General features: G+C 40.3%; 6 protein-coding genes across 6 annotated transcripts; 2 read left to right on the top strand and 4 right to left on the bottom strand.

Annotated features, from left to right (window-relative positions):
- Positions 1–4,755: 4,755 nt before the first annotated feature.
- acsl2 (acyl-CoA synthetase long chain family member 2) lies at positions 4,756–11,309 on the top strand (the record flags this gene model as incomplete). The annotated part of the gene is made up of 19 exons (XM_079222724.1): positions 4,756–5,004; positions 5,078–5,192; positions 5,369–5,433; positions 5,529–5,630; positions 6,303–6,402; positions 6,963–7,141; positions 7,267–7,299; positions 7,506–7,557; positions 7,716–7,789; positions 8,108–8,185; positions 8,275–8,409; positions 8,502–8,636; positions 9,210–9,378; positions 9,465–9,553; positions 9,631–9,747; positions 9,833–9,976; positions 10,066–10,167; positions 10,255–10,326; positions 10,417–11,309. 19 exons carry the CDS (start codon positions 4,756–4,758, stop codon positions 10,555–10,557), a joined length of 2,151 nt encoding a protein of 716 aa, XP_079078850.1. The 3' UTR covers positions 10,558–11,309.
- Positions 11,310–11,361: 52 nt separating this feature from the next.
- On the bottom strand, positions 11,362–38,923 carry bin3 (bridging integrator 3). Its single transcript, XM_079222192.1, has 9 exons — positions 38,831–38,923; positions 33,256–33,304; positions 32,115–32,155; positions 27,475–27,536; positions 25,722–25,858; positions 21,399–21,439; positions 16,484–16,625; positions 15,299–15,433; positions 11,362–12,977 (listed from the first exon to the last, which is right to left on the bottom strand). The coding sequence occupies exons 1-9, from the start codon at positions 38,836–38,838 to the stop codon at positions 12,831–12,833; spliced, it is 762 nt and encodes a 253-aa protein (XP_079078318.1). The 5' UTR covers positions 38,839–38,923; the 3' UTR covers positions 11,362–12,830.
- A 4,655-nt stretch (positions 38,924–43,578) lies between these two features.
- On the bottom strand, positions 43,579–47,372 carry egr3 (early growth response 3; the record flags this gene model as incomplete). Its single annotated transcript, XM_079221949.1, has 2 exons — positions 43,579–44,654; positions 47,219–47,372. 2 exons carry the CDS (start codon positions 47,370–47,372, stop codon positions 43,579–43,581), a joined length of 1,230 nt encoding a protein of 409 aa, XP_079078075.1.
- A 5,477-nt stretch (positions 47,373–52,849) lies between these two features.
- Positions 52,850–104,664, bottom strand: pebp4 (phosphatidylethanolamine binding protein 4; the record flags this gene model as incomplete). Its single annotated transcript, XM_079222885.1, has 8 exons — positions 52,850–52,941; positions 58,931–59,047; positions 60,409–60,454; positions 79,791–79,889; positions 99,042–99,174; positions 99,466–99,569; positions 104,395–104,555; positions 104,661–104,664. The coding sequence occupies 8 exons, from the start codon at positions 104,662–104,664 to the stop codon at positions 52,850–52,852; spliced, it is 756 nt and encodes a 251-aa protein (XP_079079011.1).
- A 4,463-nt stretch (positions 104,665–109,127) lies between these two features.
- Positions 109,128–115,526, bottom strand: rhobtb2a (Rho related BTB domain containing 2a; the record flags this gene model as incomplete). The annotated part of the gene is made up of 10 exons (XM_079222454.1): positions 109,128–109,333; positions 109,737–109,842; positions 110,847–110,935; positions 111,039–111,189; positions 111,751–111,869; positions 111,972–112,912; positions 113,013–113,198; positions 113,281–113,384; positions 113,515–113,716; positions 115,465–115,526. 10 exons carry the CDS (start codon positions 115,524–115,526, stop codon positions 109,128–109,130), a joined length of 2,166 nt encoding a protein of 721 aa, XP_079078580.1.
- Positions 115,527–119,250: 3,724 nt separating this feature from the next.
- On the top strand, positions 119,251–121,808 carry ido1 (indoleamine 2,3-dioxygenase 1; the record flags this gene model as incomplete). The annotated part of the gene is made up of 10 exons (XM_079222884.1): positions 119,251–119,343; positions 119,828–119,923; positions 119,999–120,118; positions 120,229–120,347; positions 120,454–120,468; positions 120,558–120,657; positions 120,809–120,926; positions 121,013–121,064; positions 121,161–121,309; positions 121,420–121,808. 10 exons carry the CDS (start codon positions 119,251–119,253, stop codon positions 121,806–121,808), a joined length of 1,251 nt encoding a protein of 416 aa, XP_079079010.1.
- Between the last annotated feature and the right edge of the window lie 14,865 nt (positions 121,809–136,673).

The following is a 136,673-nucleotide window of genomic DNA, read 5'->3' as shown; positions in this document are numbered from 1 at the left end:
ATTGTTTCCATCAGTAGAGGCTTTGGTTTTGAAAGGGTTGACCGGAAATAAAAGCATATTGTTTTGGGCTTGACATCGACACGTCTCGATGGCTCTGCTGCTGAAGTAACTTTGGAGCACAATCTAAGGAGCAATTGGAGGCCTGCGTTTTAGCGAGGTAAGTTTAATTTGGTCTCTCTTTGTTCAGCCGATAAGCTTCTTTACGGGCGCTTCAGATATAGAAACATACTTAAACTACGAAAGATGAGATTCCGATCTACAAGTAAAAAGAAAAGTTTGTCTGCAGCCCGCTGTGTGTCCAACTACCGAGCTGAGGGTTTGTTAACTTGGAGCTCTGCGAAGATGATCAACCTGTTCACAAACTGTTGCATGAACTTTGAAAGAAATGTGCCTTTTTAAATGATCCGGTGCTGAGATACGGGCGTTTACAGCGGCCCAGCTCTCGTTAGTGTTGCATCCAAAACACATTGGATGAACAATGATGCCTCCTCGATGTGGCATTTTGTTGTTGCATTGTGCCTTTGCTCAACTGAAGCTTTAACTTGCATTGACCTCATGGTGCTTTGCTCGTACTGTAGTATTTGTAGATCACTTCATGGTGCAGAGACGTATACAGTTCGTTTGCAGTGTACGTCCACAGTATTTAAAGACCTGGGGTCGCTCATGTGTAACTGACACTTAAAGCACAGTCCTGTGGTATTTTGGGAGGATGGATATGGTTGGGAAACGTTTCAGCCCTTAACTTTAGTTTTTCTTTTGTAAAATCACACTCAAGTTAATGTCATGTATGTAGCCCAATGTTCCAAGTTTGCCTCAAAGAACAATATGTACCGCATAGGGCAGTGCCTATCCTTAGACCTTCTATTCGACTTTTTGTTTTCCCAGAGTATTGTATCTGTATTAACCTGCACGCCTACATATTCTGGAGAATGCAGCATGTTTGAAGTTGTCCACAAGGCCAGATGCCAGCTCTCTGCCATCCACTCTTCGGTGTTTGACAGTTCCATTGTATCGGCTGGACCTGCAGTATGGCAGCTGAGGTCATGATGATCAGCCCTAATGCACAAAAATGCACCGATTTTCAAAGGTGACCCATGAGGTGTGGTGCCAGGAAAGCTAAATGTGGAAGATTACCGCTGCATAGTGATGTTTGAAACTGGTGCTGCTTAGTTACATGAAACTTCAGGCTGGAGGAGGGGACAAATGCACAAACGTAGCATTGTCTGTGAGAGTCCTGATTGGTTTCAAGTGAATTTGAGACCGTGGCAGACTCATGTGCTTCATGAGGAAAGGGAAAGTGTTTTCTACGTGCAGAATTTTTTTTTTTTTTCTCATTTATTCTTCACCACCTTCCCCTTCCACAAGAAAAACTTCATTGTGACCAAGTGTGTGTCTGTGTTCTTCACGCTTCATTTGGGAATCATAGCCGGAAAACACCCAAGCGTTTCTTTCTTTCTCTTTTGATGGTTTCCCCCCCACCCCCACCGCCGCCCGGCCAGCCTCACGTGTCCCCTCCTCTCCTCTTCTTCCCTCGACCAGACCATTCACTTCTCATGGCACATGGGAAGTGTGCAGAGTTCATTGCTGCTGCTGGTGGTTATAAAATGCGGTTGTCTCTCCCCCCAATAAAAACCTCCCCCTCCTCATGTCACCTCCTGTAGTTTTCTGGGTCAGATGGAAGCAATGCTCATCCCCACAGAAGCTCTGTAGGCTACTGTGCATAGCTCTTCTTATGATTCATGGAAGTTTTCGATGCAGGCATTTTGCTTTGAGGTGACTTCATTTTGGCGCTGTAGAACAGATCCATAGAGTTGACTTCAACAGGAAAATAGCTAAAATACTCTAACTGAAAGAACGTCATTAAGGTCAGTCTTTTTCTATCTGCTTGTGATAAAAAAACATGCATACATTTATTTTTAAAGCAGCCATGACTACATTTTTGAATGCCCTCAGGCTCGACCAAAAAGTCAAAATAATAATTTAAACTCAGTCTTGCTGCAAGTTTTATATTGAGCAAGAAATGTAGATGACTTATGTCCTCTTTTAAAGTCCCTGCACTAGCTCCTTTTTTAATACTGTACAAGTAGGCTTTGTCCGATGGCGATGTTGCCAAAACCCATTCCTGACTGTCCCCGTTCTTCATACCAAATGCTTATTATGAAGCTACCTTTTGCATTTATTAACCTAAACCCTGGAAAAAATGTCTCTCTCCAACAACTACACATAAACTCTCCAATTCTACATTCAAGCCCTGATTTGATTATTTTACTATTAATACTTTTCAAATTAAATTGTACATGCCAACAATGTGAGACAATTTGATCCATTAAAGTTCTAGTCATCATTGATTACATGCCAGATTTGTCTCAAAACCAGTTTTTGTTTTTTGTTTTCACACGTTCTATATTCTGCCGTGCAAGTATACTGCAGCAGCTCAGAACATCTCTCAGCGCTGTCTCTGCCTGTCAGCTGGACCAAATGTGCGCAGACACGCAGACGGCCTCAGGCTATCTGTATCTGCCTGTCGTCCCCTTGTGAAACTGCACTCTATATGCACTTCATAGCAGGATGTCAATGTAATTCCATGTTTAAACTAATTTAGTTTGTGTCAAACATCATTTGCCTCAAAAATACTCTGAATCCACTATTATTGTTTTAACGCTAGTCCACATGATGCTGTCATGCCTGCCCCTCCATGTAATCCTCCCTCTCGAGTGCAAAAATCAGGTTTGAACCGACAAAACATTCAAGCTGTTCTCCCCCAACAGGCTGTGGAGGTGCATTTGTATTCCTCCAGTATATTTTCACGTGTGCGCTCAGTTTCTTTTGTCTCATGTCTTCCAGGGAGTAAAAGCTGGGAGAACAATGGTCCCTGTCTGGGCCTTGACAATAGCCCTTATGAATGGGAGTGAGGGAGAAGGGAAAGATGGAGGGAGACAGAAAGAGGTTAAAGGAAGTTCTCTTCCCATTGGACTGTCATTTCTTTTTGATGTGTCACATTTAATAAAGCCCTTTTTGTTTCTTATTTATTTACCTAGTGAAAGGACTCTCGGGGATCACCAGCTGCTTTGTTGCTCCAGCAGGTGTAAAGTGGCAAGTGAGCAGTTTTAATTCAGATTAATTGATGCCAAAAGAAAATGATGGATTCACCAAGGACAAGTATGGCATGACTTTGCTCGTGCAGGGAAGGGAAACCGTGCAGGAGCAGCCTAGTTGAAGAGGAGGGAGGGGTATATCACTCTTTATCCCCTCGCTTATTGGGCACTGGGGGAGAAAGTGGGTGAGAGGTTGAGGGGTGTTCGGGGAGGGGAGTGGATGTGGGAAAGCAGAGATTTATTCAGTGAGGTGAATTCCTTGCCCGGTGTAAGATGAAGTGGTTTGTCACTGTCAGAGCGGATAAAATGAGCCGTTTTAGTGCAGTTTTCCAGTTTGTTTCAGTTTTGATATGAACAATAAAGTGCCAGCAGGGGATCATGGCGGTGGACTTGGTGGGTCCTACCCCTCCCCCTATCGCCCCACCAGACCCTCACTACCGCACGCACCCCGATTCTCTCTCGCTCCTCCCTGATGAATGAAAGAGTGGCACAACATGACTGAGAGTAACCTCTGTGCCTGTTTCCGTTTTGCCAATTGTTATTACTTTTTTTTCACAAGGTTTTGTGGCATTCTGTGTTGAAGTTCACTGAGGTTAAAAGGGAAACTATTTTGTGAAATAAAGACACAATTGAGTCGATGAGACTTCTGTAGCTCGCTACTCATACTCGCTAGTGGCTTGAGGCTACATTAGCTGCTACTAGCACTATGTATCAGATATTAGACCCAGACTGATGGTGATTTAGTTGCATTGTGGACAATGTAGGCACCAGGTTTTGAAAAGGAAGAAGAAGAATGTGTGGAATACAAAAGATAATATCTCTGGTTCTCTCCATTGTTGTAAGTCTGACTATGTTGTATGATGGTTGTGCTAAATCTCAAGTTTTTTTGTGTGTCTTTATTTTACTTTTCAGAAAATGCTGCAATAATAAAATATGTAATCCCTTCTCTTTAAATTATTGCATTTGACTTCTTGGTATTAGAGCAATATACTAGTAAACGTATCTTTATTCTGATAAAAGTAGTGCTGAAATGATTAATTCATTGATTTATACGTTGACAGAAAATCAATTTTCAATTATTCAAGTCATTTATCAAGCAACACTTTCAAACATTCACTGGATCCCGCTTCTCAAATGTGAGGATTTGCTGCTTTTCTTTCCGATTTTTGTATTTATTTTGATATTTGGGTGGTGAAGACAAGCAATTTGAAACATTGAAATGTAAACAAGGGCATTCTACAAATTAAACAATCTCACCTGCTACAGTAGGTGTCATCTTGCTACAGTGACACACATATAGACTCACAAGGTGAAATAAAACAACACACTGTTGCAGCTGGTGACAAACTCATTTAGAAAACCATTTAAAAGGCTGTAGAACAGTGATTTTCAACCATTGTGCCGCGAGAGATTGTCAGGTGTGCGGTAGGTAGCGCAATACTTACCTACTATATACGCTGTATTATGCTACAATGTGACATTTTGTAACTTTTTGGGTTGTTGGTGTGCCGCAGGATTTTTTTTTTTTATTGTAGAAAATGTGCCACGGCTCAAAAAAGGTTGAAAATGCTGTAGAAGTACATCTGCATGTTTTTTAAAAGCACCATAGAGTTCACCTCTGTATCTTGTCTATCTTTGCTTCTGTCCTCTTCTCTCAGTGATGCATTTCCAGGAGTGGTTACGGTCACTTCGCTCCAGCGCTGGACTCAAGGGTTCTGAGTCGGAAAACTTCTGGAGTCTTTTGCCGTCTCTGCCCCTGTCCTCCTTCTCCCTGTCCTCCCTGTCTCTGTCCCCCTCCTCTCTGCTGGGTATCGGCGCTGTGGCCTCTCTCACTGCATACTGGCTGGTGACACGACCTCGACCCATGCGCCCTCCCTGCGATCTGCAAGCCCAGTCCGTGGCCGTGAATGTGAGTGGCTCGTTATTATAATAATTTGTGTAAATGGCATACGTCGGGTGCTTGATAAGAGTGTTTGTTGTAGGGAGATCCTAGCTGCAGGCGATCAGCTCTTCTTAAAGATGACTCCCTGCTGGAGTTTTACTACGATGACACAAGGACGGTCTTTGACATGTTCCGGAGAGGACTGAGGATTGCAGGTAGTGACACTTTCACAACAGATTTAATTTTTACTTTATCCTATGTTTGATTGTGTAATCGTCTCAAAGAACGGTGCAAACCAGTAAATCAGCAGCATATCCCAGACATCACATTTCAAATTCTTAAAATACCGTATGTTTGAACCGACGTGACACGCCCGTCTTGTGTCCTTCAGGAAATGGCCCGTGTCTGGGCTTCAGAAAGCCAGAGCAGCCCTACCAGTGGATCTCCTACACCGAGGTGGGACATGTTTTAGTATTTCAATACTCTCATCCCTCTTCTGTGCATCATATCACTCTTTGCTGTTTGCTGACTGAGCATCTCCAATTCTTTAGGTGGCTGAGCAGGCGCAGGTGCTGGGCTCCGGGCTGTTGGCTAAAGGCTGCCAGCCGAACCCACAGCAATTTGTTGGGATATTTGCACAAAACAGACCAGAGGTATGACCAGTTTCTAGAGTGTGACGTTTGTTTGTTCCTTCACTGGTTGGTTACCCGAGAGCTTTAGTGTGGCTTGGACTTTCTTGGCATGGGGTTTTCTTGCTTCAAATAAAATCCTTTTAACCTCCCAACAGCCAAATAGTTAAAATTTGTATTTCACCTGGATAGAGTTCTCTTCTCCACAGAGGTTTGCTCTTCCCCTTAAGTGGTACCAGGATCACATTTTCTCTATGCTTTTTGAAAATGTAAATATGATTTGTTTTGGTCTGTACTGAAAGTGTGTTTGCCTTCATTCATATTGAGAGCAGAGCGCTGGTGGTGAATGTGGGTCTCCAGGGCAGCTAATATTGGAGCAGGTCTACTCCCAATCTCATTTTGTAATACATCCGTCAGGCAATGCCGTCTTTGTCGCTCCTGTGTAGACAGAAAGATAATGTTCTGCTCCAGCAGAGCCTGTAACCTCTCATCAGACCTGTCTACACACAGGGTGATGTGGTTTTACTTTCAATGTGGTTTTGTTTGTTTAGTAAGTATGAAATGCATTATGATCTACATAACCACACATTACTCCTTAGTGTTTAAATATTGAACTGAACAAGTACTCACTCAGCAGTGTGTGAAGGCTGGAAGTGAGTCTAACTGTGCTGCTTTGTCGCCCTCTGCTGGCGACAGTGGATCATCTCGGAGCTGGCCTGCTACACCTACTCCATGGCGGTGGTGCCTCTGTATGACACATTGGGGCTGGAGGCCATGGTCCACATTCTCAACCTGGGTGAGGAAATGATAGAGCATTGTTAATGGGGTTTTAATAAACAAATATGAAATATTTGTTTGAAACAAATATGAAGTCTGTCATTATTGGTTTGTCAATTCAAGTCAAACATACCAGTGGTGATCCTTCTACCAAAATAGTTTTGGAGACTAAGCGTCATGCAAACTGTGTGCATATTATCACATCTGAGAGATGATTAGCTGAACAATAGGTTGTAAATGGCATTGGAAGAAGTACTCATATCCTTTCCTATCCTGGGCTTTTTAAAATAATGTAATAATAGTCAAAACAATACATTGTAAAAAGTTTAAACCACTGGTTCAAATTTTGACAATGTATTTTATTATCTTCTGTTTTTAATGTGAAATATTCATCTGCAAAGTTATATAAGTATAATGGGCTAGAAAATGGAAAAAAAAGAAAAGACTGTCCTTTGAGCTTCAATACACTTACTAAAGCCGATTAGAAAACTATTGATTGATCTCTTTTGGGTGAACAATGTCAGCCGTTGACGCATTGTACTTTTAGTGAGTAACTATTCATATTGGTGGCGTTCTTAGCGGAGATCTCTCTGGTGATCTGCGACCGGGAGGAGAAGGCCGCAGCTTTGTTGGAGAACAAGGAGGCGGGCGTGACTCCAAAGCTCTCCTGCTTGGTTCTCTTCGACGATTTCAGCGACGCGTTTGTTGAGAGGGCAAAGAACTGCGAGGTTGAGGTTTTGAAACTGGAGCAGCTCATGGTGAGCACAGGGGGGAGGAACACATCCCTATAATGCAGATTCATTTAAATGTGTCCCCTTTTAATTTAGTCATCAATGGTGATATGTAAATTGATATACATAACTCCTCTTTGTCCACATCTTAGGATCTGGGAAGGCAGAACCTCAAAGATCCTGTGGTGAGTTTATCGTTTTGCAGCTGCTACATCACCGCATCAAACTGGTTTCAGTAAATGTCTGATCCCCCTCTAAATGCCAGGATGACAGTTTCATCATTGCTGCTGTCCCATAAGATATCATTAACAGTCACTTGTAAACATCACTTAAATTAAGAGTGGGGGAAGCCTGTCGTCATATTCTCATATTTCTTTGCTGCCTGCTGTAGCCGCCCCAGCCTCAGGATCTGGCCGTGGTTTGCTTCACCAGTGGAACCACAGGTAACGTCTGATTTCATGCGTCTCAGCGTGATTATCCTTCACTCGCATCATTCTGTGATGTGTCCTTCAGTGCCCACTAACAACCTTTCTTTATGGCACCGCTGTAGCTTCCTTTTGCTGCGCAGGGCACTGCAATAATGTCTTGTTTATTTATCCAGGGAAGCCCAAGGGAGCCATGATCACCCACGGCAACATCGCCTCCAACACTTCCTCTGTCATTAAGATCCTGGAGGTCTGTCTACACTTCCACCTCCTTGTCTAATTGAGAACAGCCTCACAGTTACCATCACTTCCCACCTGCTTGTCGCTGTATCTCCAAACTGTCCCTCTCCCTGCTGTGTCTAATGGTATGATTAATTGGCTGTTTGATTGCCCCTGACGATGCAAGGTACTTTAACTAATTGCCCCCATATAAAGATTGTGCTATCTAACTGCTGTAGAAAAAGCCATCCAGCATGTTTGATTGCCTGCGGGGCTTCACCGTACGCCTGCTGCCTGAACATAATCTCTCCCCTGTGCTTTGCTCACTTTTTTTCTCGTTTTCTCTCAGGGTTCGTTTGTGATCCGACAAGAGGATGTGTCAATCTCATATCTGCCGCTTGCCCACATGTTTGAGAGGATGATTCAGGTACCTGATGCTCTTTTCAGATTTTTTTTATTATCTTTATTATTTTTTGGTAGTGTGTTAACCTTAAACTAAGTTTATTTCTGTCACAGGTCTCTCTGTTCTGCCATGGGGCCCGAGTAGGATTCTACCAAGGTGACATTTCTCTCCTCATGGATGACATTAAAACTCTCAAACCTACCTTCTTTCCTGTTGTGCCTCGTTTACTCAATCGCATCTATGACAAGGTAAGTGAATATATTCAGACTGTTATCTCTCACTTCTCAGTCTGCAATGTTTTTTTTAAACTTGGTTTCTGTTTTTGCTGACTTCTATAAAGATCCTGGGTTCGGTGACCTCTCCATTGCGACGGGCTTTGCTTCACTTTGCTGTGAGGAGAAAGCAGGCTGAGCTCAGCAGCGGCGTTGTACGTAACACCAGTCTGTGGGACAAACTGGTGTTCAACAGGATTCAGGTCAGTTGCTGGAAGCTCCATTTTTTTATATATATATATATATATATATATATATATATATATATATATATATATATATATATATATATATATATATATATATATATATATATATATATATATATATATATATATATATATATATCTCCCACGTGTTCAGTTTATTTACTGCAGGCCTCTTCAGAAACCAACCCCCAAAACAAAACTTCAACTACAGATGGGTTTTCAGTCGGATATATTTTTTTTTAATCCAGGACTATATTTGTCACTGTTTTATATTTTACAGAACTTAACACAGTGGTACGTGTCGACCAGTAGCCATGCAAATAATCAACACATTTGTATCCAAACTTTACAAGAGGAGCACAACTATTCCAGTAATAAATGCCAAATTTACCCAGAGCATATTGGTCCTGTGGGAGTGTATTGGAGAAACATGCACACTGACAGATTTTGGCTCATTATGGTCAATGCAGAAAATACGGTGGAGGTTGAAAATAAAATGTTGCTTGTACCAACAATAAGTTTGTATTTGAACCGTTTTACATAAATACTGCATCGCTTGTGTTTCAGGCCAGTTTAGGCGGTAACCTGCGCTTCGCCTTGACTGCATCAGCACCCATCTCCCCCACTGTGCTGTCCTTCCTCAGAGCCACTATGGGCTGCCTGATCTTTGAGGGTTACGGCCAGACTGAGTGCACCGCCGGCTGCACCTTTTCCATGCCAGGCGACTGGAGCGCAGGTAAGACGCCATCTGATCTGCTTGTGCTTTAGTGCCGGTGCTGGTGAACCTTGTCCTCAGCAGGTATGTGGATGTGTCTTTTTCAGGTCACGTCGGTGCTCCTTTGCCCTGTTCCAAGGTGAAGCTGATAGACATCCCTGATATGAACTACTATGCTAAGAACGGAGCTGGAGAGGTGAGTTAATCTGATTATGCCAGCATATTATACATGCAACAGATCGACTGACCCTTATTGCGGCTTTGTTACGTTAGATCTGTATAAGTGGCCCCAGTGTGTTCAGAGGCTACCTGAAGGACCCAGAAAAGACGGCTGAAGCCTTGGACAGCGACGGCTGGCTGCACAGTGGGGACGTGGGCCAGTGGCTTCCAGTAAGATTAGACACAATAATCAGCCTAAAGCTGGTAGATGTCGTCTTTTAGACTGCTGTAAGAGTCTCCGCTTTTCCTCTGCCAGAATGGGACGCTGCGCATCATCGACAGGAAGAAGCACATCTTCAAGTTGTCCCAGGGAGAGTACATCGCTCCAGAGAAGATAGAAAATGTCTACGTGCGTTGTGTTCCTGTGCTACAAGTGTTTGTGCACGGAGATAGTTTACAGGTACAATTCGATTCATGTTCAGTTTATCAGTATTCAAAACATTTGCTATGGTTAAAGTTTTGATTTCTTCTTGTATTTTGTGTCACCAGTCTTATCTCATAGGCATAGTTGTACCTGACCCTGAGATGTTTGTCGACTGGGCTAAAAAACAAGGATTTGTGGGATCCTATGAAGAGCTGTGCCAGAATCCTGTATGTCATCTAAACCCCAATTTCATAACGTAACCATTTTACATTGTATGCATACTGAAGAATTGACAGTTATTGATCTTTCAACAGGATTTAAAGAACGCAGTTTTAGAGGACATGAAAGCTGTAGGGAAGGAAGCGGGGCTGAAGTCCTTTGAACAAGTGAGGAGTCTCCGCTGAGTAAAATTTTTCAAGCAACTAACTTTTCAATACTGACTTTTGGTGTGATTTTGTGTCTTCCCTTTCTTTCAGGTGAAGGACCTGCACTTACATCCAGAGACGTTCAGCATCGCCAACGGCCTTCTCACCCCCACACTGAAAAGCAGACGCATTGACATCCGCAGAACCTTCCAGAAACAAATATCAAGCATGTACAGCAAGACGGCCTTTTGAGGGACGCCACACACGACACACCACGGTTATTGGTATCCAACAAGGGATGACAAAAACGGGACAGGGAACCGGGAGAAGAAAAAAAATCAAATCCTATATGTCTAGTAGTGCCTTATTTTGAAATGTACAACTGTATATCATTTGGAATATTGGTATTTTGCTTTAAAGATGTTTTAATTCAAATCCACCTTTTGCACATATGTGTAATGTATTAACTTGAAAAATAACAGATTGGGACCAAACCCCTTCTTTTGTTTTAAATTCCAATCTCACTGTTGTCTTTGTCACTAATTCAGAGTTATTTACTGGGAGATTTTATTAATACATAAATTATTGTATAGTTTAGAGTTACAAATCGCAGAGATTAAGAAGCAACCTGCAGAGACGTGAAATTAGACATTTAATTCACACCGCCCTGATTTTTTTTTTTTAAAGGGATACTTGTCCTTGGGACATTGTTGCTCATAGAACTTGCGTTAACTGTAGGTTTGTATTTTACGGTTGTTGGGCCCTTGTTTCACCATGACATAAACCTTTCATGAACACTCTTGATCGTAGCTCGTCGGTTGCATATTTTTCATAATGGTTCTGAAAGATTTCATAAACCAGAGGAAGCATGTAATCTATCACCTGCAATTAAACCATTAAAACGATGGAGGGGTTCAACCAGCATGGATTTGTTAAAAAATAAATAAATAAAAATGGCTGCACAGGACATGAGATTTGCTGACGGGACACTGACTAATTCCAGTAAAGTGAAACTGAACAGAAATAAAGAGTAGTAATATGAGTCTTTTGTGTGATTTAAATTCTTTAACAACTTCTGCATTTGACTGAACTACGCAGTGGATATCCAAACTTAAACTCAAGGCAAAAATACAACTGTATACATGGTTACTATTCTCAGTTAATTTTTCACAATTGACTATACATTACAATGATGGCTGAAAAACAGTCATTTTACAGATTTGTGTTAATACATTCAAAAACCTAAATTAAAACCCACTCTATTGAAGTATTACTTGTCAAATGAAATCGACCACTTAAAACTTCATTATATAGAAAAACCTTCATTAATACACGTAAGTAAAATATAACAGAACTCAGACAGTCAAATCAACGAAGCGTTTGTTTCAATCATTTCAAAATATGGGAGAATAAGTAGTCAACTTCTGGATATGACACCTTTTGAAAAAAATCCACAAACATAATATTGGAACAATGTGTGTGCGCATGACCAACTAGTATGTGTTGATCATACTGAGGCAGTACCTGATGGTGGAAACGAGTGCAATGACAGTATAATTTGGTCCAAAATCATGGAAAGCTAAAAACACAAGTTGGCTTCTAACCCTGGTTGAGAAGTTACAGAGAAGGACTTTCTTTAGAGTGCCAATGCGTGAGGCTTGTTACGAACAGACAAACTGAACCACAATACAACAAAGGATGGATGGCGTGAATAAAATGAAATTGTCATGATTAGTATTTTCCACTAGAGGGAGCACCAGCCTTTATTTTTGATTAGACCTCAACAGTAACTTGTTCTCTCCGCAGTCTGAGTGGTTGACCTTTCAACATCGCTGCACGGGCACAATCTAACTTTACTGAAGATAGCTTTCATGTTACATCCACGGCCGGGACAATGTAGGCACTTAATGCACAGGTGGTGTTACCAATACCTCCCTGTAAACCCCAATAAAAAGTTCTCACAACATGGCACAACGCTGAACTTAGAGCTAACCGGCAAAGGTCAAAATACAGACTTACATGTTCTTGCTGGTAACCTAAAGTATATTACATAACAGTTGTAGTGTTTGTCATTTCAAACTTGGGTGATAAAAATGTCACAGATTGTTAGTAACATTGCAGATGTGACTAATAAAAACATTCATGCTCATTTCCTGCTTTAGAAAGTAAATGCTTATAGACATCTCTGAAACCACAAAGTGTAACCTTGCTAATTAGTTCTGACGAAAACTGTTTGATTCCTTTACAAAAAAAACAACATATTGGCTTATAATGCTGCACTTGGCTGATGGCTTAGTTAATGTGGCATTTCAGCTGCTTTGAGTTGCAGAGTCTCTCTGGAGAAAAAATGAAACATGGGAGTGTAGTGCAAGAGGAATGAGGGGTGATGAGGCCGCAAGGAAACAATCTGATAATCAGGTTAAGGCCATTGCTGTCCGTTTGAACTGCACGAAGGAGCCTGAAAAGACTGCAGTCCATTCAGAGAGGCATGAAAGGAACCCATCCCGGTTTTCGGCTTTCTTCCCTCAGTCGTCCGCGACAATGGACAGAGCACGCAACTCGCAGAGCTTGGCCTCAGTCTCCCTCTCCCTCTGCTCGTCAGTCAGTCCTGCCTGGTCGATCTGGTCTGTTAACTCGCTGAAGATGTTGTACATTTCGGTGAAATAGACAACCTGGGGAGCAGAAGAAAAAAATAGTCCTGTTTGATAGAAACTCGACAGGGTGAACAGATCTTTCTTAGATGCCTCTCAGGAAAAACTCCAACAAATTCATATCCAGACTCTGCTCGCACAATCTAACCATGCTCTTACTCACTAGTCTGAAGCTGCTGGTCTTATTCCTCTTCACCTCTGCTAATGAGAAGTGATTTGAAGGGAGAAGAGGAAGCCCACAGATATCAAACAACTCCGACAAAGCCCCAAAAACCCCAGCACTTCGGTGGGTAGTGACCCTGCTTTTCTCTCCCAATCTGAACAAGAGATAGAGAGTGTTCACTGAAAGCTTTCTTGACACTTCCCACCCCTGCTTCTTCCCCTTAGTTCATGAGTCAGGCTCCCTAGAGAGTTGCTTTGATGATTAATAGACTTTAATCACATTACAAGACTCCAGAAGAGTAGGCAGAGAATGAAAGTACTGGGAAATACAACCCCTTGAAACCCACACACACACACACATCTCAATATTTATTCATGCAGTGATGCATACGATACCATGCTCTTAAGATGGCACCATTGGCTTCTCTGAAACTGCATGTGTGTCCTATTGTAGGCCGGAACAGCAAGACCAACCAAACAACAAGTAGGAGAAATGCTTACCGATTTGCTAATTCACAACAGAATGAGGGCTACGTCAAGCTGGAAATAACCAGGAGTTATGCATCGTATACAGAAATAACATTTGCCTCTCTGTCACGGACAGATTTGACAATGTCAGACCCAAAGGAAAAAAAGTTAAGTTGCTGAACCAACTTGTTGTACACGCCTTTTTAAGTGCTCAGCCAGAAAGACCTTTCAATGTTTATACCAACATTTGCCACCTAAACCACACGAGTGGGCCATAAGTATTGGGTTACTGCTGTTTGTGGGGTAAAGCGGATATGCAGAACGGCTTGTTGAAAGAGCCATCGGAAATGTCCATTTGACCCGTGATGATAATGTACACCAGATCAGTGTTTGAGTGCCCTCTGTAGCAAAGACACTCTATTATTACAATTAGCCCAGTCACCAGGAGGAGTAAACACAGCCTATGACCACCTACGGTACAAAAAGGAGTCTTTGGGTAAAGCAAAGCTTGAAATTAAATGACTTGTGTCTGGACATTTTAACATACCACAATCTCAGCTGCTTAATATGTATACAGAGAGGTTACACTTTAACCTCTTAGCCTACAACAATAATGAATAATGTATGTTGCATTCTATCCGGTAAGTCCTACGACATTGTGTGACCACTGATTCAGGAAACAGAAAATCCACTGGGAAAAGAACGTAATCTTAGAAATGTTTTTTTTTTTTTTTTTAAGAACACATGCAGCAAAGAATGCAAAACTAAAGGGAAAATCAAGACAATGTCTCAATTCATCAACATCTGTACAGGTGGACAGGTCAAGCCAAGTGTCCCACTGACAGTTTCAGGACAGTACTTGTGATAGTGAAACTAGAGGCTCACAACAAAAGCAGCCTTGTGCCTTTTCCTGCTGCCGCTGGGAGCTGAGCAGCCACAGCGGCTGGGAGAGAAGGGAGTGGAGGATGAAATCAAGTACATGCAGGCTGGGGATGAGGTCCACTGGCCACCCACGTGTGGCTGTGTGCGTGTGTGTATAAACATGTGTAAATGCTCATTCATGTGCTTGAGCTACATGAATAAAGATAATGTCAACTGAATAAAAAAGCACAAGTATGATTCATAATACATCTTGCACACTGCAAAGCCAGGTAAAAAATGTATTGAACCGTAGAAAGAAAAAAGACCAGAGCTCAGATTTGTAGAAATATTTAATGTTTGTCATGACCGATAATCAGTCAGTTTGCTAATTTTAAGTTCAAAGTACAACATAGAACTACATAATTGGCATTAGGTCTAGGGTAATCTAGTTAACTGATTAGGAGTGTGCCAGTGACTGTCCCAAAGAGGAAATGACATGGCCAGGCAGGTCTGGGGTGGGGGACATGGTGGCGCTAACTTGAGACGCCCAGCTGCTTTAAGAGAAGCTTCAGGTTAGAGGATGACATGCAGGGCTGCAGTGGAGCCAGACAGATGAGGCCTTCCTGGGCTAAACACAGCAGTGTGGGCCGTCACTGGGGGTTAATCACATTAGGACAGCGTGGAGGGAGACAGACTGCCAGGATCATACACTCCCTTCAATCAGACACTTTATCCACTGTTGTGTAATCAACGCTCGCAGGGCGTAACAGACACTGTGGAGAGAGTGTGTGTGCGTGTGCATGCACAAGCGCCTTATTGTTTGTGTACCTCCGGGGGGGAAGATCACTAACCTGCGCCCTGATGAGAGCCTCAAAGCTGGGCTGGAAGTAGTCGATGCGGCTGTTGTAGAACTTGGGCATCTCATCCAGCAGCTGCTTGTTCTTGGCCTCAAAGTCCTCCCTGACCGGTCGGAGCTCCTCTCTGGCCTGGGGTGTGGAGGTGAGAGAGGAAACAAAAGAATCATCACTTCTAATTTTACATAACATCCCCCCCAATTCACCATGTCAGCGCACGTTGTTTTTTTACACATTCTTCTACAAAAACCTGTGCAAAGATTTTGAGAAAAACAAATGCCTACAAATAGATACAAGTTTGTTTAAAGTATTTCAGCAGTGGAGCCATCTTTAGTGTCTTTCTTATTTTTCAGAAATTTTTGCCTAATTCCCACGGAGAAGCAGTGCAAAAAAAAGAGGCTGTAATCACGATCACAGTGAGGAGGAGTGGGTTATGTGGGCAGACTTGGCTGTGAGTGGACTCCAGCACCACTGATCTGTGTGTGAATATATTAGTGGGTAGTCTACTGTAGGTATATAGTTATGGAATGCACAATGAATATGTGTGAGAGGGTGATAATTTCTATTAAGGGGAAGGGGGGAGTTGCTATATTAAAACTACAACATATTGTTGATCTACTGCATTATGGTATGGTCTCTTCACACTAGTTAGTTTTCTTTACACATGCCAGTTAAGTTTTGTTAAGATCATTTCTTTAAGTGCACGGGGATTCAAAGGGTAGGGATATAGGGGCCTCTTCAAGGCTTTGTTCCCCTGACGGTGCTTTTCTCAATGTGTGTGGGTGGCTCGCCATGTGAGGATGTGTTAGAGGCAATAGCATAGGCAGCACTGCAGCGCTATCTGTGAATGTGTGCGCTTCTGTAGTGGCCTCATGATGTGTGTATGTGTGTGTCTACAATTCTCAATTACGTGCCTGTAGATGTGCAGCAGCGCCTTTTTGAAAAGGCACTACTTGAGAGCCTGGTAGCTTGCGTGGGTGAAGGAGCGCACATGTACAGTATGCATGTGCTCAACTATTTTTGTTCATATCCAGTCAGCATTTGTGTCTTTTTCCACACTTATTGTGACCTATTCACAATATGTGCAACATGTAAAAGCAACTGAACTATGTCCCTCTGCAGGAGGAGGAGCACTGGAGTGGACCAACACGTGCACCGATGCAAGCTATAAACTCAACGTACCTGATGTAGTTTGACCATAACAGGCCCGGTTTTTTCTTTTTCTTCATACTTCTCCGCTTTAGACTGCAACCGTTTGTAATCCTGCAGTGCCTGTTCCCGGCGCTTCACTGCCATGTTGAGGCTGGGGAAGACGCCACTGTACCTGCGATAAACCAGCACACAGACAACCTTAGACATCTCTGACACAACCAATAGGGCACTAAACCACACACACACACACACACACACAAAAACACACACACACACACACCACACACACACACACACACACACACACACACACACACACACACACACACACACACACGTGCAAGCAAAAAATACCCAGGCACTCACATCAAAGTACTCAAATAGGGAAAAAATAAAACAATCCCAGAATTTTCTTGGGAGAAACTGAAGTTACTGAAATTATTAAAACAGCTTTTCTTGCTCTATGACATTTGTAGACATGCATTCTGCATGGCATCCTATCTTCATAAAAGTCATTATGAATTAATAAAATCCCTCTCCTCAACATCTTATTGTAGAGGTACTCTCAAACCCCAGAGGACAGCTTTGCATTAAGCTGCCTCTAATCTATTATCTAATTACTGTAGTTCAAAATGGCATGAAACAATTCATTTTGTGACAATTATCATATTCTAAATGAAAATGTATTCTTCCAACAAGAATCCTAGTCTTCAGCACTAAAAATAGGAAAACACTCATCTGTAACTTAGCAACAGGAGTCTGAGCTTCATCCTGGGACTTGTTGCACTGGTTTTGTGGCCGCTTTTAATGGGAAGCAGGAATACTGTATATAGTAAATATCCGACCCAATAATATTAAATAAAAAACAATTAACAAACCTGGATGATAGCCAACCTATAAACAAGATGAATGTATCTTCCCAGCATTATTTGTTAGTTAGTAATGTCTCATTTTATAAGAAAAACAAATGTGTGCATGAAGGGGATTTAACACAGCATCATGGGCCGATATTAAAATCCCAGCAGTCATTAACAAATTCTGACCAAAGCAGACTCAACAAGAGGAGCATTAAGACATTCTTAGTCTTTCTAACATGGACACAAACCAGTGAGTGTTTAAAAAAAAAAACAGACCACAACACTATTCACACAGGTGCCTGCTACATGTGAGTCAGTAATAAAAACACTCTTAATGAAGAGTGAGATATATCTCTTTTGAATGACTCATTTAAAGCATTGTATCAACAGTGTAGGCACACTACTACAATAGTGTATTGCCCATAGCGTTATTAGCAACAAAATGTGTGGGAACATGATTTACATTCTTCTCCATGCCAACCCCTGCCTGCCCTGCTCCGTCCAGCAGATGAGGGAGCCACTGAGAACTTGTGGATTGATTGTGAAATCCTAGATTGCTGCTGCGTCTGCCTGTGCACCTTACCCGAGGGCGTGTGTGTGTGTGTGTGTGTGTGTGTGTGTGTGTGTGTGTGTGTGTGTGTGTGTGTGTGTGTGTGTGTGGGATTATTTCCCACAGGAAGTTAGGCAAGGAGTGGTCTTGTAGCGTTTGAGTGACATCACAGAGCTCAGCCCAGCCCTGCAACCCACGCTCTACCGCTATTTATAAAATACCACTTTGGCCCAGTTTATGGCAGGCGTGGATGCCGATCCTCAAGTCTACTATCTGCTCCAGTGTACACATGCTTGAAGTGCCAAGGGATTATGTAACTGCCCTCTAGGCATGACTGCTCTCCAACACTATTGGCTGATGACAACACAGCAGCAAACCAGCTTTCAGATGACACAAAGGCTGATCGCATTCTCACCAGCACACTTCACCTGACAGGCACAGAGCAATTTCCTCATGACACATCATGATGGCCTGGTGTTTGTGCTCTGAAGTGGGACAACACTGCCAGAAACTACTATGTTTCAGTATAGAGACTTAAGGGCCCCTGCTCTCCTGGCGCTGAAGGAGGAGGAAGAGCTAGACACAAAGCCAACTGCTTGTTAACCAATTCCTGTCCTCTCCATGCTGGATGCTGATCTCTCACTTACATTCAGGGCTCTCTGTGTCCAGACGTTAGTGACTCGGCTGTGTCAAAGGCTCCCACAAAAGGATATGCAGCAGTGGCCCTGGTTGAAGGTAACTTGATAATGACAGCTACTGGACATTTCCCTCAATGCCCTAATCACAGCTGGACTGGTTGTACCAGTCAGCCAGCTAGGTCTGCATTTCCGGTCTTGTCTAGATGAGGTCTTACGCTGATTGAGGGCCACGCGAGGACCAAGGGCTCACCACTGTACATGTGACAGGTCAGGCTGTGGTAAACAAGCTGGATGGAAATAGCATCTGGACCAGAAGGTTTTGTTTATGAGTGGCCGCCAATCCACAGAGAGGCCAGTCTGACCCACTGGCCAAGCCCAAGTCTGGTCTAGACACCCTCAGTCTAGGAGGCTCACATACCTCACTCACTACTGCAAAAAAACACAAAACAAACCACTAACAATATGGAAAAGGGAATTGTTCGAAAGTGTCACAATTTTAGAAGAAGACCGAAAAATTCCTGAAAAGGTTACATCATGTGGCCAGTTTTGTTAAGATATGCTTTCTGTGAATGTAAAATAACTACCACCTGTTCGTATAAATGGTTTAAGAGCAGCAGGCCATGGGAACTTGTGAGTGTGTGACGTACACGCCAGCAGAGCCTCCTTTGTCTCAGAAGGAGAGTTTGATCTGCCACAACTTGTCTTGTGTTTGTTGATCAAAACTCAGGCAACCTGGAAACATGATACACCAGATACGATGGGCTCATAGCAAACGAACATCCTGGGTACAACATTTTAATTTGATTACAAAAATTAAACAACAAAGTTAAATACAATTGAATCACTGCACCCCCAAAAAATATCAGCCTGACAGCAAAGAACAATTAGTCCTGTCGGCTCCAGGCCTCACAACCTGCACTAGGGCCGAGTCTTCCTCTGATTGAAAGGAGTGAAGCATGTGGCTTGTCTAGTCATAGCGCGAGCCAGGGCAGAGGTCTCCAAACAGGCCTGACTTCTGTCTCACCCAAAAGAGCAACGGAGCAGAAAGGGCTAGGTTAGAAGGCCTAGATAACACAAATGCCTCAATGCCCACGCACTCCCCTCCCCTCACATAAACACAGTGATGTCATCGAGTGACCCCGCTGACTGGACAAAACTCACGTCTGAGCCTAAGAGAGAGAAAGAGGCAGGGAGAGGAAGGGGAGATATGGTGGCCTCTTTTTCATTAGTTTACTGTACATTTTAACACACCAAGTGCCAAGATTTTAAATGGCAACAATAACTAACACATGGACACAAGCACATATCACACACACACACACACACACACACACACACACACACACACACACACACACACACACACATCAAGGTCTTCCATTAACGTTCTCCTTTTCAACTCTTCTCTAATTCTTTTCATGATGACACACAAAATCACAAATAGAGTATTCTGAGACCAAGTAAACAATGACAAATATTCATTAGTGATGGACTAATGGAATCTTAATGGAAGCTGTAAAGTATAGTAGCTTCTGTGTCTCTGTTTTCTATAGAAGACACTTAGTAATACAACTAATAATTAAGGAGGGTGTTTTTAAGGACGGTAAAAAGTTAATAGAGAGGCCAGTTTAGCTTTGCTTCAAAACTCATTTATGAACTTACTTCCTCTGCTCCATTTCAGAATCATGTAAATTCCTATCTTTATGATCTAAAATACCATATTTGTGAGACAACACCCCCTCCAAAATTTTAGTTTGTGTGTGTGTGTGAGAGAGCGTGTGCACGGTCCTGAGACAGTTCCCCTCCTCAACCAATCCACGGCTCTGGGCCCAGGAAGCTGGGCCTTTTGCCATATTCTGAGCCTGCCCACACGTCCGCCTTCCGCCCACCAGGAAGAGGAAATTAGAACCATTCCATCCTGTCATTGCTCCGCCACCAGAGCACACAAGGAAGACGGGGCCACACACACACACACACACACACACACACACACACACACACACACACACACACACACACACACACCCTATTTGTTTAACAGGGGAATCTCTTGACAATGGTTGTTTAAAAAATAAAAATAAATAACAAGCTTCTTGGGTTCAACATAAACCCTCAATAGAAAAATATGCACATGCTCTCATAACCAGCATATGTATAATCCATCTCCTGGGAGGAGCCAAGAGGAGGAAGCAAAACCTTAACAAGCGCTCCGGAAGAAGGGTGGGATAGTCCAACCACTCCCTTCAGTATCTCTGCTTTGGATGTGCAGTGTGTGTGTGTGTGTGTGTGTGTGTGTGTGTGCAGTGTGTGTGTGTGTGCAGATGTGCAGTGTGTGTGTGTGTGTGTGTGTGTGTGTGTGTGTGTGTGTGTGTGTGTGTGTGTGTGTGTGTGTGTGTGTGTGTGTGTGTGTGTGTGTGTGTGTGTGTGTGTGTGTGTGTGTGAAGCTTAAGGAATGGAATAGCATTCACCGCCTTCTCAAAAGGGGGCGGATATTAGGAATGAGAACCGAATAAACCTTCTTCCAGACGCACTACCATCACAGCAGCACCACTCACTCCCTACTTAATTTTTACAATCTGTATTACACTTCAGGCCTTCCGGTGGTCCAGGACTACTAGTGTAAAGCGCTGCATCAATAATAAAAATGTTACAGGGCACTGGACTTAATCTGCCCAGTGTGTTTTATGGATTTACCACATCAGGAACTTCAAGCTACACAAACTGAACTATTACAACTTTACAATACTTTTCTGGGAATTTATAATACATTTAAATGCACCCTATGGCACAGTGTGAAAAACTCTATATAATAATAGAATAAAGAGTAATTTAAGACAAACCCTTAAAATTGAGAAGAAACAACAACAAAAATCAGAAATGAAATGAAGATGGACACTTACTTTTTTAGAGGGTCAATAACTGTCTTCTGGATCTGGTTGACCTGTAATAGAGAACAATTGTTAACATAAGCAAAAAGCAGCTCTATAGAGACATTACAAATTGTTATGCATTGTCAAATTGAGTTACATCAAAACTTAACTCTGAACAAAATAGCATCTACATCGCTCGCTCATTAGCTGCAAAGTAATGCCGCTGCACAAACATCAACAATTGTGTATATTTCAAACAGAGCACTCAAGAAAAAAGGGGGGGGCTTGCAAAGAAACTTTCATGACGTTGACTCCTTTATTGTACACAAGCCCTGAGGAGAAACCCCTGAATATTCATTGAGCTTGCGATACAAAAGGATGGAACTGTCAGGGGACGGACATGAAAGCAAAGCCCAACTGATTTCAAATCCTGTGGAGGGTGGGCTGCCTTACAAGATGAAAGTTCTTTGCAAACAAACATTTTAACAATAACAGTTTATATTTTTCTGCATTCTCCTTCTGGTTGCCAGAACTGACAGGGGAGGGAAGGAGGGAAAAGGGGGTGTTAAATGGAAGTAAATGAACATCTCATCATGAGGCCTCCAGCCCCGGCACCAAGTCTCATCGACAGAAGTTGGCGCACAATTAATAAAGTTTCCAGCGTAATTTACATTGCAGATTCAAAATGACTGTTACTACTAGATCTTCGCGAATGACAGAATGCTAAGTTAATAAGGCAAATGAGTAAAGTGAAGAGCCAATGCTAAGAACAGCGAATGAGAATTTTAAAAACAGCGAGATGTGAAGTGACAGCTGCATGATAACAGTGAGCAGCTCCACTAATCATATGTTCACTCACTATTGGAAGGACAGTCAATCACACAACAACAAGGAAGCAAGATCGCAGCTGTGCTCCGTAAAAATGCCCTGACCATCTATGAGAACATACAGCAACACTCACCGCTTCACACAGGCAGATTTCCAAGTACAAAATGGTTGATTATGGTTTGAGGGAAAACAGAGAACCAATAACAAATAAGTACATGGGAATTCACATTTTCTTTGTTTTACATATTCACACCATCCCCCCTCCCTGACTTGAGCTGCGCCGCTGCTTCTAAGGTGAGAGCATGCAGCGAGGAGGGAGAACAACAGCGGCAGATTTGCTTAAGCATGCTGGTGCCCTCTACCCTCTGCCCCTTCCCACAGTGAGGGGGGGGCAGCGCTATTCCTTGGAGGCCCTGCAGAGCCTGAGGCCGGCGCTCAAGCAGTAGTCTCCATCAGTGAGTCACGGGGCAGAGGCCATCCCGGCACACAGGCCTCCCAAAAATACACACAGATCGCAGAGGAAATCAATATCCCTCCAAACGGAGCATCCTCTACTGCGCTGCCGCCATCTACACTGGGGCTCAGCTTCGACAGCAGTGTGCCGGCGGGGCTGTGCGCCCTCCTCAGCCCCAGAAATAAAACACACAGACCTGGGCCACTGCTGCCTTCATTATCGCTGCACGTTTTATCTGCTGGCTCTCTCACTTGCGGGCCCTGCGGCAGAACATCTCGTCTCAACGCGGAGAAGAGCAAAGGGTGGATGCTTTTGTGTCTGTTGTGCAGGAGCAATAGGGTTTGCTGTTGGTGCCGTCAGAATCAACAGTCGGCTTGAAGGGAGAAGCTTGAGTAGTGTTCCAGTGAGCTGTGCTAGATTTTAAACACCTAGCAAACCTGGGGTGATATTCCACATAGCAGGCTGACCAAAAAGTGCTCAGAATCACTATTTAGCCTTCAGCTCACTTTCAGCCACACAGCCCTGCCCAAACCCGGAATGGAACATTGTGTTAAGACAAGGATTTTTATTTAGTAAGACTGAAAGAAGTGCAGAGAAAATCAGGTGTGACCTAGCTGTCAAGATCCACTCCGGATTAAAGTGTGTTAAAAAAAAACATACAACCACGTCAATAACGTTGGTGACTGTTGTCCTCCACGAGTGAAAACTGTGCTGGAATCAAAGTGCCGAGCTGAATCAATGTCAAACACGTCCCAGCCAAACAAGAAAACTACACACCATGGAGCCAAAACTATACTCTATGAAGACATGTTATGCCTTCTGCTACCAGAGACTGCTTAAAATGTGAAAATACAAATCACATGCGACGACAGAGACTTGATGAGGGTACTGAGGAGAGATGGCAGATATAAAGGTTACAGTTTTAGCCAGGAGGAGAATGTAAGCAGGGAGACTCTGTTAAAAGAGTCAATCTTCAAACTTTAGTCTGCAAACGATGTGGAAAGAAAGAGGATTTAAAGTACTCTACATCCTTCATCCAATGAAAACACTGGTGAAACATTTTCTTTAGTTCCAAATTCTAAAACAGTAAAAAAATGAAGGAAAAAAAAATGTATATAGTATAAAATTCTCAAGAAGGTTAAAGTTACTCCACACTGAAAACAGTGAAACTGTCAGGATTGCTCTCCTGGGCGCTCAACCAAGCCAAGTCCTAGAACATACGCACCCCGGGTCACAAACCCACACGCTCCATCCAGCCCACATTCTACTTTGTCTAGTCACTCAAAATGGCTACTGTAAAATTTGATGAGCTGTGAGCAAAGCCGGTCTGAAAGACTGGTAAGTTACAGCTGAAGGAGAAAGGACAGAAACAAAAAGTGACAGCAGTGCTAAAGCATAGTTGCTTATAATCCATTTAACACATTATATATTCAATACAATCATTTTCTCTTTCTGTCACATTTAAGTCATTTTTTATAAAAGTAGAAAGTACATTACGCCTAAAATAAAATCTAGTATTCCACTTACTAACTCATGACATGAATTTTGAAATATATTTTCAATCTAAGTGGCATAAATTATAATAATGTGACCTTTCTGTGGGAGTATATCTCGGGGGGATGGGTTAGGTTAGATTTTCGATTGAAATTGAGTCCAGTTCATGAAAGTTCAGAGGGAAAAAAAAGTCCCGTCCACTCAACCCGATATGTACAAATCCTAATGGTGTGTTTTTCCAGAGATGCTACATTTAAATTTTACAATGGAATAAATAAATTACCCACTTTTAAAAAATGTATTCATTTTCTCCACCATGCTAGATCATTGTTTTTGAGTTGTGAAATCATTCTGCTACACACCTAATCATTCTGCTACACATTTTCACATTTAAGACAACAAATGTGAAAAGCCCAAAACACTGAACAGCAAGGCAATGAGTCAAGAAAACACAGAAGGAAAGAAAAGTAAATCTGTGTACGCCTTAGTGTGATCTCCTGTATTTTTTCCCCTTTAAAAGTCTACCCTTCACAGTGTAGTGCCTTGAGGATGCACACATGTGGTGCCCCTATGATTCACTTTACAACTACCTGTGGCAATGATTCTAATCAAAAAACCTGAAGTGCACCCGGCAAATAATCTGAAGAGGCCTGATAGCCAAAGAAGAGATCTTTGCAAAATACAGCTATGAGATAGTGAGTTCTGGAACAAAAAGTCTGCCTATCTGCAGTTGCCCCTTAGGACAAAACATACAAGAGTGAAAGCAAAAAGAGATTAAAAGGAAACACACTGCAAATCAACAAATACTCAAAATATCGATTCACACAAAAAAAAGTGCAATAAGAGGAAAAACATAAGTGAAGGAAGTTATGGATCAGTTTGGTGGGTGGCTCTTATCTAGTTGTACCAAAAAAACATGATTTGAGAAGTTTATATAAAAGGGTTGTAAGTATTATAAATTCAAGCGGATTAAAGTTGCTCTTCTCCATGATGGAAGAAAAAAAAAACGTGTAACCTTGCAAGTCATATGTATTATGTATTGTATGTGTAAAAACATTTTTTTTTAAAGAAGTGTTGAACTGAAGCCAACGGTTTGTTTCAAGAAGTAAGACACTAGACTTGTTCACTATGCAAACAATGCCTAGTTACTTCTATATATTTTATGTTCGGACAAACAGTATTTTCCTGTGGAAAAAAGGCCTTTACATTGTATGAGTTATTTTAGACACCAGTGAGTCACAAATGCATCAATCTTCACAGCTGATAACCAGTAGCTTGAGCTTATAGAGGATGATGCCACAGATGCTTTTCAAAAACAGCAGAAGGAAAGGCATACGGATAGTTTTTAGTCCACAGGCTGCACAATATTGACAAATATGAAAACATGCATTTTCAACAAAAATCCATCTAGTTTCCTACTTTGTATGTCTGAGGAACAACATTTCCCCCGATACTATTTTAATGGTATCTGTGCCAATGGCAAGTGCCAAGGAAGCAAAGCAGAGAAAGACACAAAAGAGTGAGATAACGCACTAAAAATTCAAAGAGCGAGAGACTTGTGTGGGAATGGGTCTGACCTTCTCCTGGTTGAATGAGTCCATCCTTCTCATAGCTGTATCTAAAGCAGTCATGGAATCCAGGAAGGCCTGGTCCTGCTCACACAGCGGGTTACTCAGCAGGTCTGCAGAGATCTTCACTGCCGCCTTGGACATGGCTGAGAGACAGACACACAAAGTCAGAGGATATTGTTAAAGAAAAAATGTTAACAACTTTGTGAAAAGACAATCATGTAGACTACAGGCTATATAAATGGTCACTGAAGATGTCTGAAACCTAATCTACAGATTCTAATCAAATTCAACATCTGATTTGTTGGCATTTTTCCTCGAACAATTTTTGTGGATTACCGTAATTGCTGTGAATTTGTTTGTTTGTGGTGGCGTATTCAAAAATGAGCTTTTGGGAAATAAATAAAAGAGCCAAGTGGCACAGTGCTGCCCACAGACAAAAAATCGGAGGGGTTGTTGGGGCTAGCTGCCGTGTTGAATATTCACCAGAGCACCAAAAATCTTGCAATGTTTCTATACTGACAGCACCAATTACTGTTAATCTGCACACATGCCACGTTGTTTAGACACAGAGCACATATCAGATTATGGCTTCACAGTCAAAATAAATGAGCTTCACTGAGGAGATACAAACTGACAGGAGAGGCTGTGGTGAAAATGAGCTTCATGGAGATCTGGAACAGTCATTGGTCTCTTTTCACACTCTCAAGACCAATTTTCAGCCAATCAATTATCGTTGTGTGCCACTTCTGAATCTTTCTCCATTTGACAGGTAACAAATTGCTTGATTTGGCCTTGTCTGGTATGACTGGGAGACATGTTTATTATAGGGTCATGAAAAGCAAAAGGTGACCTGAGGGTAGTGATTTAATTATTTGTGTTAGTAAGGTGCAAATAAGTGAAGCTCACGTCTCTTGTAGTCACCTGGGACTGAAACCACGTGAACAATTCCTCAGTATGCAAAGCACAGTTATTCCTGCCACTTACCTCGCCTCCTATTACTTAGTCTAATTGAAATTGTGAACCGGAGCAAGCCTTAAAAGATATTATCGTTCCTCACTGGCTAATTGGAAGCGAGTTCAATAGAGTTCTGCGCATCACCACCCTTGACTTGATGAATGACAGTTGATATAGAAAGCAGTGTATTAAATGCAGTGCCGACATGCAGAGTAGGTCCAGTTCTTTGTTTGGTAGCAGTTGTTGGAGATGGGACCTGTGCAACAGATGGAATCCATTAACGTTAATGAGGGCCTGACAGCTACGACACTTTGATGACGCCGACATCCATATTCCAGAGCACAAAGGAGAGGAAATGAAGAAGTCTCTCACTCCTCCATCCGTCCCCGCTCCTCCACCCCCACAACTGACTACTTACCACAGGCCGTTGCTATTGCTGCTTCCAAAAGTACACAACTCCAAATTCAACAAATAAAAAGTAGAGAAAATATGGTTTCTGCGACCAACAAGTGCTTGAATAAATGAGGGCAGAGATGGTAGACGAATTCGAGCCCTACGCTCATGAATCCAAAACAGATGTATGATAGCCTGGAAAAACCTCTAGAAGATTAAGGTGAAGGCCCGCACTTTGTCGTCTCATTTGTCGAGTTGTTCAGAGAACTGATGCACCACCAAAAAAAACTCAGACAACCAAAGAGTCTTTCTAGCCCTGAAAAACCTGCCAAGCAACATCAAGTATGTTGGTGAACAAGTGGAGATCAATGGCACACCAGGCGGTAACACACACGTTGGTGGTGGAACACACCTAAATCAGCCTCGGTGCTTTTCTTCATGTCTTTGTGAAGCTTTTTCGTCTGATCCTCCAGCCTGTAAGACAAGAAGGAGAATGATTATCTGCAAGCTTCTGGTCTAGTAATACAGTAAAGCATAAGTAACACTGACAGCAATGGGAAATATGGTCTAAAATGCATAACAAACAATGCCATTAGACAGAAGAGAAAAAAAGACCAAACATGACAAAAATGGTACACCGTGTCCACATTTCATACCACGAATCAGAAGTAAATCTATATATTTTTCAAGATCAATTCCATCCATTCAAGACGTGTTGACAAGAAAACCGCCAAACCCAAAAAAATCTAGAAAAGGAAATTAGTATATAAAAAAACCTGGTTCAAGAAGGAATTACACATTTCATTGATTCCACATAAAATATCATTATAACATCCGCTAGCTAATTAATAATTCAGGGAATCCTTCTCGTTACTGTCAACTACATTTCCTCTGAAAAGCATTAATGTCTTCAATCATTCCACTGCTCATATTCCATTGATGGGTGTTAAAAATGGCAATTACCAGACTATGGAGGCTGAAAACACACGCCATTCATTACATCAATTAAGGCAAACGAGGGGTTTAGCATCTCCCCTGAGACTGCTGTCATATCATTTCTCCTGTTTGATGAAAAAGGGAATGTGGTGGTTTCATTTCCATCTTTGCTTTGAGGTATTATACCAACAGGGGAGACAATAGCCGTGTAATCCCAAAGGATTTCTGGTGGGGGCACTATGGCCATTGGCCATAAGATTTAGGACACTGGTAACCCACAAATGGCAGTCTGGTGTCTCCAAATACAGGGATTTGGCTTCTTTTTTTTCCCAATTGTTCAGCAGCTAGGAAATAAACAACTAGTGACACAGGTGCCTGAACTAAACATGCAATTGTTTTTTTGCTGCATCGACACTGACTATTAAAACTGTTTAATAGTTGGGTTTTGAAGGAACAATGCACCATAAAAGTATTATTATTTATTAGTATTATTAATTTATCAATGAAGCTTTTTATACGTTTATAGAACACACAATGAAACGGCTCCATTTCATAAAAAAAAACAAGTGACAGGATAGTTATAATTCAGGTAATACCAACTCCAAAAAAGGACAACATATTGTGTTATTATCAAATTAAATCAAACAGCTTGTGCAACATAATCCAAAGAGTTTTGAATCAATATAACTTCTTAGTTAAAGACAGTAATTTATGAATCTTCTGAATCACATACAGAAGAATACATTTGTACATTTTTGTCACAAAACAGCATGTGGGGTTATGGGCAACTGTCAACTGCAGCATTAGAAACATTTAATGGTATAACATGTCAGAATATATTTGTAATAGCTTTGATTTGAGACTTTAATCCGTAACTGCAATGTAATTTATTCATTTGTTTGTTGTACAAACAAAGGGCTAGTAAACTGTGACGTTGAAGGGTCTAAGGGTAACTAAAAATCTGTAATTATTTCCTATCATAACTTGTTCCACTACATGCTTTTGTCTGTGTTGACGTGTTTTAGGATTCTGCACTGAATCGCCACAGACCAGATGGAGGTTGTTCCAAAAATGTCATTTGCAGTAAATGATGTAACTTCATCTTGTATTGTTCAAACAACATCTGTCAGAACAATCTCCACAGTAACTTCTTGTATTTCTCTCGCCAATTAGATGGAACTGGGTCTCATAAGCCATATCAGCCCTCCTACAGCAATCAAAATATAGTAATACATTACAAATATATAGAAAAAGACATTTCTGAATGCAGCAAATGCATACTCAAATACTCAAAATATTGTCCATATGACAATACTTCAAGCAGGATTTAGTCAGTATAATAATTAAAGGGCTTCTTCCCGTTTCCCTAACAAAGTATACATCTCCATGTAGGCCTGGACAATCAATGTGCTGTGAGGAGTACGATCAGACAATCATCACAGTGTTCTAAAGCGAATCTAAAAGATCACTTAAGAGGCAATATTTCTATGCAGCTATTATATTACAATTTGTTTACATGGACATGATTAACCTGTACATACATAGGCTACTAGTAATCTGGTTACTCATTTCTCCTGACCGTGATGTTTACAAAAACAAACTGGCAACAATAGAGCCAATAGCGATCATTAGCTGGTTATTCTTGTCCATGTGAATGCACCTTTAACGTCTGGAAATGCTGATATATTGTCAGTGTTTAATAATTTCCGTCTTTGGGATGCCAGCAAGTAGAATCAGTTGAGAAAATCATACTACATAACTAAACTTTGTTTTGAATGCAAGTATGTATGCCAGTGGAGTCAACTGAGGGCATCATGCAAAACAAACTAAAACTAAAATAAATAGTCTTGTAAATTGGCTGACACAGTTAACACTTGAGAGTAATGAAAGGAGGAAAATATGGAATTGGGAAAATAACAGAATAACCCTGCCAATCATGGAGATCGGGTTGCAGAATGGTGGGTGAAAGCATCTCACTATGTAAACAAACTAGCATGCAACGAGTCCAATGCCTGTTCACATGATGTGTTCTTGTAGTGTGCGTTTGTGCATGTGAAATTCTTGTTCCAGATAGCACCTCCTACTTTAAAATGTGCTGCACAATGCTGTTGCCTCTTCCCTACTCTGTCAGCACTGACCGCAGGAGAGTAATCCTGGATGAGTGCCAGGTGAGCCTGGAGTCTCTTTCCAAAAGGTGCTAATAGAGCGGCTGCTCTTTGCGACAGAACCCCAACGTTGGGCCTGCGTGGCCACAATCATCTCGTCTGGTCCCCTTTTGTGCAAGCAGGCAATGCAGTTAAACCAATTAAATAGTCAATAGATATTTGGTAATTGCAGACATAATGTATCAGTCATTTGATAAAATCCTTAAAAAGATTATGTTAGAACATAGTTTGTCATCAAGAGAGCACTAGTATTTTTTTCTAGCTCACTAAATATTTGGTGAAAATTATGTATAAGAAATGTAAGAGTTTTCGAATCAAAGATAATATGCGTTTAAGTAAAAAAAATAAAATTGTCTAATATATTGTTATAAGACTTCTACAACTCTCAAATATTCATATCAGAATTGGTCTCAAAAACCGTGCTTCAGTCCGGCTTTAGTCAAGCTATGAGAAAATCATGATGCTGTACACATGGCAAGTATACTTATTCTTGATTTAATATCATTCATCCAGATAAAATCCCAAGTGAATTTACACAAATCTTTTGTCAGGCAGATGAAATTCAAAAACGGGAACCGTGTTTAAGTCTAGCAAGTATATTTAGGCCACAGATGCACCACAGTGTGTTGATATGGATCTCTAGGGTGGAGAACCTAAAAGTCTGTACAGGCCTGCTGCTCTGACTCATCTATAAGGTCTATTGGCACCACACCTTCCTGATAATGGGCCCTCCTACTCAACAAAACCTGAGAGGCAAATGGTGCTCCCACTCATTCTGCAAGGCCCTCAGGGAGTTTCTACAACCTCAGCCTTGCAGTAAGAGAGGGCCCCAATGTACTGAGCTCTCAGGTCTTTGGTGCTTATGTGCTCTGAACCCCGCTGTCCATTGTTTCATAGAAACACTGACATCATGCTAGTCAATTCAAATTGGGCTAATCAAATGATATATTATATTTTTGGTTTAGGCATTTTAGTCACTTGTAAAATGCCTTTAGAATGTCTACATCCACAAGTTAATGAAATAATTGGACATTTAGGCCTATTTCTGAACACTAATGGTGCATTTACAGGTAATTTTATAGTATTATAACCTTAACTCTAGCTTTCAATCTTAATGTATCAGTGGTTGAGGGAAACATTGAAGCTCTCTTTCATTCAGACACCATGGTAGCTCAAATCTGGGTCCTTTCACAGTTCAATGTTGAGAAAAAAAAGTGCCAAAACGCAGCAGGATTTGGCAAATTGTGTGGGACAAAGAAACTGTGTACAATGAGGAGCATGTTAAGTGTGAGTTAATCATAGTGCTTTGTAAACAAGTAAAGTCAAGATACCTGCATGTCAAATTATACAAAAACATACAACTGTCTAATTCAGGATAAAGCGTGCAAACATTTCTGAAACGATCATCCAATGTTTTCAACAACTTTTTTTTTTTACACTGTCTGGTACATGTTTCTTACTTCACATTTTCTGACTAGTGAATGAACAATAATGAATACATATTGTATGATAAATAATAATAACACTTTTTCACATGTTAAGTTATTACTTTTGTTTCATTTTATTTATAAATAATTTAAATAATGTATATATTTTTTTAACTTGTTGATAAAAGCAGTTAAGTTACATTCGTATTAAAAAATAATCAGACATTGTTCATGTTGGCACAAAGGAGACGTCTGACCAATAACTTGGTTCCAGAAAAGTCAAATTTGGTCACAGATAAGTAGTGCAGGAGAAAGTACCATTCACCAGACTGAAAGCACTAAAAGAACACCATTTTACACACATGCCTGCATTGGACCTCTAGCACACAACACACAAAGTAGGTGTTGAGTTCATTATGATCCTACACCACAAACCCTCCATAGACAAATGAATACCACCCACATATAGGACAACTCTTTGATCGTTTCCATAACATAGACTTTTGTTGAAAATGCAGACTTACTTTTGGAGCTTGTCATATTCTCGCTCGAAGTCTCTTTCAACCTAAAGAAAAACACAGTTCATGTACAAATTCTATGATTTCATTATTTATTGTGTGTCAATTGGATTATCCCAAGGCATGAGCACATGATAATTACATACATCATACAGAGTCTGAGGAACTACATGTCCCAAGAATCAAGTCAAAAGCAAACTTGGGGACAAAATTCCTCCATACAATTTCACATCATCTGAAGTGAAGAATAAAGAAGTGTAGGTAAATTAGACTGAATTAAGCGGTGACAACATAGTTTAAGATGTAAGACATACTAGCAATAACCAGTGCTTGTTCGTAGTTCGACTAAATTATGTACGTGAGAGTCAAGGCTTGCGTTAGCACTCAACCATGGTTCAATGGTTTACCCCTTTACCTAATGCCAATAGTTCCTAGGCCATGTACTTTCTCGGGAATGGGAACTGTTGGGGGGCACCGACCACGTCGAAGGAATTATAACAAAAGAGGGTTCCAGGGGTTGAAACAGAAGTAACATACTGAGTGCATCAAGTTCCCAGGGTTAACAAGGGCTACGACAGTTTGTCCAACCATGTCTCTAAAACATGCCAAGCAGGCTACAGAGGCCGCCTGGGTTCCTGTCTTGTGGTTCTGTGGACTCCTGGATGTAAACACAGTGGCTAAAACAACGAGGAGGGCAGTTGACACTTTGTCACCAGCGGATCATCTAACTGGGCTGCCTCTAACCCACTCCCTGGTTTTTGCCGAGGATGGCACAGGAAGCTGGAAACCCAGTCTGACAGCGACTGCTGGGCCACAGACCCATTACAGTGGAAGTGGTTTTCTCCAGTAAGGAGATCACCCACTCACCGTCACTTCAAGGTAACCACCTCTGCCCCCTTGCATGGGTCAGACATTACCTTCGGGTGAGGCACTCGCTTATTTATACTACTACTCATGTTGTATACACCAATTTTGAAACTACTACAGCTAAACCTTCACAAAAACATGGTTTGTTTTGTTTGTACAAATAATGCCTGAAAAAATAAGTTTTTATTTATTAATTGAAATAGACTTGGATGAATTTCATGCACTAAACATTTGTGATTAATGAGTAAATTGAGTCGTTTTGTTCTCGTGAGAGACTTACAGTTTTAGAGACAATCTGCTTCTTTGGTTGTCCAATCTTGAAGGGAATCCTGAAATCACACAAAAGCAAATAGCAGGTGACAGACATTAGCAACTGGAAAATAACTACGTGCAAAGGTGGAATAACTGAATGCTTAGATTGTCATCCGTTGCATGATGGGTGACAAGAGGCTGGTACAGGTCAAAAGGTGAACAAACGCATCTTTCAGATCCCTAACACCAACAATCTGAAGCTGTTAACTCCTGCTGCTCAAAGCCATGTATATTAACCACATGTCATCACTAAACACATCTGGCTCCCGTTGCAGGCGGATATAACTAAACAGAAGTGGTTGTCCCTCTTCTCAGTCTGGCTTTACTGGATGACCCCGGCTGGCAATCAAACACAGATGCACACGCTTCATTGTATATCAGGAAAAATAGCAAGCCAAGACAACCTGATATTTTAAGACTCAAAGGGCACAGTCAGGACAATGACTTGCTTTTAAAAATGAAACTTGAGACCATTGCTACAAATCAATCCCAAAAAAAAACATGTCTTGGGAGTTTAGCGTAACTGCAGTAGTTGCATCTCATTTTGAGAATGAAATACAAACTTTTCTTCACTCTTGAAAGACAAATACACTGACATTCTGACAATAGCTTTGGTAAAAGAAAAAGAAATCTGTTCCTTCTTAGTTAAAACACAATCTTTTATCCACATTTCAAAACCATGTCATTGCCTTAATAAGTTGTTGCCGAGCATCAGACTGCTTTGGAAAAGCATAAGACAGAAAAAAACTGCCATGCCAATGTGCTGGGCTGTAGGTTGTCATTGATGTGGCACTAATAGCCTGAAATCTAAGCTATATGATGGACAGTTGCTGCTGACAGGCAGGGTGAGGCAGCAGCTGCGTCAAAAGAAAGGTGTGTAGACTAATGAGATGGAAAAGAGAGGGTGTGATGTAGGGCTTCGTTGTGCAACCAGGGAATGCTACTGAAGTGTGGGGAAGATCCTTTTGATGACAGCTCAATCACAAAACTCAATATGGTCAAATAACAGCAGGTTTAACCTAGTAAAAAAGAACAAAAAAAAACAGGTTTCACAAGTGGCTGAAGTATCAAGATGTCTTTTGATTAGCTGGCTCTGTGCTGGTGCTGTGTGTTAGTTTCTATCAACTACCAATTGTCCTGACCTTATATCTTGATTGGAGTTTTGAACAAATCTTTTATTTATTCGAATCGTTACCGATTACTAATGCTTGAAAATATTTTGTTACTTTTGGCTTAGGATAGAAGTTTCACCCACTTTGTCGTCATTTGGGTGAGCCAATACGGAAAATACCACAGAAATTACTCACCACCATCGTATGTGACTCACCTTTCGATTACCTGATCAGTACACTATAACGTCATATTAAATACAGAACGTACGTAAGTAACCGTCTTTGAAATTGGATGAATTTCTTTTCCAAAATACAACAGCAGTATAATTAATGTAATTAACTGAAGTAAACTGACAATCAGTGCTCTCAAAGCTACAATTAGGAGAACCAGAACCTAGAGACTACTACTCTCTCACAAGATCCGTTTTCAACCCCACTTTCGAATAAATTCAGCCTGGTCAGAAACGTATCAACCATTCACAAAAAGTGTCTTGCCTAAACACTAGTTAACTGTGATGTGTACATATTCCATGAACCTTTTATCCAGTGTTGTACTGTAAGCTGTACTGTACTTTTTGTCACAACTGTTTCTCTTGCTAATGCAGAATTCCTTTGTTTGGCATATGCCCTCATGATTTGTGATACCTTAACTGATCCTTTTCCATGTTTATGAATGATGACTATGTTATTAAGCCAGAAACTACAATTACACACGGTTACACAAGTGCCTCACATATCAATAGGTTTTATATTGATTGGTATTGTATGCATCTTGCTACTGGAACAAACTGCAAAACACTTATTCCTCTAAGGGACATTAAAGGTTTTCTTACTAATAATAATTGTGATTGTTTTAATTAGTGTGTCTGTGTGTGATGATTGCTTTGTATGACTGAATTGTCCTATGATGCTGTACTTTGTCTCAGGTCTATTTTGTAAAAGAGATGTTGATCTCAATGAGACTGCAATTTTTATTTTTTTCATTTGGTGGGTGTGTCTAGGAGAAAATCATGACATCCACAGCAAACTAAATGGAAAAGTATAAACATAACAGTGTTCAAAACAGCCATCAATGCGCCATGAAACATACTTAAATGTTAGCTTTCAATGTTCTCTTTGCCATGTTTTGGCAGCATTGTCCATGATGGGATTCATTTCTCGATGACATCAATAGAGTCCGTCCAAGTGTAACTGTATTAGAATGGATTTTCCCTTTAACGTACCAAAGGATGGATTTTCTATATTCAAGGGGGAAAAAACTGGAGAGAGTCCTTAATGTTACAGATTCAGAGTGTATCCACTTCTACAAAGAGCCAAAGGAAAGTGGTCACTCTCTTCAACCGCTCATGAGAACTGGCAAACACACAGAGTGAAGTGTGCTTTGGGAGGGAGAGGGAAAATGTAGCAGGCAACCAACCAGAGGGAGAAAATGAGGGAGGATGGTAGTCACTGTGAGAATAATTTCTAATGTTTCTTCACAGAGCCATCTTTCTGTAGGGGCTGTCACATTTAGAAACACTGGTAAGTTCAGTTCTGTGAACCCAGAACAAGCGTCTGACATGGCAGAGGCCTGACCGCAAGACAACTGAAGACAGAAAACGTATGTGTTACACCAGCTGAAGGCCCAATTTTTCTGAAAGAAATCTAAGCCTAGTGATAGCATGCGTGGGCAGTTCAACTGATTGCACATTGCTTTGATATTTAGTGCTATATACTGACAATTTGATTAAAAAAAAAAATCTAAAGTAATAATGATGTGTGCATATACAGTACTTGCATCTGAAGATGTACTTAATCAATAAACGTTTACTCACACAAGTGCATACTGTATGAACCAATACCTCAAGGGATACATAAATAGGATAGTTGTAGGAACTAGGATGGTGGAGCATCTCAGTGACACGAGAGGTTTTTGGTCATATTTGGTCATTGTCCATTTTCAAGCCAAGACGCAGTAAAAAAAAAAAAAGTGCTCTGTTACACACTTGCTGTCATCATCAGCAAGATGGTCAACTTGCATTTCCAGAGCTATCTGATCTTTGCTGTAATAGGCTACACATCACTGCCATCAAGCAAGCACGTAGGCAAGAACAAAGACACAACAGTCTTCTCTATCCGGGACACATTATGCACCAACTGGAAGAACCAATGGCTTTTCACTAAAACTGCAAATGTGTACGCCATTAGAGGGACATTGCATCATTCAATCTTGGATATTCCATGTAGCACAGAGGGCTAGTTGAAGAAGTTGGGAAGTAGAATTGTTCTGAAAATGACCCCAAAGTCAAACCTCTCACGTCATAAGGCAAGTTTGCAGGCCCTACTGGAATGCGTCAGTCAGCAGAGCCCATAAAGGACTCTTTTCACTGGTCGAGCACCCCACTCTTGACCTTGTGTTTGGCAGTGCGTGCTGGTAGAAGCGTCGCTTCCCAGTTATTAACTGTCTGACTGAAATGTGACGTCATTTTGCTTCCTTCATTATTGTCTTCCCTGAAAATGACATAAAGAATATGTAACATATGATAAAGGGAGTTAGTGTACATACACATAACTGAAAGAGTTTGTTGGTGGCCTAATATGTGTTCGGTTCTCCGCATTTCATCTTGAACTGCAGTAATAAATTGTGGGCAACAAGCTCTGTAAGTATCCAGACCTTTTTAATTTCATAAACAGCAACACACAAACGAAAGCATGTATGACAAAGCTTTCCATACTTATATTCCCATAAAAAACAATTACAGATATTTGAAATGAATCCTGAGCGATGCAATGAAATAAAGATAAAAATTGTCAAAAGAACAAGAATTCAACCATTATTGGGTTGCAACAAACGAAGAAGGTTCTCTGTAGAAGAGAAACAGTCAAGCTTCATTGCCTTCATAGGCCAAAAGCCTAAACTGTAAGGATGATGGGTCAAATGTGTTATTACTGAAGAAACTGTTTTTGTCAAACAACCAAAAGGTTCCGACTGACCAAATGTTTGTCAAAGTTGAGAAACAGATCTGATCAATTTAAACATAGGCTTACAAAATAAAATAATACTGTTATACAATATATACTGTATATTGTTGACCGCCCTATAACAAGGTAGAAGCCTAAAGATTCAAATTATAGCTATTTCTACAAAGAGCATCAAGCAAATGATAAATTAACTCTAAGACACCCTTGGGTGAATTTGTCTTCATAAGCAAAGGTTTTGGGGAGATTTTTTCCTCGTCTCCTGAGAGACTATAGGTTGGGTCAAGAACTCGTGCTGATGAGGGCCTGTAAGGCCAATTGATAATTGTGTATCATATAGAGATATTATTGAGAAGAAAAGTATTTTATACTTAAACTTATTTGAGTCAAGAGTCAGGGTTTGAAAATACACATTACATCTTCTGATGTAGAAGAATGTTTTTCCTTGTTGCCATTTGGCTGAAAGTGATAGCACAGCCTTGTTTGCTGTTGTTTACTTTCTCAGGGACATCACCAGCTGGACGGAAGCGCTCTGATGACAAGACTTTTAGATTCAGTTAATATCTGTGCAGATAATCCATTCAGACTATGTCATAAAACCAACTGTTCACACCACCTCGCTTCATTTATTGAACTTAACCCCACAATCATCAGTGGCGCCATAGAAAATGCACTACAAGCTCTTTGCTGATCAGGGTTATTTTCATAATTGATTAAACTGCCATTTGTTTCACCTTCAACAAAAAGGTGACATCTCAAAATGTATTGTTGTATTACAACATATATTAATTTCACAATCACGTAATATGCTTCCAGTAGATAACTTCAGACTTGTAGATTAGCAGCCGAAACGTAAGACAATAATATGTCTGTACAAGTTTGTTTGTCATTGTTGCATGTTGACTACAGTCAACGAAGGATCCGATCCCTTCAGCGGTGACCCTGATGACCTCACGACCACTGCTAGCTCGCGACATTTAGTTTCCAATTAATGCTAAAGGCTCAACCTATGTGTATTTAAACAGTATGCATAAACAAGCAGCTACAACTCTCGATAGGAATGTTACTCTATCCTGTGTGTGTTCGCTTGCTAGTTAAGTTAATGTTTCTAAACTAGCCACAACTTGGTCCTGTATAAGCTAAACACGGTACGTTATCAAACCCCTTCGTTCAATGTTGACTCTTTGCAACAACGTAGCGTTACGTTGCCACTTTGCTGGCAATTGTTTCACGTGACCGACTCCGTTGACCATCTGTCACCCGTTTCACTGTCTCTCGGAAAGGTTATATTCGTGAGTTTATCACAAGCTAGCTAACTCCTGTTTAACTGTAACGTTAATGACGTTAGCGCTACCAGGAAATAACCGGAGCCCGTTGACAAGCCATCTGTCCTTGTTATTTATTATAGACTATAGCCTCTTAAGTCATACTTTCAATCTAATACGCTGAATTAATTATGTAGATAATACGTACCAGCTCATTTTGACTGAACTTCTATTCCGGTTTCATTGGGTAGTTTTATTATCTTCCAAGGACCTCATCCCCTTTCCCTAGTCAACAGTCGAGCTTTAAACAGGAAGTCCGGAGATTAGCCGCTTGTGTTTCCTCTAAGGACGTTTTTGTCAGAAAGCGGAAAGAAAAAAAAAACTAACGAACGTTATGATGCGTTCATATAATAATACCAGACGGCTATTGTCTACATGCTATTGTAAGATGTGTGTTTAAAATGCAGAACTATTCGCGTGTGTATGTGTGTGTATACGCGTCGGCGTGCGTGTGTTCGTGTGCACGTAGAGATCCAAGTAAACTGAAGGCAAGTGATATTTTTCTTTATTCAAGTACTTACAAATAACAAAACAATTGCATTACAACAAACTGAAGTGCCAAGTAAACAGGGGAGCACATCTCCCCATCACAAGGATATAGTAAAATTCATTTCAATATTCAGCTCATCATACAATTACCTTATTATAAGGTAATGAAAACATGAAATAGGCTAAAGACATCCACAACATTTTAAACAAGACCCCTTGTTTTCTTAAAAAAAATAATAAAAAAAAAACAGAACAGTTATCCCAGTGTGTGTTTTCAATGGTCTATCTTGAATTGTTGTTGGGTTTATCCCATTTCCCCCAATGTGACTTATTTTCATGCATAATAAAGAAATGAGCACCACCCCCAGCATCTGAGGGTAGCATTTCCGTGCACATGCAAACATGAGGATATACTGTAATGAAAAGAAAACACAACACAACAGAAAACAGTGAGTACCGACTCCATCTGAACACCGTAGTGTCACCGTTGAAGACCACAAAATCCCTGAAGCCACCCTGTAGTCCATAAGATGACATGAGTAGCCTATAATATCTACACATGATTGAAATCTCTTCAAACATGAGGGTTTAAAAAAAGAAATATTGTAATTATTAATTGTCACAAAAGAGCCAACGCCTATTGCTCTGCCCACGGTCAACTTCACGGAGACTAAATCAAACAGTTTAACAAACATTAGCACAAGGCTGCCTTCAACTGCAAGCAGACTGAGGTCACATGTATGATTTGTTTCTCCTGTGGAGTTCTCATCTCATATTGTTTTTGATCAGTCAACCCTGCAACCCAGTTTGGCACAAAGATGGCTGCTGATGTTGGCTCGGATCCAATGTGGAGCAGAGAACGAGGATGAGGCAAATTCCAATTTCAGAGCGTTCAGCCGCCCACTTTTGGACAATAAAACATTAAAAAAAACATTTAAAAAATTATTCTTGGAGAAGCATTTATAAGAGGGGGTTGTTTCCGAGTTTGTATAACAAGTCATTGACATATATCTGTAGCATTCACACATTAGACAGAAGGATTATTGTTCAGCAGAACATGGTACAGCCTGCATTGTTGTTCAACCACCAAACTATATTGAAGGAGTGGGATGCAGGGGATCATATACATTTTACAAAATGTATCTGCCCATTACAAAAGTGTCACAAAACAAAAGTGAAAAGCACAGTGAAGAGGATATGACTGATGAAATATTGAGTTTGCAAAGTTCTAATTGCATGGCTTCATTTAGACATGGAAATAGTTTGGTGTATTCTTCGCCTGACTCTCTGCATCATTCCTCAACACAAAGCAAACATAAACACAGTTTCTCTCAGAGGAGGCCACATTATATATATTATAATTAAAATTGTCCATTCTAACCAGCAAAGTGTCAAATCAAGAGCACACAAGAGCATCACTTTTGGTCAAATAAATAAAAAAATAATTCTGAGTCTATATTGGACTGTGCCTAACATCAAATTATCCTAGATAAACATTTTATATTTCCTATAACATCATATACTATATATATATATATATTATTTTGTGCTGACTCAATGAGGCTGTCTGCTACTTGATGTTTACATTCAAGCCCATTACTCGTCGCAATATTTAACCTTTAATGTTTGAATATTGGTTCAAGCTCATCATCTGGGATCAGGCTTGAGGAATGCTGTGTGATGTAATGTGTAAGTTACATTTCCAGTTTGTTCAGTTGTGTAGTCATATGCCTTTTAGTGGGATAAGCTCAGAAAAGTTTCAATTGTTGATGACACTCCATGTAATATAATTTGTTTTTAATGACACAAAACTATTGATTTACATTTTGATGTTAGAGGGTGTGTGGATTTTAAAACTATCGGAACAAGTGCAAGGAGGTCTGTTCATTTAACCACATGGATGAGTTGAGAAAAGAATCTCTGAGGCCAAATTAATTGGAAAATAAGTGGACACTTGCCAGGAAGCTCAGCAGTGAAAACTGGTTGTTACAGGGAAGGCAAAGTGTGGCCTTGGAAGCTTGTTTCTGTCTGCACTGTGTTCTCAGTGGCACTGCTTTTCTGAACCTTTCTTTTGGCCTCAGCATTTGGCAGTCGATATTCTCCTTAGGTCTGATTGCCGTGTCTACTGACACAATATGTACAGTGTGTTTTTTTCTAGCTGATAACCATGTTTATATAAATTATCTGCTTCGCATACAGCATACACTCTTTAATATTCAGAGAGTACAGCCAATTACCAGAAATGCTGTCGGTCAAAGTAGAAAGAGACATTTATCTTATATTTGAGTGATAAAATCAGAAACCATCTTTGCACTTAAACAAGGCTATTGCACATCAAATGTCTTCCTATGGGGCCATCATGCAGTCTGAGAGAAGGAAAACACGTCTTGCTTCACAGAGATTTGTTAAAACAAATATATTTATAAAATAAATTGGAATACTGTATAGTAATCAAATGTGGTCATTGTTATGACACTTTTAAGTTCCCATATAAGCTAATGGGTAGATGAGCCTACACACAATATTTCATTCAATGAAATAAAAGTAATTTCCTTCTTATAGGACAAAGATCATTAAGAAATGTGAAAAATATTGGCAAAGCTCTGGAATGATTTTGTTGAAGAAAGCATCAAATTACTTACTCTCCGAGAAAAAAACAGTGTTTTCATTGCAATGAGGAAGATGTGTTAATTGAAGTAACTGATTGCGACTATAATGGAGATAAACAAAATGCAAGAAATCTTGCTGTTTATTCAGAGAACACATTAGTGCTTCCTTAAACCAGTTGCCACTCTAAAATGTACAAAGGGTGCAAATGCTATTATTCTTTTTTTCTTTTATGGAAGATAATACACCATAGTTGGCACCATTACAGTGCTCCAAAAATGTTTGCAATGACCTATGACAACAAAATATTCTGTATTATAACTACATTACTAAAAGCTTTAAGACACATTCCGCACAAGCATCCAGTCAATTGAAAGTTCTTGTTTATGCAGACATTTGTATTTACATAGTGTGCATGAAGGCATGCACATATATGCACAATGTAATACTGAATTATGGTGCATTTGACATTTGAGTACAAAAGTGTAACGTCTACTGTAGCTACCTGCATACATGTTTGTATAATGTACAAAAACAACAAGTCCTTAGTTAACAACTCAGTCTCAGTCACTCTGTATTAGAAAAAATGTAAACATGAATTTGGACATTTCAATTTTCTCTCAACATATGCTGCTCATCGTTTGGTAATTTAAACCAAATAGTTTAGTCCTTTTACACTGTATCCTTCATTCATCTTTGCTTTCATATACTGCTGGTTTGTAACCCAGTGTAATGTATTTACTGTAAGTTGTTCAGTATGTGTAACTGTGCTCTTGGTTATTTTTATTTTTCGGGTTGGTGGCATATGTCACGAATATATTGCATATAATTGCAGAACTCAAGAAAAATGAAACATGAACAGTATTGGTTTTCAAAAAAAAAAATTATATCTGGTAACACCACATAAAGCCACCATATAAAAAGGCAACAAAAATACACAGTGTCTCTCAGTGACTACAAATAAATAAGTATTGGCAAAGGCATTGATTGCTGCAGGCATGTTTGTTTTATAAGTACAGGTAACAGGACAAGACATCGGTTTGCTTTGTGTGACCCATTCAGTCATTTAGACCAAATTAATCTAAATCTGAGATACGCTGTTTGAATCTGATCTTTCCTTTAACTCAACATGTGTGCTAAGCTGATATCACTGCTATGTTTGGCAAATGTCAGGCACAATAATAAGAACAAGGTTGGCGGTATCACCACAATACATTTGGCACATTCTTTTGAGAAAACAACATTCAAATAGAAAATAAAAAAAACACGACACCTCAACAAAAACAACAAAAAGACAGCCAAGTGCCACTAATAAGGTATGACAGTACACAAATATAACCAATTGCACTTTTAAACAGCCTAATAAAATTAATGCATACATCCCAGACAACTTACCCTTTAACTAAACTCTATTGTAATTGTGTCTGTTTTTGACTCCTATGATGGATTCTGGCTTCTTCCAATTTAGAAATTCTCAGTAAAATTTACAAAAGTGTTTCCACCCCAAAAAACCTATCGGGTGACCTGGTAGACAGAATATGCCATGGTGCCCTTCTTTGTGCTGGCACTGTGTTACAGTAGCTGAGGTTCTGAGTTACTTGAAGGAGAAGGGCATAGCAGCCTCTCCCCTCTGACTTAAACTAAAGGCATCCATCTGTAAATAGAAGGAACTGAAAAGAGCAGGGGATGTATAAGAGAAGAAAAGAGTCACCTATTTATCTCATAGTGGACGTGATCCCGTCTTCCTTAGTCTCGTTATGAGGCATGGAGAGGGTCCAGTCCAAGTGCACGTAGTGACGGTCATGACGTTCCCACTGTTGGCCCCCCACAGGAGCTGGGTGGCGAGCTGTGGCTCCCAGCTGCCCCACTGCTCTTATCAGTTGGCTTCTTGTCCTTCTGTTTCAGGTGAACCTTTGCGTGTCTCTTTCGCTCGTCACTTCTGGCAAACTTGCGTCCACAGAACTCACAGGAGAAGGGTTTCTCGCCTGTGTGTGTGCGGATGTGTGTGGTCAGGTGGTCACTCCGACTAAAGGAGCGCATGCATATTCTGCACTGGAAGGGTTTGTGACCTGTGTGGATGCGAAGGTGACGTGTGAGCTCGTCTGAGCGTGAGAAGCGTCTGTCACAGTTCTCTGCCGGACATGCGTGGGGCCGTTCGTGGACGGGGGTTTTGCTGGGGCGGTTGGGGTACTTCCGTGGTCGGATGGGTTTGAGGGTGAGAGTCTGTGGCGGTGGGTGGTGCTGAGGAGGGTGCTGCTGCCCGCCGAGGTAACCTGGGTGAATCTGCTGTTTGTCTTTGAATGCCCTGATGGTCTCCAGAGGTGTGATGGGTGGAGGGTTGACTCTGATGGGGTCCATGGTCTGGAAGGGCTTGTGTTCCATCACTCCAACCTCCCCTTGGTGGTGGAAAAGGTTGTAGTCAGGGATCATGGAGAAAAGGCTTCCATCCATGGAGGCTTTGGATGTGGAGTGATAGTCATTGCCAGGGTAGGCTAGAGCCGTGCTGGTGGCAGGGCTGTGGTGGAAGGAGACCTGGTCCTGGTACAGGTCACTGCACGTGGAATAGGCAGGCAGTGGCGGACCATATACCTGCTCCATATCGGATGTCTGCCCGCCCATGCTGGCTGCGGATGATGTCTGTGTTGTTACCGTGCCGGGGGAGGGAGAAACGCCCAGGATCCCTGCGCTGACAAGACTGATGATATTGTTATCAGAGCACCAGCCGGAGCCACCAATGCCACCTGACGGAGGAGTGTCGAAGGCAAACTTCCCCAAATAAGTGACAGTCTGCCCGCTGCGGTTGGACTGGAAGCTGGATCCATACTGAATCTCTGCGGATGCTTTCTCGCTTCCCATGCCCAGATCCATGATATTATCTAGATAAACGCAAATAAAAAAACAAATATCATGAGCATATCATCCACATGGTTGAACGAACACAAATATGAAATGCAATCAGTTGGGAAGAAAAGCCTGCGAAAGTGATAACGTGGCACAAGTTGTGGAAAAAAAGTCTGGAAAATTCACTTTGTCAAGCTATATGAACTTGAAGTGGCAGTCCTCAGTTTGTCCGAAATTCAGCTTTTCCGCATATCTCTGTAGTGTGCCAAAAAAATGATCAAAAATGAAAGAAGTCCACTACAGTTCATGAAGAAATGTGAGCGCTGTCAGACCTGCAAGTTAAGTGAGTGACTGCTGCATGTGAGACAGTGGTGTGTCTCTCTCCCAGATCCCACAAGCTCTCATAAATCAAGACCTAAACACCCCCTTTGATCCAGTCATTGTGTCCCTCAGGAGGACAGCCAAACTGAATGGCAAGATCTGATTTCTTTACTGCACGGAGGATTATAAGGCAGACGCCACATCTATCACGCTCAAGGATTCAAAACATATTTGCAGCATAGAACATCTGCACATAACGGGGGTAAAAATCTTAAGTGTTTCCAATCCAATCTCTGCATTAGTGAGTTTAAAAACATTGACACAAATTTCCTTGATATTTTAACTGTACAGAATTGTACACACTAAACACACACTCATCCATTCAACTTATTCTAAAGATGCCATAAAAAAACTCACATGCAGATGTGCTTAATGGGGACATATTTAAGTGCTGATCGTGCTCTAAGGGCTTAATGTGAGACATTTGAACATAATTCTTTCTTAAACAGAAGTTAAGATATACCTCTCTTTACATTTAACAGGAAATCATACCCGAGCTGCTTAAATATTCACTCCCAGTAATTACAGCTTGCTGGAATTTGGCTAAAGGCAAATCATAATGAAACAACAAAAGCTAAATTATGTATATTGAACAATAGCATTGTGACACACAAGGTACAGAGGAACAATGACACTTGTGGCACGTTTTTTATTGGGGAAGTATGACACATAAATTGAATTGATATTAATGCATTTTACATCTATAGTTTTCTGGAGGTAAATGTATCCTTGGGATATTAAACTGAATGACATAAAATCATCACTCTTTTGGTCAGTGTTGAAGAGCAAAGCACACACCTGCTTCACCTGTAAAACGACAGCATGACACTTTAGAATGTATTATTGTTATTTGCCGGAAAATAGCATACATGCAAAAATTAGATTTATAAAAATGTTAGAGTTTATAATGTTCATTTAATCAAGCTCAGATAATTAAAACAGCAACGCACACCTGTACTGCAAGACCTTTTTTCTGTGCTGCTTAATTTGATTTGTTTAAATATCTTCTCTCAGAGGTCACATCAAATATATTTTGTTGCCGTGTCTATAGAGAAATGTATTTTGTCACATATGTTGCTTGTATTTCATTCACGTATTTAAACAAAATTAAGACCTGGGTTTGGGATAATAACAACTACGCACACTTCTTGGGTAAATAAGGGGAACATATTTCGGGTAAAATTCAAATTGAGATATAGTTTTAATTTGTGAACAAAAAACTTGAACATAAAAACCGGATAAATGTACACGGTTTGAAAAGGAAAATGTAAATTGCGGTCACTGCATATGGACCCCATCGCCACGCCAGGTAAATATTTAGTATATTTTCGTGCAGCAGCATTGACCCATCACCTCAGAAGGAGAGTCTTACAATTAGTGGTTGATTTATTGCCAACACTGGGCAGAACCAACAAGTCATCTTTATGTAGGCGTCTGAATTAATCAGAAATATACGTTAATCTGGACTCAGCAATACCGATCAATATATCCGGCCTCGCAATTTAGTGAGTATAACATGGTTCGTCTCAGCATGTGTCATATAGGGAAAAGCAGCCACACACGTCTACTAAATTCCAATTCGTGATATCTTTATAGATTTGTGAATGAAAGTCATTGTCTAAAGTAGTTGACCCGTCTTTGCGGCTTTATGATATTAATAAGTCACTGGCATTTGCAGTTTGACCACATTAATTGGACAGATTGTCTCATAACCACAGAGTTCAGTTTTAATCAGGAGCCGATTTTGGACTTTGCGTAAAACAGCCTTTTTTCCCCTCAGCCGCTCACAAGACATTTCCTCAAACGCGCCTCAGCTCTGGGGAATATAAATAACTACAAAATACGGCAGATTTGCTTAGATATCATATCTTAATTAACTGATGGTTTAAAAAAAAAGTTTTTATATGAGTACAGTTTCACGTTGCGTTTGACATGTCGGACAAGACGGACAAGGAAGACAATACAAAATACACAAAATAAATGACATGGCCAAAAAGTCATCATTTTGAATGTGTATGTACTTCATAGTGGCCAGTGTTAGCCTACCTGACCCGAAAAAGTATACTGTACGGCAGTGTGGCTTTGTGCGCTACAGCCAGAGCGCAAACAGGTGCTCCGAACACAAGACAACTGTTGCCTTTCGCGCACAACGCAGTTTGTCCCACTTTAATCACAAACACACGCATATACACCCAACAAAAGTTAATGAAAATCTTACCTGTGTTCATCTGTGAATAGTGGTTAATAGATTCCGTACTGGTGAAGATATTCATGGACGTCGGGATGTCTTCTTCTGGGTAGAGACTGTCAGGGATCGTGTTCATTAAACTGCTCATCGTAAGAGGGAGCTTCTCCGCTAGTTTCCCTGTCATAGCAGTTATATTCAGTCCGACATTTATAAAAAGGACAACGCGCAGGTATCCAAGTAGTTACACAAAAACAGCGTGTGTTCTCAAAGTGGAAAACACAGGTGTGGACCAGGCGTAAAAAAGAGGAGAGGAGCAGGGATGGATCCTGTTGCTGTAGCTATCCAAGTATCCCGCGGAGGACGAGCAGCGCCGGTTGTCTCCTCCTGTGTGATCACAGACTACTGCTGTTATTAATCTGATCACTGTGGTAGCTGATGGGCTGCTTGTGGGGGAATTTGAAGTCTGTGAATCAATGGAGGAGGTTGTGGTGTTGGTTGCACAAGAGCAGCTCTACTTGCTCTATTGGAGCTGGATAGGGGACTCCAGTCTGCTTGTATTAAATAGGGGGATGGAACATTTGCGTGACGTAGATGACCATATATGGACAGAGCGCCAAGCGCCTAGGCTCTCCGCGCGTCAGTCGGTGGAAACTACAGTGGAGGCACAAGGCTCCGATAGATAGATAGCTACAAAGTTTACGAAATCTACATGGTACCCCCAGCTGCGTCCTTCTTCGGGATGAGCGGGCGGTTCTCCTCTGTACCAGTCCTCGTGGAAAACATTAGAGTGATTTAACAGTTATCTTTATTACTTTCAGCAATATGATGTCCATTGTGGACCATCAGGCACCCTGGGAGCTTTTTACGCAGCTGTGTGTGCGTGAGAGAGAAAGAGAGTGTGTTGTGGCTGCCACTCGTAAAACAGACTACTTTATGTCACGAGATAGGCCTGAGTGTTGTTTATTCATATTCTACCAATACTGACGAAATTCTGGACTATGTTTCTTTGATGACTTTTCTTTCAGATGACTTTTTGTCCAAATAAACTCAGATAGAGAAAAACGACTCTGGATTGTCCAAGTGCTTTAATTTTGCTCCTGGCGAACATGCAGACGCTTTGCCCCGTCCTGTATTGCTGAACACTACGTCTGGCCCATTTTTCATGCAGCAACACTTACAAAGACAGTAATTGACGGAGTTAATCGCTTGTAAATATTGCAGGCGCATTGTAAATCCACAGACTTGCTTTGACTTGGAGCCCAAGTGACCGCTTAAGTGGAAACTCCAAAAAAGGCAGTGTCCGGCCCCGCCCCTTTATGTCTGTATTTGGACATGTGAGTTCCGGGTGAAGCAGAAGTGGAAAAGTGATCGGAAGCCACATACGTACAAAGAGATGTCAGTGGACAAAGCGTCATGGCTCGCTTTTCACCAATATTCCAACTTGTGAAAAATACATAAAGTGGTTGCCTTATGATGTTTAAAAAATATTCCCTTTGTGATTTGGTTGGTTACAGAATAAGCTAAGAATTACCTAAAGCCTTTGGGGTCATTCATTTCACTTCATATAACTATCACATCACAGTCATACTTAAAGTTACACCTCTTATTAGTAGTGCAGTGAGGGTTTGCTTTTTTATTTTGCTGAAGCTTTAACAATATAAAACACACAGGCTTTTGCAAAATTCACAGAAAATATTGAATGAAATGTCAGTGCCAGAATATTCAGACCTGAGAAATTAATAGTACCTCAATGAACCAGAAGTGTAAACAGAGTGTGTGGGAGAATTAGTCTGAATCATGCTCTGTGTTTAGGGGGCTTACACAAACAGAGCAGCCACTGATCTTGTGTTTCTCATTACCACCGGCAAGTCCTCCATCCATGCGTGTGTTTTATGAGTAGCAGTCGTACCAGGGGGGCAGCACAGGCTCCTCTCAGGGTGTTTTGTTCTCCGCCTTGTGCCTTGAATCAACACCATTAACAACAATAATCCTGGTGGACTTCATTATAACTTTTACACTATTGTGTCCGTCCAAAGATAGACTTTCTATGTTGACTTAATCATCTGCCTCATACTGATTCACACAGACCTCTGTTTCACCTTTTCAGGTCAAAGGCACCATCAATGAAAATAACAATTTGTCTTTGTGTTTGAGCTCTTCACTTAAATAATGAATATTAAAATGTTAAATAGTGAGATACCTTGCTAAGTTTCTTTTATAATAAAAAACACATCTCTGAAGAGAGAATGTATCAACATGTGAAGTCAGTCCTTGGACTAAATAACAGTATAATGTAATGCAGAACAATGCCAGGACCTATGGCCTCATGAATGACACAGTTAACACGTAAATATTATTCTAAGATAAAAGGTCATATTTATAGCAGGGTTAGTGCTTCATATTCAGTTATATTGTCTGTTGTTCCTGTTATTTTGTCCAGCCCATGAAGTTGCGCAGATTGATCAATCTTGTGGAAGATTCATGGAAAAAGCTGGGTCAACTGGAGTGTTTATGAACGCAAACAAATGAAAGAATCCCCTCAAGTCAGTTTGAGGACTCACTGTACTATTGTGTGTCTCCTCGGGGAAGCACGAGTGTGGCTCTGTCATTTGGAAGTTGGCCCGCCCTGCTGGAGCACCTACCTGTTGCAGGCTTATTTCCTCCACTGTGAGCTGGGTCACGTGGGGCAGGCCGGCAGTGTTTGTCAACGGCTTTCAGCGTTAGATCTCTTTGACTGCAGCGTGCGGGCTCCTTTGCATACGATGATTCCATGGAAGGCAGCACATCATTTTAAAGCACAGTGGAAAACTGCCCTGGCACTGTGGATATGTAGTCAAATTAGTTTAGTTTTTTCCAGGCTTCATGGGGAAGACTACAACTGCTGTTTATTCCTTTCCTTTTCCTTCCTTTATTGGTTTGATCGAGTTTACTGTAATATTGACAGTGTGACTTGAGAAATATATTAGGTTTACTAATAAGGTTAAATTAGCTGGCAATGAGGTAAATAATCCCCAAAAGACTTCAGATCTCCAACATCTTTTTGGATTGCAGGTGACCAGCATCATAATTTTGAAGTCATAAAATGGAGAATCTCTGATCTAAATGAAGTTAAAGTCACAAGTTTCACATGACAACATGCTTGACCAAAAAAGTATAATGGTTATACATTTCTGAAGAGCAGATAGTGAAAATGTGCTGACACTTTCTGTTCTGTCGCATCGGTAAAGGGTTCCTCACGTTCTTATCAAGTCTGGTATTTTTCTATAGTTCAAATTGAATATCATTAGGCTTTTACACAATCATTGCTATCTGTCTGGTTATGTGCAGAGTTTTATTTTCCACAGCTAAAAGGACTAAGTATATCTTTTTGCTAAGGAATCGGCTTTGACACAAGGCCAACGCAGACACCTTAGGAAAAAGCTGCACTTTAAAATGCTGCGTTCCTTGTTGTTGTAAATGTTGGCGGCGACAAGCGTTTAAAAGGTGCAGTTTGAGACATCTAGCAGTGAGGCTACAGATTTTAACCAAATTAAACTACGATGGCTGACACAAAAACACATTTGGCCTTATATTGAGCAAGTGTTTGGTTTGTCCGTTCTGAGCTACTGCAGAAACATGGTGGACTCTGTAAAGAGGACCCGCTCTGTGGGTAGAAATAAACGGCTCATTCTTCAGTGACAAAAACACTATTCTTATGTTCAGATGATTGTACACGACACAAAACATACATATTAATTTGATATTCCATTTCTGCCAATAAAAACACATGTGCAAAGTGGTCAGCAGAGCACACGGTTGACATGCATTGGGCAGATGTCGCACTCAAATCCATTTTGACACTGCCCACAGCAAGTGATAAACAGGAGGAAGTCTCCAGTGAAATAAATATTCTGCACTTCTTCAGCAGCAGCGAGAAAAGGAGAATGAAGACTTGAGTCACCATGCATTTTAGATCTTGTAGTGCCGGTTAGGCAATTGAATTGATTATACAAATTCCTTTTAATTAATGTAAGTTTGAATAAATTAAGAAAATATTAAATGCCTTTCTCATATTATCAGGGGATGTGAACAGCTTTTTTTCAGAGAAGCCAATACACTGTGCACCGTTGAACTACAGCTGTCAGTTTTTCTTAATCAGAATATATCAACTCTCCTGACATTTGGAGTAAAAATAAACACATTCAAGGAAGCTGAGTGGCAAAACCCAGCTGTTTTGGCAGGATATCTCTGAGATATAAAGGAGAAAAAAATGCACAGTGTATTTGGAAGTACAAATCTTGGCATTTCAATGGTGTACTGATGGATTCAAGTAGGTGGTTTTTGGAAGAATGCTCTCCCACTTGGCATGCCTCACAATGAGTGTGGAATTATACTACACTTGCCAATTGTTAAAAATGTGATTTCATAAGTCAAATAAGATGAGTAAATCAAGGTCAAGAGCGATATTCCAACTGACGGATACTTAACGTTTTTTCAAAAGCAATGGACTGTCTGACTAAAGGGGGCCCATGCGCATTGTTTTGGTTGTTCTGCTTGTGGACGTGGCTGCTTTGACTGCTAAGTCGGGGAAGCAAACAAAGCAGATGCAGGACAATTTGATCAATGATCTCCCAGAGTTCATTGGGAGGGCACATAGGGGTTTACCAAGGCTGGCTTAACCACCAAAGGAACAAAAACCTCCATTACCTACTCCTGCCTAGCCCACTGATGAGACACCAAATTAGGGTCAATGAAACCACCAACTAAAGATTGATCATCAAAACATCAAAGTCCCTCATGTAAATCCAGCCTTTTCCAGACATCTGGGGTATTGATACAAACCCCTCCCAGAGGAGAGTTGCTGGTTAGAAACCAATATTCCTCATGGGGGGTTCTCTGACCCACCCTCTACAAAGACTCGTGAAGTCTGAAAAGTATCTAAGTATCTCCTCAGGAACGGGTTGAAAAGTTTATCCACACCATCCCCTACAGACCTGCCAGGTAGGCCTCTTATGCAACTGGACAAAGTTCAAAACCAGTTCATTGTCCCAAAGTTACATTCAAGGACACTTCAACATGTGTTAGAGCAGCTTTTACTTTGAAAATCAATCAAGGACGCGAAAGCACCTCAAGGTTTCCAATTGGGGTGAGTGGTCAATGGAAATATGATAAACAATGACACAAACATAAAGTTCCCTGCACCCGACACACCACAGGCCCTGCAGCCCCTCCTCCCTGTCCTGTCACTGTAGAGTATTTTGGTTCAAGTTCCACTGCAGCATCCGGCTGTGTTGCGGTCTCGGTTTCACCTCCCACTTCCTTTTTTTGGCCCTGACGTGTTTCCGTGCCTGAATTAGAATAAACTCTTTCCACAACGAGTTGTGATATCAGGCCGTCTTCCTTCTAATGCCGACAGTGTTTGGAAACTAATAAGAAATCCCCAGTGAGGTCAAAAGCTATCCCCCAAATCCTTTACTCCAGACCACGTGACAGAGATACAGGGCAACATCAAAACCCAACAGCTGGTGTAACACTAAGAGGAAATCTCTTTCTAACTCAATGATAAGATAGAGAAGACTGTTGCTTTAAAAAAATATGCTGTTTAATTCAGGGAAAGTGGGTAAACATCTTATTTTATGTAATTGTACTGACAGGTTCTTAATTTAGGCATCTGAGCATCTTTCAGTCTTTGTAGTTTTGGGTGAGGAACTGCAGAGTGGACACGGGCTCTCCCAGATCAAACCTCGTGATGAAGGCCTGAAGATCCCATTTGCCTGTGGGAGCAGCATGACACATCAACAAAGACATTTATTAGTATTTACAGATATTTTTTTGGGGGGGTGAGGGGGTAAATGTACATAAAACCCGGGTTTGTTTTCAGTCTGATCCAAAATTGTTTTGCAGATAAATCAAAATAAGTAAACAGTTAAACCTCACAAGTTTATTAGACATGTTTTTTTTTTTTATCATGCATAAATGTAGTACAGTCTGCTTGCAATCTCCGGTGCATCACAAGAGTGTTTCTCATGACCGCTCAGCCCATGTTTAAGGGATCTGAGGCCTAACTGAGCAGCACATGGCTCTGGGATGTGAGTCACTGAGAACAGCACTGCTGAAAATAAAACATGTTGCTGTAATGATGGAGGTGGGAACGCAAGGACGTATTGGCAAGAAGATATGATTCAATCGCCTGGACTGTTTCTTTTTTCTTCCCTCCCCTTTTAAACAAACACCAGACGGCCATCCGGCTGGTATGACAATATCACTTCTAAGATTTTGACAACCGCTGATTCCCTGCAGCTTCCCCTCCCTTTACAAAAAAAGACAAATTCACAATTATGATTCCAAGGCAACAAAACCCTGTGTGCTTAAAACGTGCAAACTTCAACAGATTCTAGAGAGAGCGAGTGTCTGTCTGTCTGTGTCTTCACATGTTTGAGTGTACATACGACAATGCTGTGCTCCAAAATCCAGGGAATCGCTGATATTATGGTATTTCCGTATGTGGAGTAATTACATGAACAGCTGCTCAAGAATAGCGTAGGAAAGTTAATCTTTTGAAAAGAAAGCCAACTATTGAAATCATCCAAATCTGTAGAGAGAACGGTCTCACACATAGGTGTTGAGTCTGACTCTGCCGAAATAGAAACCTTACTGATTTTCACCTCTTGTTGCAGCTGCTTTATAGGCCTTTGCTGGAGCTGTTTTCGCCATTAGAAAACCTCATTTTGCATTCTGCAGGATCGCGGAGGAGATCTGGGAGAAGAAAAACACTTTTCCGCCACCACTCACATCAAATGCACTCACCTCCCATCAATGCAGAAAACAATTCAGAAGGATTCATTTAGATTTCAGACAAAAAGTTCTATTCAAGGCCATAATCTTTCCGGCTATTTTCAGAACCCATTAATGTATTTAACTCTTAACTAGAGTTTATATTTCACCATCAAATTATTGGAGCGTTTTAAACATAACATGACAGGATGACTGAATTATTACTATTTTAGGGCTCATGCTCCCTTCCTGATCCCCACTACATGTTATTAGCTTATGAGACTGACACCTCGGCGTGTCCGGGTTTGCCACGAGGTCGGATCAGGGCCTGAGCTCAGCTGGAGAAGATGATGAATAATAACTGGGAGATGATCAGATGAGTACCTGAATCTTCCCAAGTCCCCTCTGTGAATGATGATTGCCTGCAGAAAGGGCTCCAATAATCAAGTGAGGGCAATGGAGTCAAGTGACCTGCCTGTATGATAGGGCATGGCCCCAGTGGCCCCTCTGGCCTGTGCCTCAGTGGGAGATAATGCACCGCCTCTGCACATCCCCAAACTCCCCTGCATGTCCAGAACAAGGTCCCTCGCCCAATAGAGGTAGCACCTCCAAGGAAAACTGAGGGGTGAGGCAACAAACTTCATACTGGATATAGAGGTATGGGCCTCGAGTCACGTGGCTGATTTGACTTGCATGGCAGTCATGCATTAATAGTCAAACTTTCTCTTTCCCTTTTCAGAGGAAGAACCAACCGTTTAGCAGTTTTAGGCAACATTTCCTCCAACGGAGAACGTCAAACTGAAGATCACTTTATTGTAGAGCAATGATCAGACGGAGAGTCAAAACCAGGCGCTGCTTGTAAGGCTTTACACGCATAATCCTGTCTAAAGCTGTGCAATCATTGGGAGCAATCCAAAATTAGGCGAATTCACAATATCTGGTGCTATCACACTGGCTGGTACCGTGCAAATGCCTAGACTAACAAATGACCTTAAAATAGGCTGGTGTCTGTCTGTTTGTAGTGTAGAGACACGTTTCTGCCTCTCCCATCTGCCTGCTCATGGAAAGGACAGATAGTGTCGGACCTGAGGGCGATGTTAAAGTCTTCCTGCCTCCCCTTTTGTTTCCACCTTGCCTCTCAGTCTGGGTATGGCAGGAAGATCAGGACTGCTGTGAGGTGACAGAACTGCTACATTTAGTGGTGTGGGCGGTGTCCCTGTTAAACCTCTTATAGTGTCTCAAAAATACTCAAAACCAAGTGATCCTGTTCATCGCAGTAGAGTAAGAGGAGCCATATCAGGGGAAGAGTTTTACTGAACATTCATATTCATAATAATGCTATCCTAATGGCATGAGGGGCAAAGTATTTGTGGGTGTCTGAGGTCAGGGGTCAGTCACAGAGCAGTGCCTCTGGAATAAAAACGGGTCTCGCTCAGAGATGCTTCAGCGGGGAAGATGACTGCTGAGGAGGGTCCTGGGTGGCGGACCGGAGTCACACTGTTTGGCTGCTGCTCTCAGCTCACAGCCAGCTGTCAATATAGCAGCCTACATTGTTACCAAATACACCGAACCGGGGACTGCGTAATTAATCATGTCATATGTGGATTTCTATTCGGTTAGTGTTCATCACCTGTCAAATTGCAGGGAATACATCAATACATTATTATATGACCCAAGCAATTCATAAATTGCCGGGATATTTGCTGATATTTCGGTTGATCAGCTAAATGATTAATCAACTAACTTGTTCAGCTCCTGCTGCTGCTCATGGTTATTTTCATTACTGATAGTAATTTGGTCTATAAATTGTGAGAAAATTGTGAAAATACCCATCACAATTTCCTACAGTTCGACTTTAACAAATTACATGTTCTATCGGTCCACCATTAGTCCACCATTTTATTCTGTTTACCATCACATATGACAAAGACAAGCAGCAAATTAAGTAACTATCAAGTATCCACTGTAACTACAAAATATTGGACACTTTTGAATTAATCTGATATTTTAGTGATTAGCTGTTTCAGCTCCTTGATTAGTCATTTCAGCAGTGAATAATAATTAGGCTATTCATGGATGGTAGGAGTTGAGGAAAAATTAAGAAACTTTTACCTCAAACCAACAAGCATTTGTTCAAAAAAACATAAATAAAAAACACAACCAGCCAAAATTTGAAACGTCAAAGTGTTCCTTTAAGGCAGCCGACTCCTGGCTGAAACTCAGGCCCGCTGTAGCAACCAAATCCTGGCTCTCTTGACTCCACGCAGCTCTGATTAATGGTAGAGGCTGTGGGTGGGTGGTAGACATGGATCTGCCCATTACCACACTGCAACATTGCAAATGGCTTCAATTACTGTGGAGTGTGCTGAGCTGGCAGTAAGGGCTCTAGGAGGCAAGATGAGCAACGTACACCATCCAGCAGCGAACTCCACTGTGATCCATTCATTCACACAACATGCTCATCGTGGACATCCTCTGCTTTGTAATTTACTATGAAAATAAAAGACGAGAACTGACTATATTTGTATCCAATAATTCGGACGCTCTTCTTTTTCTGATCAATACAGTTGAGGTCCCATTCAGGAGACAGGGGCCTGGATGTGTGAACAGTGCATGTGCAAACTACCGTGTCGGCTGAAACAACACTAGATGGCCTCTCTCAAAGCCTCAGTTTCCCTGGCCGGGGAAACGCTAACACTGTTTCCCTTGACAAACTGACTCGGTGGCACTGAACAGTAGCAGGACATATTGAGGGCTTGCCAAGTGGCTGACAAGTATCACAAGGGCCTGTGTGCCCACGCCTGCCCCGCGCCCTGGCACAGGGGCAGCCTCCAGTCAGGGACAGCCTTCCTGAGCCCAGAGTGAAGGGGATTCCCCACGATCACGCCCCTGTGCCTGGTGCCAAGAGTGCAGCCCCCCTGTAGTTCCTTGTGTAACAAACCAGCTGTCTCCATGAGTTCACTGACCCACATTCATAACCCTATCACAGGAGGCACAGCAGACTCCCACAATTCTGCACAACAGCCCTGCTCCACCTCTCATTGTTCAACCCCTTTACTATTTAAGAGATGGTCAGAGATGAAAAGAAAAAAGACGACAAATTTGCGATAAAATTGAGTCAATGACTGCGCTACTGGAAGTGGAAAACGATCATTAGGAGTCTCCCACCCACGTCTAAATGCTCTCCTTTTGCAAATCACATCAATTAATGTCATCGGCTATGAAAAATGCTCTCTGTGTCATACCACATGGAGGGAGGACAGACGCTAATAAGTGAACATACTTAACGGAGGAGGTTGGGAGACATGGGATTCCCTCCGTTCCTCTTGTCTGTGCTGGAATACCGCACTCATGACCAAGTGAAGGCCATCAATAAAGCAGGTACACCATTGAATTCAAGCAAACCAATAATAACTGTAAAATTGAATATTTTTCTATTCATAAACCCTGGCTTTCATTCTCAATGTGTCATACAGCGTCTATATCCATTATAATCCTCTTTACAAAGGCAGTTATCCTCTCCAGAATTGACCCATCAAATGAGACATTTGATTATCCAAGAGTGAATTTCTTAATTGAATTATAGATAGAACAGTTTGCATGAGAGAGGATGTGCAACAGCGGGAGTTAAACTCATCCAGTAGATTAAGGATGGGTGGATCCACTCAGTTCAATCACTCCATGATGTGGGGGCAACTTCTGTATTGGAGCTGGTTGCAGAAAATGAGTATGCTCCAGTTTATTTTGCACAAAAGGATATATTAAAATATTCTAAATAGCAGGCTATTATTCATGCTACCATTCCTTCATCTTAACTAGTTCTGACACAGTGAATACTGTAACAATACCTTCCCAAATGTGAGTTTGGATATGTAAAATACTCCAAAGTACATCTTTGACATTTCTTTTTCCAGAGGTTTCAACATCAAACAGACCTCAGCCTAATATGCCTTGATTGTTTGCTGACATAGCTGTCAAAACTTCAAACAGCACAGACTGGCAGCTCCACTCATTCACGGCCACACCGCTTGAAGTCTCACACCGCCCTGATCTCCCCTCAAATCACTGGCTGTGACCCGAGTAGAACCGACAGACGAGCACGCCTCCTGCGAGGTGCCGCACTGTACATCCAAGTGCAATTGCCCACCTCCAAGAGACTTTACTTCAGGGGGAGGAAAATTCAGTAAATCTGAACTATAAACAAAACAATAGCTCAGCTTTCTGCCAGACAAACACGGTTGTCTTTTGAAAGACAAAAAAAAAGAAGAAGACCTGCTAATAATATCAACAGTAATCAAGGTTAGAAGTTGATGTACACAGTTCATGTGCACTGACTGGGCTAACAAGACGTGGTCAAGCAGACTTGTGCAGGTGTGCGTGGGAGCCAACCATACGGGTCTTCTTGACCCCCTCAGGCATTAAAACTGCAGCAGACTTACTCACTAACCTCATTAACATTTCCCTTGTTAACTCCAAATGCTTTGATGAAATGCTCATAGTTTTTTATTATTTTTCACTATGCATAATGATGTGTCCTGAGAAAACAGCCAGAGACCAAATCCTGGGCTTAAAGGTGGTTAGATGGTGACTGGCTGCAGTGTCTTAAAACTTATTATATTATTAAAATCAATTATATAATAAATCAAATCCTAATATGGAAATATTACACCCTAAATAAAGGATTAAGACCACTCAAACAAATTACGCAATACCTACTTCAATCTAATGTTGTAAAATGACGAAACTGTATGTATGTCAGGAAATAGAATCATCTACTTGCTTAAGCCCCCCAAAATACCTGCAGCTAACAAAAGACTATTATGAGGCTAATTTGAGAGGTAGTGTTTGGGCATTGAGTTTTAATTCCTTGGTGCATTCTTTCTTTTGTTGATTTAACAACTAACTGCTGCCAGTTGAGCTGATCAGTGTTGGTAAATGCAGGGGCCAACCAGGCTGTGAACTCAAGGTGCTGGTGAGCGGACTCTTTACCGCGGGATGACTTCTCCTGCTCAGTGAGAGACACTGGTGCGTCTGGAAGCTGCTCGAACAACATGAACTGGTAGCAATGAAAAACAGATTTCTGTGGAGGGGTTGGCGATTGATAGTCTGCGCGGAAAAACAAAGAATCAGTATCAGGAGAGCTGAGATTGGTGATATTACATGTATACGATTATCTCAATGATGCAACTAAAATCTAACAGTGGGTTTAATCTATGAAATCCTAATTCTTCATCCTCTTTATGAATCTGGATTATTTTTCTAGATTACAAAAAACAATGGTAGCTGGAGATCCTTAAAATTGTCACCCTTAATTCCTTGCGTTCTCTAGGTTGTGGGATATAAGTGGGCTAGTTCTTTTTTGGATAAATCCTCTTTAAATCAACACCGACACTGAAGGACAGTAAACACATCCAAAATCACTCTCGTGGTTCACATCTGACTCTCAACTCTATTGTTGCTGTTACAGCCGTTACACTCGCTCACTAATGCCAATTTGGGAAGAATGAAGCGATTGGAAGAGTTTATTACAGTCCCAACCTGAGACACCAGATTTGTTCCCTTTTTTTGACAGAGCATTTTATACATTGATTGCTGTCAGGATGTAATGTGAATTTCAACAAATATAACAAACATGTTTCTGAAGATTACCAACCCTACCTTGAAGCTACAAGCATGTTTCAATTTGTGTTAAATTTGGCATTCCCTGTGGACAAAAGTAAGTCGTGTTTCTGAACACCAGATTCTATTTAGAAAACCTCTCATTTCACTGCAGCAGGGTCTGACAGTCTGCCCTGCTCACTCCTGGTTCTGCCTCTCCTGCGCCTCCCTTCCTTCTCGTGGGTCCAGCCGTGCGGCCTAGGCCTCCAGCAGCGTGGTGTCTGTGATGGCTCTGGTTGCTGCCCCCCTGGAGCCGGAGCTGAGTTTCTAGTGAACCTGCATAATTTCCATACGATTTTCTTTGAAACCCAGTGGCACCAATGACAGGCATTAAAAATAACTGTATGGAAATAGAAAATCTTCTTGCTGATAGTCTCTGATAGTCTTACTTATGTAGGTCATAAAGAGGCATCAGTATTACATTGAGACGGTTACATAACCAGTTAAAAGTTCTTCACAGTAGCTTTAAGGTAAATTGCTGAAAGTGATAATGAAATCAAACCTAATGTTAACTAAATAAAAGAAACAAGCTTAGACAACACAAATGACGAAGAAGAACTTGAGTCACAACCGCTGATTCCCTGCAGATATCTCTGATATACAAATATCAGATTTATGAAATTGGACAGATCCCAAATGTGGTTTGGAGTTGATCATGATACATAGTGCTAGTTAAATTGCTACAACTATTGTCATAAGTACATAGTGTCTCCTTAAATCCAGACCAGAATGACTGAGATACATTTTGTAATGAATCATAACTGTTATTACCAAGATAAAATGAATGGTCAACTGAAAACCACACTTACCAGTGAGGGTCTTTCCGTGTATCTGTCCTTTCTTGAGCGCATTGCCCTGGTAATTCAGACACAGAGTTGGTCAGGCAAAGCATTTGGGACATGTATGATGGATAGTAATGTCAGTTCACTGATAGGGAAAAAAAAACATGCTTCCTACAACACAACATAATGCCACTTTTCCTTTGTACTGCCACAGACAAATATTATACACTCTCGTAGCTCAGTGGTTAGTCCTTGAATTAGCACCAACTACCAACTTAAGAAAGGCGGGAGTGGCCATCTAATTTCGAAGACAATTGTTTTTGGAGCCAATTTTGACATTTAATAGACATATGCTGCCATATCAATGTATTTTTATCAATCATAGATAGAAAGACAATAATAATTGATGATTGCTAGTATCTAAAAATAAAAAAAAACAGTTTCCAAGCAAATTAAACCACTGAGTGGATTTCCAGGTAGCAATTCCCCATATTATTAATTTTACATTCCTGTTGCCTAGAAACTGACATCATGTCACCCGATGTGAAGCGCAGATATTTTTCATAAGCATTTTCTACTGTATATTTGACAGGTTAAACTCCCTCATACCCAGGAAGCACACAGTCAAGCATCTCACATTGCAAATTGCACACAGGAATGTTTGTTTAATAGACTTGGCTGCTTATTGCAAGACGGCTGCATCCTTGAGTGGGAGGAAAAAGGACTAAATATGTTGTCTGTGAAATGGCCCAAAACCCACTTGAGGTAAGCATGGAAGTCCCCATTGAAAGCATCAAATATCTGGTCTCAGTACCTATTTCTGTCCTCTGTTTCTCCACACACAGGCTCCCCCCACAGGGGGACAAAGGTACTGTGTTACTAGACAGCACGCAAGGACAAAAGACAAGCAGGATAGTTTTCTCTCTCACCTCTCTTTTGATCCTGAAGCAGAAATGGATAACATACAGCTAATAGTGATATAGAAACTTAAGCCACATTCTCTTTGGGGATGTGAACTTTACCCACTCAGAACATACGATGGTATGTTGTAGTTTTTCCCTGCAGATTATGGTGCAAACACATTTTTCACTCAGCAATTACAATCTTTTTTTAAATAGGAAATGAAAATATTACCCTGTTGGAAAGACAATTTGTAATCTTAGTAATTCAATAAATAGCTTCAGTATTAGTGTTTAGTTTATATTCTTGAAAAGGAAATGGGAAGATTTGGCTCTCAAGTCATATGTGGAGATTTAGGAAATTGGACTGATCACAAATGCGGTTTGGAGTTGATCATGAGACATAGTGCCAGTTAAATTGTTACAACTATTGTCATAAGTACATAGTGTCTCCTTAAATCCAGACCAGCATGACTGAGATATATTTTGTAATGAATCATAACTGTTTCATTTATACTTGACTTTTTCAGTATAGAAATGTTGCAGCAGCAAAGCATGTGTCCTCTATTGTACATCCTCTTATCTATAATTCTGTAACTGCTGTTTAGCAGTATGAGAGTGCAGAGCACCAGTGTTTGCACAGCCTTCTAAAATTCAGAAGATTAGTTTCAACTGTGAGTATCTTCTTCATCCACTGATCAGTGAGAAAAAATGCTTTATTTAGAAATAGCAAGAGTCCTGCAGCCTGCAGGATCCAAACCCATTGCCATAGCAACAGGTAGTCAACATTAGAGCGTGCAACATTTTCCCACATCTTAACGCTCGCCTCTTGCTCGCTCTCCATCGCATCCTCTGCGTTTTTAATTTTATTACAATACATAGATTAACAACAGCAAATGAATGCAACATTTAAATTCAGCCAAAACACTAAAAGACAAATTAATCATATGCATAACTCATGTAGAATCACATATATTAAGACTCACAAGATAGAAACATCTTAAAAGTAATCAGTTTTGTGGTTGAGGTGGTTTAACTGCTCCCAAGCAGAGCTGGTATCACAGTAGTTGTGACGGGGCAGGGCAGTGTGAGATCGCTGACTCTTGGTGTTCGCTGGGGAGTGACGGACTTGCTCACACTAATCTAAAGGACATTCTCACATGGTGGGCGGCCTCCCTCAGGGACCCTGCTGTGGGGGCGGGACACAGAGCGTGAAAAGTTCTGACCACTAAATGATTGACAGCCGCTCGCTGTGTTAATTATGTTTTTTGTATTAAGAAAGGTTTAGCCTTAAGTATGGGTTTTAATCTGTGTACAATTCTATTCTTGCAGTATTTTTTATAATTACAAAGACAAGTGCAAAGTTGAAATGTTAAGTTTCACAAAAACATCTGAGGACCACAATAAAATGCAACAACAGCACGTATACTGAACCGATGATATCAATGAGTGTTGTTTGAGCGGTTAGAATTCATCGTAGTTTGATTTAATTTCATTTATCTAATTCCAACCGATCATGGTGAATGATTTTCTTGTTAACCCCACCCGTGCAAAATCTGGGAATGATGATGTCATAGATAAGGGATATAACGTGATTACAAGGCTCATATATTGTCGGTTGCACCCATCAATGAGCTGGTACACAAGTACTTACTTTAGTCTCTCATTTAAGTTATTTTAACAGTGATTCTGCTGCATGGATGATAGATGGGAAAAAACTGTAAAAAAACAATTTATACACAATGGATAACTATCTTAATATGGATACCAGGTCCAGTGACAATAGACATTGCCAAAAAAGTTAATATGAAGGATGTCATTAGAAAAGCATAAAAAATATGTATTAAATCACGGTTTAATAAATATATGTAATAAATATATAATAAAACATTGGTGAAAATATCATGCAAACAAAGCGTGCATGTTGGTTTCTTGTTACTTCTTATAAAGTAACACAATTACAAGAGAATATTCTCCAGTATATCATACTATGTGTTCAAACATTATACATCTGTTTCACAAAATATCACACATATATACACTGACTGGCATAACTTTTGCAGTACAGCACACAGGTACACTGACCAACCGTAAACTGTTTTATTTTTGGATTATGCTGGCCTACAGCTGAGGATCGAAGTTACAATACATAAGGCAGATGCCATGTAGCTTGACGATTGTATGTGTATATATTGCAAATCACAGCATATAGAGATATAGATCCAGTCACTGATAGTCTCTGTAAATGTGTTTAACCTGAAGCACTCAACTGAAAAGCAGCAGAATGTTAAAATATGCATCTTTACCACGAGAGCCTGATACTCACGGCTTGTGTCAGCGTTTCAACTGTTGGAATTTTACAAGTTATGTCATTTCAACAGCTGAAAGTTAAATAACACGAGGAACTGGTTCATTATGTATGCAGTTACCAAGGAACCCACTACAATCACTATTTAAATTCATATGTCCATGAGTCACATAATGTCTTCGGGGTTCAATCATAGAGCTCAATATATACAATACCACCTAATGTTGTGGTCATATTGTATATTTTAGAATAATCTGCACTATTCTTTGATAGAGTGGAATGTTTGCTCTTTAAACTCTTATTGTTTGATAGGTATAAAAGAGACCAACATAAACAGAGCAACATATACCAGTGTAAAATTAAACATTGAGTGCAAAGCAGAGATCTGAATTAATAAATAAATCACTACAAATCACTGTGACTAGATGACACAGATTATGAATCATTCCTGCCACCAAATCTTAAACCCCAACAATCATCAAATGGCCATTCATCACAAGTCATGATACCAGCATGGATGTTTGGTGCCAATCATTCCAGTTACCATAAAGCTTTTTCATGTCGTTGAAGGACAAACTAAAGATGTTTTTTAATTAAACAAACAGAGAAAAAAAAAAAAGTATTTAGTTTGAGTTCATGTGAGAGTTATTAAGTCAAACAAAAGGAGACTCTTTTACATCTCATATGAGGGGAATACCCATTCTTGTGGCTGTGATAATGAATCACACACTGAGATGTGTGGGAGAGGCAGAAACTGACAGTGAAATAAACAAAAAGCATCAAAATGGATGTTAAGTATTGTACATACTTAACAGAAAATAACAACATACTCTGACGCATACAGGTGTGTCATTATTTATAGAGGAGAGCTTACTTTTGATTTCAGAGACGAAGAACCAGTGAGCATAAACTGGTGTGGGAGAGCACTTATGGCACCTGAAGTAGGGGGAGAACTGGACTTTGTTTCAGTTGTTAATTCACCCGTACATATCAAATGAAAAGGTAAATCCAGACAATACGATCGGTTAAATATTTGCTTTGTTCCTAAATGTCAACAAAAATATATTCATTGAAGGTTTCTTCATTTGTCTCTGCTCTGTTCAAATGTAGGAGCCATCCACCACTTGAGACACCAGATTTAACGAATGTTAGTTCAGTGTTTCGAACATTTCATCGTGCCTTTCCCTGTTGTTCATCGTGGCCCAGCTTGCCTTCATGTTTTACTGACTCTATTTCACACTCCGACTCAGACAAAAGCAGAAAGGATCCCAAACAACCTACACGTTATGAGCAATGAATAATTCTGAAAATCGGGAAAAATAAATGCACCAGAGCTTTTTCTGTGGGTCACGTAATAGCCTGACACTCCAACCACCAATGTTCAGCGCAAATAACTCTCGCTCTCTGCTCCAACTCAAACACAACCGAGGCTTATCCAGACCAACTAATTTATTCAACCCATGAAGGAATTTGTTCAGAGTTTATGGCAGCATTATTATCATCTCTAAACTCTTGGACATGATCAGCCTTTGTGTATGAGATTGGCCAGGCAACAGCAAGGACTACTTGCTCAACCTTTAAAATTAAGCTCAACATCATACATGCATTGTTAACCTCTCTCGGCCTCAGAGGAGAAGATGAGCTGTGTGTTTGTATAATGCGTCGACATAACTTCCGCAGGGAATCCTCTGACAAAAGGTAGGAGTCCGCGAGGAGGTGGTAAGAAGGTGCAGGGGTGCGGTTTCACCAGGAATACCCACTTGTCCAACAACCCTTCTCCTTGTGTGGGAGAGTGCTTCCCTTTGTCAGTTACTCATGCACCTTCTTGTATATACACCACTTCCCTCCTCCTCCCTTGCACACCCTGTAAACCCACACCTACGACAATCAGCACCCACGTCCTTCTAATGCAGTTCTGAGAGCATCATTCTCCCTTTTACTTGCAGTCAGGCTAACAGACGGGGAGAGAGAGCATGACAGATGGTGTTCACAGCTCTATTTCTGAGGCTGGACTTGTACCGCCACAGCCGCCCCCCCCTCGCCTATTACACTCAAGCCAAGTGCTTATGACTGCCTCTTTATCTTCGCCTCAGTAATCAGCCCATTCATTTGCAGGGTTATTGTGAATTAAAAGTCTGTGTCTCAGAAGGAACCTCACCGTTTACAGGTTAAACACAATTTTTTTGAGGAAGGAAATACATTGAATATGTTCGTAACAACCTCATTTATTTTAGGATTTCAGCGTAAATCAGCCACTTGTGAATTTAAAATGAGTGGGTGAAAAGAGTCTCTGGTATAAGGGGTGAAAAGAAACCACTTGAGATCACCTGACTTTTGAGTTTACATGGTATGCAACACAATCATATTATGCAACAGTTTACTGACAAAAGATTGAGCTAGAAAGCCGTTGTTATACGTAGAATAAGTTTCCACTGTCAGATGCTTACTGGCAACACTATAGTGGTTATAGTCCCATCTATCTACAGCAACACTAAACTGGTGAAGTGGGCACTGAAATTTGCAGTGCCCAGTGGGCACTGCCCACTGTCTTTATCCACCTTCCTAGTCTCTAAAATTCTGCAACCTGGATATAATGCTTATGGATTATCACATCAGGCCTCCCTAAAATTGGCGGACTATGGCAGCAATATTGGGCCATCCTGTGTAATGGGCTGGGCTGCCCCTCGGCCATCCTTTCTTGAGTTCTACAGGTATATGGTCATCAAACCGATGCACCACACCTGTGCCAACCTACCTAAAACTAAGACAAAGTTTCTCCTGACCTTCAGAAGAGGCTGCAAGTTGATGCATTACCACCTTCCTACAAGCCAGGACCTGGAAGCACATTGGAAACCACATCTACAGGGAGCTCTATGTAGCACGTGGGAGTCAATGACTTTCACAAACATATACAGAAATATATATATATATATATATATATATATATATATATATATATATATATATATATATATATATATATCTCCTGTATCGGAGGCAAAACCCATGTGAAAAGACCGTACCGTTTTCATCATGCCTACTTCTCTCATTATATGAATAATTTATGTCATATGCATTGAATGTGTTGCAACTCTGTTATGTTGTTAATTCTGTACACATGACATCTATTGTAGTTCTGTTCATCCTGATAGAGGGATCCTCCTGTTGCGCTCCCTCAAGTTTCTTACCTTATTCTCCCCGTTAAAGTTTTTTTGGGGGAGTTTTTCCTGTGCTGATGTGAGGTCCCGGGACAGAGGATGTTGTATGTGTACAGATTGTAGATCTCTCTGAGGCAAATTTATTAATATCAATTAATCAAACTTAATTAATGTTCACAGTTAACCCATAAAATAGATGATACTGTATTGTATGTGAATTTGTTATTAAAAAAAATAAACAGCAACATTTCCTTAAAACTAACCCCAATGAAATCAAACACAACCATACAAATCATTTTTCTGGAGTATCCAGCTATGGTAAATTACCCTGTGTTGTGAAAAAGCCTAATGGGCTTGAGAGTTTGGGCGACCGTGGCGCAGTGGTGAGCAGAGTCGTCCTCCAATCAGAGGATCGGCGGCTCGATCCCCAGCTCCGCCAGCCTGTGTAGATGTGTCCTTGAGCAAGACACTTAACCCTAAATTGCTCCCGTAGTTGCGCCTACGGTGTATGTATGTTAGATAGTCCTGATGTGGCACCTTGCATGGTAGCTCCTCTCATCAGTGGGTGAATGATTCCTATGTAAAGCATCTTTGAGTATTCAGAAAAGGGCTATATAAAATCAAAGAATTATTAGAGTCTGAGTTGATTGGTTGGTAGAGTAACCTAATGGTGATCAGCTCAGCTGAGCGGGAGGGATTGGCCTCAGCAGGACAGGGTAAACGCCAGTAGGGGAGTCACCCATGATCTGCTTCAGCGCTTCAAAAAATTAACCTACTTAACAATAGCCTGCTGGACTAATGACTTTAGTAAAGAAACTCATTTGGCTTTGGTAATGAACTGAGTTGGAAACATAAACAGTCCAGTTATTAAGTGAACTCCAGCCATCACTGACATCACCCGACACACTGCGATGCACCAAACCTACACTACGCTGGTCCGGCTCATTAGGGTGGAAGCATACTATTACTCAAATCACTGACTTAAGAAACTAACCACCCAAACTCATTATCACACTCATCGCTTCAGTCTAATTTGCATAAATTACAAATCTGCCTCAACAAAGTGGCCGTGCTGGGTTGGTCATCTCATTCTCACAGAGCAGATTGGGCCTAACAGGGCAGAGTCAAGGCCACAGTGAGAATGTTTTAATAAGATAATTTCCTCCAACCTGGATGCTGCTTCCAAGCCCTTAGAAGCTTGTGTGTGTGTGTGTGTGTGTGTGTGTGTGTGTGTGTGTGTGTGTGTGTGTGTGCGTGTGTGTGTGTCTGTGTAAGCGAGTATGAGTGCTGATGAGTCTGTACTTTAGTACTGTTGAGGGAAGCCCAAGCGTGAGTTCCCAAGGTAACAGTCGGCTTGAGTGGGGGCTGGCTGACTCATTTGAAGGGAATCCTGGAACCTGAGCACGGCTGCCCACTCGCCCCACCCCCAGCTTCATCAGCACAACAAGAAAACAAGGCTCTGACATGTCCCCATGTTGGGCTTCCCACTGACGGGGGTGGCACTGGAAAATCCCAGCCTGAGTAAGTAGCATCAGAAGACACGCACAGACAAACACGAGGCCTTGCTGCTCCATGGCTAAAGCGGTTTTCGGTGGTAAGAACAGAAATCTGTGGAGATAGTAAATTAATAGGTTACAATAGACAAATATATCCAGGCACGTTCTCAATTTTGATTAATACATGAGGATGGGGGAGGTGTAAGGGGGTGGGAGAGTAAGAGGAAGATTAAGCTTATTAAAATTGTCAATGGGACAGAATTAAAACGGTGACACAAAATAAATGAGTATTGAAACCTTGTGGGCCCGAACATGGAGGAGATGAAAGAAAAGTGAGAGGAAGAGGTGGAGGATGAAGGAGGAGTAGGTGGACAAGAGAACGAACTCTTTGCCCACACAATTAATCTAATTATTAAGAAATTATAAAGAGATCAACAGGCGTGTAATTGACCACTTAATTAGTTCAAGGTCAGTCTATTCTTTTGACTTTGGAAGGACTGTCGGCCATGGTGCAACCAAACAGCGAAATTTGACTGAAATATCCTGTAATTGCAATGATTAATAAACTAATAAACAGTCACAAGTGTTTCCACACAAATGTGGCATAGTTTTCCAAATATATAATACCTGTTTATGTATCATTAATGCAATATTGTGTTATTCATAGAAAAAACAAAGGCAACATAGCATTACAAAAAACTGAATACTAATTCTAGAAACAGTCAAATCTAACTATCAAACAAAAACTGAACATGTAGTCAGTAATCCTCAGTTAAGAGCAGCCATTTCATGTGCTTCTGTCCGCTCTGTTGATAACTCTATAGTTCATTCAGTGTCTTTAGTCATTAACAACTGAGAGCTGGTACAAAGGGATTTAAGAGGCAGCATTACTGTTTTGAATCGCTGGATGTTTAATTCTTCTATTATAATTGAGGTAGGAGTGAGACAGAGGTTATGGTAACTGCTGGAAACCTGTCCCACTTCACAGAAAGGTTAATGAACCTTACAAGTCCTATGGGAGATGGAGTATGCTGTTAATTTGACAAACGTGGGAAATAAATGCTTTTATGCTTTTATTGACGGTGACCAATAGCGGCCTTTGCTGAAATGAAAGGTTTTAGTCTTTTGGGTGCTTTGCTATGAAGCAAAACAATAATGTGGAATGCATTTGTTGGAAGAAACTAAGTACATAATTGTTTGAATAGCAATTTCAGGCCAAAAAGCATCTTCATTATGAATTCCTACTTTTGGGGAACATATACTGTGCAAAATGTACAGGAACCTAATTCATGTTATGAAACATCTGCCTTTATTCTGATTACATTTGTGGGAATGAAGGATTTAAAAAAGCTGCATTTTAAAATCTACATATTTCCACAATCCATTTTGTGCACCGTTGGTCTGGATGGCATTTTAACAGGGCATTAAGGGTATAATATACTGACAGCTGGAGAGGAACATGTGCAACAGTATTGGCGCTAACCTGATTGGGTCTGTGGGTTCGAGGGATTCAATGCAAAAGGTGGCTGTGATACATCAGGACAGAGGTTTTAGGCACAGGACCAGCTATGTATACAGTGTGCATGATTAAGAGATTAAATGGATAATCTCCTTCCCATTCAAACGCCTGACAAAGGCAGGGATCTGGTTTCACAGAGATAGACTTTCACCATAGCTTAAATCTAACCAACAGTTCAGATAGACGTCCAAGTTCATCAGTTGCTTAGAGCAGTGGTGTTTTCAACGATCTTAAGAAACACACATTTTCTGTGTATCGGTAAAATTATGACTCTTCTCAATTACAAACATGGACATCTTTCCGGAAGAATCTAACAATTGATGAATCCAGGCATCCTTAACAACTCTTTATCTCGCCAGCAGGTGACAACAACATCAACTGTGACAACAGCTTTTTTTGACAAACTCAAATTTGTAATTGTTTAAAAAGATGAGCAGTTTTCTGAGCTACTCCTTTATGGTTAGGAAATGGATTACTTAAAAGTTGCATAATATGAGATTGGGAGCATTTCCATTGCCTCTCAACAGCTCTCAACATGGCGCTGCCTGAGCTGGCGGCCTGTAGCTAACGGTGCTAACAGCGCTAACAGTACAAACCACAGCAAACGTGCTCACAGAGCCAACAGTGTGAGAGCTCACCGGAGGGTTGGCGCTACACGCTATATCGCTCTTTTAAAAAAAAGGTAGTGGTCGACTGTAACTACATGTCCTCAAGTACTGTAATGCACTGTACTATAATTTAGAGGTACTCGTAGTTTACATGTGTATTTTCTACAGAAAAGTACAATTTGAAAGCAGGATGTATGATGAGAGTATTTTTACACTGTGGTCTTGCTATTGGAATACTTATTCCACTCTTATTTTACGTAATTCATACTAGCGGATCAGAAAACCCCATAGTTCAGTTGTGTTCAGGTTAGGTGTGATTGTTACAATGGAAAGACAGCTCTCTAATACAGGTCTTTCATCTTGGGCAGCTGTTTTACTGGTATTAGATTAGTCAAAGAGCAGAACTAGAACTGTCCTAACTAGACTTGTCTAACACAGTGCTAATCTTATTAGGACTGTCTGAAACCGGCCTTGGTCTTGTTCTTTTTGATACCCCCGTCTTCTGCGCCAACTCGCTCTCTCCGTCTCTCACTCTTTCTTTCTCCCAGCGTTACTATGGGCACTGTTTCCTGTTACTGTGCGCACAATCTTTGCCAGAGGAACACACTCGAATCTGAGCTCCACAATCCCTCTTAACCTTTGACCTTGGCTTATTGTTACCTGTGAGCAGCACTGTGGCAAACATGTTGTACAAGTACTGTACAGCCCTGCAAGCTGTTTGTGTTCTGCAAGTATGGAGGGCAGGGGAGGAGGGAAGGAAGAGAGGGAGCTATTTAATCCCCCCCAAAGGAACTCCCCTCTCAACCCGTATCGTGAACTCACAGGCAAATCGCGTTGCTGGAAGGCACACCACACACACACTGCTGTCTTTTTAATTTCATCAGCTGAAAGAAATCTATACAGTGCTTTGGAATCAGACTGAGCTGCGGAGAGAAGTGAACTATACAGCACCCTGGAATGTAAACAGGTTTCTCACCAAGTGTAGCATAAAAATACCACATTGTAACAAACCTCTTGGCTATGATAATGGTCAATAGTACAGATCAGAGGTCTTGGTAGATTTTATGGTTGTTAGTCCTACAGCATATCAATAAGAACAAGTTGAACAAATCCAGAGAACAATTCAGAGGAAATGCAGTAATGGTACACAAATTATTCAAGTGTAACACAGATAACATGTTGGCTTCTACTTAAAGCATTGCATTGATAATGGATTTTTGCTTGTCATTAAGAAAAGCATTATCTCCAGGGAATATTAGGAAAACTGCCTTTAAATCCCATGCAGTCAGCTGCTTGGTTAGGAATATATGTGGCCTGTAATCTGCAGAAAATGGATTCATCTCTTGTGCCATTTTTTTTGTTATTGTCAAGTTCTGAGAACAATTTAAAATCATATAAATTATATTTTCATTTTCATTTCATTCACATCTGTATATAATTGCCAAACCTCCATCAATAAGCTGTTGTAACAATGATGGGCAGACATTTGAGTATTTAAAAAAAAATCATGGTAGATTTCACCTGGACGGTTTCTGGTATGTGAGTACACTTTATTTTATGATCTAAAATGCCATACCAGTTGTAATTATTTGTTAATTACACAATATAGTTATTTGCAGTATACTGCAGTTTTGATTTTTAGTTCGGTATAACTTTTGGAATACAAACAATCCTAATCAGCACATAGAGTTAGACAGGCCACTATAATATCTGCCAACTTTGCATTCATAGCTGTCACACTTAATTATCATGCCAAGATAAAATACAATACATTGGCTGCAGGAGGTCTTTTGTGAAGTCTTTGTTTTTGTGTACAATTAACTGCCAAGCATGCTATATACTTAAGTAAGGGCTATTTTAGGTGTGCATAATTGTTAGTGAGTTGTTTTTATCAGCATGCCTCACTCCCCTTCACCGCACCCTATCAGGAGACACCCCTAAGAGGAAGCGTTTTCCACAGCCAGGCAACCCCCCACTAACCCTGACATTTGTTCATTTACCCGCCCCTCTCTCCCCCTTCTGGTTTCCATGTCTGCTTTCTCCCCCCCTGATCCATGTCTGTCAAAATTGACCAGTTTACAGGGGAACAGGTAGGCAGGCTGCAGGAAGCCCCCCCACCTGTACCCTGAAACACACGAATTTGCACGTGGGGCCGACTGCCAGAGAACCTGCTTTACTGAAGTGGAGGGTGAGGGTGTGTGTGCAAGTCTGTGCGTGCGTGTTTGTGTGTGTGTGTGTAGGGGGGGGGGGGGTATGACAAAGACGACAGCTTGTGTGGGGGAACATTGTCTGCGGCTGCGACTAGAAATCTTTTCAGGAAAAACAGGATTTTATACACAATGGTCGTGGGTGTGAAGAAAGGGGGCACATATTAAAAGAAGCGCCTTTATGTGTGCAGAGCTACTGGTTTTAAACTGCATTTGCATGGAGACGGTCCAATCTGTTCTTTTTTTCCCTTGCTAGGCTTTACTGTGACAGACTGGATCAAAGGGGGCTTTCCAGGTTGTCCTTTTTTTTCTTGGAGACTAATCATGATTTTCCTAGGACGGTGTGCAGGTTTACATTAATGTAGCACACTGACACAAATGATGGGCCTACTTCCTAAAAAAAAAAACTGTGAGTTAATTTATTTTTCCCCATGAAGGAGACTAAATTCACTTGTAAAATCAATATGAATTTAGTTTTCTTAGAAAAACTATTAAGCAACATCTGAAATCTATAATTTATGGATGATAATTCCCTCACTGGCCAAACAGCATTCACAGCTTCTGATAGCAGCTCACGTTCTTCATGCAGTGAAACCTCCTCAATCATCTCACCACGGCAACCACAGCAGGGAGGTCAGTTATTACAGAGATGGCAAGTCTTGGTAGGTTATCAGCTACAGTAACGTGTGTGTGTGTGTGGTGTGTGTGTGTGTGTGTGTGTGTGTGTGTGTGTGTGTATTATATGTAGACGGGGGATGGAGCTGACAATTGAGCGGAGGATTCTTATGTAATTCTCCCTTTAGGTGGCAGAGAACAGTGAGAGCAGCAGCCCACACTGAAGAAGAAGAGCGTGCTTGTTAATAAGCTGAAAGAAAGACAAGATCGATCGTATTATTACAGGATGTTTGCACACAAGGTCCAGATGGGTCCAGATGTAGCAGGGCCACAGTGACAGCAAGTTCAGGTATGAAGTGGGCTCCACTAATCAGCGGTACCCCTTTCATAAATTGCACACCAATCTGTGCATGCAGACAGCACACACACACACAAGCCCACATTAAAATGGAAAACCTTAGAAAAGGTCCAAAAGCTTTAAAAAAAGAAGAAGAAAAATAAAATGCCAAGCTAAATCTAAAAAAGCCAAACTAACAAACACTAGCATCCTAATGTGAGAGGGGAGTCTGATGAGGTTTAGTGAGGGAATGACTTCCACAAGCTGAACTCCATGTAGTACCACCTCTGACATTTGTCTGGCTGTAGCTAACAGCAGGTTGAGCGCCTCTCTAAATGTTAAGCACCTCCAGCTGAGTCTCCATGTTAAGGGCTATTGTTGACTTGTACTGAGGGAGGATTTGGATATTTAGGAAAAAATATAAATGACCTGCATTGGAAACTTTATCAGGGTCAAACTAATTCCAGCAGCACAAGTTGTTTTCTGACTTCTTCAAAAACATTTCTTTAAGTTCTGGCATAACTCTTAATCAGATACTTATTTCTTCTCACATGTATATCTTCGACAACAATCTGTTAAAAATATTTCAGGCACTGCTCACAAAGAACATGTGCTTATGCTGTCAGATTAAGTTCAAACAAAGGATGACAACAGGTGCACCAAGTGGAGTTTGGATTGGATAAAGTTGCTTCATATGACTTGGAGCCAGGAGGCACGTCTGTGTAAAAGTTTTTGAAACCATAAACAAGCAAACGGTTAACCTGGGTTATGAGCATATTTAGCAACTTTTGAGTGAGAAAAATCACATTAAAAAGGATTTTTTTTTCAATTCCTTTGCGCCCACCCCCTTGTCATAAGATATGGATGTCCCGTAAGGTTATTTGTGTTTGCTGGGAAATGAAGTGCTCAACTGGATTAAAAACATACTGCATATGCTTGGAAATCTGTTTCCCTGGGCGTATGAGTGGAGTGAGCGAGCGTGAAGCAGCAGCTTGCGTCTCCTCCAAGAGAGAGGGCAGACACTCTCATCATTAGCTGGGCTACAATGTGCTCCTCTACCTGCTCCAATCTGCACAGCCAGGCTCCACTCTGACGCCAGACAGATGTTCCCAGCACGAGGTGCAAAGTACGGAGAGGGGAAACGAGAGTAAGCAGGAGAGAGGCAGAAGAATGGAAATATCCAGCAGAGTACACAATAAGAGTTTAATTATGAATAATACCAATGGTTCTTTGTTCTCACAATGAAGCTAGCTATGGTTTGTCTGGCCTTTGGGAAATTGTTTTTGGCTTCCATATGGGGGCAGCTGTCTGTCAAAAAATAAACGCTTAAATCACAACATGCCACAGTAGAGATAATTACAGGATAAAGAACAATGCAATTGTGTATGTTTATTTGCAATATTGAATATTGGCTTTTGCAGCGATTAGACATTTAATTTCAGCACTCAGTACTATCATTTGCTTCAGCTAACACTAATGGCTTGTGTGAGAGTTTTTGCAAAACTTGACATCAACCTGATATAGCTTGTTCCTCTGTGACATGAACTATTGTTGTTCCCAAAAATATGAAACACTAATAAATGAGCTATAGCATCACAATGGTTGGCACATAGTATTTCTTCATTATGGTCAAACAACAATCAAACAACAACAATAATGATTGCAGGAAGAAGAACAAAATGCTGGGGGGGGGGCTGTATGAGGTGAGTGGTTGATAATAACAATGACAAAATAACACCAGTGTTACCCTTTTTTTGACAAAAATCATTGAATAAACTACAATAAGGGGTTACACGCTTAATCGTTTGCAGTTAAAGGACATCTTGAGGTGTGGAGCAGACGATCTCTGCAGGCTGCAGAATTCACAAACACAAAGCCAGCTGGTCTGACACAGTCACAATACTTCACTGTTTGTATTTGCCTGACCAGCAGCAGAACACAGGCTCTGTTCCCCTTTGGGAGCTGCTACAACAGAGATGGATGTTAAAGCATGCATATCCTTCATGCACCATAATAATGAGCACAGCACACTGTGTGCTAAACTGTCCAACTGGCCTTCAATTAGCCAGGGAGAGGAAGTTAACAAACACATGATCGTTTCCAATCCAAAGACTGTATTGAAGTAAATCAGGAAATGAAGAAGTCCTGACTGAAAAGGACTCTGATTGACTACAGCCTGAACAGCTCATGATGGAGCATGACTCTCTGGTCTTGTTGAAAATTAACCTCATGCTGCTTGTAAATAAGAAAACTGATATGCGATCAAATCAAACAACAAAGCTGACAGCATAAATGCGTATGCATCTGGTGGATATTATTATCATTATTTTTCAAAGAATAATTTTAGAGATAAAATAACTTGAGGTACAGACAATGTCATGGAGATAAACCTTCGGACCAGAGAAACCTCATACATCATCATAAAAAGAAAGAAAAAAATCCATGAAACCACAAGGCTATACATCGCTATTTAAAAGGGGATTTTCTAGAGGTAGTGAACAACGTGGCATTTCTGAGAGCAGGAAAGCGCTTTAGCTGGGGCACTCCTTTGTAAATTCATATTGCATCATGTCGACTTACAAACCATCAACATTAATGAGCAAATAAGTATTAACAAGTAAAAGTAAGACCCACTGCTGTATTTATATAAGCTGCCTCTATTCAGATACTAATGATTTGCTTGTTACAGTAATTATCGCTGCGAGACCATACCAGAACATCTGCATTGGTTTAGACTCTGGGAGAGCAGAGTGAGGGAGGGAGAGCCTCACAATCTGGAATTTGACTTTGAGAGCTAGACAACAATCTGTTGATGGTTATTTTGGTAATTGTCCATAATTGATTTTTTTTTTTAAAGACAGATTCTAAATGAATGTTTCTGTTGCTTAAGGAGTCAGTAAAAATGCAGGCAGTTTCGATGAAAATGCATATAGAGCATCCAATAATGTGAGTTCTAAAAGAAAGTGGACAGCTGGTGGGAGAAGACGAGACACCTAGCCACACAGTTTACATATAAAAACCAAACCAAAGCAAGCAAAAAAGCCATATCCAGTTAAAGTTTCTAGTAAAATATATACAGCTGAGCAAAATGTAGTTTATTTCCACCCTTACAGCAGTATCCGTATCTGTTTCCTGTGTCCACATAAATAACATACCAACTAAATAGGTTGTGTATGTAAATGATTTATTGTTGGAAAGCAATCAGTCTAAAATGACTTGCAATAAATCAGTTAGCCTGAAAACTCTGTGTCTGCCTAGAAGCATTATCTGTCAGCGTTTCCGCCAGTGTATCGAAAGCCAGGCGTGACATAATCATGTGACTGCTCGAGACAGCAAGAGTATGAAGTGATCAGTTATCTTATCGATGTGAGTGTAGCACTGCAGTGTGTGCTTGTTTGATTGTAAATTAATGCTACAACTCCTCAAGACCCATGAGGAGACTCAAGCTAAGGTTCCGTGTTGAACTTAATAGCCATCAGCTGATGATGAAAGTGAAGTAAGTAAAAAGAGAACTGAATACAGCGTTGGAGGCCTTGACCCATTCATTTCAACAGCTCAGGCTGTGGCGAACTATGCTCTGTTTGTGTCAGGAAAACACAATGTTGAATGTAAAAATGCCAGTTAAAAAGTCAAAAAGTGAGTAACATCTGATGAAAAAGAGTCATTGTAAGAACTGTAATGGTATTATTAAGTACTCAAACCGGTCCTCGGTATCGGCAAGTACTCAAATGTAAGTACTTGTAATTGGTCTGCAAATAGTGGTATCTGTGTGTCCTTAACATGTTCTCTTCCTGAAACAAAATTTATGTTTTCATAATCATCAAGACAAAATAACGTCAGAAGGTAAGGACATTATTATTTATATTAAAATTGTAACAATTCAAGCCTTTTCTCTTTAGGAAGACCAATAAACCTGCCTGCTAATACTAAATTCGGCTTCACATAAGGCTCCACACTAGTTAAGGATGAATACTACAAGTATGTGGCACTGTGCGGTGTGTGGCAACAAATATCAGGCTCTCAAACACCTCTCTCTTTGGTTAAAGAGGGCTTTGGCATGGCTGACTCATTGTGAGGAGATCCTCAGCACATGTTGTGATCAGTGAAGAGCTAGTGAAATAATTCAGCTCAAAGCAAGGTGAATGATGAGTCTATAATAAACAAGGTAGCCCAGTGTGTACTTGTTCTGTTGCAATCGCCGCTCTAATGAGACCTCGGCTGAAGAATCAGTGCAAATCTATGGTGCTGTGCTGCTCAGTCCAGACTGACCTTGCTTCAATCTCAGTTGAATTAAGGAAATCTTTTACCTTTTTAGCTGTGGCTACAGATAAAGAATACACACTAATTATTGAGTCATCTACAAGACTGCATGACCTTGGACTAATGAATATATATATATATATATATATATATATATATATATATATATATATATATATATATATATATATATATATATATATATATATATTCTTGATATATATCAAGAATATGGCTGGTGCAGCTCGTGCTGTTTGACGAGTGAGGATCAAAAGTACTGATCCATTTGACATTTGAAGGCATGACCCCTGACTTCAGCTAAACAAACTACTTTGCTTAACAAATAACCCAAATAATCTACCATGCGGTTTAACTATTATTGTAAGATGCTTCACTCTCATCACATACAAAAGTCTCTCACTCACACACTCTCTCACACACACACACACACACACACACACTCACACACACACACACACACACACACACGAAATTCAACTACATTGCTGTCAAAATCACAACTGCCCTGAAACAAAATCCAACACATTCACATCGACACTTGAAAAAACTAAACTGAGGTTGTGTGATGTGACCTAGTCACCCTGGTCAATTAAACACCTCCCACTACAGGTTGGCATCACTCAAAAGGCTCATTAACCCTTCTGACCAACCACCAGTCACAATCAGAAAAACATCCCATCACAGTGGCCAATCCCTACATGGGCAACGCAGGTCAACACCCACACGAGTGACAGGAAATTGAATTGCTAGAGAGAATGTGGTCCGTCTGAGTATTTGAAATACATTTGTTTATTCACAGCTGGTCTCATGGCCAGACAGACTTAGACAGGCTTAAAAATAAGAAGCAAAGGTGATGCCTAATGCAATTTTAGAAAGTCGAATTTTGTTTGTATATCGTTTACGTATGCGAGTGATATGAGGTAAACATCCTTACAGGCAATCAGAAATGTGGTTGCATAAATCATCTCTAAAGCGCAGCATCGATGAGCTGAATCACAAAATTCTGAATTCCCGCTGAAAGGTTTACTAAAATATATATATCCCAGATACATCACATTTGGATCTTTGAATCAATGTGGCATTTACTTTAGTGTACAACTACGCCTTATAAAATGAAACGGGAGCAGTGATACATCGGCGAAGCGTCTTTGTGTGGTTGTTTTTTTAGACCACTAGTCTTAATCTACTGGGTTGATCTCCCGGTTCCCGCGGGATTATAAAATGTCTGCAAACCTCCAAATATTTGAGGCAATCAACAACTCAACACGCATTTGGCGTTAGAATGCAAGAATGTGAAAACACACAAACGAATGGATAAAAAGGAGTGAAATATGAAGAGAAATATGGGGATCGGAGCGGTGCCCATTTCGGGGGTGTAAAATATGGAGAAGTGTGGATCATTGGGGGAGCTGCTCTGCCTGGGGGAACAGATGAAGGGAGGACACTCTGCCAAGATCTCTCCACTGGAGGGGGAGCTGAGGGACTGGAGCTCTATGGAGAAAGAGTGTGCGCCTCGCATGCTGCTCTCCTCAATCTCAGTCTCACACGCCTGCATTGACACGTCCCGGGCTCTCTGCAGCAGAGGGAAATTGCTGCTGACAGGGCCTTGCAAACTTTCACAGCCATTTAGAAAGACTTACTCCCACACTTTTGTCACAGGCATTTATTGCACAAGATACATGATATGAAAAATTAACATTTTTTGAACTTGGCATCCCTTTGCCACCAAGTTAGGCTTTAAAACCATTCATAATTTTTCAGCCTTGCGATCGGCCCCAGTGCAGATGTAAACACAAGACATGCCAAGTGAGACCCCGAGATTATGAAAATGCACAATTTTCAAGAATCCAAACGCTCCTTCATAAATTGGTACCATATGAGCTCCTAATCCAATAACAAATGCTGTCCGTGTCCCCATCACTAAAACACAGGACGCTTTTTTTTTTAAGTGAGAGTAAAGGTTATCGTAGACTTACTCTACCTGTATGTCCACGACCAACCAGTGCCTCCAGTAAGCAGATGTTGGCTTGGCGCTGCTTGGAGCATCAGGATCAACCATCACTAGAGCATACATCTTATTCTGCAAACAAAAAGAGGATTCATATATTACTATTTTTAATACAGATAACATGATTTACTACAGTACGACACATATTGAGATTGGCCCAGAGGCAGTTCCAGTAACGGCGGTACCTGATCCCTTTCGCTTTCTAAATGCAGCCATGTGCTGGTTGTGCTTCACATTGCCCACGGCTCGACAGCATCTCTGCAGCTAACAACACTTAGTTCAACTACTTCAAATGCATTCTATTACTATTACTTCAGTGCATTTTATTACATTCATAATTTTACTATATTCATAAAAAGTGCTGTTTATTTTGTATGATGTTACTTTTTACTTTTACTTTTTGACTGCGTACACAAAGATGAAAAAAATACATTTCATACCAGAGGTTTGGGTTGGCTTTTTGTTGGCTTGACACATAATCTTATCACAGTTCAGCTGTCAACGCTAAAATATTCCTTAGAAAAATACATATTTCACATGACAACATTGTTGTGAAAAGCATGAATTAAAACTGTTCAACAAAGTCAGCCATTTACATGATAATATGTTCTGTAGCCATGCTAATCACCTACCTATAGCAAAAGTACAGCTCTGTTGTTCCTTACACTTAATATCATTACTGTGACATCAATAAAATGACAACATTTTGGATCTGGTACCAAATCCTCTCGTTAACATATTCACAGTAACTTTCTGCCACTTACCCAGTATATTTGTACCCCTCAATCTGTCAATAGATAAAGTGAGAGAAAAAGCATCTTAACTAACACTTGATCACAGTTATTGGACGTTGACTTGGCGGCTAAACTGCCGGAAATTTTTCATTCTGTCTGTCCCTAAAAGTTAGAGAATTATGAGAGCAGATTGAATTATTGCAAGAGCACATTTGTCATCCCTGGTCCTGTGCCCAAAATCTGCCAGACCATATGATGGGCTTTTTTTATTTTGTTCACTTCCTCTACAAACAGAGACATTAATCAAGGCTGTTTCAATCCATGATGTCCTCTTACCGTGTATGTACTTTCAACTGAAGCAAGACCATAATGATATCAGCTTTAATACGTATAAAACAGATGCAGCGTTTCCTACATTCTTACACTGACTGCCAAACAACACTGTAGTGCAGTGAAACATTTCATAGAATAAAATGCTCGCATGTAAACATAAACCTTGAATTTCTGTTTGTTGTGTCCTATCAAGACATTCTTAAAGGCCTCTGAAAATTATCGTAAGCCGATGTACTTGAATGAGATAAAGAAGTAGTCATGTATTTTTCTGCAGATGCTCATTTTCAGAAGGATTCTCTGCCTACCTGACAAGCAGTAATAAGCGTAAACAACTAAGCCTAATAATAGGATAATACTGTAGTCTCAGCGATAGTGCCTGCAGGTAACATCCAGACACACCAGGAACAATAGAGCCTCCTCCACAGCCTGTCAAAAATGACTCTATATCAGTGACCCCCCCGGGCAGCTTACCAACCATGACCTGTTGCCTTCTCAAGAGTTGTAATCCTCATTTGTGCATGTTTGCTACCAGGCAAAAACACTGTGATAATGTAGTTACACTAATATTTAAGTCAGACCCTGATGCATTCAGAAATAGCATGGTTTCAAATAACAGCACACTCACACACACACACACACACACACACACACACACACACACACACACACACACACACACACACACACACACTTAAATAAAAAATTACCTCCAGTCACAATTATCATTGAAAGAAATAGCACTTTATTAGATATTTCACGAAAGTTACCATGGACGGTGTGATATTTTATATCTCCTGTATATACATGCATGGAGATGTACTGTATAGAACAGTCTTATTTGTACAACATTAAGAGCATTTCACATGAATTTATAACTAAAAACAAACACATGGCCTATTTATGGTGGGTACTGAATTTCAATGTCTGCACATAATGTGTGCTTGAATTTCTACCTGTAAGAATCTGGCTGGTCCAGCTGGCACGGGCAGCAAATAATACAAGAAGCTCCCTCCATGCTTGCACTTCACACATTGTGGCATGTACCCTTCCCTCTTACAAGAACACTTTTTTCTCCATCTGTCAAAATCCACATTAATTACGCACAGATATGTGTGAAAGACTCCAGGGAAAAACAGATGCATATTGTGCCATCTGAAATAATTTATTGTGGCTCGAACAAACTAAATGTATATCAAAACATGTTTTAACGTGGCTAATTCTCATGGCTGGATACTGGAAGGAACACGTTTAAAAATAATATGTTATCAGCATTAATTCACTACTAATACAAATGAGGAAACATAACATTTGAGCCTTGATGATCATTTGAAATTTAGATTTGCTTCAACACTACAGCTAATCAAATCTCTCGCTGATTTATTTTCTATATTTTGGAGAACACACAAAGCTAATAGTGAGGAATTGTTTTGACGTTCCTCTGTTTAATGTCTTATAATCTAGTTGATTTACATAATTGTAAAAGAGACGAGAGGTCAGTTGCCCACTCTGTTGTGCTCTGTAATGGTATTTAAAGGACTTTGAAAATGTCAGAACAATCGGAGAGCTCAGAGCAGAAGTGAAATCCTGGTAGGTGTTGGCCACAGACCACCGAGCTCCATAGGCCCATTATACAGGAGGCACCTGGGTGTAGGCTGGAGGTGGGGAAGATTGAGCCTGCATTCTCTTGGGATTAACCTCCCACAGCCTGCTGTGATCACAGCAAAACGGCCCAATGGGACCAAACCTCAGACGCCAGGCGGCTGGAATAAACCCTGCAGCTGACTGGGTGTCTCTGTCACGGCTACTGGTCAGTGGTAAGGAGGGGTGTTAGGTTTGATGGGGGAGTCAATAAAAAACACTTCTGGATTAATATGATATAGAAATGCAGGTGCAGTTTGAAAAATAAAAACAACTTTTTATATTGTGTATTTTCAAGAGATGACATGAAACTCCCACAACATGCCAATAGCATCGAGTAGATACACTATTTGCAAAACAGAAGACGGCAAAGAACAAAGGCAGAGGAATACCAGTGTCTCTGAGGATGTACACTACTGGCTTACCTTTGAGTGAACTCTGCTGGGGCTGAGAATCAGAGAGATGTCTAATCGCTGCTCTCGTAGAGTTGCATGGGCTATCGAGCCCAGCTCTGCTAACTGATGACACCACGAAGGGCGAGAGTGAGTTAGCGAGGGGGAGGGAGGGAAGAGAGGCCCCTCTGTGAGTTTACAAGTTCATGCTTTATCCCTGACCCAATACCAAACAGTGTCATCCGTACAGCTGCCTATTAATATACCCATTGCTTTATCCTCCCTGTTCTTCATCTCCTTCAGCCTCTGCGCAAAGAACCCACAACGTTTCATTAAATGGTCAACTGTGCTCAAAGCGCGACCCGGGGCAAAGCAACGCATCGATCTTAAATCCCTGTTTAAGTAGCAAAAATACTTGAACTTGCTTGGTAATTAACAGGTATCTGTGTTGTGATTAAGACACGGCGAAGGCTTAACAACCATCGACTGCAGCTTAGAACAAGGTTGAAAGATCGATCCGTAAATACAGAAAAATAGAAACTCTAAAACACAACTGTACAAGTATATTTTTCAAATGATAAATCTCAACAAAAAAATCCTGTGTTTTTGCAGCTAAACAGTATTTTATAAAAGATTCAAAATGAAAGTCAAAATATAATCTAGTGTCAAGTGAATTCATGCAGAAAATATGTGTGGACTTTTATGCTGAGGACAAAGTAATAAGGTCTCATTTTGGAGGCAGATAGGAGGGAAAGGGGCAGAAGAGCAAGTGATGTGAAGCGTAACAGTGGTACCACTGTCAGGATAAGCATCCTGTTGGAGGGGAGGTCAAAGGTCAGCCAGTCAGCAGTAATTGAATCCTGACCAGAGAGTGGAAGGACATGGACCCAAAAATGAGATGGAGATAGAAGGGGGCTGTGGCACTCACCTAGAGGTCACGATCCTTACAGGTGAGGAGGCCCTTGTTGGCCATTAATAACAGTCACCCACCCCACCTCTCATCTGCAGAAGCTTTGAAACCTCATTGTTCCTCACCGCAAGCAGCATTATGAAACCTTCTTCTTGGGAAGTCATAAAGGGCTGGTTGGTAATCTGCCACAGAGTAACTGGGTGAAAAACAAAAAAGGAAATTTGGGGAATTTTGTCAAACAATATTGTATTAAAATGTCTTGTTTTGACTCCAGAGACATCAATACAAATGTCAGCTTAGATATCTACAACTGTTAAATGGTCTGCATGTTTAAAAATGTAGACAGCAGGAAGGCTTTTTATACCTGCAGTTCTCAATACACAAAACAAATAATGGGAAATGATACTCCACCACTTTTAAATGTAAAAAATAGCTTATTGGGGATACTACTCAGCCTGTGAAACAAGATATAACATAATGATAGTAGAAACAGTAGAAAATTACTTAAATGACATCACTTGAGTAATCTTGGCTTGAACTGGGGGTATTGAGTTTGAAGTAAAAGAGTTTGAAGGAAAGAGGTTTAGTTACATTATGGCGAGTGTGGTATCCAATGTTTTAGTTCATAGTTCATGTTTTTTAAAAGTGCACTGTGGCGTTTTCTTGTTTACATAACACATGTCTCACCAAAACAATTCCTTCAATGCATCATGAAGGTCCAACAAACAGTTTGAATGCATTCCTTCTTCTTAAAACATTCCACCCCAACCACCTTGACATGTGTGTGCGGTATTAAAATGTAGCACTTGCTTTATTGGTAAAAATGATCACACTGAACATTATCCGGGCAGTAGTTACATTTTTCTCAAAATATTTTGGCAAAACAAGTAATGTATCAATATAATTTATGGAAGACAGAGTTGACTAGGGACTGAAAGTCAGGATATCTCAGCTTCCTCTGATTTGATTTTGACACACACACACACACAAAAAAAAAACTCAGACTCTCCCCCGACTTCATGAAAAGCCCAATACTAAATGGCTTTAAGATGGTATATGAAAGAAATGTAGACACATGGACACGTGCTGTACATTGACACACACATAAGGTCAACAAGCTAAAGATGACTTAATGTCTTTGGTGTACATCAGCAGAGAGCGCTGCACCATGTTTTATAAAACTCCACAACACATAACGTGAGCACTTCTTGTCACTTCGATGCAACGCGAGTGCCATTGATGCTTCTGAGACCATTATACAAGATGATTTGGGCTATTTCACAAGAGCCAGTAACAACTACAGTTACTGGTTTAACACTCAGATTGATTATTGACACATATACATGATTTGCAAAGAGAATGCCAATACTCTTCAGTGTGTTCTTAAGCGCCTCACACAGTGCGGGCAGCTCACTACCTCCAAACCTGCCTATTTTTAACTCAGCCTCCCTCCCACACAGGAGTGGAGTATGAAGTGGCTTATAAATCCACACTTTGAGGATCCTCTTGGTCAAAGGAAAGTCACATGTGGGTACATACGCATATTATTTCTAGGGCTAAAGACCACACAGCTACAAATTCCCCGTAAGGTAGATAATCAAACGAGTGAGCTGCGACGCGAGGACGCAGCGGTGAAAGTGGAATCACAGCGGAATATAAAAACACAAGTTAGTTACATAATCACATAAACACTTAAATCAGGCAAGGCCATATTTTTTCAGACCCCATAGCTTCTGCATATTCAATATCTGTCTCACCTGAAAATCCTTGAAACAGTCATTTTGGCCGATAGAGCCACAAAAACACAGCTCTCTGAAAAACTTGTTTGACTGCAGTCGGTCCTGAACACTGTTTGCAAAGCCTTGTTCTTTCGTGGTGCAGTTTGGAGCTGCTATGGAGCCATAGCTAACGGTAAGATGGTTCACAGTCTGATTGGAGCTTGAGGGGGGTGAAGGAATTAGTAGCAGCCTAGGGTAGCATTTCTGCATTTCTCTCAACATTGAAGACCTCTTTCACCGCACTATGCTTGCGAACACAGCCGTGCTCATGTTAAGCTTATTAGTCACCCTGGATGCGATCTTGCTAGCTGAGGCTTTCAACACTTTCTAGTGGTGGCTTTACACACATACACCTACTCACTGCCATGAAAGCATTTCTGCAAATGCACATGCTCCAACACAGTAACTACCACTAACAGGTGCTCTGAAGTAGCATGCAGCCAGGCTAAATGAGGCAAGAGGGACATATTTGTGTCATGTAGTTTGGCTGCTCAGAACACAACACAGTCAAACAGGGCAAATTGCAGCACTGGACTCATATCCATAATTAGTCTGTCAAGCATGTCAAAGACTGAGAGTCATGGATCTGCTATTTTATCACCAAGTGTAGCCTATAAAAGTTAATGGTGAGAACATTCTAATTACTTCACCAGTATTCGGGAATCTAAATCCACTATTTTGATTCTAAAAGTACTAAGGGGAATTTTGGAGTTAAAGAGAGGAAAATAATAATGTTCTATTGGGATTAGTGGATGTTTTGGTTAGTGGACTGAAACTGAAAACACCAAGTTGACATGAATTGTCAAAGCTGTACACACCTAAAGCTCACATTTAACATGTGCTCTGCAAATTAACAGTTTGTTTGGGTCTTTATGTGTTATTTTGGAAGCCATTTAATTATTTTCCTTTTTTTTTTTTTACTTGGAGTGATAAGAGTGAAAGACATATTTATTATAATAGGAGAATAATTGCTATTGTTGGATCTATTTTCACACTTAGTGGCACAGTTTTAACGACTGCCTATAATGTAATATAATATAGAAAGGCTCTTCATGAAGAACCATCATGCAGCAGACACAATTCTGAAGACGACGGGATACATGCTGCCATGATGGGAGCTTAGTTGTAAGCACTCTGACACTCATTCCTATCTGGCCATCAGAGCTGTTAAAGGTGTCAGGCCTGTTCACAGGCACTGTGTGTCTCACCAGCCAAGATGGCTTCCACATTTTTTCTATCATGATTAATTATGGTTTCTGATGGTAGTACAGTGAGAAAGTGTAAATTATTCCCACATTTTCTTGTGCCCTCCGTTCAGTCACTGTTGTGTAGGAAGATGCTATTGACGCCATTCATGGATGGCGACCAAAAGGCATCTACATGGGGTGGCAAACTCTAGTGCCCATTAAGGGGTGGATTTTGTGGTGGGGGGTGCTTGGCGTGTGGGCTGAACCTAGTCAAGACTGCCAGTTGACAGGGCCAGATTTTCCAGTATGGAAGAGTCTTGTTTCAGTGGGCGAAGCTGGGTGTTGGGAGACTGGGAGAGAGGACTGCCCAGGGCTTGGAAGCTTGAAACAGAATATTTCAAACAGACAAGCACCGTCTGTGTTCCAGTGTCACCAGCCCACCCGTCTGACAATCAGGGCCATGTCATCACACGGGCACTGAGTAATTCAGGGAGCACTCTTATCACCTTGGAAGATGTGGCAATCTCAGACGTCAGAGCAGTCTGAGGTCCCAGCAGCAGAAATAGCATTAAACGATGTATACAACACAAGGTATGGAGGACACAAAAGAACAGTTAAGATGTTCACCTACAGGCAAAACATGAAGAGCATGAATAGCAAAGCTTGTAGAAATGCAACCACAATACTGAGCTTTGATTTGAATCCTTAACAAAATCCACAATGTGTCCTCAAAAACACACACTGTGCACGCAGCACAGAAAATCCTTAGTTTTGGAGAACTGGTTGGAATAAAATAATTCGTCTGACAGATCATTTTGTGTATGTTGATATATTTAGCGCTGTCAGAGAGGACATCACAAAGAATGGCACTTATATCACAATGCAAAAACTGTTATCAGAGGAGGTACAGGTTTATGGTTCAAGGGCTCGTACATTCATAGAGAACAAGCTCAGCCTCTCTGCCTGACACACTGATAAAGACAGCACAAATAAAACAGCTCCACGGCTCCATCTTTGCCTCTCCCCAAGGGAATAATATATCACCCATCTGAATGTGGCACATATTGAATCATTTCCAGCGTTGATGATTCATTTGAATAAATCAGCCTTTTTTATTTTGCCAACTTGAACTGATACTGAAATAAGGAAAAATTAAGTCACATTGTTAGATATGGGGAAGGACAGGTGTTAGAGTGCTCTATAGGACTGGTAATCCTAATCCCTTTTCAAGCAACAATTAATGACTACAGCAATAATCTCTGCATATATGTTGTTGCAATTCCTTTTTGACTGTCAACCATAACCTGCCTAACTCACATAGACCAAATCCAGGGGGATATGTCGCTGGAGGCAGATAAATCCACAGCAATAATTCAAAAAGCACACGGGACAGACATAGTTTGACCCAAGATATATTCTTAATCTGACCATACACTATTGACAAGACCTGCTCTCAGGAGCTTAATTTTCATATACAGTTGATCCACAGAAAGAGATCCACTTGTTATCTGCATTAATTCTTAACAAATATCAAATATTTCAGGGAAAGAAAATTAAATATGGAAGCTTTCGAAACAAAAACTTTCAATGTTTTCTACAAAAAGCTACGGATGCACAGGATCAGCCTATCGGCAAATTTGAAAAATCAGCAGCTTGTGCAATGAAAGGGTTATATCCGCATTCAAGCTAAGAGACATACTCTAACATACACAGACACAAATCCTGTAGAGCTGAGCCGAGCAGAGATACCCTACCAGCCCTCCAAGGCACAATTAGGATTTCACGGGGGGAAGAAATCTACATTCCTGCACACATGAAAAAAAGTCCTTTCTCCCTCCCTACAACAATATCAACTTTTTACTCAAGGAAAAACCTGAAGCACCACTCGATAGGATTTGGACAAAGAAATAAAAAACAAAGCCAGAAAAAAAATCTAAATTTAAGCTGCAGTTGTTAAAGAAAAAATATTATGGTTGAGGAAAATCCTGTCCTAAGCCTCCCAGTTCCAATCAATTTCTCCTATTCTCTGCGATATGAAAAGAAGCAACCACTCATAGTTTGTTTTAAGTACTTGTCTGTGTGGAGCGGTGCTGCGTTCAACAATATTTGTATGGACAGCCTCAGTGTATGATTTTTCAGTCCAAGTACAAGAGGTCAAGTACCTGTCAGTTTGAAAAGGGATAGAGCAAAACACTACATTTTACCCCATGACGTATGCTAGTAAGTGGATACATTTACTCATTTATTTAAATTCTGAAAAATAATATAGCAGAAAACAATTATTTATTATGCAAAGATATAGTGGAGTAATGTCAACCTGAACAGAATGCTCTCCTTCGTCGCAGAAGCCTAGCAGGTAAACACTGTTAGCTCTGTTAGCACTTCCGCCCTAGTTTGCACTGTTAGCGCGGTTTGCCCTGTTAGCTGTGAGCCACCGGCTCACCCTCCTCCATGTTGAGAGCTGTTGAGAGGCCATCAAAAGGCTCCCATATCTTGCACCTTTAAATCATTATGGTATAGCACATAGAGGACAGGGATAAATGTTTACTGTAAGAGTAAGTCACCACTGTGTGCAGCCAAACTCTCCTAAGCAGGTTGTTATTGTCTAGTTTGCAGCAAATACATTTCCTGCAAACTAGATTTGTATGTTATGCAAACTTAGCTATGCAAAGTAAGTTATCTCTGATAAGGTTTTGCTAAATACTGATAAACAGTCTTAGATTCAGTGATGCACTAGTGAGGGACTAAAACTATCTTCTATGCCTAGTGGAAAAACATCTAAATAACTATTGTTTTTATTATAAGTATGTGTTATGTTTCATTTAGTAATTTGTTTGATTATTGCTTTATAAAACATCTACCATTATTTACTCAAATGACAACAATATTATATTATTTTGACATGTATTTTCAAAACAGCCTCAAAAGAATGACAAATGAATGAAATGAAAAACATAATTGACAAATCGGTGCAATAAATTAGAGCTGATACGATAAGTTGATTAATTAAATCACAAAATATACTTTTAAGTAGTTTCATCAAGCAAAAACACCAACCATTCAAGTGTCTCAATTGTGAGGATTTGCTGGATTGATAATATTATTTTGTAAACAAAACAATAAATCAAGAAATGAATTGTCAGTTAATTTGAATATGAAAAAAGAAGAAACACAATGTATGTGAATTCACAGCTTTTTTAGTTTTTTTAAATATTTTGCTCTGTCATGTTGTTTTTGATTTTCTTCTGGTATGACACTGCAGCTTTTAAAAGCCACCAAGTATAGCACAGTGGACTAATATCTTAGTATCGAGCAAAACATTGTGAAAAAGTAAGAAAACCTGCTATGAACAGCTGCAGTAGGTGGTGAGTAAGCTATTGAACACCATGCACATTGTACATTGAAGATAAACGTTATTATTTGGCCTTACAGAATGAATGCTGTCTTAATTTGGTTAACAGTTCACCAAAAATCTAAATTTAACCCAAACAGATTTATCCGAGAAATACAAAAAAATTAAAAACTCATTGACAGAGTAAGTTTTAAGATCATTTTAAAAATGCCTTTATATTTCAGGCACTTATCCAAATCAAATTAATTATACTTGAAGCACATCAACACTTACTTGAATCTGACTCTTCAGGGCTAAATACCATGAAGACAATACATGGTCTCAGGCTTCAGCTACAATGAATATCTCAAAGTTTACACTTACAGTTCTACTGATGAGATCTGGCAAAACTAATGCCCTGGAGCACATACATAGAGCATTGTGCCAAATAAAGACATTAGCCGTGCTTGAGTTTGAACAAGACCTTTTAGCTGCCCAGCCTGTGAAGTGGTGTTTTAAGGAAAAAACACATTGTAACCGTCACTACTGATTCTCAGATTTGTGTCCCGTCTGAGGAAAAGGTTAAGCACATCATCTATCTGAAAATGCCCAGATGAAGTCAGGCATAAAGTTGGCATCCAAATAAATCATGCCATCGCTGAGCTTCAGCTTTCTCATTATCCATACCTCTCATGACATTCACAGAAAGAAACAAAGCATCCTGCCAACACCTACTCTGTGAGAGAGCTCTTTCAGTTCAGCTCAAAAGCTGAGAGCTCCAAACCTCCACACCACAGTGTGGGCAGTGCTGGCAGAGCCATGTGCCTAAGAACACTGACTGAGTGCAACAGTTGGACTAATAACAGAACAAAAAAAATAAAATGGACGCAGAGCGGGGACAGCCACAGCTCCACAGCTGAGAAGCAGGTTGACTTCTGCCCACCTTTCTCTTATTCAAGAGCGAAAGATGTCCACAATGCCTCTCAGGTCTTAGTGCCATGAAGGGCGGTGAGCTCGCAGCTTCAGCCACTTCAGGGTAAAGCAAATCACTTTAATATGTTAAGAAGATTAAGCTGGATAAATGTCTAGATCAATTTTTTGAAAAGCCACGTAAATCTGTAGTGTTTTTATTTGGGGAGGGGCGGTGTGTGAGTCAGTTGAGACGATCAACACAAGCCCACCAAAATGCAATGCTATTGGCTAGGGGAAATTGGGCTTATTTGAGATTTTGCATTTTAAGCTTCTTGAATCTAAGACCATCCCACCTCTTTCTTATTATTTTTAACACCAACCTTTGGGACAACAAAACTATCAAAAAAAAACACTGGTCACAGTTTCATGTGCCACTGCTCTCTCGGCTTATACTTAAAACTCCAGCACAAAGAAGAAGAGAGAGAGGTTAAAGTTGAAGGTCTCTAAAGTGAAGTACTTTCAAGGGTTTTCAGGATCTCTTTGTGCATTTTTCAGGTAAATCATTCAAGATAAATTAATTAACAGTAGAAGTATATTCTAAATACAAAATGGATGGCTGACATTTTCTTTTTCTATCTTAAGAATTAGCAATCTGAGGGTGTCCGCCTGTCAGCTTGCTGTGCTAGAAATTGAGTGTGAAAGCGAAAGGGAGAAATGGAACAAATAATGTAAAGGGATTAACAAATCATTTGCATAACATTTTCTCTGATTTTCTCTGCTTCCAAACTACAGGATCAGGAAAATGACAAGGAAGGCAGTTTTATTATCCCCTGTTCTCAGATCAATCAAGCATCAATGGACCTGATTGCTGCTACCATTAGCGAGCGACAAGCTTTCAATGTCAAAAGCAAAATGAATCTCTGGTAATATATCTTTAAAAAACAGTCAAAACAGACCCACAAGGTAACTAAACAAGTTGGGAGAAACAGCCATCTGATGAAATGCATTCTCCAAAGAAAAACTTGAATAGAGTGCATCTTAAAAAGATACTTTACTTTCACTCTGCCAAACGTGTATTAACCTGTTTTTTTTCCCATCCAGAGTTAAGACAATAAGACCACTGGGGAGATGAAGGGGATGGCATTATGGAGAGTTAAGCATTATGAGCAGCCCTGAAGCTGTTCCTAAAGAAGGTGAATCAGAGGATTGGGACACAACTGTAACTAAACCCTGCGCCGGACCACAAATGAGAAGCACAAAACATTTTGGGCAAAATGCCACTAAGCCAAGCATCTGGGTCTTAAGTAAACTTCAAATCATCACTTTTAACTTTGAGATTACTTTGCTCTAAAAGAAAAGAGGCTGTCAATGCAAAAAAAAAAGTAAATTACCTCAGTTTTAAGCATAAGAACCACAGTAATCCTGTCCATAAAGTCCTGAAATTCTGTAGTAAATATTTTTTATTGAAGATAAATTATAGAATCTATAAGAAAATGAATATGTTGATTTCTGTCCAGATCTCCCTCACAGAGGAAGAAGCTTTAAAAAAAAAGAGAAAAAAGAAAAAAACTTTAACTTCTTACATTGTTTATGGTAAGAATGAAAAAAAACAGCACACAACAACTCAATATTTTTTAAAGGTGATATGTTTGAGCGTATGAGGCTGCAGACATCTCCCTGCTGGACAGATCACATTAATAAATTGTACGAATTTCTTACTGTGCCAAAGTGCGACCCAGTCTTCTTCAGAGCTTACAACGATTCCCCAGTAAATGTTAGGTGTCTGTGGCTCATATAAATAGAAATTTAATCTTGTATGTTTGTCTAAGTATCCACAGCAGCAGATGCACTTCCCATGCAGATTATGAATCTCTATTTGAACAATCTTGCCGTCAATGTATATGAACCGACAAGATAGAATGTCTGTGTGACTGAATAATAATCAGGACGCACAGGTTCAAGCGGTATTTTTATTAAAGTCTGTCTTGTTATTGCCTCTGTGCTGAAGCTTCTTCAAAATTTTGGATCTAATTTATTCATTTTCATAATTGTCATGTTGGAAATGTGTCCCCCATTTTAACATAACTTTTGCATATTTTCTTTGTTAGTTTGCACGTGAAGTTGACCTGTTTATCGATATTAAACATGTTGCCATGTTCCCATTAGGGTCTGTTGAATCGGCTTTACATGTTAAACCACCTCTTTTCCTCTGAGCTTTTGTCAAGTGGTGAAAATCTATCACTTTCTCCAATACCGCTGCTTGCATAGAAACCTGACCATTGTCATCTGTAAGAGCATCCCAGAGCTTCCTTAATCTGTTCTTATCCTCCCATTGATAATACAATGCATTTTCATGGTAATTGAAATTATATTTTACTCACAGCCACAGAATAAAAAGTATTGCAGCCTACGCTCTTCAACCAAATATAAGGTGAAGGAATACTGTGATACTGCAACAACAGGGTACAACTGGTTCAAAAACATAAAATAGACTGTATTTTACAAGTCAATGCCAAGGTGAGTGGTGAGAAGAAGAAAACAGGAAAAGGAGGTGAGAGAAATAAGAAAAATATTAGTCATGAGATATAGATGTGTCAGGTGAAATCTCACTTAAGCATGTGAGACATTTGCACATTTATCCATTTGAGTACTTCTTCTTGCACCTGTGGTGGTCAACATGCCACAGCCATGCTTCACAAGGTGCCAATTATTCTTTTACTATGTGGAAAGGTGGCTTAGGGGGTTTATTGCCTCTCTTGAATCCATTGAATATGCATAATCAATCCAGTTTTCCTGGTAGCAGAAGGTTGTAATTCTTTTCTCTTCAGGAGGCTTGCATGAATCATATATGCTGAGTAGTAATGGGTAATGACTGAATGGAGCGGGACACGGGTCAGCTTAACAGGGTGTTATAATGACAAAGGGGAACATTAGCTAAGGAAATAAACTCCCTGAATCTCGGCCAAACACGCTTATTTAATCCAGCAGAGCCAAGAACACCCACCTGATGACACTGAATATGCAATTAGATGGATATTACAGAACATGTTTCACTTGTTGACCCTCACTGTCATGTAAAGGCTCAAGAGAGTGCATTGTCTGTTTATCTAAACATACACCCTTGACTCTTCGCTGAGTGAAGACCATCGGCGACTGAACATAAAATCCCTATCATTGCACTCTCACATCCCCAACATGAAGACCTATCAGGAATCCTGCATGGGTGGACATGTAGGCTTTCCTAGGAATGACAGGGTCTGTTAAAGAGGAACCCCACCCTCGCTTTCTCCAGCATGCCAACACAGAGGAGAGTGGGCAGCGCTGAGACGGCAGCCTGCCGTGGGCACTGCCAGGCTTAAAGCTGCCCTGTCGTCATCAGAGGTTTGCAGAAAAGAACGCTGAGATTCACCAAAAAAAGAGGAGGGGGATCGTTGCATTTAAATCCTCTCTCAACGCCCCCACATGTTTTAGCAAAGCATAAAAATCATTCACAGAGAGAGAGAAAGCGAAAAAGAAAAAGATAGAGGGAAATAGAGAGGAAACAGCTATTAGCAGCAGTAAGCAAGCTCAAGAGATCATAGTGAGGCAGCTCTAATCGCAGTAATGGTTTAAACCCTCATTCCATCCACCAGATGCAAGAAATGTCTACCCAAAAACAAGGCTTTGAAATCCCCCGTGTCTAAGAAGGTGCCCTATGGCTATGGTCCTTACTAAAAAATAAAAAAAGACAACAACTCCAAAACTGTCTCTACTTGTGGAAACTGTGAGGTAAAGATAGCTGTGGCCTGTGTTGTTTACACTGACTACATGGAGGAATGATGAGCATGGCCGTATCAAAATAAAGACTATTTAAAAAAAATATGTTGCCTACATTTATGTCAGTGAGCTGAGAAATCAAATATAAGAATGTTCTCATGGACACACATGAAACCCAACTCTCTGCCCTCTAAAATAAATATGTTAATTATGTAGTTATTTGAATTAAGGCTAGAGACATAACCTTGTATTGACAAAAAGGGGTACTTTTGCTAAATGTTGCACTGATGTCCAGGGAAATGCATCCAGGATAAATCCAGACTTTTTGAAGGACAGGATTATGATGGATGAAGGTTGTTTTGCTGTGATTTTATACCGCAGACACTATGATGTCCAATGCAAATTTCACACTGCGACAATAAAGTCGATTTTATCTTATTCGTGAATGGTGAGAAAATGTAATTGAAAGTGAAAAATTTTCAAACTAAAAGAACTGTAATCGGGCTGTTCACAAATTGCATTAAAAGCTTAATTAATCACAAAGGTTTAAAAAGGTGGAAACTCACTCAAACGTTCTTTTGGTTTTGCCAGAAGCACACCTGGATGAGCTGCCATGAAGCCAAATATATACACCGTTTTTAATCCTTTCAAGTTCAGAGTTCTTTGGTTATTTTTGGAATCGTCTTAATTTCCACTGTTCTTTTATTCTTTTCTTCAGGCAAAGCTTCATCTGACAGGTTTTCTGTCCTGTAGCCAAGTTTTGGGGTTTTCCAAAGAGCTTCCACCAACATAAAAAACTCATATAGCTTTTCCTTTCTGTGAAAAAAATTAATAATCCTAAAAGCATTTTGGCACTTACAGGAGATATTAACTTTGAACTGAGACACTAAAAGTCAATATCTTAATTAATATATCCTTTTGAGATTTAGAAACTACTTTCTCTCAATTAAACAAATTAATAATCAGCAGAAACGTAGTTTGAACGTACAAAAAACTCTTCTTTCGGGGTATCAGGATTTTTTTACCAAAAGTGAAATTTGACGATGATCAGTTCCAAGCATTGTTTTGTTTCTGTGATCCAAAGGTGAGCTGACTTACTAACCTCTGAGAAACCGTGTATAACAACACAAGAGAGTGGTTCTAACAGTTCTAACTTTCTAACTGAAGACATTTACCTTGTTGATCCATCTACAGCTTTGGCTCCTCATCTCCACAAGTGTCTCCAAAGACGGATGCTAACTGATACGTCTGGTTCTTACTGAGAGATGTGTCAGGCTGTGAGACTGAAGCAAAAGGTATAGTTTTTCATCTCAAGAATTGACCTTTGGACATTAATCGCTAAGGTCGCTGTAATTGTGGACATTAAAACTAGGACTACAGACAAGAAAAGCTTTAGATCTCATTTTAAAATATGATGGTTATCCTTTGTTGCTCTGCTTGGGTTTAACTCATTACATTAGTGTTTCTGATAATTTACTGTATTTTAACATTTAGTGTAACTAAATTCTAATCAGACTTATCTATTGCATTCCCCTTGAAACAATGAATTTATCCTTAAGTGCAAAACATTTCTTTGGCGCTGACAGCGCCTTTCTGAAAAGTTCAGAGATTCTCAACAAGAAGCGCTCGAAGCGGTCGCACAAAAAAGTGGGAGCTCTCTAAAAAAAAGACGCTGGGTACTCAGGCGCTCTCCCTTCGTTGATAACAATTGAAAAAAAAAAACACTGGTGCTGAGAAAAAAAAAAAGAGCTAAATGGACATTCAGCCATTAGTGTTATAGTGTTATAATTTCTGCTGTTGTTCCTTGAAGAGTTCAGACGTTATTTCATTCATAAAACTAAGTGAAGGAAAGTCCACGTCTTTCAAAGCTAAACATGCTCCCGGAAAATTATAAGGACAGGTCCGTTTGATTTCCAATCCTCATTACGACTTTGCATGAACTTTCTTTGTGAGCCTAATTGCTCATAGTCATGTTATAGTTTAGTCCTATTAGCCCATCGTGTTACACTTTCTTTTGATGCTTTTGAGTATAATTAAGATTTCCAAAAATGCTTCAATAACACATATGCCAGGTTTTGCTAACACATAAGCTTTAGTGTCGAATCGCTACTCTGAAGTTTGAACACATAAATCTGCAGTTTCTGTGGCCCTTTGCTTTTGTTTTTGGTTATGAGCACCTATTTAGAGGCGGGTTTATGGGACTACTGCCCATTGCGCTCCATTCCAATTACTCAGCAGGCATGCATGCCGTCCCAGTAATGAAGTGGGTGTTACAGTGGGTGGATTTGAAACTGAGCGGCCACTATTCTGTATTCTTGCTACTGGGTACAAGGGATGAGTGGCAGAGAATAGCAGCAGCTCTGGCAGCATGGCACGGTGACAGAAAGCGTGGTGGACCAGCAGACCAACCACAGAACCATAGGCAACAAACTGATCATCCTTGAATAGTGCGTGCTTACTTAAGTGTCAGGAGAAATGGAGAATTACATTTCAAAGCCCAGTAAATAAAGTTTGTATTGATTTAATCCAACATGTAATCTGTTTTGCTGTCTGACACCGATTCCGGCAATAAAAGAGAATCATGTAAGACAGCATTATAGATAATACGACCATAGATCAAATGGAGTTTGGACAAGAGAAGGGCAATAGATCATGTTCAGGCTAGACTGCTTAGCTCTGGAATTCATAAACTACCTCCTAAATCGAGGTGGCTTTCAATTTAAGTTTTCAATTTACAGATATAGGATTTGGTGTGCGCTTGGAGCAATTTCATTGTCAACTTCAGCAGAGGTTCTGTGTAGTGGGAGCTGTGTGTCTCTCTCAATTTGTTGCTCAACCACAAAAGAGCATGATCCACTGAAATAAACACATATAAATAAAAGAATACTAGATATCTGAATGAATCTCTGTGGTAATTTAATATCTGGCATAAAAACAAGAGTAAGTTTGTTACAAACATATCATGTCATTAAAGCCAGACTTCATGTACTGGAGACCCATTTTCCAAACATGTTTTTCTTTTCAGTTTATGTGGTATAAAACTAATTTAGGGGCAGTAATGTTAATGTAATTCTCTTCTCAAAATCATTTCCTCTGTTTTATTTCAGCAAATATCATTCTGACATTGCAATGTGTATCTTTTTCATCATATTTAGCACAATCATGGTATGAATGTCTAATCCGAATATTGTAACAAAACCTTCAAACTTCAAATTGTAGTTTTGCTGTGTTTCGTTTCAATTCCACACAAATCCTTTAAAAACAATAAAAAAATAGTAATTTATTTCAGTCTTAGGATCAAGGTTTGAGTTGTAAGTATTTTTCTTATTAAACATGAGTTACTACTAAAGAGTACTGATTCATAAACTAGAACTCGAAAGCACGCACAACTGTGTGTGCTGCTGTCTGCAACAATTCAATGTACTAACTGAAATTACACCATATTAAAAAGGTGAAGATTTAATGACTAGCTTCTCTAGTATGAAACAGAGATTAAAGGATCTATCAGACAAAACCAGTTACTCAATGACAGTAGTATCTACTTTACAATGTACATCCTGTGACATTCTGAACAGTATAAACTATGGATAGGACATCACTTTGGTTTATCTGTTGATTATTGAAGGATTTACAAGTATGAAGTGCTAGCACCACCATCTGGTGACAAAGATTACAACAGTGTATCAGTAGTCAGTACAGGTAATGCAGATATTACAAGTCCGCATAGAAGCCCAAAACAGGAGAGCAGCCTCATGTTTAAAATATTACTCAAACTGTATTTCATGTTTATAATTTTTCAAAATGCTGTGATCTTTGATGTTTCTTGTGAAAATCGTCCTGTTCTGTTGAGGTAAAGTAGCAGCTGGTTTTACCCATTACTGCACTCTAGTGTTTAAAAAAAAGGCACTTTCATGAATGCCACATAACATGATCTACACAAAAAAGAAAAAAAATCAACCTACAACTAAAATAATTCAGACCCCTTTGTCTCAGGAATTTGCTTTTGTTTGATAGACAGAAGGGAATGATAAGCAGACACAAAAAGATTGGAATTCCCTGCTATATTTAAAACAGACTAAAATATGCAGCATGTAGCTTTAGTATCAAAGACATGCCAATATAGCAATGGATATCTGTTTATAGTGTTGTAAAATATAAATGATATCAACTATTTAATAAACCATAGGAATTAAAATCACTGCACACGTAAAAGGACTATTTGATTACTTTGACAGCCCCCAAGCATTTCTTACCTTGTGTGCTCCAGAGAAGAAGATTTGTGGTGCTTTCCAAACTGTGCTGACCATTTCTCTGAGTTTCTGGTCCTTTGGAATTACGAGGCATTTGTCAACATCCAGTTGTGGATGTATGACCTCCAGCCCACCACTTTATTGAAGAGAGATAAAAGAATAAACTAATTCTAAACACTTCTGTTATAATCTGAATTGAGGGCAAAGTGAACAGGCGCCCACCCTGGGATAAACATATCCAACATATCCATCTTATTTAAAAAGGTTAAAGAACTGCCATTAGCAAAAAAAAAGTGCATACGTGCAACAATAAGAGCAAATTAAACTTCAGTGCTTCTGTCTTTGTCATGTTTATTTTATGTATGGTTTACCCACCATTACAATTGTACTATGATCACAGCTATCTGATGCATTATGGGCTACTTACTGATAGAAAGAAGAATCCAGAAAGCTCATGGTGTCTGGTGTTGCCTCCACATGGCAAAACCCCAAAACACAGGCACAACACATCAGCAACGGTCCTGGCACAGCCTGCAGAACAGCAGCGTTCAGTTAGTCAAGAAGTCATTATTATCAACAGACAAATTAGTTTTGCTTATTTATGTTTCAATCTGATAGATTTAAATTGTATATAATATATTCTGACTGACACAGATAATTACGTCCTGACAGTCGAGTTCAAAGGAGGCCTGTCCACACTGACAGCTTGGGAAGAGTGTCACAGTATTTTACCTTGTCGTTGCTAGTTCAGTAGAAGTTTAACTTCTACTGAAGGTCTAGAACTTCTTGTTCTAGACTGCTTTAATAGGCTTACAACTAATGAATCACCTTGCTGATTATTTAGTTATTGTTTGGTTTGCAAGATGTCAAAAAAATGTTTCCAATGCTAACGATGCCATTCTTTAAAATGTTACTTAGTCTGAACGACAATTACCAACTAATTAATAACAATGACAATATGTAATACTATTGAATGCAATATAATACAAGTCAAAGAAAAGCAGGGAACCTCAACCTCATTTGAAATGCTGGAGCAATAACATAGGCATGTTTCCTTATATAATGACCGAAAAAGAAAGAAATCTACATGTTTATATGATTTATATAGACTCTAATCCACCTGCTGTGTAGTCTTGGCCTGTCAGAGCTTGTTTAGACACCTGGCCCTGTCTACACTGGTTTGACAACACATCAGCAGCACTGCACGTGACGAGGGGAATCCTAATATACTTGACAACATTGGTCTTATGACAAATGTCACTGTTAAATTACAATATTTTAATTGGTATGCTTAATTATACTTCAACTATCTGAACACTAGGAAAAAAAAACCGCATTACGTGTTGCTAATGCTTAATAAACGTAATAGCAACATTTGGCTCCCGTTACATCCTGCCACGCGAGACCTACCTTTGGCAAACAGCGCCCTTTCGTGCCATTACTTTTAGTCAGCTTATTTTATTTCCTGACAACATGACAATTGACTCTCATTTGACTCAAAAAAATAAAAGTTTAGAAGTGACGCTTGCACTCCTATTATCTGGAAGTTAGCCTGCACTTGTTTTAGCTTGTTTAAATCCATGCAGTGTATCAGACGCTGCACGTCGAAACAGGTGGTTTATAAAGGGTCACGTGTCCCTTGAGACAGAGAGCGCAGACATTAAATACAGCACTGCATACACGCTGCAGTCTTCGTAGGGTAACGTTAGCTACATTAATACTTCGTGAAAAACATTACCATCTCTCAGAAGTTGTCCGCTTGTGTTAAGCTGCAGGTTGTTGGAGCTGCAGCTACCACGTCTGCGCAGCGCACGAGCCTATTTCGGCGTGGTCACGTGACACAAGGAGACACAAGGAGCTCTGAGTTTTATTTTACAATTTACAGTCTACGCAGTTTGTCTTTTTTGTTTATTCCGTCTTTTAGTACTCAAGCAACTAATGACAACATGAACCAATAATAATAAAAAAAAAAAAAAAAGATAAATAGGATATTATGAGCTACCCTACTCAGTAACATGGTGGCTGAAGCGATTTGCGATAGCCTGTCACACCATCGTCTGCTGTCACAGAGTTCCACGTGTGTGTGGACTATCCTATGCCCATGCTATGAGGGAACTGGGGCGAAGTGCCAGTTCCCCGTATATGTATATATATATATGTATATTTATTTGTATTTGGTTTAACCAGGTTGGTTTTTGCAGTCATTCAATTAATACAAGGTATAGAGACGGTCACGTTTAAAAGGTGGTTTCAGTAGCATGGTGGCTCAAGCGATTAGCGCTAGCCTGTCACACCAATTGGCTTGGTTCACACCCACTTGGTGGGTGCGGCCTCTCTGTCACAGAGTTCCTGTGTGTGTGGACTCTCCCCATATTATGAGAGAACTGGGGGTCAGTGCCAGTTCCCCGTATATGTATATATATATATGTATATTTATTTGTATTTGTTTTAACCAGGTTGGTTTTTGCAGTCATTCAATGCTAGCTGGCTATCAAACAATTAGTTAACTTTAATGCCTCTTAGTGTTCCTGTAAAATGTGCAGAGAAACGCCTATCCAGATATACCCAAAGTAAATTGCAAGCTTTAACTATTTGGAGTAAATGCATGGCCTTGGTCTCTTTTGAAAGGTAACACTGAAGCTTTTTTCCCTCAATAGTCAGAATCACTGTAGCCCGTTAAGCCCTAACCCTAATAACCCTAACCCCTAATCCTATTTATTGTTTGAGTTGTGTTTAGAGGTTGTACATCGGGATTATATATTATTGTAGCCCTGATTTTTATGTTTAATTTGATACCTAACATGTTTGTTTTCTTGGGGGGGAGGGATTTATACCATGATTTTTTCTTGATTTTCCTGATATAAAAGGGTTCCCCAATTGGGTATAAATCTAGGGCTCAACAGGTTAAGTGCTGCTGACACTGAGTTGTATAATTTTGAACACACTAAGGTATTAGGTTTTTATTTCCACCTGAACATTTCATTGCAAATAGATGCCTATAGATGACTATAAATGGGACTTATGGACTGGAAAACACAATGGGACAATAGCCTGAAGCCTTATCTAGTCTAAGTCAAAAGTAGATAACAATATCACAGAAAATGAACATTGTACACATGTTTTTCGAATGAAATATCTCGGCGTTTTTCCATTTTGAGACTGAAAATATTCATGATCTATATATATATATACTATATATCTACTTAAAAAGGCTTATAGTCTTGCAAACTTATAGAGGTACTATTCCTATTTACTACCAGTATTGCTGACACAGAGAAACTGAAGAATAAATGCATTTTCATGCTAATTCAATGACAAACTGAGTCTCAGTCAGCAGAAATCTCTTCTCATCAAGCTGAAGCCTGTTGTGAACAGGCTCATTCGTTAGAGCTGCGCCTCGCCTGGAATCTAGACGAGAGCAGGCGGCCGCAGCTGGAGGCGTTGACAATAAACTGCAATCAAGTCGAACAGTTTTCAGCTGCCTTCAAAGTAAACACAGGAAGTCACAGAAAAAATGACTTCCTGTTTGTTCCGAACTTTTGTCTACTTGTAGTTTACAGATCACGTTTGGATTCATTCATGTGTTTGTCAATATATATTTATGTAGAAATGTGTGTGTAGCTGCATCCTTTGTTCTTTTTATGTCTGCCTGTGAAATACATTACTACTCATTTTGACATGTGTTATATAAATATGATTTTGTATTATCAACCACACAAGATATGTTTTAAGATCAAACATGAGATGAATAGTCAACAAAAAGTATTACAACTACACATAAAATAAGGATTTTCTCCAACACGTGGTGTTTGCTGTCAAATCGAAGCCAGGCGTTTCCCATCATGCACTGGGCCACGCAGTCTGTGGAGAGCTACTTCGGCGCCTGACTCTGAAATCGACGGCCGGCTTGATCTCGTGAGAGTATCGTTGATCACATGTGCATGACGTCAGAGCAAGTCGGGAGCAAGTCGGACACAAATCTAACCGGCATGCATTGCCCGCCGATCGCCGCCGATCGATTCTGCGCAGAACTGGCTCATCTCGAATGAGCCTATTATGTGTACCCCCTCTTGTTTAGACCCGTTGAGCCTGTACTTCAACATAGCTTCTGGTTGGGTAATGTAGTCTGTCAGTCAGGACATGAAGCTCCTATAGGTTCAAGTGACGTTTCATTAGAAACGTTAGGTTTCAGCGGTCATTTTGATGAACCGTTTTCCACTGTGCTCTCATGCAAACTTGCTTTTCTTCTTAAAACAAAAAGATATTCTTTCATATCTTCCAGCGGATATGAAATGATGCAACTCCAGTTTGTGGATATTTATGGATGTAATCACGTGTTTTGGACTAAATCTTTTATGGGATTTTTGTTATTGTACCTTTACGACGTAACAACGCCATTGTTGTTGTTGGAATGTTATGGATTTATGGATCAATATGAGGCTTCATCGGTGAGTTGTCTGGCTTTTGCTATCATTTGTTTGTTTGTTGTTGTCTGACAAAAGTCTCGTTTGTAGCTGCTGTGGTGGTCTGAACTTGAAACGGAGTGCACATCTGGAATCACAAGAATCGTAGGACACTTGTACCGAACTCGTACCAAACTATAAATAAGAGGCACAGTGAACAATAGAATGTACAGTAAAGGATGCCCGCCGGATGGCAGAATGTTAAGAGAAAAATCAATTATGATGGTATCAACATTAAATAGTTTCTCTCTATGAATATATCTGATCTCACAAACTACAATATAAATGTGGTCTGTCACACCATCTCACAAAATACGATATTAAGTTATTGTTTATCTGGAATTACATTACTGAACTGTTGATGTTGATGCGAAGAATTGAATAAAGTAATCATTACCCACCCCCCAACTGGAATACATTTAACAAAATAAATGTATATTTTTATTTATATATATTTTTTCTTTACATAAATACAATTCTGAGGTACTTATATTTTGCTTTATTAAAGTATTACATTTCATGCTACTCCACTACATTTTGGAGGCCAATATTGTACTTATTTGGTAACATTAATTACATTGCAGATTCAGATTATTTTTACAATTACAAAATACTTGAATATTTGAAGTGGATTACGAACCACTTTAAAGTACCGAAAATGATGTCTGTGCTCTCTCACTATCAGTTTTCAACTAAACATATGTGCTTACAAAATACTATATCCTCATGAATGAAAAGTGAAAGCGCTGAAAAATCACTTAAATTAATTTTAAACATACATATTAAGACAATTAATACATTGGGTATTTCTTCACAGATTATTTTAATTGTGACACATTCTTGGTTAAAAAACACAGTTTGTTCAAGTATCACAATAATTTTTACTAGTCTACTTTGATCCATGCATTTTCTTGTTCTTTGTGGTTGATGGTGTTGATGTCGCCCTCGAGGGAAGCATCAGCGTCGTCCTCCTCATTTGGGTGTGATGACACATCCACCAGAGAAGGGACGCTCCAACGTCGCAGGATACCTTTGCCCCTCTGACTGTCGAGCCCTTCGCCCAGAGAGCCCTTAACCCTTCAGGGCCTTAGGCCTATTCTCGATTTTACATAATTTCTTAAATTCATCTTTTAAAGGCACTTGCATATGAGATATGTACCCATGTGTTAAATCAAAAAATGCAGAACAATCTCAGCTATCTATACAATGAGGCACCATTGTTCTAAGGCACAAGTGTAAAGAGATAATATGGCCATAAATCTGAAATATTGATTGATTTTTGAAATTCTTCATATCTCTTGTGAAAACATACCTTTACTCATGTGAACGGACTGTTTTGGTGGTTGAAATTGGTTTACCAAAGGTTTTGGGTTCCCATAAGCAGTGAAATATATGAATAAAATGGTAGATACATGTAAATAAATGTCCAAAACCATATTTTGTATTATCGTTTTTTGAGTAGAAATGTGGTCTGTCACACCTTTCACCAAAATGATAAAAATGGGACTGATAAATTACTTCATACTGCAGATCAAGCTTCATGGGGTGTGTGCAAATGAAAAATGACCATTAGAACATTTCCCATTAATTTAACCAGAACGTTTTCAACAATGTTACACATACACGCATTTACATCCTGCTCTGTAAGCCAGGGATCAGTGGCGGCTTTGCGCATGCGCGATTAATGTTCACTCTCTAGACGCGGAGTGAAGTCTCCTCTCTTCTCTGAATGCAGCTGGACTGCTGCGCGCGGCTCCTGTGAAACTGAGACTGCTCACGGCAGCACCCGCTGCTTGTTGAGGACAGTAACTGCAGAACAAAACGTGCTTTCACATCAGTCTCCAAGACACCAGAAACGTCTCCAGTAACACCATACAAAGTCGCTAGATTTGTCGCTAGTCGCTTTTGACAAAAAAGTCGCCAAGAGGGCTTTGAAAAAAGCAAGACAAAAAGTTATTTTGTTTTGTTTTAAACACTGCACACGCTGCTCTTTTTTTTATTTAGTAAATAGTATTTACACATTTTCAAGAACACATGCTACAGGGTTTCAGATTGACAGCTCCTAAACAATAAAAACAGGTCTTCAGAACAAAAATACCCGATGACGAAAGAAAATGTCATCCAGGTTTTGAATACTGAGAAAACATTAAATTTTTTTTCTTTTCAATAATTGTTTTGTTTTTTAATTATTTTATTTTTAACCATTTCTGAACAAGGCCTCTTAAACTATGCAGAAGTGATTGTGCAGCATATAATATATTCCTGGTGCTGCTAAAGCTCCCTTTGGTTTGTGCTTCTCTGCAGCGTGAAATTAGCACCCAAACATATGGAAAAGAGCTCCAGTGACAACTTCTTTGTAATTTATAATCAATTTTTTTTTCCTGATGTTGTCTACATATCTAATAATGAGGTTTCTATACCATCCAATGTAATTTGAATAGAACCTGGTGCTACAAAGCAGTGCAAGTTTGTAATTTCAAAGTCAGACATTTCAATATGCATAGTAAAAAAACATTGTATATGTTAAACTATGCAATAGCTTGTAGCAATTGCTATGTTAAGTTTGAATTGCAAGTCATCCTATAATTTATATTTACATGTTTGAGTTACAATCTCACTTCCAATTTCCACCCTGTCTCATCATTTTGTAATTATACAGACTCCAAAATTGGAGATAATTAGCATAAAGCCACTTTAAAATAATGGAACAGATTTGAAATCCCTGCATTCATTTCATGATAAATGTCAGAAATCTATGTTTGTCATTATGTTAGTGGCCTTGGTGGTCTGAGTCTTTAATTAGTTTTAGTTTTGTGTTTACAGCTTTAAAAGGGCATAAACCCTCCGCAGTGTTCAAACTAAAGCACATCGCATCGATCACACATTGATTGCTTTACATCCCAAATATGTAAAGATGATGTACATTTTACAGATACACACACAGCCTAGAGAGCACCATGGTAACTAAATATAGAGCAAACAGACCAGTGACCACAGCAAAACTACTAAACATTTGATTCCATACACTACACTGTACATTAAGGCATGAGGTGTTGTTGATGCAAAACATCAGCAGAGGACTCATTGAAAAATGCAATGCACTGAGGAATGAAATGCATGTCTATGAAACTTATCGATCACACCACCAAGGTAAATTATAACAATATACACCCTCCTGCTGTTAAACTATTAGAATATACTGTATTTTGTCTGAAAACGATCATTATTAGTTATTAGACAGATGGTCTAATAAATATAAACATTCATAATTTTGATGGCTCTCATCCTTCAGCTTAAAGTCTGACCATGTGTGCCAAAAAATGAACAATTAAAATATTCAAAATTACAGTTATTATGTTTACTTAACAATAGAGAAAGGTTAATGTAATTGAGAACAATTCAAAGCTACTGCTTAGAGCACCAGCACCACTACTCTATCACTATCTTACACATTAAATGAGAATTTGGCGAACCTTTTCATGCAGTGTAGTACATAGGTCAAACGTAATTCCCGGCAGAAACTGACTTTGTCATTTAATTGATTCATACCAATTCATCGTTTTAAGCTCTTTGTTGGGCTCTAATATCTGTCTCAACATAAATTGCATGGAAAAGTCTAACCATGCAGATGCAGGATTAAGCTAGCCTTCCTTTAACATATGCTGCCATAAGACTTTTTTTTATAACAATGACGTGTTTTATGGATGTACCAACATGTAATTTATATAAACATGTATTTACTGTACCTTACGCTGTAACCTTATTTTACTATTAGTCAACTACTTGCCTGAACTGCCTGTAATTTGCATGTATTCTGCAGTATATCATAGATGTAAATGGAGGTCAGCACAATATTCAGGTATTTTCAACAACAGTTTGTAGCTGCACAGTAACTAAATGCAAGTAAATTCTATATTCACTATATGTATTACCCAGTAATACTGTACAATTCTGCTCACTGCCTGCAGTGCAAGATATTAGGTAACAGCACATCCGTGATGCAAGTTGATTGCGGTTCATATGATATTTTGTACAATTTACAACATTACCCAATCTTCACTGAGTACAATGCTTATCCAAATAACATTGCAGTCCATCACACAATCAAGTACAACAGCAGATGACTATCTTTAAACATAGATTGTGATGTGAGCAAAACAAATCAATAAAAATGATTTGACCTCAACCTTTTTTTTCAAACATTTTAAATATCATGGTCTGCAGCCGCAGCATGCCATGATGATACCATACTGTCTTTAGTGCCGTTTACCAGTATACCGCTACTGGATGTTCTTGTGTGTGTCTCTGTGGAGAAGAATCCAAAAGGTGCTTGAGATGTGTAGAAGAGTAGGAATGACTTCACACAGGCATGAGGAAGCCTCCTGCATCTAGTGTCACACAGTCGCTTGCAGACAGTCAGGGGGCGAAGAAAAATCTCTAAAGGCCAAATCACTACCAGTGTCAGATACGTGAAACACACCATCACAGAGGGATGGTGCACATGATGAACGCGTGGTCACTTCAGCTCAGGAATGCTGCTATTGGCTCTGAGGTGATTCTTGTGTTTTCAGGATGACAGTAATCAAGCTGACGGTATTATGAAACTCAGGACTCAGGAAACATGTGTGCTAACAAGCATCATCAAGCAACACATGGGAAATAATAGGGATCTGGTTGGTTTTTGCTGACATTTTACAGAAAAATAAAGGTATTTTTCTTGATTTGGGAACTCTTATGTCTCAGGACACCGAATGCATTAATGTAAACAAAAGGCCTTTTTTGACAAGAGGCCACAAATCACAAGATCACAATACGATAATGCTGAGCGTGTCCACACTCACATCACTTTTAGCTGTGCAAGCCATACACAAACCATTACAAATGGAATGACTGTACACAAATAAACAGGAGTGGAACTTGCTAGTAATTTTCCTTATGCTTTTACGATAGAAAGCTGGATGGTTAGAGTGAACTACTTCAATCATTGATTCCTTGCAGGCGATACTATCGTTACATCCTGTTGACAAGATCATACTGTACACATAGTTGGGTAGATTGTACAAATACTTAAGGGCAAAGTGTTATTTCTCTGAGACTGAGAAGTTCTGTGTTTAATTGCTGGTTGTTGGAGCTGATAAGCAGCACTTGGTTATCAGTTCAGGTTATTTGATGATATTTATGTACGTTGAGAGCAAAGGAAAAAAACAAATTCCTTTTATGCGTACGCATAAAATATAGCTGATTGTGATTCTGATCATTATAATCATACGTGGAAAGTTCTGTGCCAGCAGAGTCCTATTTTTAAAACATAGAACAATCAATATGAATTGTTATTTGCGCCAATTACACTGTGCCATTTGTGAGTGAGGTTCACATCACTGAGGTTTGAGTCTTGTGTACACCAAGCTAAAAATAGAAGGAACAAAACTCAATATTTGAACCACCAGATTGAGCTGAGCTTGCAGACCTGGAGGAATTTGACTGCAGTGGCAAACAAACAGGAGGAGAGACTGTGTGCCTGAATAATTGGGCCATACATAGCCAGTGGTGCTTATCTTCGATTGTATCTTTTCCAACTCGCATCCACGCTGATGTACTTCAGAGTAGACCTGGCCTTACCACTTGGTCAAATGACAGCGGATGAGCCAGAAGAAGGAGAGTTTGAGTTAGGGGAGGAAGGAATGTTCCAGAAGAGCCACTTGCGTTTACATTGCCGTCTCTGGTACAGGTAGTCCTCCTTGTCACGCTCTTTGCGCGCTCTTTGGTAGTGGTCGTCCTCTTTCAGATACCACACAGGTGGCCAGCGATGTTTCTCAAAGTATTCTTGGTTTTCTGCATCAGAATAATCTGTTTTAGAAATTTAGTAGGAATTTCAAGAGTCCATTTCCCCACATTAGTTTTTGCATTTCACGGTCACAATAAGAAATTGCAGTACAAATAAGTAAGATGGAAGAAATATTTGTGATATATGCATATTTTTCACGATAATAATTGTACAATTCAGAGGAAGAAATCTTTAAGTTTTTAATGGCTAAAACTATATTTGAATATACAAACACAGCCTCAATCATGTAACAACAACAGCAAAAATAACAACATTCATGAAGGAAAAAGTAACTTAAGAAGCTATTGTATAGGCCTACTGTATTATTGATTGTAATTCTTGAATTCTTGAACACTAAACTGGCTAGTCCCTATCATATAATATAGTGTACTATGAATATATGTGTGTTACCTGTAGACTTGGCCTTCATCTCTCGGGGAAACTTGCGGCAGACACTGTTGTAGTTGGTGCAGATGTGGTGAAGACACCAGCCAGTGAGCTGTTGGGCGCCGTGGAACTGACAACATACAAATCATTATTTGTCATTTCTGTATTTGCGGACTGTTTTTGTTCATGACAGGCATGGTTGTCGCTGTGGGGTTTTGCTGTTGCTTTGGGTGAAGACACAACATTATTTGAGCTAAATCTAAATAGGCGGGACAAAAAAATCCATTAATGCATGAAAACTTTTATTCATATTTGACACAGTGTACACAGAGTACAATGGCCATTTTGGGTGACCTCGAGTTCAGATTGCCATGCTTACATCTTCTTGGTCAGACTTGGCTCTCTACATTCTCTGAGAGTTTCTTTAACCATCAACTTCAGCTGCAGTAGTTAATTTATGGGATCCTACTATACTGTAAGCTGCAGCTGTTCTTTGTTAGATGTATTGAATTAATTTAAGGTGTTGCTCATCAGCTGCACTTGGGAGCTTCAGTGATACTTTAACCTTCATACTAGCATCTGCATGCTAATTTTAGCATGCTGGCATTAGCATGGCATCTGTCTGAGAAAGTACACACATGGCTCCTCTTTAGGACACCACTCAAGATTAGATAGAAAAATGCAGGAAATTAAAAACCTCTCCCTTCTCAATTTATAGCTCATAATTCTGCTTTAGTGGTACATATTACCAAATAAATGATCAATTAATCAAATGAACATGTGGCCCCCGAGCATCTTTGCCCGGTCAGTAATACAGCCTTGCATATGACACTAAAGAGTTAGAAGTGAAGCAAATATGCAACTGAATGATGAGATCAGCTAAAGTGCTGTGTGTAACTCCTACAATAAATGCCCACTGACCCAAAGATCTGGTGCCATTCATTATGCCAAATAGCTGACTTGCACTCTGAAAGAGTTTCTTTGGCTCCACCTTTGAGGAGTAAAGATTATTTCAGCCTCCAGAGCAGCTCTCCCTGAGAAATGCCCTCATCAATAAAATTCCAATTTGCCAAAGCCTTATATAAGAGCTTTCAGTGTCATCCATGTTTACTGATGATTGACAGGTCACACTACCTGGGCCATGTCCAAATACACAAGCACATCTCCATCAATGTCAGTCCCCATCATCGCTGCCTCCGTGAATACTGTTACTGTGTAGAGCTCTGAAAGAAACATAGAAGCTAGTCACTGTTTACAATACCACAATGGCTTTGTGTAATACAATCCTGTGGTTTACAGGGTATATAACTATTCCAAATGTAGTACCTGTAAGTGCAACCAAGTGAGGGAGGCAAAGACGATTGGCAAGAACAATGAGCTCCATTGCGTCCAGGTCAGTCCGAGAACAAAACCGGCCTGTGTAGAGATATTCTAGCACAGCCCTCATACAGCTGCGAGTTGTGTTTGGAAACAGCACCTTAGAAACAGGAACATGTGACAGTCAGGACTTACAGGCCCAATCATTTTCCAGTATTTTACATTTTTTTTGAAAAACAAGAAGAAATCTACTTTTATTTTGATGATATAATGAAGATAAAATTAAAGAAAATCTTAATTGTTATCAAAATCGGGATTCACTTTTTTCAGTTGAACTTCAGTTGCAGTGGCAGAAAGTGCATCTAAATCTCAAACTACCATGTTTGAACTATCTTTCAGTAGTATTATTTTCTCTTAAGGTAGAACAACTAACGGAGTTCACAGAACTACAGTATATTTGGATCCCAGAAGCCTGTGTAATTGTATTAAGACAGACTTGCAATCCATTAATTTAATTATTCTTTGTACGCAGGCTACAGAGCTCATTGGCGCTCTACCTGGGTCAGCTCATGTAATGACGTTACCCCAACTGGCAATACGAATGCAATTACGAGCAACATGGAATAAATGTCCTTCCCAGTATTGACTTTGGTGTGTTCTTGAGCTCTGTTGGTCTGATTTCACATCCCAACAAACCAGTGATGTTGTTTGACTTACTTACCTCTTTGGTACAGCTCTCCACAAAAGGCCCACCAAACATAGCTGCCATCCAATCACAACTAGAGATGAGTAAAGGCTTGTGGGCCATGATGGTCCCATCATCTAGCTTGAATACTACATCTATAATATGGAGGTGAGACACAGATAACACATTACTTACACCTGCATCCACTATTTCAAGCAGAACACCTGAGCAATTGCTGATTAATTATTTCCACTCACCAGAAAAGGTGCCTTTGGCCAAACACTCTTTGACTCTGTTTGTGCGCCGTACATGGAAGGCTTTGGTGATTTCTTGGTTCATGAAGGCTTCATTGTTGAGTATGTTTGCCACCATCATCCGCAGGTCAAAGACCTCCAGCAGCTCAGCAATGTGTGCAATGTGCATTAGCTCTTTCTCATTCTCATCTAGCTGACCCGTGTACAGGTAGCGAAGGACTGCTCGAAAAGGACCGAGCTGCATGGACTGGTCCATGTGCACTACAGTAATGGGCCTGGGGCTGTATGTGACAGGGTCATCTACCAGCTCCTCCTGGATACTGACGAAGGCTCGGCTCCATGAAGACAGTAGTCGGCCTCGGCGGGCCCCATCAGAGTCTTTCAAGGTCCCATCACTAGTGCATGCCCTCAGGTTGGCCCTGTCGCCATCGTCGCTGAGTTCGCAAACATCAAAGCTAGCAGCACGCATCAGCAGCTCTCTGCCAGAGAGAGGGCCACGAGAGGGCCTTTCAGTCTCCTCATTATGAGTGTCCATTATAAAGAGGTCATAGAACTTGGAAGAGGAAGTCGCCAAGTATATCTTGTGTGCAAATATTTTCTGTCGCTCCTGCAGGACCAGGATGACATCAGCACAGTGTGGGTCCTCCAGAAGACCGACAGGATGCTCCTCTGTGGTGGTTGGGGGAGGAGGCACAGTGATTATAGGCGGGGGAGGTTTTGGTGGCAGGAAGGGCGCCTGAAGGAGAGGCCGCTGAACATTTCTGAGGTGAGATTTCCAAAACTGCAGGTGTCGGCGTGAGATGAGCGCAGCGCGGATAGCATTATCAAAGACGTCCTTGACTCCAAATTGAGCAACAACACTGGTTTCATAATATGGCACTCCCAACTCTTTGGCCACCTCCCGGCCTCTCTCTGGAGGAAGAATCTCATTGGATTTAATGGGTCTGAAAGACAAGAAAATATATCAGAGACAATTTTGGCAATAGAAAAGAGTAAATCTCAAACAATCTCTTTGAGTTTCGTTCAAACATAAGTTCCCACTACCTAGCTAAGGGCCTCCGTGCCCTGTTCACTGCATCCAGGTCTGCATAGCGCAGGTCCAGCTGACAGCCAACCAAGATGACAGGAGCACGGGGGCAGAAGTGCTTGATCTCAGGGTACCACATGGTCTTCACGTGGTAAAGAGAGTTGGGGTTGGCGATTGAGAAGCACAGTACCACCACATCAGACCTGAAGCAAAGATGCAGGAGACATGTACTTAGCACCAAAATCATGCATTGGTAGACTTACATTGAATTTGACAATATCTTACCTGCCGTATGCAAAACGGCGATCCTTATGATGGTCTCCAAAAGTATCCCAGAGACGAAGGGACACACTGACTTCATCCACCACATCTCTGGAGCGCTCCAATACCTAATAAGAGACACATTCAGGGATATTTAATTCCTGTCATTCACAAGTGTGAATGCTTTGTTTTATTTGTGTATAGATTTTGAATGACCAGAGATTTCAATCTTAAAAAGTCATGCGCTGTCACACTTACCTCCTGGCATACTCTGTACTGGTCAATTGCCCAGACTGTGGGCACATGTGTAGCGAGTAACTGGTACTGAGTCAGTGTAGCATTGCAGGCCCGGGCGCAGATAAGGCGTGTCTTTCCGACTGCATTGTCTCCCACCACCACACACTTGATAGTTTCAACGTTAGGCCTCTCATAGTCCATATCAGAATCTGTCTGCTGGGACCTGTCAAAATACAAAGAAGCAAAGAAAGCTGCATCAGCACCTGAAATCCTAAACGATTGTCCTGAACAGTACAGGAATATGGATCAATAGGGATATTAGACACTGACTACTCCTCATCTGCACTGCTCGCTCTGCCTACAGAGCTATCAATGAATGGTCTCGTGACTTCCCTGTGCCCATTCACAAGTTCCCTGTTCTTGCTCCTGATATAGAATAGTTTGTTAAAGGGACAAGCTAACCAAAAAGGGGAAGGATGTTTTTGGGAATCCTTAGAGTTTGCAACTCGACCTTTACTGACAAATAATAAACATTTTCTACATTTTAGTTCAATTGTAAAGAAATGCACATTCAGTTCCAAAACAATAATGCTTTGCTTGTCCACTATGGGTAAATAAAGGCTGATACAATTCTTACTCTATTGCCAACCATGCTTACCGTAAAGCTTTTAGTAGCTTAAATCATCACAGGGTAGATGACCCTGTCTATTTCAATGAGTATACTTAAGATATGACATGAACAAATCCGCCTTCAATAAATGAAATGGACGGAATAGGTAAATAGACTGTTTCTGTCTCTTGAAAATGGTGGATAATTTAGGTAGCTGCAATGGTTTCCAAGGGAACTGCAGCCTGTGTCTCGGTTTGTCACAGCCTATATCAGTAAAATCATGATCACGGTCATGTTTTGTCGTTAGTCTTGAAAAACAGCAGCATATAAACGTGATAGTTATAACTGCAAGTGTTGTTGCCTGATTTAAGTTCCAAGCTGTGCCACCACAGCACACAGGCATACACTCTGGGGTGTGTCATGTACAATGTTTGTCATATCTTAGATCTTTAGTCACTATATGCTCCATCTAAGTTTTGTCCCAGCATCGTTCCCCTTGAAATACTTACTGCCCAGGAAATGACAGCTTTTGATCAGAGGAATCATTCAATTCTCAAATAGGGCAAACTTCTTATGAATGAGGTCAGATGCTCATTGTTCTTGTCCCTCTGCCTCAACCTCAAGGACCTGCTTTAAAGAAAGCTGCCCCCCTTCTTAAAGCATCACCACTGGTACCTACACTAAAGTCACATTTCTGGTTATCTATGATGACATTAAGAAACATGTTTTTTTCTTGAAGCAGGATTTCACATTTTGATGTGTCACTATTACGGGTTACTATGATTTCTCCTGACGTTTGCAGCCATTCATAAAATCAGCCTTTTGTTGACTGCCCGATCTGCCTCCCTATAGGTTAGGTCTCACCTCTATTTAGGCTATATATAAAAGCATCTGCCAGGCTGACCTTAAACTAGGCCTGTCTGCATATTACAGAGAAACACCGCCTCTAATATTGCTCATGCATATGCCCTTTCCGGTTACAGTCTACACTGCGCAACTCCCGAACTAATTCATATATCTTTTTATTTCCAGATACTCTAATAATCCGTACACCAGCTTTTAGTATATCCTCCAAATCAAATCACCATTTAATAAGCTTGCATCTTAAATGATCATCGACCGCAAAGATGATACAATTGTGCATATCCTACCAGAAGGACCGAACAGTCCCACCACCACCACCGAGACACTAGTCATGAGGCTCTGCTGCATTACATCTTATGTAACACGCCGTCACTGACTCTTGAGCCTGTTTATCCGGCTCCGCGTCCATCGCAACAACAACATAAATTAAAAAATCAGCGATAAGGATACACAACCAGTTTGTTTCCTTTGCAGGAAATATGTTACGCCCCTCTTACCGCAACATAAGGAAAGGCTGCATCGGGCTGGTCGATGAACGAGATAAAAAGCAGGGCTCCATCGGATGCGGCGTGCACCTGACGGCAGCTCGGTTTTAACTTCATCTTCAAGGCAAGATGAACAAGTGTTGAAAAGAGGCGGCCAACCGCAAATGTTTCAAATAACTGGATCAGTGCGATTAGTCCGATTGCATTGCCAAAAATACGAACGCTGATCTGAAGCCTGTCGGTGCGATGCCGCGCTGCAGCCCTGACCGTCACGGAACCACCTCCACTTACTGTAAGGCCTCCGTAGCTAATAATAGGCAGGCACCGAGGGAAAAAAACATTCATTACAAAACACTGATCCACTTTAAAGTCGCACAAATCTCATTCCAAAGCTCCCAAGCAGCCTGGATAGACCGCCTGCAGCCAAGTGCTTGTTTTTGTTGTTGTACCTGCCTTAAAAATACTCTGGATCATAGACTTCTTTGGACAGTTTACAATATGTTTATGTTGTGATTGTAATGAAATACATTATCCTCATGCATTCAGGCTGAGTTAAATTACGTGTTCTAAGCGCTGCAATATTTCAGCATGAATGATGTTAACTGACAGTGTTGATGTAATTGTGACTGGAGGTAATTTTTTATTTAATTGTGTGTGTGTGTGTGTGTGTGTGTGTGTGTGTGTGTGTGTGTGTGTGTGTGTGTGTGTGTGTGTGTGTGTGTGTGTGTGTGTGTGTGTGTGTGTGTGTGTGTGTGTGGTATAGCCTACACATACATAATGGTTGCATGTGTGACAGACATATTACACAAATTCAATAAAAATTGAATCAGATGGCTTTCAAATCAAAAACTTCATAACTGCATGAGTCATGATGGCTGTTGAGCTTTAAATAAGCAATGAGCTGTTCCCTGTTACAAAATGCACTCTTTTGGATTTTTAAACTAAGTATGTACGACTCAATGCATAGTTCCTCTCATGGGTTTGAAGAACACTTTAAATATAACAATGTTAAATATGCAAGAAAGCTCCTGCAGTAGTTTTTTAATTGAGTGAAATATATTACATATTGCATATGTTTTATCATTAAATGTTATTTATTATACATTACTCAAATATATTATCACTGTTTTGGTTAATAAAGACTATCAAGTTCATTCAGAGTGATTAAATCACTATGTGTTTATGATAATTAAATTTCCAATACTAAAAAAGATTGTTTAAGAAGAACTGAGTCAATGCCAGGTTGCAATCATCAAACAGGCTCAGTTCGCATTGGATTCATATTGATCACGGTCATCTCACATGGGCCAAGACTAGTACGATGTTAAGAATTAGGAGAATGGCGTATTCCTCGTCTATACTCGTGTTGACAAATGCAGCTGTGGCTCTTATTGGCAGTTTAGTTATTGTTTAGCACTTTAGGGCAAAGCAGTTACTGCTGAGATAACTCAATCTCAGGATGCAAAGCAAATAAATGAATTGCCATGGTTGGAATTTGAAAGTCTGTGTGATAAATAAAAGGCCACTCAGCACTCACAGGTACTGACAGCCATAGTGCACAGATGGTGGGAGGTTTTGTCTGTTAAATAGAGGTTATTTCCACTGCATTTTGATTCAGTAATTGTGTATTTACAGCCTCAGATGATGTGGTGTAGGAAGGCTTTAATCTACAATAAATTAAATTCTTGGTTGGTTTGTCTTTTACCTCCGTCACTCTGCATTGGCCTGAACTACGTCATTCACATTACACAGTCTAACAATGCAACCCAGTGGTTGCACACCTTAACTCTGTCAGAGCAAGCGGATCTAATTACAGTTGACATTTATACTTGCAAATTTTAGAACATTTGTGCCAACGCTGCACTGTGAAATAAATGCCTCAACAGCAAGCAACATTATGGGGAAATGCATTTACAGATTTATATCCTATTGCATTTCTATTCCATTGAATTACTTTTCTTAGGGAACACAGTATTTCATCTTTACAAAGTGATATCAATCAGTTCAGGTATAGTTCCATGCACCTTTGGCGTGGTACTGATAAAATCTTCACTTTAACCCTATGTAAAGCATGTTTACTGTAACTCCTGCATTGTCCACTTTGGTCCACCAGGTGAGGCTGACAGTCTACTCTATATTCCCTTCAATCCTCTCTTCAAAACTGAACCACAACACAAACAGATATAACAACAGACCAAAGGGTGGAACAATTTCCTTCAAAACAGGTATACATGAAAACTGAAGTAATGCATTGTTCTGCAATATATTACATAATTATATAATAAGATATTGGAGCATTTGTGTTGTAAGTGTGGGTCTTCTACTAAAAAAAGAAAAAGCTAAGACGTGGAAGCTACAGCTCTTAGTAATACTGTTTATGTATGAGTGGTACCTGAATATAAACCAAAATATGAAACACAAGTACTCAGAAGTAAAACATAATTATTGATATATAATGATGAAAGATAAATTCAACTTGGTGTCAGTTTGTGGACAGAGAGGAGAACATAGGAGTGGGTGTGGTAACCGATCCCAGCTGACATTAAGCGAAGCAGATTACATTCTGGACACGTCATCAGGCTGATATAGAGACAGACAACTACTCAAGCTTACATTCACACCTACAGGCAATTTAGAGTCAAATATTAACCTAACCTGCATGTCTTTTGATTATGGGAGGAAGCTGGAGAACCAGGAGAAAGCCCACGTTGGTCATAAGAAGATCATGCAAACTCCACAAAGGCCAGCAGATCATATTTGGTGCCCTCTTGTGAGGTGACAGGGCTAACCACTACACCACTATGCCACTCTCTTTAAATATCCTCTTAGAATTCAGTTTTTAGTTTTGCTCATTGAGACTTTTCACTAAACTAGGTTGTTTGCATGTTTTTACTGTTTATACAAAGCAGCAGGCTGCTTTTACCTACTGCAACATCAATTTAAGATTGACTAAGTCCAAATGAAGTCTCAAGTCTCTTCTGGTTGTTATGAACATTACATCATCTGCTGCATGTCATCCGGTCTGCTTAGAACACGGCATAGTACATCTAAGGAATTCAAAGCATGCATGTTCCTGTATTATCATCACTCCTTTATCTATCAGCATTGATTAGTTGTTTGATATATGCTCACTTAAACAGGCTGTAACAATGCAATATGAAAACGACGCAATGAAAGCTTTCCTTCAAGGTAAAGAAACTATATTTTGCTCCCCAAAATGGATATAGACGTTACTCTGGGAACAGGAAAATATTACTAACTTTAAGAGGCATGCCCTAATAACCACAACCCATTTTTCTATAACGGTTACAGTACAACAGTATTATATTATTACACTGGGTTTCCAACAAATGCTACCTTATAATCTACTGTAACACATCCCTCGAGGAATCCCACATAGAAATGATATTATTTACCACACTAGTCTTATAATGTATACATAATTGATACTTTACATGTTTTTTGGAACTTAGGAGGAAATTAAAATAATAAATCTGCACAGCCGTATAATTCAACATGGGCTGATATAGAGCCAAAGTGATATGATGTTCAGCAAACTTAGTTCTGATTATAATTATAAGTGGAGGCGAAGAAATGATAACAGTGAAGCATGGATACGGATTTGCCAGACTTAACCTTAGAATTGTGCAATATCAGAAGTGAGGGATCAATGTGTAACTGCTATCGACAGCAGCTTTAAAGTGACCTCTGTGCCGGACTCCAGACAGATTGGAGTCTCTTGAACCATTCAGGTAGTCGCACGACCGTCACTGTCAGTGGGTTTCCGTTTCTTTCTCTATGGCTTCTGCTGAACCAGACTCCAAACCTTTCTTCTCTCTGGAGTCCTACCATGTCTCTGAAGACCTTGGCTTCATCCTCCCGGATCCTCTGGTAGGCGAATGGATTAGTTTCCATCTCTATCTTTTTAAACGTTTTACATTTAACCTTATACACAAGCAGTCATAATGAAATATCTGATTGTCAGGAAATCTTTGATTGTCATTTAACTGAACTTTAATGTTGTTCACATTGGTGAAAACAGTGCTCAGAAGTCTAGAAGTTATAAAACCACAAACTCGTGACTGGTGGTATTGATTGAGGCCAACGGACTGAGAGAAGTTTAACATTGTTTGCTTTGTGTAGTGAACTTTATTCTTACAGCAACACGTGCTTACAAAATCATAGTTCATCAAACGTCATATCGCAACATAAAACAATGAAATGCAAATTTAGGGAGGAATTCTAAATTCTAAAATGAAAATGTCTTAGAGGGTTCCATCATTTGCACCGTCACATTTGTGCACTGCTCTATTTAATTTCCATTTGGCATGGTGATCATCACATTTCCTTTTGACGGTCCAACTGGATTTAAAAGAATGAGCTTCCACCTTACTACCAGCCCTGGATGGATATTGCCTCGCGAGTCCCAGAGCTTGTGCACTCTCATGAGTTGCGCTTTCATATCGACAAGGTAAGTGGGGACAATAAACTGAAAAGGACAATGTAATATATTTATGGAGCCATGGTTAATACCCCGTCTGTCCAGATGCCACGGCTGAGCAGCCAGTTTCTCCAGAAACACCGGGAGTTACGCTTGGCCCACCTGGCCCTCAGTGTGATGACCATGGGCTACAACTGGCAGGAGGGAGAGAACAACACAGTGGAGGTATCTCTGTGCCAGTCTTTCTTATTGTCATTCTAACTGACTGGTGTTAATTGCACTGCAATCCACAATTAATATTTATGAGTTTCCATCTTCAATAATTTTCCTCTAAGATGCTACCACAAAACCTGGCGGTCCCATACTGGGAGGTGTCACAGCGTTTAGGACTTCCCCCAATCCTCACCCATGCAGATGCAGTTCTGGCTAACTGGAGGAAGAAGGATCCAGAGGGGTAGGGCCAGTTATTTTCTGCATGTTGTTTGGTTGCCTTCTGAAATGTCTGGTATAAAATCTGTTCTCTCTCTTTTTCATGTCCATCTTTATGTCTCCTGTGCCAGTCCTTTCGACATGGAGTAAGTATATATTATATCTCTTCAGTTCTGGTCCTCTACACATACCATACAATGTGTATGTAGCTTATTGTTGTACGTGTGTCACGCAGGAACCTGGAACTCTTGTGCAGCCTCCCAGGTGGAGACAGCACCCAAGGTTTCTTTTTGGTGACTCTGCTTGTGGAGCTGGCAGCAGTCCCTGCATTGAGGGTGAATACATATCCCAGTTCTTACAATATACGTATACTTGTGAAAGAACAGGGATTTATTACGTTTACGTTGTTGTTTGAAAACAATACAGTTAAACGAGAATTAAATTAATGAGATTTCAGACAAAGCCACTTAATTACCTGTGTTGCAGAACATTCCCACTGTGATCAATGGTGTCATGTGTGGAGACACTGAGACGGTGGCCAGAGCCCTGGAGGACATCAGCCAGTCTATACAGGACATGACAGAGAAACTCAAACTGATGCAAGGTAACTTAAATGAATGAATTATGAATATTTCCATTGAATATATTATACAAAACACAAGTATTTTGATTAATGTGATTTTTCTTAAGTTTACGTGGAGCCTTCGGTATTCTATGGCATTATGAGGATCTACTTGTCTGGGTACTTTGTTTTCATTTGACTGATTAGTCCTTCATTTTTAAAATGAAACATTTTTTTGAAATGTGTATGTGTGTGTGTCCATGAACACATACATAGGTGGAAAGACAACCCCTGTATGCCAAAGGGACTGGTTTATGAAGGGGTCCAGGCAGAGCCAATGGAGTATTCAGGTGGGAGTGCTGCACAGAGCAGCTTGTTGCACTGCTTTGATGAACTTCTGGGAGTCCAGCATGAAGCGAAAAGTGGTAAGATGGCTGTTTTTCCCTTTGATTGATTACAACAGTGGCAGAGATGATTCATTATTCATTACACATCACTGTTCCATATTACCCATTACATATCACTTGGTATTTAGGTGCCTTTCTAAACCGCATGAGGAACTACATGCCACCTGCCCACAAGCTGCTGATCCGGGACATCTCGTTGCAACCCTCCCTGAAGAGTTTTGTTCAGCAGCAGGCCAGCGAGAGGCTAAACCAGGCCTTTCAGCACTGTGTGACAAAACTGTTGGCTTTGCGCAGCTACCACATCAATGTTGTCAGCCGCTTCATCACTGTACCTGCTGCCCGCGCCAGAAAACTGAGACAACTGAGAAACCAGAGCCAGGAGTCAGAAGGGGAGATGATCAGCAGAGCACCCACAGCGTTAGAGGAGAGGGGCACCGGGGGCTCTGGCATCATGACCTTCCTTAAGACTGTGAGAGACCAAACAAAAGACACTTTGCTATCTGAGACAGGCAAATAAATGAAGCACCACAGCGGATGTGAGCCGTCGTCACTGAGGGTACATAGTAGAGTGTCAAATGCGTCACTTAAAACAGGCTTGTGGCAGAATGAGAGCGTGAGGCCTCTATCGCTCCTCTTACATGTAACTTTGTTCTATCTGTAACCTCAGACAGGAATAGACAGAAGTGGTACCCATCATTTAGTCCAAACCATAATTCAAACCATTGCTGTTACTTTCCATTAAATTCAACCACTAATTCCTCCTTTAATCTGAACTGGAATGCAAAACAATGCATCAGACATCTGCTCCAGACCATTGTATCTCGAGGACATTTGGACATTTGACAGCGGCAGTCATTGCTAAACCCCCCTTTGGGGGGGAAAGTGATTTTGAAATGCAGGTCAAATGCTTTATAAAATAAGGTTTGTCTTCTGTTGCTTGAAAATGTAGTAGCATTTAGCTTTTCTGTGTAATAACCCCCTCATGTGTCCTGGTACTGGTTTAAAAGTTATAATGGTAATTGAGAGAAGCTTTTAAAAAATGATAATGTGGAAAAATGAAAACTGCAATACCATTTGAAACCTTCGCAGGGCACTAAAGTTCAGCATTGTAATTCCACAAAAGACTATTTCACAGGTTTTTCCTTTACCTGAATGCCTGATTGAATATTATAATATTCTAGAAAAGCACAGTAATAGTATTCATCATTAATAATAGTAATTTGAAGAGGTTGCCTGAAGCCTGAAACATTAAAGTAACGACAGGCTGGAACCTGAACTTTCCCTCTCAGAAAATAATCCCTCTTTGTTGCATCTTTACTCGACAGCGTGTCCTCACAATGGGGTTGCCATGTCAAAGTACAATGCACAATGCAGTGCAGAGATACACCTCTTATCAAAGTGGTTACCTCAGCACTCCTGTCGCCCTCCTCCAGCCCACATCCAGCCCTCACATGCCCCTCTATACTTCCTGGGCGGAGAGTGTGGAAAACCCAGAGCAATGAAGGGATGGATTGTGCCATGAATGGGTAACGCTGTGTAATCTTCACATTTCCTGGCTCGTCTCCACGGGTGTTTCATTTCAATAACAGCCTTGCAAGATCAGATAAAGTAGACGATGCGGCAATTAGACATGACAATTCCCCTCAACCTAAGCGATCTACTTTATCTTGCCCTCTTTCTTTTCCCATGCTGGGTAGCAGGGAAGACAACAGAAGAGCAAATGAGAGAGAAAACAATTACACATGATTTTAGTAAGAGGGACATTTGTTAAAAGATTTGTGTAGCATGCATGAAGATAGATGTTTTAAGCCATTTTGATTGACAGCAATAACGTTTAGTCATTGGGTTGGTTATCATCCATGCTTTAATTTGCCGCAAACCCTTCACACAGACAGGTTTCAGGAACCTGAGATGCTGTTTGTAGGGAGACCCGAGGTGAGGAGGTGAAAAGGTAAATAGAAATGCAGGGATGTAGCGAGCGGGTGGCGAGGAGGACAAATAGTGTGTTCACATGTCACAGTGATCTGATTAAAACCTCCTCCACAGCCAGAGCAAATACTAATTCCCTTCCTTATTGCCTGAGTGTGGAGGACTCCCTGACAACCCGGCAGTAAACACTGGCCATCTCTAAGGATGTCTTCATTGTGTAGTCGGGGCTGGGCATTCACAGCCACTGAAGTTTCACCTCGCATCACAACAGTGGCTGGCTTCAGTGTATTACATGACACACACATTCATGTACAAACTTGCTTGTTTTGTACTGACAGTGGTGCAAAGTTTATTACAAAATAAAAGCATGTTAGGTGTCAACTTTATCATTATACATATTCAAAATATTTTGGCTCTGAATATTTGAGTACAAACCTGCCAAGCAAATGCAAAAAAAATGTGATTTTTGCGAAGGGCATCTAGAGTCACTCTTGTTTTCATGAAATCACCTCAAACATCCATATTCCAACTATCAGAGCCAACAGGATCAGAGGCGTGGGTCCTCGTTTTGGTTAGACAATTGGATATCTGTGCCTTGGTGGTTAACCAGGATATCCTGGATTCTATTATTTCAAAATTAAAAATGATGCTGCTGCTAACCTCAAGCCAAGCAAAGCCAAGACCTTTTTCTCGCCGTGGGCGCGAGTAGGCACGATGTGCCGCAGCTATTGATTGCCTTTGGCATGCACATGATGGGCGTAGCTGGGAATTGTGGGCTGCGAGTGCAGTGCAGGTGACTCTGGGCATTTTACCACTTATTCTCATGTGGGCATTACTATCTTTGTCAAACATCTATGCTACACACCCACACGGGTCAGACACGTCTTTATAATTCACTTACTGTTTGGACACACCCTAAATTTGAGCTCTGTATGTACTCTAATGAGCGGCTGTCATGTCCAGTCTTCCACAACCAATGTTCAAAATCTGTCTATAGAGGATAATTAAGATCTATAAATGTAACGCTGGCTTATATAGCATGTATACTTGAGACCAAATACTCCAGAGGAACGCTCTAAATATGTTTTCACTGTGATACCCCCTCCCACAGGGTAGCCATTTAGTGGTCGAAAGGAATTTAAAGAAATATGTTACAGTTCACCCCATGGGCAGAGGTTAGTGTTCCTAACAACTTTCCTAATGCCTTGATCACCTCCAGACTGGTGAATCATCTTTCCTATAGTAACTCCATTTGGTCGGTTTCCATAGAAGCCTCTCTAAACACAAGCAAATGTATAGCCGGCATTCACTGTGTTGTGGGTTTTCGGACTTCACTTTTCTGCCTACTTGTCACCGTTAAACAAGACATCAAGCTCATCTTTTACCTACTCCGTCTTTCAAATCCTTTTTTTTCTTTTGACCTCAGCTCCTCTTTGTTCATCACTTGTGCGGTATGTTAGAGCAGGTTAAAAGCTTTTGATGTAGTCAACTTTCATCACTTCCTCCTCACTGATTCCACTGAAACGGCATGCCCACATGAAAAAAGAGAAAAATAAGTCATGTTCACAGTTAGCTTGAAAGGCTTTACTGCAGTCATGATGGTCCAGCCCAGGTGACGTCACTGAATTGACAGGAAAGCACACGTCAGATTGCAGCCTTTATTTTTCCAGGGGAAAACCTGTGACATTTTGGAGCCTGTGATGAAGATACTGCATTATCCTGCTTTGTACTGCATTGATATCCTTGTTGAGCTGGAGAGATGGTCTATGAGTGTTCAAATGACTGTTGTAGCAGTTTTGTTGAGTCACCTGTGATGCTTTCTGAGCGGAGAGTCACTAGAGTGACTCTGTCCTGAGGCACTGTGATGCTTTGAGCTAAATGTTAACATCAGCATGTTAGCATGCTCACAATGACCATGCTAACATACTGAGGTTTAGTGGGTAATATGTTTATCATGTTCACCATCTTACTGTGGTATGTTAGTATTTATTAGTATTAGTATTAGTATTTGCTAATTGGCACAAAGTACAACTGAGGCTGATGTGGATGTTCTTATTTTTGCAGTCACGTGGTCAAAACATTTTGTATGAATTAATAATTTAATTCAATGATGACCATGAAATTCTGTAGAAAATTGCCTCGTAATTTATGCAATAGTTTTTTTTTTTATATTTCAGTTTGGACCATGCTTGGCTATAATATTTTAAATTCCTTGATTAAATAAAAGTTTTCTTCTTTCTGAGAATCTTTTCAATCTTTTGTTTGTTTTTTGAGTGTCTCTCCCCTTCTTGAACAAGATGGCCAGTGGGATTCTTTTTCAGGGTGGAAATATTGTCCTGCAAACCCTCGCTCTGTAGTGACCTCCAGCACAGCCATCTTATTGTCCGGTCCCCATTCCACTCGTGTTTGAGCGAAAGATTTGTCCTCTTTCAGAGAAATACTCTTATGCAATTTTAAAAGCTTGTGTTTTTCTCTTTCATGTATACTGTGAAATTTGCTCTGACAAGGTTAATTAAAAACATAAATGTGGCCACTACAAACTGTAACCCACGTGATCTGCTTCCTGCTTTCATTGTCTTCTTGCTTTGAAGTGGCTGCTGGCCAGACAGTGAATTCAAGGACAATATATATTTTATCAAAAAATGTGTAGAACTCCAGATTTGCCAGCCTTATTTTACTTAAACTCTACACTTGTGGAAAGTAATGATGTTAAAAAGAAGTTATACACATGACTTTCACTTTTTTTTCAATCGTGCTCTTTTATTATTTACCAGTCAACTTGAATTACTGAAAGACAGAAAGCAGCAGATCATTTTAGAAGTACAAGCTTCTCCTAAATGATTTCCTGTGGGCTGTGGGTCTCTTTAATTGAACTTTAGTCTACGTGTTGAAAGAGCAGGGACATTCACAATAACCAAAATGCCCGAACAATTTCGTAAGACTTTCTAGATGCTTTCTCCAGAGACCACAACCACACATTTTAAATCAGATTTTGATGGCAGCTATAAGAATACAGACATTAAGATGGTTTTCCTCACCGGATTAGCAGAAGCCCACACACGTCACAACCTTTTGTCTTAAAGGTTAAGACAACTTCGTGCTGTGTGACAGGGAATACAGCTCAACCTCTCACCACAGCTGACTCACCACTGGCCCGGCCAGGTGCGAAACAGACAACTGTGCGATTCCACACACATTCTCCCACACGCGCACACACATATGCAAATGCCCTCAAATGCGCAGACACACGCCATGCCCAAATGAGCACAGACGCATGCACGTGCAGATGCAGCGGCTCATTGCCTCTGACCTGCAGGCAGATACCTCATGTGTGTGTTTACTCCCACGTTCCCCACTTGGCTTTCCCCTCATGCCACATAGCTATTGTCCTCCTCCCTCTCGCTCGGCTGATTGACTTCCTCTTCCTCTGAGTTGTCGCTAACGTCACCTTCCCTGCTGGCGCCCACACGTTCATGTTATCAACAGCTTCTCATCCGGGTTTAAAAAATACAGGAAGTTTTCCAGGGGTCTTCTACGTGAAACATGTATAGACGTTTAAAGAAATATCCATCTCTCCCTGTTGCGCATTCACAAGTACCCCATGCTACATACTGAGACACACTGCATGCCAAGAGCAGATTGCAGCGTATTGTTTGAAGGTAATACCAGTAACTTTTGTGAAATGGAGTTAATACAAAATCTGCTCAGCATGTTCACATCCAGCACCAACATAGACTCGAGCGTTGCCATACATTAAATGACAAACTGGCAAATGAGATTACACTGATGAATAAAGGCATCCAAGCAGTGAAAAGAAAAGTGCTGTAATTCACAGCAAAATTTTGATATGGCAGTTACTCAATGGGCAGCAAGATGAGGAGAGTCTTTCTTCACAGACCCTTGCTGCAGTTCAGTCATGGACACTATGTACTGCAATTTGGTCACACAGTCCAGTTTGCTTTTTTTTGCATGGGATAAAGCTCATTAATCCACGCTGGCAAAAGGCTTACTTATATAAGGGGCGGGGGGGGGGGGATTCCTTTGGATTGCAGCTACCGAGAGATGGAATGAAAATCCTGCAATGGTCGTCTAATCCCAAACTTCCCAGTAAAAACATTCCACTTCCTCCTAGTCAAGATCCGGACTTGTTCCTATGCAGAGCCGAGGCAGGCGCCGGGTGGGTTGCTTCGGCCGGGGGACAAGCTGGAGACAGACGGGGTCAGACAGATGGGAGGAGTGGTCAGGTGCAATTTGCAGGCCTGGGGAGACCGCTGACATGAGGCTGCACTGTTCTCCCATGAACATGAAGACGTATGAACAGATTCATCCTGTTTATGTCTGCTAAAGAACAGAGGATCGTATTGTGCTATAATTCAAGATGAAAGTTTGAGTAACAAATCATCATACATTTGTTACAGCTGTATACAACAGGCAGCCGTAATTAAAGGGTCAATTAGTACTACACACAAAGTCCAGTGGAGTCTGATGGGAATGTCATTAGTTTTGGAAGGATTTGGTCATAATTCAATTTCAATTCAATTCAATGTTTTTGTACAGCCCAATATGACAGATCACAATTTTGCCTCAGAGGGTTTTACCATCTGCTCAACATATGATATCTCTAATCGGTTCAGGATAACAAAAGTATTGGACATATTAAAAATGTGACCTGCTGAAAAAAAGTTGAGGTACAATTTGTCCTGCGGGGGACTGAATTTCATGGCAATCCATCCAATAGTTATTGAGATATTACAATTTTGGACAGGCTGACATTCCCATCCATGACAAAAAAACTATGTTCTGGTTCGGTTGCCTTGGAAACTAAGATCGTTATGGCCATAACCTAATTGTGTGATATATCTTACAATGAATTAAACATAAATATTGGTTGACACCACAGTCAACATGCAGCTGTTCATATGGGCGGGATAGCTCCATACTGGTGAAACCGGTCCAGAGTCCCTTCCTGAGGTCGGCCCTTTGCTGCCCACACAGCGTGAGCCTACTTTGCTCTTCTCTGTTCCCAAGGCATCGTGTCCTGAAAATCTGCATTCATAAAAGAAACTATTACAATTTGTTCTGCCAAAACATGTTCACCTAAGCCAGAAACAACCAAATTTAGATTTAAGATACTTACAAAATTGGGGAAGCCAATATTGTTTGTTTCCGCAGTGGGCTTAATGTAAAGCATATAAATAGATGCTTGCCAAATGTACATGTTCATGGATAAAATTAGTTTCTGAGAACAAAAATATTTTTCACAAAAAAAAAATCAGGAAATCCAAAAAATATTGTTCCAGCTCTGGCAACCTCATCTGGATCAGTACTGTGGAGTGCAAATATACAGTAGTAGAGCGAAAAGGTCTGCTGCTGTATAATCAAACAACTGAACTTGTTTTAAATACTGTGAGAGGGCCTTTGTGCTCAGATATTTATATTAATCACTATATGCAGAGCTGACATGCAGGAACAAGGTAGACAAGTCTGGCAGAGAAAGAACATCTTCAGGACTCAAAGAGCTGCCATTTCAACCTCAGCTGCATCACTTTGCAGTACTTTTGTACAATTTTCAATCAAGTGGCACTGTGGTAGGTTATACATTTATTTAAATTCTTACTCATTTGTATGTGCGTAACTTCCAGGAGTTTCATTTCGTCTCCGCACATCATTTTCAGTCTTCCTCCACCACACGCTGCTGGTTATTGCTCTCCATTGAATGAAATCTTTTCCCAAAAAGTAAAATGATTCCCTACTGTGTCAGGACAGTGTGTCTTGCTCGATTCTAATTCAACCACTTTAAATAGGCTTGATTGTAAAAATAAGTGGAACATTTACATTGTTTGGCATTTTCTCCTTTTCTTATTCAGAGATTGCATGTTTAAATCAGCAGTGCATGGAGCAGCAGAAGTGAGAAAGTGCAGAGTGCACACACACACACACACACACACACACACACACACGCGCGCGCACACACACACACACACACACACAGGAAGTAAATCCTCCACAGCAAGGGGCCAAATCTTTTCAGCACCAGTCGCTAAGCAAGAGAGGTCTATTAAAACGTTATAGCCCTGAACAGACTGTGGTAACACTGCAAGGCGATGTGACCTGTTCAGCACATCCACATCTTCAAGATTACTGTTTAAATAAAATGTAAAGGATGTAGCCTGTGCCACTAATCACATTTGTAAATATTGAAAAACTAAGAAGTATTGAACTAAGAATGGATATTATGTTGTGAGGCCTGAAGACATCCCAATAACATATTCACATTAATATCGCTATTGGATCTTAGGCAGAAAACTCTTCTTGTATCTTTGAAATAGCAGTTTGAAAAACAGTTGCTATAAGGCCAATTTATTGGAGATTTTCCAGAGCTTTCAGCTGCATCTCGTGGCCTTTATCAAATGGTGAAGTTTCCTAAGATCTGCTGAGGAAGGCAACAAGATGTGACTGAAAGCATATGGACATTTCTCGGAAGTGGAACTTAAACCTTTTTTTGTCATGTTTTTTGTTATCATTGCATTATTCATTTATTTTACCTTTAAATGTAAAGCACATTGAGTTCACTTGTAGTGAAATGTGCTTTATAAATTGAAAAATCATTTTTGAAAATTAAAAAGACAGAGCTGCCCATGAATATGAGAATAATTTCCTCCAAAATTCACTTGGTATTTCCCTTCAATAAACCCAGCATTAAAGCAAGTACATAGGGAAAGATTCACGTTCATCCTCATGAAAGTATTTGTCAAGAGGAGCGACACATAAAACACAACAGGACATTGTGTCCCCATGCGGTCCCAGTATACAACACTGTGAACGGCAGATGCACTTTTATTGAGCTGATTATCCCCGAGCACATTGTCCCACTGCGAGGGATGCTTGTGCCTCAGCGCCACTGTAGCAGTACGCTGAGCGATGTTTATGGGGTTCAGTGACTTTTTGTCTCTCTCTTAGCTCAGCACATACAGCATCGTGTGCTAGTGGAGTGGTGAGCTTGACTCACATCTTTTTTTTGCAGAAATGCTGCAAAATTAATCCCTAAACCCCAGAATTTCCACAAAGCACTTAAAAGTCACTAAGATTAAAAATGACTTAATAGCTGTGTGTTTTATTTCTGAATCGATAAAAGTTTTGGAAAATATAGCTGTTTTTTTTAACAACAACAAATGAAATCCATACCTGTGGGTTCGAAGAGAGTTCTGAGAAATGATTTAAAAAAATGTTGTGGGAACCAGAGTCGAGGTCCTCTCTGGATAATGGGGCAGGATGCTCTGGCTGTGTTGTCCTCACCTGCTGGCCTGGCACCAAACAGACCCAGAAGAAATTATCACGCGGCAGCTTGAATTAAACGGTCTCATGCAGACAAGCTTGTTCCATTAACAGAGGACAACGGAGACAGGCATGTTTCACCATGTTCCTGTTGTGTCTGAAGTTTTAGGGTGCATGCTGGATGCCAATTAGAGGCTTTGTAATGTGATTTAGGTGGAAAGGATCTGACATTAAAGGCAGAGTGCGGCGCTGCAGAGAGCGACATTAAATGTGTCAAAAGTAAAGGAAATTGCCGGTATAACTAGTTTCAACTGTTTTTTTGTAAGTTATCATGTAATTAATCTCAGCTTTCTTTGCCAACTTCTGAATCAGTTCACTTCTTCACAATGCCTCAGGGCAACTCTTGCATCTTATCTATAGAATATTATAAACCGTTGCATTACACTGCTTTTTTTTCTAAAATACTAGTGTCATGGTCCCCTTTATGATCTCTGTCTCTCTCTCTCTCTCTCTCTCTCTCTCTCTCTCTGTGTGTGTCCAACACGTTGTTACACCAATGTATCGAATAACACAACTTGCAGTGCTCCTAAGCTTCAAACTATGACGCTACACCTCTAACATCAGTTTTGCAGGTGTCAGTGACACAGTGTCATGCTGGTAACAAGAAAAGAGTGTGGTTGACGTTAACTTGACTGACCAAAGACTTGTGTGACTAGAAAGTGACTAGTGACTCTTGTGAGTCATGTAATTAACAACAAGGAGCACTGACGAGTTGGGAGTGAGAATGGGGGGTGTCCATGTCTCTGTGGGCGTGACACTCCATTTCCCACCTGCTGCCAATCAACCTGCACACCTGCAACCATCCACTCCTCAAGCTCCTACAGTACCCGGTTCTACACTCCAGTCTTTGTCGGATCATTCAGTTCTCCGACGAGGCACTAACACTGCAGCCAGCCTCTAGTTCTAGTTCTCAGTATTTTCATTGTGTTTACCTGTGCTCTGAATAATTTAGTATGTACCTGAGCCTCAGGCCCATTATCCTTCTGTGCTCTCTGCCTCCTTCGCCCAGCACCTTGCCAGTCTGCTTCCCAGCCGGCAGCACGGCTCTCCTTGCCTCAACTCTCCAAACTTTCACTCCACTCACTTTTAAATACCCTCCCTCTCTATCTCCTTCTGCTGCTGTGGTTATCTGGATCGTGGTACATGCCTACTACTCATTATATGAATAATTTCTGTTATATTCATTGGATGTGTTGAAACTCTGTTATGTTGTTCATTCTGTACACATGACATCAATTGCTTGTCCACCCGGGGAGAGGGATCCTCCTCTGTTGCTCTCCTGAAGGTTTCTTCCCTTTTTACCCAGTGAAAGTTATTTTTCTGATCCGATGTGAGGTCCCGGGGCAGGGACGTCGTATGTGTACAGATTGTAAAGCCCTCTGAGGCAAATTTGTAATTTGTGATTTTGGGCTATACAAAATAAACTGAATTTAATTGAAATAAAGCTGCTTGTAAACTTTTGCAAAACTCTGTCCGAGTTCTTACTTTACGTCAAAATTCCACACAACTAGCCAACTAGGCTTTGTGGCTGCTATGCATTGTGGTTTATGTAGTCTGACAATTAACATTTTGTCACACAAGTATTGCAAGTGAAATGCTAACACTATATGTATTTGACTGACTTTTAGTTGCCTACTATGAAAAACTACCTGATTATGAACATGTCATATTGATAGACTTGATAGAGAGTGCTTGATCGAGTGATGAAAGAACTCCCAATCTTAAAAAAAAATATGCAGTTACACTTTAAAGCACATTACACAAGTACCATACTTTTTTTGTGAGCAGTTTCATGTAGGAACTATGGTTAAAACAAAATAGTTTCTCCAAGAAATCTATCTACCGGGTCATAATTTCCAGAGATAGACATTACTGTTGAGTTTTTCAGAATTTTCTTTGGTTCTTTAAGCACCACAAGCCGAGTACCTTACATTCCCATTATATTTGAGAGAAGACAGTCATCTATATGGACTATATCTCCAAACATACACCAAAACCATAGATTGATAGCACTACAAGTTAGAGGGGGGGAAGTATGTTTGATGTTGGGGAGTACTGTAAAGCTGCATTTCAAAAATTGCAGGGGTCAGTGTAATACGCTTAATTCTAACTTTTTGGCAAGTTTGTTGCCAATTTACACATCTATCAGGCATGAAGCAACATTCATTTGGAGTTGTTATCATGATTATGTGATTATGATAAATTGTCAATATAAACACAATACTTGCTTTTAACTAATATTACAAATATAGGTGATTCAGAAAAACTGCTGCTATAAAGTATGACACTGCTAGAAAGGAAATCCAAGCAGCCCTCTGAGCAGGGAAAAGTGGACATCCCCTTCTTTCTTCTCATGTTGTGGATAATTTCAACAATAGTATTTCTCTGCCCAATGTGAGCCAGTAGAATATCAAACAAAGCATTTTGTGATAAAAACCCAGACCCAGAGGAGCCAGTCCAGGTATATACAGCTCAAACAAGTGCCAACATGTACGAGCAAGGAAGTCTGGGGTGTTGATTAACTTCTTGAGGATGATGCGATGGTTTGTCACTTTTTCATACAACGATATTCCACCCTCGTGCAATCAGATTATATGTAAAGATTTAAATCAATATCCCTGTAGAGTCTTGCCTCTTTGACACAACCAAGAGTGTATAGGTCTCTAAAAACCTGAGACCTTGAAGATAATCTGCATGATAAAACACATTTGTCATTTGTCTCACATGACTGGGTTTTTGTGTCCATGTCTGAAGAGTTTGCTCTTGCCATTCTGCCATAGAGGCAGTGAATGGACTCATATTCAAAATGGAGACATTGAATCTCGCAGCTGATGTCAAGAGTAAGATAGAACGCTATTAAATCTCTCAAGGGAAAATAATGCAAAGTAAAGAGTCTGCAGCGCTGAGGGAGCAAATAGCATTTTTTCCTGTGGATAGGAAAATGAAGCAGCCTCTGTCCTACATCGCTGGTGGGAACGTCTGTCAGCAAGCCACTGCCGGGTCACATTAACTACCAGTTTTCCCACAATCTGGCCTTTATTAAAAGGGATATTAGCAACCTTAGAATCAGGTAGATCTGAACTGCCCCACAGAGAGAACAGTGAACACTGCTTAATTCATACAGGACGGCCTAAAAATATCTCCCTGTGTATGACTTGATGCCAAGGAAAGCAGTCAGTTCCTCCGCTATCACAAAGGATGTTGTTGATCCTGAGTGCGCGGAAGGCGGTAGAGCAACAATCCCTAGTTAATGTCAGACAGGTTAATACAAGGTTGCTGCTTTAAATTATTTATTCTTTAAATTGCAAGCATTGCTCCTTGGTTGAGGTGAGACAGAGCTGCACAGTGGGCAAGAGTGAGGCTTTGAATCTCATTTGTACCGCAGTTTTTAGACGTGAAGTGGCCTCAGTCCAGTTTGGTTTGGAAGGGGATCTGTGACTCAACATGAACACACACAAAGCGTCTGCACTCATAAACCAGAGGAAAGCACCGCTCTCTGTTGCCTCACACCGCTTCCACCTTATTCATGTTGAGTCACAAAGCAGAAACAGGAAAGGATATCTCCCACTTTACAAGTAACTCATTGTGGTATTTCTTGGAAACAATATTTGACTAAGATTAAGAAACGTCCAAACTGTATCACTTCCACACTTTCTTTATATCAGACGACAATTGTTTCGTGATTAATGTTCAAATTAACAGCTCAGTTTGGCCACATTACCACTCAAAACAACTTAAAAACATGAAGGGCTACAAAATCCCCACTTGAAGATGCTAGAATCTCAGTTGCTGATATCTAACCACCATGAAAACATACAACAGCATGAGTATGATGGAGGTGTAACTATATGATCTATAAAATGTTAGCATGGCACAAACACCTTTAACAGTCAAAATGAGCTTTCTGCATCGAGGACTTTCTGCATTTGCGGTGACCACCATGCAGACAGTTGTGGAAGATTTTCTTTGAACAGACTGGTCACAGATGAGGTTGGAGTCAAATATCAATTTATCAGAATTCTTTATTGAACATGAATCGTGGGGAGAAAAACACTGTTTGCTGGGCTGCAGAAGTCCTTCAACTCTCTGAAGAAAGCACAAGATCTTTATACCCAACTTGTCACATAGAAGTGGGGGTGAGACATACATGGGTGTCATCTTTATGTCCATTCATGGATGTTAACCAGCTTAGGTTTTAAGCTACAGGTTATTTACATTTTAGGGAGAGATGCTGAGTACAAGCATGCAAAACATAAATCCATATGGAGATGGTCAGAACAAAAGCATGCAATATAGATCTCTATATAGAAAAGAGTTGACCCTACTGTGACCCTACTGCAGATACACCTGTTCAACCAGAATGTGTCCAGTTACACAGAGTTTATCTGTGGATATCAGTGTGTGTAAATTTACAACAAAGCTAGAAATATACACTAATACATTGTGTTGAGACCTCTCAAACTGTTATAATATTACATACAATGTTATCAATCTAAAACATGTTTCTACAGGCGATATAAAATATCTCCACACACAGTGCACGCCAACATGCGTGAATATGTAAGTATATTCACGTTATCTACATCCTTTTATGGATAACAGCAGATTAGATAGATAGATAGATAGATAGATAGATAGATAGATAGATAGATAGATAGATACATAGATACATAGATAGATAGATAGATAGATAGAAAGATAGATAGATAGATAGATAGATAGATAGATAGATATCCTCACCCTCGTTCTTTGAGGGAATCCTACTTCCTTTTACACTGTCTGTCTGTAGCCGTGACTCTCAGCCACCAGAGACCCTGACTGCTGCACATACAATGGTTCAGTTTTCAGCATTGAGTAAACAGGGGATGCAGCTAATATTATCTGCACAAAAATAGACTTTCCAGCAAGCAGAGCGCAGAAAAGCAGCTGTGCATCCTGAGAGGACGGGAGAGAGGATCTCTGGGATGCTGATGAGTCCCAGTATAAGCGGGTGAGGATTGAACTGTTTTCCAAAAACATGGGAACCAACTTAAGTGTGAAAGGGAAAGACTATTTAGTGCAGACTGAAGGGCAAGGCGTTTGAAGTGTTCATGACGGATAGACTCGTAGAGGAAGAAACACAGGATAAACAATGCAGTAACAGCAACAGGAGGAATTGAAGTCAAGTGAACAGGAAGCTACCCAACTTCCCGTTCAACATGTGAATAATTGGTGTTAATGATTCTGAGGGGGCAGTCGTCACAGTTTCTTGGTATTTGCGTGCATTTATCAGTAATGCTCTCACACATAGCAATGTAATGCTTTGTATTTAATTGACATGTTGACTGTTTCATAAGAAAGACTTTTTATTTCTCTTGCTATTATTATTATTACTCTTTCTGTTATGGATTTTTGCAGAATCATCTTTACTCTTGATCATAAAAAACAGACTTTCCACAGAACCAAATAGAGGTGCAGTAACAGCAGGCATCATAGCAAAATAACCAATACTTTCCAGGAAGGTTAACTTTAAAACCTCTGGCACCTTCCATGGCGCCGAGGGGAACAGAAAATGAAAGCCAGACTTTGCACCCACTTAAAAGTATAAAAAGAAGAGATAAAATATGGCATTAAAAATATCCACTGAAGTAATTACTCTGTAATGCAGACTTGTTTTGGACCCATAGTATGACCTTGTGTTATCTTTATAGAGCTATATTCTATAGGACCAACATGGTATTTGTGAGTATAAGCACTGTCCGTATAAACATGATGACTTGGTAAGACTGCTTGAGGCTGCTTTACTTTATGTTTGGTTAGTAGAATTTTTTTATTAGCAATGAACCTGGTAATTATTCACTATACCTGAATCAAAACTCTGATGGTCTTATTCTATGTTCAAATTTTAAATCTATTGCGTGCAAGCACATACGACGTCATCCACAGATTAGGGGGCTTTTTTCACCACGATGTTAGCATCAGTCACAGTGAGCAGCATCACCTCAAAGAGCTCGGCCAAAGAAGGAGACATGAGAAATGCGAGTGGAGCACTACAAAATGATGTGAACTCAGCTCACACACGGTTAGCACAATGGCAGCATTATGTCTGTTCACAGGTGGCCCTTTAAAGTTTGTGACT

Source organism: Taurulus bubalis (assembly GCF_910589615.1).
Source record: "Taurulus bubalis genome assembly, chromosome: 8".
NCBI lineage: Eukaryota > Metazoa > Chordata > Actinopteri > Perciformes > Cottidae > Taurulus > Taurulus bubalis.
The sequence above is the reverse complement of the archived record's forward strand: the minus strand, read 5'-3'. Positions and strand labels throughout refer to the sequence as shown.

Excerpts from the sequence above, each read along its gene's own strand:
- bin3 (XM_079222192.1), bottom strand. Across the intron at positions 32,156-33,255 it reads AGCAGATTGTCTCTAAAACT|GTTGAAAGAGACTTCGAGCG; the intron begins GTAAGTCTCTCA and ends GTTTTTCTTTAG. Across the intron at positions 25,859-27,474 it reads AAGCACCGAGGCTGATTTAG|CCATGTCCAAGGCGGCAGTG; the intron begins GTGTGTTCCACC and ends TCTGTCTCTCAG.